Source organism: Caloenas nicobarica, chromosome 3 (assembly GCF_036013445.1).
Source record: "Caloenas nicobarica isolate bCalNic1 chromosome 3, bCalNic1.hap1, whole genome shotgun sequence".
Lineage (NCBI taxonomy): Eukaryota > Metazoa > Chordata > Aves > Columbiformes > Columbidae > Caloenas > Caloenas nicobarica.
Window position 1 is genome coordinate 92,499,844 of NC_088247.1, and position 139,846 is coordinate 92,639,689.

At 41.9% G+C, this 139,846-nt stretch overlaps 1 protein-coding gene across 2 annotated transcripts; it reads right to left on the bottom strand.

Annotated features, from left to right (window-relative positions):
- Positions 1-41,800: 41,800 nt before the first annotated feature.
- EPAS1 (endothelial PAS domain protein 1) lies at positions 41,801-120,926 on the bottom strand. Of its 2 annotated transcripts, XM_065630865.1 has the most exons (17): positions 120,637-120,926; positions 78,272-78,462; positions 67,830-67,981; positions 67,145-67,229; positions 66,752-66,814; positions 66,523-66,641; positions 66,214-66,416; positions 56,800-56,906; positions 51,701-51,848; positions 50,735-50,943; positions 50,223-50,422; positions 49,123-49,233; positions 46,935-47,419; positions 45,683-45,806; positions 45,476-45,593; positions 44,793-44,972; positions 41,801-44,057 (listed from the first exon to the last, which is right to left on the bottom strand). In XM_065630865.1, the coding sequence occupies exons 1-17, from the start codon at positions 120,660-120,662 to the stop codon at positions 43,906-43,908; spliced, it is 2,673 nt and encodes an 890-aa protein (XP_065486937.1). In that variant the 5' UTR covers positions 120,663-120,926; the 3' UTR covers positions 41,801-43,905. The 2 variants fall into 2 exon arrangements, with proteins under 2 accessions (XP_065486937.1, XP_065486938.1); XM_065630866.1 differs by lacking the exon at positions 66,752-66,814 and having other exon boundaries at positions 41,802-44,057.
- Positions 120,927-139,846: the final 18,920 nt, after the last annotated feature.

Below are 139,846 nucleotides of genomic sequence, written 5' to 3' on the forward strand. Positions count from 1 at the left end.
CGAGAGGGCGGGACCGGGCCAGCACGCCCTTTTCAACGTGTGTCTGATGCAGCAGCTCCCTTGGCTTGTCAGCGAGCCCCGGGTGCCCCGGGACTCCCAGCCGCGGCTGCCCGGGGAGCAGCGGCTCCGCGGCCCCGCGCCGGGAGCCGCGCCCGCCCCAGGGCGGGGCGGGCTGCTCTTTGGGGCAGGTTGAGCGCACGGGGAGTGGCAGCCCAAGGGACATCAGTGGCCGGCCCTAGGAGCAAGGGACAAAGAAACCTCGGAGAGCTTCAGTACAAGGCAGGGGTGAGTGATATGAGCCCTTCTACAGGAAGGATTGGGGTGTTAGGGGTGGGTTTTCATCCGCTGGAAAGTATTGTATTAATTTTACTTACTTGCACCTGTGCAATCCCAGAAGAAGCATTGCTCAGATAAAAAACCTGTAATAATTTGTGAAGAATGATCTGCAAGTTGCAGTTATGAGGGGTGAGGTGGGATAGGAGGAGAAAAAGAAGCTGTTTTTGCTGGACCACAGCAGTGTCCCAGCCACTCGGCAGTACCTGCATGCTCAGGTGTGTTCCCTGCCACTCTGAGCCTGGCTAGCACGAGTGGGGGAAGAGGGGGTCAATAAAGGCAGATGGTGGGACTCCTGTCCCCCCTGATTTTATGGGGAAACTTGTCTGTGGCAAAGAGTTAGGTGCAGTTCTGCTAGTTGTATGAAGGGTTGCTGTTGTACTAGACTGGATGCTTTTGCTCCAAGTCTTTTTGTGACTGGTTTAAAGTCCAGTACCATGCTTGTTAGCAGTCACAATCAGCCAGCTTCTAGGCATGCTGTATGTACTCTGCGTTTGGGAAATGTGGGGAGAAGAGACTTTTGGGTGGTCTGATACACCTTTTTAGATTAGCATAAGCTCTACTAGAGATGTTTTAAGTCCTGCCTGCTGCCTTCAGCTTTATAAACTGCTTTGTAAATCTTGTTGAATGAGGTAGGCTCCCAGTTGCATCACAGTTGTGGGGATGACTCCTTGATGTACAAAACGAGGGTGTAAGAAGTGTGTGGTTTTGTATGCAAGTGGCTGGTCCTTCCCCTGCAGTGGTGGGAGGTGAGGCCTGGCTGGGTAAGCGCTTGCACCTGGGATGCTACTGATCACAGCCAGGTGTGGGCTCAGCCTCCTTAGAGGAGCCTCACAACCCTAAATCCTGGTGCTCTTTATCATCCTCCGTTTTCTTTCCAAAGACCCAAACCATTTAGCCTAAATTATAGTAATGTTCTTGAATTATCCCTTTGTCTGTGCTTTGTTGTAAAAGGGCTAGCTTTCACAGGTGTTGCATGCGTAAAAGCAACACACTTTACCTTTCCACAGAGATGCACTGTGTCTGCACAAACACTTGTGTTCTTGGCTTTTCTTTTAAAAATAAGGTGTTAGTGGTGCTGTGGTTAGGTTAATTAACTCTGCACTTTTGAGATTACTTTCTTCTTGTTTGGAGCTTGGGAACTGTAGTTGCTCAGTTCTTCATAGACTCTGCTTCTTTCAAACTGTTTGAAATACCCAGCCTTGGATGGGTCTTACTCAAATGGTCATTTGGCTTCTTAAAAGCCACGGGCAATTGATACATGCTGTTGCTTTATTGTTGTGAAGAGAATTTTAAAAGCCTGCCTCGATGCTTTTGTCCAAGGACCTTACCATGTAGATAGCTTCTCTGCTGCAGCCTAGTCCAGCTTTCACTGGAACCAGTGAAAAATCATTCTGTTAACCTCAGTGGTAGCTGGGTTAGCTGTTCTTGCTTGCAGAAGAACTGAAGAGTAGAGGCCAGTGGGGCAATACAGCTGTAAAAGTCTCATTACAGCCACAAACCTTTCCAGGTATGTGCACTGGGCAGCAACTTTGACCTGAGTTGTATGGCATTTCCCATGGTGTTCTTCTGTTGGCAGCAGAAGCTGGTGGAACGTTTGAGACTTTTGAGTACTTCAGTGAGGGCAGCAAGAAAATAGGTTCTTGTTTGTGTTCTTCTGCAGCCTTAAAAATCACAGTAAATAACTTTAATTTCCACTAAGACATCTTTCCCCCTGCATTCTGGTGTGAGGTGCGTTGGTTTTTTTTGTGTTCTGCTTTCAGAAGTCTTATTGCTATTGTGGAACTTCTGATATCCATGTGGGTTAATCTTACTGGAGAGAAAAATATGAGCGTGTGACAAGTGAAATTAATGAATTTGGACTTAAATGAAATTGTTCGCCAGCATGAACAAAGATGGCTTCATGTGAATGCTTGGGAGAGAGACATAAAGAAAAAGGATGAGGTGCATCTCTAAGATGTAAAGAGTGATTTTGGTTGAAGGAACAGGATTCACTGGATTCTCTTACTGGGGTGAACAGGTCTGTGGTCTTTGCCATTTATGAGATGAAAGCAGATGAATATCACAGCTATATATCACAGCTATTGAATGTGACGATGTGCACCTGGACTAAGGGTCCTCAGGAGGACATTCATGTACATGAATCAGGATCTTGTTACTTAGATAATTTGTACCATGCCCACAGCTGTTCCTCTATTCTGAGTTTGATGTTTCTCCAGTGCTCCTGAAGGACAGTCTGTGTCTGTCCCCAGTGCACTGCTGCTCTGCATGGCTCCAATACAAGCACTGCTGCCCTGGTCTTCAGAGCTCTGGGTGCTGCTTCCTGCATGTCAGCTGGTGTCTCTGTCATCAGCTTTGGTATAAGTAGAGATAAATGGCTTATAGGACTTGGGCGATTCCCAACCAGGTTGTCTTCTGAGTGCAACCACCCAAAATGTGGTGTTTCTCCAGGTCAACTACCATCATTCAGCTGCTGCTTAGGCTGGAAATACCAGTGTCAAAATGATGGGTCTAAAGCATGGAGGGGTTGGAAGCAGTGGGAATCAGTGGAAAGTTTTGCGTCTTTCTAGAAGCTGGTCTGCTCACTGGTAAGAAAGAAGGTGCTGAGCTGTATTTTGGGACTGACTTTTCCAAATGGCCATCGTTAGGGATTTGAAGACGGGTAGAGCAGACCTGGCTCTGGCATCATTTTCTATCCCTAATTATCTAGGAAGGAAAAGCAGAGAGTGGGACTGGTGTAGTCTAGTTGGCTGGTGTGGTTTTGGTTTTGGTGTTGCAGTGTGTTTTGTTTATTGGTGTGTTGTTTGTGTTTGGTGTTTTGTGTGGGGGGTGTGTTGGTTTTTTTAAGACCAGAAGAACCTTTGTTATATAAACTGCAAATATTTTAATTATTATTTTTGCTGTGCTAGTATTTGGTTTTGCAGAGTCTCTGTGATTGCCTCTCATCTTGATCTTACCAGAAGCAAGGAGAAGTGTTGTTGACTGCTGTAGAATTTATGGTGTATTTAAAGATGAACATTTGCTTAACTGTGTACTGTTTTGTTGAACTAGATCCATGTGCAGAATGCTGTCTCTTTGTTATATTATTTGTAAATAATATAGTATTTCCCTCCTCTTTGAAGCTTGTAGGAGGCTAACCTGTAAGTTTTGACATGTATCTAGTCGTCGGGTTTTTTTGTGGATGATGCTATTGAAACACCAAGCTGCTTAAATATGTCTGGTCAAATGGGGCAGAAAACAGGTGTAACAATAATTCCGTCTGTGACTCATCCCTTGTCCAAGGCTGCCCTCTCTTGGAGATATCAATTGCTGCGCTGGGCACAGGGGGGTTTCCAACTAGAGTCACCCTTGCGTCTTTGCTTTCTAACTGACCCTTGTTTTTACATTTCTTTTAAAAATGTTGGTTCCCATTTTGGAGGTAAAGCTAGAAAATTTCAAAGTAATTCAAGGCACTTGCTGCTATGTTCAACCCAGGGTAGGCAGCTGTTGTCTAGGTAAATTTTTTTTCTTCTTCCCCCCTCCCACCTTCCTTTAGAAACAAGGGAGGTTGATGGAAAATTAGAAATAAAATAACATTTGAAAACATTTGCTTTAAATATAGCAAGGGTAGAGTTCCAAGGCACTAAAGGGATGTAGGGGACCAAACCTCACTGAATTTTTGGAGAGATTTCAGCATCCAAGTACCTCAGAAATCTTGCCCTGCGCTAGTATGCAGTGTCATACATCTCCTAGCTGATGATATATGATTTTGAATTTTATTCTACTGGAGGTTGAAAGTAACATCTTTATTAATCTGAGCAGGTCAATAAGAAGGTATATGGATTAAAAGTTGTCTTTGCCTAAAGTAATGCTGAAATGTTTGTTTAGATTTAGCTAGACTGGCAAGTTAGGCTGATAGGTCTGTTTATCCAGCCTCATTTTGGTGCCTAAGACAGCAAATGTTTATTTTATTCATCTGTCAAGTTTAAAAAAAAAATTCTCCCAGGTGATTTAAGGTGACATAAACTTGGTGTGGTTGGTTCATAGAACACTCTCTTATCTTGCTATTAAATTCTGTCTTGATAGTCTCTGGTGAGGAGCTGCTTGTTTGTTTTAAGGAGAAAAACCTATTTGAACATGTCTGCTGTCCTAGGTGCTTATTCATTTTATTTTAAGAAATGCTGCCATGGAACCTGATTTTTTTTTTTCCTTTTTTTTTTTTTTTCTCCTCCGTTTCATGGAATATCATGAGGCCAGAGGGAGAGATTCTTGCCCTGGTCCACGTTCCTGGCCAAGCCAAATGTGCCTTTGACATTGAGAGTAAACCAACAGATGGCAGACAGGCCTGCAGAAGGGAGGCAATCCAGAGCAGTGCTGTAGGCAGCTCGGTAAGACTATGACAACTTAAATTGTGTTTCAGGGATATCTTCTCGGAGCGAGCCTACCTAGCTTTGGTTTGAGAACTGCAAAGGGTTAAATTACCTTCTGGCTTGTCTAGGGTCATGTTTATGTCAGGTTATATGTCACTCGTTAATGGAATACTGCAAAATAGGGATCTTGTGTCAGTGTCTGGCCTGGACAAGGATTTGACTGTCACATGTTCCCAACAGTGTTCTTCAGCTCACTGGATTGGTATCTGTTTTAGATTCTGCTACAGCAATTCCAATGGAGAAAATGCTTTTTCTTTTCTCAGGAGAACAAGGAAATTAATTCATTAAGTCTTGTTGGCTTACCAAAGTTGTAGCATCCTTCAAAGATGTCCAGTTAAAAAAAGGGATATTCTGAATTTCTGTCTCTGACAAGGATGGAATAAGTTATTATATCTTCTGTGTTCCTCCCGTACAGTGAACAATCCTTCTGTCTGTCAAGATTAGAAAATTCCCGGCTTTGGTTCTCTTTGCACAAGCTGATGTTTGAGAATGTTCTCCTATGATGGGGGAAGCATGTTCTTTCCAGAGCCTGCAGGGGGTGGAAAATTATTACAACCTCAATCCTTAATTCAGAGGTGCTGAATTTGTAATTGCTCTTATAGCAGGAGTTTTAAGAGCATGCTTCCCTAAGATGCTTTAGACTTTAAGCTAAAGTGGAATAAATCTTTTAAGATTGATTGTTCTCCCAACATTTGGCTAACATCAGAATTGTAACAAGTGCTGTTCTGATTGGATCCAGTCTAGAATTGCTGCTGCAAGATTTGGCTTGGGTTTTGATTTTATGTGTGTGATTCAGTTGCTTGTAGCTACCATGGTATTTCAGCACAGAAAATGGAAAAAACTAGCTAGTCAGTTATCTATAGTGTTTAACACATCTCACTGCATTTTAAAGATGACAGCCTGCAGTGATTTATATAGAGATATCTAGTGTCGTTCTGATGTTTTTAGAGCCTAGGGTTGTGGCTTCTAATCTGCGACATCTCAGCATGTTTCAGGTGAGGCATAAGGCTAAACTTATTCTTTTGTCTCCCCTTTCTTGCTGGAGGGGAAAACCAGCAGCACAGGAAGACTAGTGTGTCTTTTAGCATCTGCCCCACTGAGGCACTGGGTCTGATACGGCTCTGTCAAAGTCCTTCTTTCTCCGGTGTTCTCTGCAGCTCGACATGTTCCTGCTCCTCAAATAAGCTGAGAAGGAAGGAGGGCGGAGGCATGGCCCTATCAAGCAAAATTTCACATACTGTCCAAATAACTTTTTTTACTCTCGCCCTTCCAGCACTGAACCTCGTGTGACATTTGTTGCTCCTCCCTCTGGGTGTCATTTTTCATTCACAGCCCCAGTAACTCTCTTTGGGGTTATTAACATCTCAGTCTCCACTGTTCCTCCACATCAAGATCCAATTTCACGTAAATACAGATGAGGACAAGGAAGCAGCTGTCTAATAGGGACAGCAGCTGTGTGGAGTGGAAGACTGGCTGGGAAAGGCTGCTCCGGGAGACACATCGAAGGGCAGCGCTTTGCCTTGTTCCCTTTTGCAGTGCAAGGGCAACATGTAGGAGCTTTTGACCTCCTGAAGAGTAATGTCTTCACAGCCTCCTTCATGGTGACAGAGCAGCGCATCTTACAGGGTTGGAGGGTAGTTTAGTTGGCCAGTGATGAGCTGGCTCCTGTGAAATGTACCCCTTGGCTTCACTGCCTTCAGGGGCTGTACAGAAGGTTTCTGTCGTGGTTTGGAACTGCAGCGTTCCCCATCCAAGAGAGCAAGTGAGGGACATCCAGTGTCAGTGCAAAGACTGTGTTTTTTGTGTGTTGTGTTGTTTGTGGTTTGTGTGTTTTTGTTTGGGGTGTTGGGGTTTTTTGTGGTTTGTGGTTTGGGTTTTTTTGGGGGGTGGTGGTGGTGTTTTGTTTGTGGTTTTGTTTGGGTTTTTATAACAAGAGCTCAGTTTTTCTTGCCTTGTTGAGATGTTGTTTTGTGTTTGTTTTTAATCTGACAACCTATTTTGATGTCAGACTTCAGATAAAACACACTGGAATATCCTAAGCCGGTATCTTTTACAATCATGTTTCACACGTGATATAGGCAAAACACTTCCAAAGAGTGGAAATAATTTGGTTTTCTCCCTCATTGTGGCCTCTGTCCCTGTGTATTGGCAAGACAAGATGCCAAAAGAGGAGCAGAGATGCTGATGTTTGAATCCAGTTGACCTATGAACCATTTTCCTCCTGGTTTACCTACTACAATGAGCTCTGCTTGTCCCATCCATCTGAGTCTGGGGTTAGCACAGGGCCTGGAGTAAGAAAGGCTGTTTGCAGGGAGCTGTGGAGAGCCACATCCACGCTGGGCGATGGGCTGCTGCCAGCCAAGAAGCGTCCTGGTGAAGTTCTTCCTTTGCTCTCCCCAAATGAGGCACGAATTTGAACATAGCTCATCTTCTCAGATGCTAATTCTCAGGAAGTTAGTTGGGATGTTGTTATCAGAGAGATTTCCCCTGTGTAAAATCTGATTGAAATTGGCTAACATTCAAAAATAGTAGCAGCAGACAAGATGAACTGACTGTAAAAATATACTTTGCTTTTTAAGAAACGGAGAGGGGGGGAAAAAAGAGAAGAATTCAGAGATCCAACTGTAAATATTCTTCCCCCCGCCCCCGCTATACTTGAAGTTAGCTGAGAAGCTTAAAACCATTTGATTCTCTTGATGCGTAGAAAAATACAGACCCAAGACTGGAAAATTGTGGGAAAGGTGGAGCATCCTCTTTTCTGCTTGGCCTCTGAAGCTGTTCCCCAAGAGGTGGCAGTCTCTGCTAGCAGGAATGTGTTGCTCTGTGGCAGAGGGATGATTTTCCTTAAGGTTCACTCTGTTTTGTGTTCTGCATTGCTTGGGTTGTTTTTCTCTCCTCTCCTCCCCTATAACCTTTATCTTTCAGACCAGCAGCCTGTATATTTGACAAATATTTGTCTAGCACTGTAAATGCACACGGACTTAAAAATGACCTTTGAGTTAAACCAGAGCAGATTCCCACACAAAAAGGAATTGGTTTTAGTTAGTTTTTTTCTTAAGCTGTATAAACATAAATTATTAGAATGCGTGCTATGAATGTTTCATCTCTGCATCTGTGGCTGGGCTTCCACAGCTTTTAAAAATCTTGTTTTTAAAGACTGTACTAAAGGCCTGAACCTGTACACTCCAGTTATAAGCAAGGTTTCCTGACTTCTCCAGTGTTTACTTGGATTTTGGGTTAGAACCGAAGGACCTGAAGGTGTCCCTGTGTCATAATTCAGACCCTGTGGAGCTAGCGCTCTCTGCTTACTGATGTGGTTCTGGCAGAGCTATATTTTACTTCCCTACCTGGACTCTACAGCTTCACAGACACAGTTTTTCCTGAGCCACTGCTGGGTCCGATGGCAACAACCAGCCTGTGGATCCTCCTGTGAGATCCGGCCAGTGTCCACCACAGCACAATGAGGTCCATACTCTGGTGTTTCCATCCCCTCACCTCCCCCTGTCACATCCTTATACACATGATTTCCTCATCTACTTCTGTAGTCTTCTCCCTGGAGAGGTCAATGAATCTAAGGAAAGGAGTGGAAAATGTCTGAAGAAGCAGCTAATTCTGTCCTTCCATTTGGGGCCAGAAACTCAAGCTTATCTCCTGGGACACTCTCAAAGGCATGTGCTGGTTGTTAGTTAAAAAAAAAAAAAAGAGAGAGAGAAACAGACTTTCCAGAATGGATCTTTTGCACTTAGGACCCTCACAACTATATTTCAGATTCTTTTGAGGTAGGGCTAAATTAACAAGGGTATTCTATGGACAAATTCAGTGAGACTAAACTGTTTCTACTGTGTGGGCACCCTAAAGTAGCTTTGTTTTTACAGCATGAAAACTTCTGCGTCAGTCTGGTTGGAATAAAAGGATCTTCATATGAATAAGTATTCAAGTTAGCATGGTACAATTAGAAATTTTATTTAACTAAGCTGTTTATATCAGTGAGTCTGTTCTAGGACTGTCTTCTCTTTTTTAAAAAAATATTCATTGAGTAACAAATCTGATTTACCTTCACTCAGATTATATTACTTAGAATGAAAACCTGGGTTTTGTTTGGTGTGTTATTTTCTTTATTTTTTTTTCTTAAGAATGTGTTTGTCTGCCAGACTCTGGGCAATTGACAAGTGCAAAATCCAGATACTCTCCTCACTACTGTTTTTTTTGGAAGACCCTTTGGTTCTGCTGTTGCCTGCATTGAGGCTTCATACTATGGGACAAGCAGTTAAAAGCTAACAGCACAGGAAAGGGCTAAGGGGAGCTGCACATCAGAGAAAGTAGATTACAGTTAGAGAAGATTCACATCAGAGGAGTGGTGGTTGTCAAAGGCACTGAAGAGCTTCTGTGCAGCAGCAGAAATGCTTGGGACTCCCTTACTTGGGAAATAAGCCACTGACAAAGGATGGGCAAAAGCCTCTTGATGCCACAGGGAAGGAAAATAGGAAAAAGGAATTAGTTGTGTGCTAATATGAGATCCAGGGGACATGAAAACTTTTAGTGGGTTTGGGGTTTAAAGCGTGTCATTTAAACTGTTGGGCACAGGCTGGAGGTGCTAGAACTTCATGTGGGCTCAAGAGTTTTGGGTTTAGAGTCTCACAGGAGACCTGTGAATTGTATTGACCCTGGCAGAATGATCTGGTGAGGTGTTACCACATGCTCACACTAGTCCTGTTTTTTTTTTTTTTTTTTTCCCCAAGCATCTGGTGCTTGCCAGTGTTGGAAACAGGCTAAGCTAGGCTGCAGAGGTAGTGTGGCTGAAAGATGGTCCCATCCACTATGAGTGTTGTGATTTTTAAATACCATCAGCACTAATTTTCACATAGATGAGAACAAGCTTGAAAGTCAAATTAGTAGAGTCTTTAAAGGTTTTCTTTTTCTTTTTAAGCAAACACAATTTCTAAACTTTCCTCCTTTTAAAGAAATATTTCACGTATGTAATAGGAAATTAGATGATCTGGATTATTTCACAATTGATGTAGAATTTGCTTCCCTTTTTTACCATCCCCCCCTTTCTTGGCTTGGCATGCTGCAATTCCTCACTAGGGGCCAGATTCTGGGAGATGAATGTCCCAACTCCCACAGAAAGTTTCCTGGAGGCATTTGGCAGAGGAAAAAACCACAAACTTTTCTAGTAGAGAGAATATTTTTTAAAACTTTTTTTTCTTTTTAAACTGATCACATTCTGGAGCATTTGTTTTGGTCATGTCTTGATCAAACAAAAAAAAAAAAAAAGAGAAAAACAAACAAAACAAACCTCAGGTAGCTGGTTCCTGCCTGGTGGATAGAAGTTCATTGCAGAGGGTTACTTAAATGTAGACAAGCTGCCACTGTCATTAAAGTAATTCATAAAGAGTTTCCATTAAAGTTTTGTGTGTGTTTGTGGTTTTTTTGTTTGTTTTTTAAAACTCTCCTCCTCTTTCTTTCCCAGTTAAATAAATTGTTTATTTTTTCAACTGGCATTTGGGAACTATTGAAAGACTGGAAACTGAGTTGATTAGGTACTGTCTAAGCTTTCCAGGGTGGTGGGGTGTTCAATAGTTTTTGTTCCTAACATTTTTGGTTTAAATTAGATGAGAATGTCCCTTCTTTTAAAAGTGTGTGTGTATATATATCCAACAATAAACTGCTGCAGCTATGTCATGAGACATTAATAAAGTTACATAAATAGAACTTTTTTGTTATATTTCTATAATCCACTAGGAAATAAATTTCCTAATCACGTAAGGAAAGGAATGAATGTTAAATGCACATTGCTTTAAAATAGATCTGGAGTTTTAGTTTCTTTGGATCTCTGTTGCAAAGATGTTTGGATCAAAGCTTATTTCTTTAATGACAAATAAATTGCATTAAACACAATTATATGCCTTTCATGAAGATTCAAAGACAGATCTTGTTAGCCATGCAAATATTTTGGTACATGCATTACAGGTTTCTTCTGGGCTGGGCAACTTCTAATTTAATTTAATAAATGAGTGGGGGAGAATCATATTTATAATAATAAAATCACTGTTTCAGAAGAAAAAAGTAGGAGCCTGTTTACTGCCTTCAGTGGGCTTTAGATCAGACGCAAAATTATCACAGTTATCTCTAATGCCCTTAAAATTATTGTAATAAACTTCCTTTTCTTCTCTTCAGTACCCACATGGAAAATCTGGTAATCTCTGCTAATTTTGAGGCAACAGTTTCCCTGACTTTATTAGAGGTTTTCCAGAACTGTGTTAATGAAACAATGAGACATGACAGGTTGGGTGTTATGGTCCAATAACAATCTGCCTTGGAGGTTAATGGCACTTGGCTCACAGCCTCCTGGTAATAGGCAGCATGTGCACTAACTGCCCAGGTGTAGTGTTATTAATTTGCTTTGGTTTACTCCAGGCTATATGTACATCATCAACACGTTTGGCCCTTTGTGCTTCAGTCCCAATGTAGCCTGGTGTTTGAGAATGGCAAGATTTTCACAGAATCATCATAGAATGGTTTGGGTTGGAAGGGGCCTTAAGGATCACATAGTTCCAATCCCCCTGCCACGGGCAGGGACACCTTCCTCTAGACCAGGTTGCTCAAAGCCCCATCCAGCCTGGCCTTGAACACTTCCAGGGATGGGGCATCCACAGCTTCTCTGGGCAGCCTGTTCCAGTGCCTCACCACCCTCACGGTGAAGAATTTCTTCTTTGTATCTAATCTAAATCTACCCTCTTTCAGTTTAAAGCCATTACCCCTTGTCCTATCACTACACTCCCTTGTAAAAAGTCCCTCTCCAGCTTTCTTGTAGGTTCCCTTTGGGTACTGGAAGGTTGCTATAAGGTCTCCCCAGATCCTTCTCTTTTCCAGGCTAAAAAACCCCAACTCTCTTGGCCTGTCTTCATAGGAGAGATTTTCCAGCCCTTTAATCATCTTCATGGCCCTCCTCTGGCTTGCTTCCAACAGGTCCATGTCCTTATGCTGAAGGGCTCCAGAGCTGGATGCAGTACTCCAGGTAGGGTCTCACCTGAGTGGAGTAGAAGGGGAGAATCACCTCCCTTGACCAGCTGGCCATGCTTCTTTTGATGCAGCCCAGGATACAGTTGGCTTTCCGGGCTGCAAGTGCACAGTGCTGGGTCATGCTGAGCTTCTCATCAACCAACGCCTCCAAGTCCTTCTCCTCAGGACTGCTCTCAATCCATTCTCTGCCCAACCTGTATTTGTGCTTGGGATTGCCCCACCCATGTGCAGAACTTTCCACTTGGCCTTGTTGAACTTCAAGGTTCTCCTGGGCCCACCTCCCAAGCCTGTCCAGGTCCCTTTGAATGGCATCCCTTCCCTTCAGTATGTCAACTGCACCACACAGCTTGGTGTCATCATCAAACTTGCTGAGGATGCACTCAGTCCTACTGTCCACATCCAAAGATGTTAAACTGTGCTGGTCCCAATACTGACCCCTGAGGAGCACCACTTGTCACTGATCTCCACTTGGACACCAAGCTGTTGACTGCCATACTTTCAGTGCAACCATCCAGCCAATTCCTTATTCACTGAGTGATCCATCTGTCACATCTGTGTTTCTCCAATTTAGAGACAAGGATGTCATGCAGGTCAGCGTCAAATGCTTTGCGGAAGTCCAGGTAGCTGATGTCAGTCATTTTGCCAAATAAAAGTAAAGCATTTCAAAATAGGGACTTATAAAAAAAGTGTTACCTTGTGGTACGCAGGAAGCTAACTTCGGGGGAGGTGCAGGAGCAGAGCTGGTGTGAGAGGAGCCATCCCTGGGCAGCAGCCCACCTGGCAAGGCTGGTGCCACACTCCGGCTGGGCAGAGTTGTGCTTTGGTGTCCTCTCCCCCGGCCCTGCGCTCCTTGGGAGGCTGTAGACTGAGCTATGCCACTTGTGCTATGTGCCTTGTGAGAGCTTCAGCCTTGAGGATGAAGGGGCTGAGATGCCATGGGAAGTGGGTGGGGGCACAGTCTGCTCCCAGGCCACCTTCCTCCAGGGACTGGGGGCTTTACAGGTGGATTCAGTTCAGCGGTGGGGTGGGAAGGAGCAGGGCTGGAGGCAGGGGCAGAAGCAGAGTGGTGCAGGATTGCGTGAGGCAGGGGACACTCCTAGTGACACTGATGTGGTGGTGATGTATGCACCAAGGCAGGGTGCGCTCACAGATGTTACGCTTTTTGGTACTTGAATGAATGTTACTGCAAAGAGAGGTAACGGCGTGTGACTGCTGAATAACATACGTGTAATTAGCTCAGACCCAGAAGAGAGGAAGGGATATTTTGTGGAGCTGAGGTGTGCTCCTTCTGGAAGAAGAAGCAGCCTAGAGGCTTATGAACAAACCGTATATGTAATTTCCTTAGGTTACAATTCAAACCCTCCTCTAAATCCTTCTGCTATAGTAAAAATAAGAAAACTGAAACCAAACCACCTACTTATTATTGCATTAACAGAGTCAAACAGGTCCAGGGGTATGAAATAGAGCACAGAGTACGTATGCTGCTGGGTGGGAATGACGCAGATGCTGCTCTTGAATGAGACACCACCACCTGCAGCTCTGATTTTGTGAGTTGCTTAACAAAGCCAAGCGCTGCCCTGCATCCGGTAGAAAAGGACCCAGAAGAGCAAATTCAGATCTGATTCTCACCGGATGAATTTTGCTTGTGGGTTAACAGGCTTGGGACCCTAGCATTCACTTCAGACACTGTGCTTGTCATCACACTGAATATGTGGAGAGTGAATATTTCTGCACTTTGAATCAGTTGGTTAACTAAGAATTGCTTCCAGGGTGAAATGCTTCCACTGTTCAGAGGCAGGAGGATGCAATCCTAGAATCATTTCAGTTGGAAGAGACCCTCAGGATCATCGAGTCTAACCATAACCTAACTCTAGCCGTGCCCCTAAGAACCTCATCTAAACACCTTTTAAACACCTCCAGGGTTGGTGACTCCATCACTTCCCTGGGCAGCCTGTTCCAATGCCTGACAAATAGTGCCGTATATTTGGGTTGGTGTTTGTCTAGCAGAGTGATTTCTTCTTGAGCTATGTTTTCTGTTTAATTAGTGTTTTAAATGGTAGTTTTTCTTAGTAACTGTATAACTAGATTCCATGGTGATGTTATCCAGTGATAAAAATAGCCTCTTGCATGGAAGGAGAAACCACGAATTTATAGTGCAAAACCAAATCCCTTAAATCCTATCCGGAAAAGGACAGACAACCAAGTTGGAGTGAAGAATATTAAAATATTGTCATTGCTGTGTAATTCCTCCTGGCCCCATTCTTTCTGCTGAACTTGCAGTTCCTGAAAAGAGTAAAGGTGCTGCTCCCTTTTCCAGATGCCCCTGTGTCTGAAGCGGTCTGTCTCCACGAGAGCGATGTCTGTGGTGTCACCACGTGGAGTCCAGGTGTGCCGTGGGACAGAGGGGCTCAGGAAGCCAGAGCTCTATTTCTGGCTCTGTCAAGGACCTGGTGTATGACCTGGGGAAAGGCACTCTGCCTCTCCCTGCCTGCCTTGCCTTTCCTGTTTATACAGCCTGCACGCTCTTCAGGCAGAGTTTTCTCTGTGTTCAGTGTTGAATCCCTACTTCTCCTCGTCTCTGAAGGGCACTGGCCCTTAACATCTGATGGTGGATAAATTAAGAGGTGGGGAGATCTACCATGACCCCAGTGAGGGACAGCAAACGCATCTGCTCTTTCCTGTGAAAAATACATGGTTCTTTCTTTCATTACTGTTAAGTTACCTCTTCCCCAGTTGAATTGCCTTTTTTTTTTTTTTTAAAGAAGTCAGAATGGACTTGAAGATAGGGTGTTGAAACAATTTGTTGCATATAGGTCTCTCTTGATGATTACAGTACATTATGAAACATACTTGTGGTATGGAGCAGTCACAGCAATTTATATGCAAGCAATAATAATTCGGAAGAGAGTACTTTATTAGAGGAAAATATATCACCAGTGGCCTGAGATAGGTGAGACTGCTGCATCCCCAGGTCCAGCCAGCAGTGAAACTGATCGTATATTCCTAGATAGTAGCAAAGCATCCTGCTCCCCTCTATGGCTGAGCAGTACAGGGGTCCTCTAGTGAGAGGTGGGGGAAATTTATTTGTTTGGTGTCTTGCGTTGTGGGGTTTGTTTGGGTTGTTTGTTTGTTTGGCATGGGTCTCCAGTAGCCTACTGCCCCATGTTCTTGCCCCTAGAGAGACCCCTGGCTCGCAGGCTGGCTCACCTCCTCACTAGCTGGGTCAGCTCACTCTTTGCCAGCACTTGCACATTCACTCTCACACCTGTACTCACTCCATGGACACATGTGCCCTCCCACCCCTGGTCTGACTCCAGTAGCTGCACTCAGACCCTCATACACATGCACACATAATGAATAGAGTCCCTCACCCAGAAAAAGAGTTAGAAATTACTAAGAAGCTTAGGCAGGGTGAGGCAAGACAAGTGTACCAAACAGCCAACCAGTTATGTGTGACCAGCCTTCTGTATCCCCTTACCTCTCACTTGCTCATCCCCAAATCACCTACATTCCTCCCTTTTCCCACCTTTGGTGCCTTCCCTAAACATCCCATAGTAAGTCTTTTGCAATCTCAAAATGTTCTTCCCCCACATCCCATAATGTGTCCCATACCCCCTGGCAGTACACCCTTTCCATCCAAATGGTGTTCTAGTACTGACCCATCTTGATGAGTTTCATGCCCTGACACTGGGGCTGAGGCCCTGCTGGGACAATCCCAGGAGGGACCCAAACAGGGTGTCTCTGTCCCTTCTTCTGCATCATTAATTTGGGTTTCTGCCTGCCCTTGCACCTCTGTGCTTCTCTGGGCTTGCGTAGATCAGGCTGTGGTGGGCTGATGACTCCTGTGATGGGCTTGGGAATAGCCAGAACACAGTATTATTTGGGTTTCTCCTTCTGCCACTGTGTCTCTGTGCTCATTTGGGTGTGTGCAGATGAATTTTTTTATCACATAACCTAACACTCCTGAGGTTTCTTTTTTAACTTCATAAATATCTGGGGAAAACCTGAGTAAGCAGGAAAACCCAAATCTGAATCTGGCTAATTCGTGGCCACCCAACATGCTCAACGCCTGAGAAGTGCATACATCATCTTGTCAAAACCATATAGCAAAACCTAAGGCAAACAACATAGCTACTTTTCCATATTAGCCAATCATTTCTTGCTTGCTATTTTTAAAATATCATTCTTCAAACCATAAGTACAAAACCATAATTAGTATGCAAAGCAGATACAGCAACTTCAAAAACAGAAATCAAGCAATAAACCCTGAGGCAACATAACCACATCTTGGTTGTCACTAACATGTTATAGAGGCAATAATGATATACAGAAGTTAATAGCTTCATGGGAAGATGAGATAGGAGGCATTTATGAAGGTTAACACAATTTCTGCACAAAAATTGAAGGGCTTTATCTGATGATGATGATGTTGGTAACAAACTCCCAGTTTTGTCCTTGTGGCTGGTTAGGCTGCTTATTCTGCTAGTTACTTGTCAGGCTGTTCTCTGTAGCAAGGTGTAAGCTCGCAGGTTCCCTCTTCCACTCCTGTATCATCTAGTTACCAAATTCTTCTACAAGTTGCCAAACTTTTTGTCAGCCTGGGCAAATGTCAGACCTGAAAACAAGTCTGGTCTCCACCCTCAGCTTTTGCGGAGGTGACTACTTTTGCAAATTACAAAAGCAAGCTGGAAGAAAGGCACAAATCGTGAGTCTTCCTCTTCCATGTGATGCTGGGTGGTGGTTGTGTGTTTAGCATGGAGCAGCCTTTCATGAAGACTTTCACGAAGCACTTGTTCCAGTTTGAGCAGGCTGAGCACAGGGCTGTGGCTGTTCAGAGCTCCTATAAGAGCTCAGTATGGAAATACATAGGGATTAGTTGCCTGCAAACCAGAATTGGACAATCTCAGGTGTTGTCCATACTAAAAAAATTGCACAGTCTTAACTGTTCCAGAGCAGTGTGTTTTATGCAACCCATGAACACAGTTTGAACTGTTACAGCCAGTGTTGTTGTATTTTACGTTGGAGTATCTTTCCCATTCATTCCTATTCCATGAGACCATCGATGATGCTGGTAAAAACCACTTAAATAAAGCTGCTTCTATGTCATTGTACCAATGGTCTCAAACGCATTTTCTCACTGTCACAGTGACTGGTAACTGAGGAGGACCTTGCCCGATGGCACTTTGCACGTGTGTGTGTATCAGGATGTACAAAAGCCAACTGCAGTCAATAGACCTTCACGTGGCTGATAACAGAAAGAGTATTTAAGTGAAACCCACGTTGGGACAGTCACCTCCCCATGCCTTTGGTGGGAATGGAGCCAGGGGTGCTGCGTGGGCAGGGAGCCTGCTCGCTGAAATCCAGCTCTGCCTCTTCAAGGAGCTCTGAAAAAGGGATGCCTGGAGATGAGGATCAGGCCAAAATGGGTTATTTGGGAAGCAGTGCAAGTTAGGGTGACAAAATTTGGCCCTGAAATGCAATCTGGAAGGAGAAAACTTTGTTAATGGTAATGCTTTCAGGAGCAAGGGAAAGGAGGAATAGGGTAAACCACTCAGGTGTTTCTTAAAAAAAAATAAATGCTGCTTTTTTTTTTAAACTGAGATTATTTTCCAGGTGCAAATGCGTAAGAGAGCAGGTAGAGCTACTCTGTGAGACGCCTTGAGCCAGAAAACTTCTGTCGTCTCCCCAAACAGGAATTAGCTATTATACGTTGTAGAATTAGTCTACAACTGCTCAGAACGTTTACCCTGGAGAACTTGTTATCTGTGATAATCTGGGTAAGGCAACAGCACTTCAAAGCAAAGCTAAAACATAAAGATTTTTTTTTCACCTGTGACCCTGTTATTCCACTCTATATTTATTATTCTGTATTTTGATCAGATAGTTTCTGTTTCTTTTCCCTTCTTCTGATAAAATAATTTGTAGGTTTAATTGAGGTTTTCTGAACTGAAAACTGATGCCTAGCACTTTTTTCTTTTTTTCCCACGAGAACCTCTCACTTTGTGGTTGCTTGAGGAAGTTGACTTAAGCAATTTAAAATGTACTCGTGGCTTATTTAGAAAGAGACACTGGCCGTTAACACAAATATATGCCTAAATATGCTAACAGGTGCAAGAGCTGTCTAATCACATGATGGCTACAGGAAACCTATTAACCATAGTGTTTGGGTTAAAGACAGGTCGTGCTGATAATTAAATACAGAAAGATGGATTTTTTGCTGTCTTTTCTTTTTTTCCCTTCAATTTTTCCTGCTGCTTCCTGTGCTTACTGCTAGAAGTTGAAGTTTTCTGTGTTCTAGAGTTAGTATGAAAGGTTGTGACACTAGCTAAAATCAGTGACAGTCATAACTGTAGTAAGAACAGAAATAGAGGTGTGGGGTCAAGTAGATGTCAACATTCATTATGAACTTCTGTGCTCTTTCAGGTTTCAGATCACAGCTTCCAAATACTTTCTACATACTGCTAAAATAAAGCTCCTGAAAACACAGAGAAAAATCTGAAGTTATTGTTTAAGTTATTGCTTAGATTGCCTTTGGCTCTATAGGTCTTATGTGAGGCACCACTTGGGTTTAGTTTTTTAGGGCTAGGACTTTTCTTCCTCATTGTTCAGAGAGAGCACTCACATACAAAAAAAAAAATCTTTGGAGTAGGTTTCAACTTTAATAAGGAGGGGCTCTCTTCTGTACTACCTACTTTATCAGGTCTATAATTGGGTATCTAAGTGTGCATATAACCCATCTCAAAGCTCTGTAGCAGCTGAGTAAAAATCTGTTGGCTTTCTGCATCACAGATTTCTGTAGGCAGGGGAACTCTGCTGATTCATCCTTAGCTGTGATTCAAAGCATTTTACACCCTTGATATTGATGTGATTACTGGTTGAATGTTTGCACAGGTAACAATTTTACTATTTTCTTTTTTTTTTTTTTTTTTTTTTCTTTCTCCTACTGTCATGACTTCTAGATGACAGAAATTACCTTCAGGTTGGTTGGTGCTATCTTGCCACTCTACCTAATTTTAAATCATCAAAACATGTTTATGGAGCATGTAACCACATCTGGAACTGAGCATAGTGACTCTTCTGTTTGAAATCTACTTCCTAAGGTTTTTCAAGGAAAAATCCCTAACAGCCTTCTGCAGCATCCTATCCTTTTCAGGGCAGGAAGCACATCTGCCTGGTCTACACCAGAGGCAACACTTCTCAGAGTTTAGGTCCACTGTGCCTGCATAGCAAGGCCTGTCTTTCAGCAGCAAACAAGATATAGGTGATTCTGTCCAGTGAATGGAAAAAGGTAAGTTAATCATCTGATTCGAAGGCTTCTTACTGTGCTTATCTTCCATTGTCCCCAGCAGGGCAGGGCGACAGAGCAAGTTTTGTTTTGCTTTTTCTTATTTTCCAAGATGCCTTCTGACATGGTGTGGTGCCTTCATCCCTGTCTGGCCTCTGCCTGCAAATAGCCATATCTGACCTGCAGTGTGCCCTTGGATCTTGGTACCCAAACCTGCATCTGTGGTGCAAACGTTTCACTTGGTCAGTCAGCTTGTGCTGCTGTCCACGCGTTTGAAACTGTACAGCTGACAGAACTTTCTGTGTGTTTCCCTTAGGATTGTAACTGTCCTACTACTCCTTTCAGTATTACCATGGAAAATTGATGGTGAGGTAAAATTAGAAAATATGAAAGTTAGCCTTAAGTGCCTAATCAGTAGATTTTTATGGTTCTACCTGGTGCTTCTTACTTGCACGGTGGGAGCACATGAACAGCAGTTCTGTAATGTTCCAGAGACACACAAGAAAGCTCTTGCAATCTTGCATTGTGAACCATTTCCCTTGGTGTACAAACCCAAGCACAGTAACACTGCAGCAGACACCTAAACTCTGCTCATACACTACCTGATTTTCTTCTTTATACTGTCATAAAAGAAATTTTAAATTGCAAGTGTCTAATAATGTTAGAAAGGAGTGATGATCCATTGACTTTGATTGAATTCAGTTTGTTCTGCTACAAATTTCTTCTTAGCCTTCAACATGTTGCTTAGACTGCCTGGCTTTAGAGCACATCCTCCTTGGCTGACAAGCTGTCTTAAAAGATAAGTATGATATGAGAAAATCTTGCCTTGTAGTCAAGTAATCTGTGGTTCTTCCTACCTAGTTGGTCACCCACTGACATCTCTGTGTGTCGGATAACCATGTGTTGGATCTTACACAACTGCTTTCATAAGTTTAAAGTTTTGTTTTACTCTTTTTAGTAAGCAATCGTTTTCGTTCTCTTAACCATTCCTTCCTTAACTGCCTTAACTGCCCACTCATGATTACCTATATTTTAATGGTATAGCTGAAGACGAAACTGTAGAGAAAGGGGCAGAAGGGTGACTTAATACTATGACAGCTTGTTCTGCTGTGCCTCTCCCATGTCACAAGTTTATTAACATATTTGGGGAAAGTATTCTGGAAGGTGTGGGCTCTACATTTTAGTAAAGGCAAAAATAAATAGTATTTTGTGACATATTTACATCAATGATGGCACATGTTTTTGTTAGTGGTAAGTAACAGTGGAAACAAAGTTATCAGAATTTGTATCGTGGGCTAGAAATAGGACCAATCCAGGTAAATGAGAGGTGGGGAAAAAAAGGTATTTGCACGGCAAAAGGCTGCACAAATCTCTGCTGCTCAGCGCAGTATTGAATAAAGCCACAACAGATGCAGTGACATCCAATCTGTTCCCCAGAGAGGAGCAAGCCACCTTCTCTAGCTAGTAAGAAGTCTTGGAGGGAGCGAAAAGACTTCATTTGCCTGCATTTCAACATTCCACTTCTTTCAGGAGATAATTTGGAGAGGAGGTAGACATTACTGTTGCTCATCTTGTATAGCCTCATGCTACTCCATGTGTGAGGAAACAGATAGCTTTCTCAAAACTTGTATCAATGGTATTTTGCCACCTGAGTCTGGTGCTCTAGTCTAAACATCATGGTTCTCCTCACTGCTCATGCCCTGACTCAAACGTGGAGCAAGGTGGGTGACTCTTCCAGGTCAACGCTAGCATAAGGACGGGGAGGATTTGTGTTGTATTAAACTTTGCCCAAAGAGGCATAATGTCTTGTTCTCTACAGGAATATGTATGGGATGGAGCTTGAATGCTGAGTGCCTCTTCTGGAACTCTTTAGCATATGGGTAGCAGAGCCCTTATTTATATCCTAGAAACACAAAGTTCTTGTCAACAGCTTGAGGGACACTTTGAGGTTGGCCATACCAGAAAACACTAATCTGTGGCAATTGCACTGCACCTGTCTCAAGGCAGCTTTACCGAAAGATGTGTTGATGTAAGATACAGAAATTGAAGAGCATGCATATGTCAGTTGTAGAGGACTAAACTAAAGCCTTTGGTTTCTATATACATGTCCATCTTATGAAGACTCACATGAAGCCTGTGCAGAGCTGTTATTGCTGAGTTAGTATCTGTGCTGTGTTTTTCTGTAAGCTCTCGTATAGCCTGTTGATGCCTTTGGTCATCTATTCCTGTCTCTCCAGTACAGATCTCTTATCAAGTGTGGAACCTAGCACAAACTTCTAGAGTTTGCATGCAGGCTGTCAGCAAGCATAACAGAAGTCCAGGACTCAACTGACTGGAAGAAAAGAGATGATATTTTTCACGTGAGATTGGAGCACACCCCAATGATGTCGCAGACCACCAGCACTCCTTTTTCACTTGCCAGGTTCTCTTTTCCACTCTCTCCTCCCCTGGTATCACTCAATCTGTCCTTCCTGCTCTTCTCACCAAGTAACTGAGTACTGAACAGCTGTTGTTGGAAAGTCAATATAAACGATGAAAGGGCTGATTTGGCCTTCTGGAAGAAAGAAGATATTTTGTTTCAAGGTGCACAATACAGCTCCGTTAAGCAACATACATGAGCTGAGAGGCCTGGGGTGGATGATGTCGTAGGTGTATGAGACATCCAGTGAGCCTGAACGTGGCCATCTGCATAGATGTGAACCAAGTTCACCTGGTTCACTGAATGTGAATCAGGATTGAGACATAACTACTAAAAGCAACAGATGTATCATAAGATACTAAAGCCAAAGTACAAAAAGTATTTGAACATTGCTGTGCTTCTGTTGACACAAGAAAATACCTTTGTGCTCTACTGAATCCATGCTATTCCGCAATCAGAGACAGAATTGAAAGCCATAGATTTACAAGATCAGTATCCGATGTCCTTGGTCCTGTCGAGCTGCTATTTTGTTGGCATTGCCCAGTAAAATAGTTGTCTTCTGGAATATTTTTTCATGTCTAAAATACTGAACTTCCATGAGATGGGCTGCATGTTTGGAAAATTAAACAAACAACCCACATCCCTCCCCCCACCACAATAAATAGGTAAAGGGACAGCACTCTGAAACACCTGACTCGGAAAAGGGTTACAGGAGTTGCTTGTAAACTGGAATCTGGGTGTGGTTCTCACATCCACACTTCTTTTGTGTTTAAAGCAATACAAAGTCACATAGGTATTCACCTATGTCCTGTACATATGCACAATCAAAACAGCTTGAGAAGTATTTTTCTTATTCCACCATGACAGCTGCATTCAGGAGATGAGTTTAACAACGTACTCTTCAAGTTCATGGCTTTTAAAGGCTCACTGTGAATACTGAAGATGGAAGAACCTTTCTACACTTTGTAACGAGGAATATTACATTGAGAATTTTAGTCTCTAAATACTTTGTCATATTCACTAATGATCAATGCTTATTTTCACTTCCAGAGAAATTAAGACAAAAAGAGCCCATGTAATTTCTTCTCTGAGCTACCTTGGAGCTTCAAGTTGGTGTAAGGGATGAATTTCAGTCTCACAAGCAAAAGTCTGCATTACAACACTATATATTTAAGCTTATACTTTAGCTCTGAATTAAATATAATAAAAATTTGCTTGAATGCTTCTCTGACCAGAACGGAATAAATTCTTTGCTCAGTTCTTCCGTGCTTGTGGCAAAGAAGATGCAATTACTAATGAAGTTTCCACAATGGTTTGGTGACATTTATACTTACAAAAAGACATTGCGTATGAAGACAGTCTAGGATCAGTAAACAAAAGAATAGACTAATTCAAGTGGTTTATAGTGTTGAAATACCTTTTAAGATATGAGAATCCCCAGTGGGCATAGGAGTGAACCACATCTCTCCCCATTCTTAGCAAACCCTGATTACAGCCTGTGATTTCAAGCCTGAAAAATCTTGAACAGAACTAAAAACAGAGGAGATGAATACTTCAATCTTGCAAAACCCAATAGATTTAAAAGAGGAAGTTAATGTTCATACTTGATAAGAAAAAAATACGGTTTCAAAATTGGGCTAGTAGGTCTCAACTCTGCATTAGAGCTTATTTTTCACAGTCTACATAGGAGAGAGTTGATTAGGGCAGGGGGAGGGGGCAGGAAGGATATAAAGGAACAGCTTTAGCAGTGCTTTTGCATCCTTTTGTCCCCAATTACAAGGTTATGTAGATGACTTAATGAATAAAAAGAAGAGCAGTTTATGGAGACTAGGTATGTGAATTCAATACAAGACAGACATGCCTTTGGCCATGAACTGTGATTGACATCTAGCCTGGGTGATAGGATCACTTTTGACAAAGAGCTCATGTTCAGAAAAGATGCGAAGAACTTGGATGGAAACCTGCTTACTGGGCAGGAAGCCACGCGACAGAGGGGAATAATTTCCAGCTTGCTTATTTGCCAATAAATGTTAAACTCTGTAACACGAGGTTATTGCTCGTCCAGCAGTTTCTTAGCATTATTAGGAGTTCACTTACCCCTTTCCCTTTTCAGATTATTTCTCTGTCATAAACTTACTTTCAGTTATGGTGATGATCTAAACCATATCAAACATTACACTGAGAACAGTTTACACTCTCATACTCCAAACAGAAGAAACCTTGGTTCTGATTTTTGGAGGAATATCTGCCCTAGAATGCTGTCAAAAAACATGGGACTACTGCAGTCAATCCTGTGTGGGGCATGCAAAATTTGAGGTATCAGGGAGGTGTCATCTCAGTTTTGTCTGGTATGCAATGGATGAAAGCATGAAACCAAATGGGCAAAATTAACAATGAATTTGCTAGTCCAACAATCTTTCATCTTCTTTCCTTGTTACTGTCTGTGTTTTATCAGGACTTCGTACTTATCACCAAGATCAAAGGCAGGTCCTTCCTCAGGGCAGTTCAGTGGTGGCTCTGAGTAGCCCTGTGCAATAATCTACTTCTTGTCACTGCTCAAAGAGAGAACCAGGAGAAAGACCGGCATTCAAAGAATTTTTTTATTTTTTTAATGCATACTGTGCCCGAAATGCATACGAAGTCATATCTTGAGAAGACAGCTCTTACCCCTTGGGTCTAGAAGAGAGGGTTTTTTTTCCAGTGCCTAGTTGATCTCTGATAATTGCTGTCCATGACGTGGATGAAAAAGGAGCATACCAGAAATTGCGACTCTTGTCAACATCTTGGGCAGTTGAGCATTTTAAGTAATAATTATGCTTCTGGCAGCAGGTTAAGACAGATGTTCAGCAGCAGCTGCTATCAACCTGTTGGCAAAGTTAGTTGTTTCATGGTGTGATGGAGTCATTCTTGGCATCTTTTTTAGGGAAAGAGTGCATAAAATTGAGGGGAAATTACATTGAATATAATGTGCAACAATATGCTATGATGACAGAAATGTACATCGGTAATGGATAATGGAGAATCTTGGAAACCATGGCAGCTCTGCAGAGGGTAGAAAAATACCTCATGGGCATCATTAGTCAGTGATTTCTGCTCATCAAAAAGGGCTATTAGGAGAGGCATCTGGATCTGTTTCAAACAGTCTAGCTCTGCATTGTGGGAATATGACCTAGAGGCTTTTCTTCCACCACGGGTACTCAAAATTCAGGTACTTGGGATTTCTTTGCTAGCAAGGTTTGTGAGGAAAGGAAAATCAAGGTTACAGTGGAAGGCTACAGGTACTTTACCGCTGGCACAGTGGAGGGGAAATGCATGGTAATCTTGGGTCTAGTATTTCTTGAACCCTTATGTACTGGTGTGATTCCTTTGACTCCACTTCATAAACAGCCCAGAAGGTATCTCAGTGACTGTGGGAGTGGTTGCAATGATGATCACTTGCTATCACAATGAGGATTTTATGAGTTTCCAGAAGATAAGTGGACCATGCAGGGAAATGTTTTGAAGGTGCTTTAGTCCTCTGTTCTCTCTATCGGCTTCAGAAGCCAGTTTTAACAGCTTGTCTTATGGATAGGAAAATGTAATGAGTTTTTGTTTTCTTTGCGTTTTATACCATGCTTGAAAATATTCTGAATTGAATGGGTTTTCTTCTATAAGTATGCTCAAACAGGCCATACTGGCTTAATCGTACATTTGCACAGATAATTCAGTCTCCAGACCAGAATTCATTTGTGTTTTGTCATCTCTGAGAAGGGTAAACAACTCACTCTGTCCATGAAATGCACCTTTTCTGCAGAGTCTATAGGAAAGCTGAATAGCACAGAGAAGAAGGAAATATGTACATATGTTTTTTTAACAAACACAAAACTGAACATGGACAAGCTTTACATACAGTGTGGTGTATCTGTAATTGAATTCAATATAATTTAGCTTTAGGCATGTCTGATATTTCCTTAGCTGAATTGTCAGCATTTATACATGCAAAACACTTGATACCAGAGATTTGCCTTGAAAAGGCCCATGTTGACCCCGACGGTGTGTTATGATGACCAAGACTGATTTCTCAACGTGAAAGTTTTGAATTCCAGCACCTAGAACCTTTGGTTTTAAGATCTTGTTTGCACTAAGTCGTAACATTTTCACTGAAAATACCTTCGAATGAGATCCCAAGCCTCAGCTTTTGGTATTCGTGCACATGTTTGCACATGAATGAGCTTACATAAGCAGGTATTTGTGAGCTTCATTGCTTCACTTTTCTTAGGCAAACGCGTATGAGAAAATATGCATACATCTGAGAAGACCCCATTAAAACCTTGTCAGAGCTAAGCCATTTCAGGGATTCTAGCAGGATGATAAAATTAGTTTGCCTGTGGTTTGCTGTTCTTCGAAAGAATATCACTAAAGGGCAGCAGTGTAGAAAAATAAGGTCGTTTTACCTGTTGCTTACGGAAGAAGCATAAAGTTCAACTTTTTGACTGAATGTTGCACAGTTGTTTTAATGAAGAAACATATGGCACGATGCTGGCGCTAGTCTAGATGTTCTTTTCTGCTTACTCATCCCAGAGGGCTTAGTCTGTTATGTTTTTTTTTGTTATAAGCATAAATATTGTCTAACCATTGGGGAGACTTTGTGATCAAATCTGCTGATGCTAATGTTTCCTTTAGGAACTAATAGGAACACCTCAAGAAAAAAAATGTTTTTATGTTGAGGAAAGATTGTAGAGCAGAGCAAAATGTATATAAATGGTTGCTGTGTGTTCCACTGGAACAATTATGAAGGGTAAGAACATGCAGAAAAAACCTTCAGGAGCAAATCAGATAATATTGTGATGTTCCTCTTTTATTGTTGTTGTTAAACTATATTGCTCTGTTTCATAACATTTTTATGTTAAGCTCTATTCCCCCAAAACTAACTTACTTTGGGATGTGCCAACCCTTCTTCAGGTCTGAAGTCTTGCCTGAAATGTGCATGTGTCTGAGGGAATATGTATTTCCACCTCCCCCATTATAGCTATTGAATTGTATAACCCTATATATTTCCTGCTTCATAAATACTGTGCCTTTAAACCCATCCTTTTAGAACCAAAGCAGATGAGGGGTGAGGTGGTAGTTTGGGAGTTTCAGTGTTTACTTTTCTTCTATTTCTATGTGCGTGCCCTTCATGATACGCTGTAGCATTTCTTGACAACTTCATAGAATTTCAAAAAATTCATGGAATTAACTTTAAAATTTTTATTAAACAGTAGCAGAATCCTAGAGTAATACAGTATCTCTTGTTTCTTGCTTTCCTATGGCTGTTAACAACTGGACCCCTTACAGTTCAAGGCAGTTTTAAGGTCCTCGTCCTACATTTAGATCAGTGAAAAAGGCTCCCCTTCTTTCACATGTTTCTGATGAATTCAGAAAGTCTCCACACTGAGATCAGACTCTGTCACCTGAGGAAATAGAGGAGAAGAGCAAATGAGGTGGGAAGGGTTAAATATGAAAAGTACCCATAACAATAATGTGACCTTTCCTGCTGGTGGGCTGTAGATTGTCATTTGTTCTGCAAATGGTTTTGCTTGTCCAAGCAAGGTATGGCTTAGTTTTGAAATGGAAGCGAGGCACTTTACTTAGTTTTGTTTGTCTTTGCTCACTTTGTGCAGCTGAATTCCCTTCAGAATGATATGGTAGTTCCTTCAGAGTATTTAAAAACTACAGGAATAGCAGCTGGGCTGGGAGATGGTGAAGGAACAACTGCAAGAGCTAGGGCTCTAGCTGAAATTTGGCATTTTAACTTCACAGGGACAGGCCTGTTAGCTTGCTACGAGAGGGGTCTACAAACTGCCCTGAACCTCATGGCGTCCAGAGCGGTCAGGGTGTCATGCTGTGGTTTGTGTGATTTAAATTCTTCTGTGTTAACTGATGCTTGTGGACCTGCTGCTGTCACTATTTATGATTAGAATGTGGGACTTTACCTGTCAGTGATTGCTTAGCTACAATGAACAAATATCAAAGACAAGAAGCGTTTCTCCATCGAATAGGGAGAGTGCTGTGCTCTGCCCTTGGGAATACAGGGGAAAAAAGTTGTCATGAAGCTGTGATGCTTTTGTCTCTAGTTAGGAAGTTCTCGAATCTGCATGCTTATTGTTTGTTTTCTGTGACATGCTGGTGTTTTTGATGGAAGGGAAGATGGCCTAGGTATGAAGAGGTGACCAAAAATTGCCTAGAGGGTTCATATGTAATGCTGATGTAATGCTTTGCTAAACCTAAAAGAAGTGCACAGCAGTAGTGTGGAAGCATTACTGGTGAGTGGTAAGCGCTTAGAGGCAGAGGCTGGCTTAAATACCTCCTCTGCATTGCCACCCCATGACTCAAATTCCACTGCCTTGCTTCATATTGTTTATACCTGTGGGAATTTCTGTAGAGCCACAAATGGCTTTAAGCTTCTGCCCTTGGAGGTACTTCGAAAACCTGCAGGGAGAGAAAATTTCCTGCACTAGAGAGCTTCAAATCTAAGTGAGGCAAGGAAGAAAGTGGTGCTGCCCTCATCCTCCTTCCACATCTTTGTTTCCTCTGTCTCTGGCTACAAGAGACTCCTTCTTTCCTTCTCCTGGTCAGCACTCGGGAACCTGCTGTCCCCCGTGTAACACCTGCTCTAAATTTGCAAATGTAGCTGCAGGTCTGACCTTCCTGAGCACCCTCAGAAGGTCTGCAGACCTCTGGCGCTAAAATGAGGCAAAAGCTGCTGTTTGGTGTTGGCTGGCATGGTCTTCATTTCTTGATCCTTCTGCTGAAACTGGTGCTCCTGCCTCTCGCCTGGTGCCTCTTGGTGTACCCAGCAGGCTCCTGTGGCCGTAGAGGGGGAGGCAAGTCCCCGTGGCTTCCTGGGGCAGGGGCTGCCTAAGAAGAGCTGCAGTGTTGTGGCAGGGGTGCTGTCGTTCATTCCTCTGCTCTCTCCCTGCTGCTTTTTGGCCCTCTCTGCCGTGCCCTCCCTCCCGTGCCAGTGCGTGCCGGTGCCCCCGGCCGGAGGAGGCCCAGCTGTGCCCTGCAGCTGGCGTGGTGGGGGCAGGAGGCAAGGGCACCCCCGTACCAGCTGCACCCTTGCACAGGAAAGTCTCTGCGGGCTGTTTCTACATCTGCCGAGAGGCGACGTGTCTGCCGATCTACCATCGCGTGTGGCTCACTGCCCTCGCAGCTGCGCGGAAGTCACAGGACTCTGTCCCGTCCTCCCCCCAGGCCCCCCACGGGAGGATGAGTGTGCCCGAGGGATGCTCGCAAGGTGGCGAGAACCTTCAGCTCCGCCAAGTGCAGGGCTGCAGCTGGCAGCACAGAGGGGACGTTCTTCAGGTTGGGGCACGTACCTCTGGAAGGGTGAAACACAAATTGTGCCGAAAATGAGAGAAGTCGGGAGGTATAGTAGGATGGAAAAGGGCTGTGCTCTGCCTCTTTGATGAGCACCATCTTCCTTTTCCTTTGCGCCTCCCATATCCCTGATGACTCCAAATGATACCCATCTTCCACCTTTAACCTTGCTTGAACGTGCGTTGCCACATCACCTGGTTTTCATCCACACGCTGTAGCTCATGATCTTCCCCTTGCAGTGCTCCCAGTGACCTGACTTACCTCTCTTTTGGCAGAAGGTAGTTTGACTTAGGGGAGTATTTGTTGAACATGATATAGTCTTGAATTAACATTTGACGTAAGCGTTGCTGGAAGAAAATGGATCCCACCTATTGTGCAGCAGGTATAATGGGGCTTCTGAAGCAGCACACTTTGGGAATAACCCAATTACTCAATTAACTCTCTCTTTCTATGCCAAAACCAAGCTGCCCAGGCAGTTTTTTCTTTTCCCATGGCTGGGAGGCAGTACAGTGTTTAAAGAGTTCAGTAAAGCTGTGTGTTGATTTTTAATAACACCTGTGTCTTGAGGCTGATTGTGGGGGATTGCTGTCTGTCATTAGTAATCTTGTTTAAGCATACTAACTAGTTTGTTGTCAAAATTATCTCTGTTTTGGAAGAAATCTGACACCTTTTTGCTCTGCTTCCTTAACAGATTAGTTTGCTTTTCCTCAGCTCCTGTGCAAAAGGAGTCTGCCACTCTGGAACCAAGATCCCCTTTGAAATAACTAGCGTATTCCTATGAAGTGTTCATGAAAGAATTCAGGCTTTTCATTTGTTCTTTAATTATTCCTAATTAAACATCAGAGGATCACTTGAGATAGTTGAAAGCGAAAATGCTTTTTATGCACAGAACTCTTCATATCCATCAGCTCTCAGTTATTTACCTGCCACGCTACTGCTGAGGAGTGGCTCAGGTTTGTCTCCTGTGAAGGAGAAAAACAAAAGCCCTTTCAAATGTTTGGTTTCTGTGGGTGGATGTAGGTACCGGCTAACAGTCGTGCATATGTGCTGTGGTGGTAACCACGAGCCTGGTCCTGTGACCCACCGTGTGCTCTGCCCTGATCCTCCCATGTCTGTCTCTGCAGCCAGGCTCTGCTTGATATGGAGGGTGCTGCTATGTGGTGGGTGTCTTTGCTCCAGGAGTGGGAAAGGGTCTTTTTCCTGTCTTTTCCCTGGTGACGCTCCTCCTTTCTCCTAGAAAAGTGCTGAAGGTTAACCAGGCAGAGCCCGTATGAGGTAGTGTTGGCCCCTGCTGTGGCATGATAAATCATCACGCCATCTCCATGGACTGGTTGTGGACAGGAGATTTAGTGACTTGGTACCTCTAATTGTCTAAAGCCCCGCTGAATCCCACCTCAGGGTGTTACAGGTGATGTGTGAAGCACTTAAAGCTCTTGTCATAGCCTGGGATATATTGTAGAAGGAACATATTTCTCATGTTTAGCTTATGGCTTTAGGAGGAAATGGGTTGCGCCTGGATTTTGTCTATATATATGCATTATCCTTCGAATGGGAGCCATCCTTCACCCAGATTTAAGCCATGGCACTGGGCTTGTTGTGGTATCATCCTGCCACAGTCTCAAATGATAACCTCAACCCCTCCCCATCTCCATGCCCTTTTAAAGATATATCCAGCTTTTTTTAGACAGCTCTGAATCATGGCTGAACCTTGTGCATTCATACTGAGCAGGTCTAGGGACACCAATAGTAACCTTCATGGTAGAGTGCCCTGTGGCCTCCTAACTCTGCAATGTACTTGTCACTTCTTCAGCAGATGGTTTGGGCTGCTGCTTCACATGTTTAGAGGATCAGAAGCAAGTCTTTCTCTGATTACTGTTACATGATGACTACTATTTGATTTCCAAAGCAAGGGTGGAATGGAGAACTGTGATATAATAATAATGATAAACAAACAAACTAAACACACACACACAAAAAAACTTCACCAAACCAAAAACTCAGGAATGAGCAAATTCAAGCCAGGAACGCTTCGAGATTACGATTTCGAGTTTATCGGAGTTATGCAGGGGTTGACTGTGTTATCTTTTGTGGCTCCATCCCATAATTGCATGTATTCCCTTGTAAGTCTCTTTGTGTGTCTCTCTGTACTGCTACTGACTCATGAAAAAAAGCTCAGAGGAGCACTGGCAGGTTTGTATTGCAGCCTGGGACGGCTCTGTAATGAATCCCCGAGTGGGAATTTCCATGTCCACTTCTAGCTCCTGTCTCCTGACGTGGACGATCTATGTGCGTGTGGCTCACGGTTTAGGTGAGTTAAGGGACCAGGAAGGTCCTGGTCCCTGCCCAGGACCTAGAAACGTTATACACAGACATGGGGGGAATCGACTCCTTCATTCAGGAGCATGGTCAGCACTGCACAAACTCCCTGCTGCCTGCAGACAGGCATTCGCTCGCCGGACCGTCTTAAGCCACTGATTTGAAACATACGGAATGTATATTTGACCCTACCGAAGCAGTTACTAAGATTTCATTTCCATTTAAGCATGTTCACAAAGTAGAAGGCACTGTGACTCCCTTACATCGACATACAGCCCCAGCTCCTGTGAGTTACAGGGGATGTTGTAATAAGATGGCTTTCTGCCTTTAAGGTTTAGCAGAAAAATTCTCTAATGCCATTCTTTTGCAATTACTTGCAAACAGGAATTGAATAAGCAAAGAAAGACCATTATAACTGTGGTTTCAGAGGCTGTTCAGCTTGAAACAAAGGGATTTCTTTGCATTCAACCTCATTAGTCTGATTAGTGGGCTTGTAAAATGAAGCATGAAAATGAAACATGACATAGACATGAATTGATTGTACTAACAACTACACAAACTGCTGCTTGGAAATGAAAGTACGACAGCTGTCTTCTCTGAACTGTTTAAAAAGTTAAGTTTTCAAAACAGGTCGTTCTGTAAATTACATTGCTGTAGCTACTAAGAGGAGACACTAAGAAGCAAAAAAATCCAAATGAGTCTGTCAGGTGATTTTTTAAATTATTTTTTAATTTTTTTTTTATATAGAGCAGAAAAATCTGAAGATGTAACAAATCTAGGACTAGCGAAGTGATTGTCCCCCCTGCACTTGGTGCTGGTGAGGCCCCACCTTGAATTCTGTGTTCGGTTTTGGGCCCCTCACTACAGGAGAGACATCGAGGTGCTGGAGCGAGTTCAGAAGAGGGCAATGAAGCTGGTGAGGGGTCTGGAGCACAAGTCTGATGAGGAGCGGCTGAAGGAACTTGGGCTGTTTGGCCTGGAGAAAAGGAGGCTGAGGGGAGACCCGATCGCTGTCTGCAGCCACCTGAAAGGAGGGTGTAGCATGGAGGGTGCTGGTCTCTTCTCCCAAGTAACAAGTGATAGGACAAGGGGAAATGGCCTCAAGTTGTGCCAGGAGAGGTTTAGATTGGATACTGGCAAAAAATTCTTCATGGAAAGGGTTGTCAGGCCTTGAAAAAGGCTACACAGTGAAGTGGTGGAGTCACCATCCCTGGAGGTGTTTAAAAGACATATAGATGAGGTTCTTAGGGACATGGTTTAGTGGTGGACTTGGCAGTGTTTGGTTTATGGTTGGACTCAATGATCTTAAAGATTCTTTCCAATGTAATGATTCTATGATTCTATAAATTTTCAGTAGAAAGAAATGTTGGGCTGCAACACATTAGAATTGCATAGAAATTGATGAAAGTCTACTTGTCTCCTTTTTAAAAATGGAGAGAATTGTCAGCATTATTTTCAAAAAGGCCTCTTTGTATCCTGCTGACTTGTGCCTTCAGGCACACTCTGTCCTGTTTTCTTGGTTATTATAAAAATACCTGTTTGGTTGGAGCTTGACTGGAGATCATGAAGGAGAGCGAGTTTATTCTTTCAGCATTAGTTCAGTTATTGGTGCTGTGTGGCACAGGTGCAAGAGTCTTCCATCTAGCATTAACTGTAGAGCTACTACATTACCTTTAAAATTCAGTTTTGAATGCCTAGTTTTCTTAACAGAGCTTAGTCCCACAAGCCTGTATGTCTTTGGGTGTGGACCAATGTAGTTCTACATGTGTCTCATACAGTCAAAGCTAGGCTTGTCCAACTGTGCTATGTTGCACATGACTGCATGACCATCCACGTCCTTTCTTCTGTAGCTCACTTTAAAAAATATGAACAAATAATTTGCATGTACATTTCAGTGCTGCTGCAATGTCACTTTCAATGATGACTCATGGTGGTACAGATAAGATCCCAGAACTCCTTTTGCAATTGTGTGGTTTGCATTTCCAATAAGAGCTTCTGGAAAAGGATTTCTAAATGCTGTTTGGCTGTTGTGAAAAAGTGAGATGGAGATATTCACTCAGGAGAAGAATTCAGCATCTTGGTAGTGAGAAAAGGAAGGGTATGGCTGTGGGGTACAGCAAATTGAGGAAGTACCTGATTGCTGTGAAATTACCTGTTGTGGGTGAGGGCTGCTGAGCACAAGTGTGCTTGGGGGACCCCGTGATGCTGCTTTTGATCCTCGCAAGGTGCTGCCATTATGGTTTGGCTTACTGGGAAGAGTAGAGTAGGACATTAGCTGTGAGTGCCCTTCAGACAGTGAAGCTTTGGGGGTATAGTGTGAAAGTGGAAAGTATGGTTTTTAGAAAGCTTCCTGGGACAATTTCCTGCTAAGTGGCTTTTCCCATGCATGGTTCACAGCCACAAAGTATTTCCATGAACCATGGAAGTAACATGTTGCCAGGCTCATTTACCCTCTGGCTTCTGCAGAAAAGGAGGCTGAGGGGAGACCTTATCCCTCCCTACAACCACCTGGAAGGAGGTTGTAGCATGGAGGGGGTTGGTCTCTTCTCCCAGTTAGCAAGTGATAGTACGAGAAGAAATGGCCTCAAGTTGCACCGGGGGAGGTTCAGATTGGATAGTAGGAAACATTTCTTCACAAAAAGGGTTGTGAGGCATTGGAACAGGCTGCCCAGGGACATGGTGGAGTCACCATCCCTAGAGGTGTTTAAAAGATGTATAGATGAGGTTCCTAAGGACACGGTTTAGTGCCAGAGTTAGGTTATGGCTGGACTTGCTCTTGAAGGTCTCTTCCAACCAAAATGATTCTATGATTCCATATGTAAGTGGATTGTGTGTTATCTGCGTTAAACCTAAGTAAATGGGTTTCATAGAGGTGACCTATGTTGGGGGACAGCACATGCAATGAACAGCTTGTTCAGCCACTGCACTTTTGTCCCGAGACCCGAGGAGCAGCCACATCTGCTGTGCAGAGCTGCAGCGTGTCCTGCAGCAGCTGGGCGCTCCGGTGCCAGGGTCAGGAGTGCCCCATGGGCAGCACGAGCTCCTGCCATAGGCTGTGGAGGACCCAGTTTTCAGGAGCTTGGAAATGGTCACCCCTCAGCAACCGGTTTGTAGTGTAGGTTTCGCAGACATGTGGGATTTATTTCCTTGGCATGAGTCAGGACACATGATTTTGTCTGTAACAATCAAAATACTCTTTGGGAGATTCCCATGGGAAGGAGACACAATGTGGGGCAAAGGGAAGGGGAGGAAGGAGGATCGGTGCTTTCTGTTTTCTTGGAAATGTCCCGGGGAACGGCTCAGCAGGAGACAGCGGGAGGTTTCCCACCCTCTGAGGTGGCTCATTTGGGATCCACTCTAAATGTACCCACCGGGGAAAGCATTCTCCTGGTAGGTTTTGAAGAGGACCCATTTTGAGTGGGTTTCAGGATAAGTCTTTTGCGTATGCCTAGCACAGCAGTCTGCAGTTCAGAGGCACCTGTTCAGTTCTTAAGCACTGAGCACAGGCACTTTTCACTCTGTTTATTATTTTCAGCAGAAGCTTGTGGAATTTATACGCTGAACAGGTCAGAAGAAATCCTGGATAAACAAAATCATATTTATCTAAGTGTGTATGTGTGTGTTTCTAATACAAAACCTCAGTGCAAACAAACCCTGCCCAGTAGGGACTGTATTGCAGAAAGGAGAGCACTGTTGACTTGAACATTCCATGCCTTTCCAATGAACTTAAAAGAGTTCCAGATACTTCATTGATTCCTGGTTCCTCTGCCAGTTACCCAGACAAGTATTTTAGTGACTTTCGTTTGTTGTCTAAAGATACTTTGGTTTTGGTTTTGTATGGGGGGAGGGAGGACATGTAAAGAGGGAGGTTGGAGAAGTCACACTAAAAATGAAAGCACGAGTTTAAGTGTTTATTCAGTATATTAAGATATAATTGATGGTTGCAAAAGCCAGGGGTTTGTCTGCACTTTACTGAGTGCTTGGGTGGCTTTCAACAGGCTTTGCTTGCTGTGGATCTGGGGAAGGCAGAATGTGGTGCTAGATAAGAGCAAAACCAGTACATTGTTGTTCAAAGTGTTGCCTATCATTAAACAGAATCTTTTCTGCAGAAGAGAGGTTTTGAGAGGGAAGAGGAAGGTTGACCAAAAATTAAAGTATTCAGTGTCTCCTTTATCTTTGAGATCTCTGCAGTGATCAGACTGGCCTTAAAAGAGATGAAATTGTGAACCGCAAGCTGTGTTAAAAGGTGTAAATGCACTAAAAATATGAGCATCTCTGTAGCTGAGCAAAGTACAGAAAAACTCATCTTGATGTTTGCAGCTGCAGCTAAAATAATGGAGAGAAACCAGCTTTCCCAGTAAGTTTCTTTTGGTTTGCTTCCCATTAACTCTGTTTTGGGGGCTGCAGTTAAGGACAGCACTATCTGTGTTACCAGTGAGGCGATAGACACAATTAGTATTGCCGGCTCTTCCAGGAAAAAAGCCAATAGATGTCATGCGCCGTATCTAAAAATGGATGGTGACTACATCCATTTTATGCTTCATTTGATCCAGTGTAATACTGTTGTGGTGCTCCTGTGTGGAGGAGGGGCTGAATTAAATAGATATATATTTGTATTGATCATAAGGCTCCGCGTATGAGGCAAATTTTGTGGTTTGCTGCTTAGAAGCTCTAGCAAATTCTACTACAAAATAATGTGAGGGAGCAGCGGGCTTTGGCCTGGTTTTTTTGCAGTTGTGGGGGTTTTTTTGGTTTGTGCTTTCCCCTTCTGTCTCAAATTCGGCCTTTACCAACATCTTGAGGAAACGAAAGATCAAGACTTTCAAGCTGCTGTTTATTTTCTTTCACTAGAGAATCTAAAATAAAATTCAGTTGCATAAACAGTTGTAACTGGGAAAATGCATCCCTGTTGATGTCTTTAGAGTTCTATTCTGGAAAACTGTACTGAAGTGGTGTTGTGATCACTTTACTGTCACTCTCTGATGGATGTAGGAGTGGGTTTTGGTTTGCCTATGGGAGTGTTAATCTTTGATTTTCCTGCGTTAAGGGTTATAACTGGACAGAGAAATCCCTGTTGGTCATAGAATCACAGAATGTCCTGAGTTGGAAGGAACTCACAAAGATCACCGAGTCCAACTCCTGTCCCTGCACAGAACAAGCCCAAAATTCACACCTTGTGTCTGAGGGTGTTGTCCAATCACTTCTTGAATACTCTCCTCTGGGGAACCTCAGGGTTCTCCAAGTTCTGAACAGCCGAACTCTGGGGTGAGTGCATAAGGATTTCCCAGGGCTAAAACTTCCAGGGGATACAGCTGGACTTGGAAATCACATCCTAAGCGAGCTTGTTGGTGTCCATCAAGCACATAGCAGCATCTGGAAGTGCTTTAACAAGTGTGTGTGCCTCTCTTTATCTCAGGCTTAATGTTTGTCTTGACCACAAATTTATTTGTGTGGGGAGAATGCTTGGAGAACCACAAATATGGATTCTCTTCCCATTAGTGTTAGGTCTATGGTGCTAAAAAAGCAAAACCATACTGCTCCGCTTATGGCTGGGAAATTGTTCTGGCTTCACAGACAGAATTCAGCTGTCTGGGGAAATTGCTCAACTCTGCTCTCATCTCCAAAACTGCAGGAGAAACTACATTTACTTCTGAAATCTGTTAGGATTTTCCTCGAAGTACAGTGTCGGGGAATGATGAAGGCAACACTGTCTGTGAGCCAGCAGAACCATTTTCATCCATACCCCCACCATTGCTTGCTTGAGTAGCAAATGGAAACAGCCATCTAATAGCTGAGGAAAATGCCTGAAATGAATTGGTGGTGGTGTTGCAGCTCTCAGGGGGATGCACTTGGAGCATTGAATCTGCTGGTATTTTCAGGGCAGGGATTGTGGTCTGTCATGCCCAGAACCTAGAGTGGGTATGGGGTTTGGACATCTTCAACATGAGCTCAGATCATGAACCACAGAAGCTGAGGGTTTGGGCAAAACCAGCTTGGCATCTGGCTTGATAGTTGTATTAAACAGGCAGCCAAGGCAAGGGCATGAGCGGAGAGAATCTATTCTGTAAGTCCCAAAATCCATGCTAAGAACTGCTGTCTGTAATGGAGGGGCGTGTAGAGATAGGGCAGATTGGAGCAGGGTTGTCAAGAGGGGAAGGTGAGCTGGGGAGGGGGAAGGCAGCAGGAGTCAGAAACCAGAACGATGAAATCGCAGACCTAGGGAAGGACTGGAAGGTAGAGGAAGAAATGGGGTCGAAGTTAGAGAAAAGACCAGTTGTCAAGTCTAAGCAATACAGGTTGCTTGCTGCAGCCAAGAAGTATGTTCAGCTGTTGAGAGACTGGAAGACTTTCCATGCTTGATGGATGAACAAGCCATCAAACTGCTGGTCCTGCGTTGCTGTGGTTTATCTAGGACCTGTTGTCCTTCTGGAACTACATGCTGGAGGGTGACCCCAATATGCCTGGAGGAGGTAATGCCTCAGGTAGGTTTCTTCTGCCACCAGAGACTGTGCTGTCAGTTTGCCTTTGCCAGTGCTGTGGGGAAACAGAGCTTCAGTTGCTAGAGCTGTTGGTATAATGCTTTTTTCTTGCAAAACCCAGCCAGTGCCAGTTCTTCAAAAACCAATGGTCAGGCTCCAAATCATTGACTTAAAAATCACTTAATTTTAAAAAGTATACCTGGGGGGAATTCACTCTTGTTTTCTGGTTCTGGTGCCTTTGAGGATCTAGCTTGCCAGGTTTGTCTGTAATTCCAAGACCTAAACACAGACTTTTCAAGTGGGGAGTTTAGGGGATTGCTTATTTTTCTTCTTTATTTCAATGAAGCTAAAGGGGAGTTGGGTTTTTTGAGATGCAACTCAAGTCTAAGCAATCCTTCTAGCCCCTGAGGTTCTGATGCAGCAATTCCTACAGAGGAGAGCAGAGGAGAGGCTGATGCAGCTGCTGCTGCCTCCAGGTGCCTGTGATGTTCCTAATGAAGTTTGACAAGGGCAAGTGCAGGGTCCTGCACCCTGGGAGGGATAACCCCAGGCACCAGTACAGGTTAGGGGCAGACCTGCTGGAAAGCAGCATTGCAGAGAAGGACTTGGGAGTTCTGGTCGACAACAGGTTGACCGTGAGTCAACAATGTGCCCTCGTGGCCAAGAAGGCCAAGGGTCTCCTGGGGCACATTAGGAAAAGTGTGACCAGCAGGTTGAGGGAGGTGATCATCCCCTTCTATTCTGCCCTGGTGAGGCTGCATCTGGAATATTGTATCCAGTTCTGGGCTCCCCAGTTTAAGAAGGACAAGGAATTACTGGAGGGAGTCCAGTGGCGGGCTACAAAGATGATGAGGGACCTAGAGCACCTTTCCTATGAAGAGAGACTGAGCGAGCTGGGTCTGTTCAGCCTGGAGAAGAGAAGGATGAGAGAGGATCTCATCAATGTTTATAAATATCTCAAGGGTGGGTGTCAAGAGGATGGGACCAGACTCCTTTCAGTGGTGCTCAATGATATGATGAGGGGCAATGAACACAGACTGAAGCACAGGAGGTTCCATCTGAATATGATGAAAAACTACTTTGAGGGTGCCAGAGCACTGAACAGGCTGCCCAGAGAGGTTGTGGAGTCTCCTTCTCTGGAGTCATTCAAGACCTGCCTGAACACATTCCTGTGTGATCTGCTCTGGTGAACCTGCTTTAGCAGCTGGGTTGGACTAGATCAGGGGTCCTAAAATTACAGTCCTAAAATTACATTCAGCCCTTTGAAGGCAACCGCGAGGCTGATGTGGCCCCCGGTGAAAATGAGTCTGACACTCCTGGATGAGATGGTCTCCAGAGGTCCCTTCCAACCCCAACCGTTCTGTGATTCTGTGTCATAGGCAGCAGAAGCAGATGGTGGGGCTGGCTTGCAGGTGGGCTTTGCAAGCCAGGTTCGTGCATGTGCTTCTGTTCCTTGATGAGACATCTTAACCATGTGTCACCACGTTACTCATTGAGAGGTGTGACCAAATTAAGTAACTCTTTGTTTAGAGGAATTCAGGGCTTCTTCAAGCAAAATGTTCCATGTGAGACCTGCAGCACATCACAAGCTGCCAAAACTACAGTCTATATCTTTCGGGCAAAAGAAATATCAATAATGCTTCCAAATGAAATTGAGTAGCTAAGGTTTTTCATACTTTTTTTTTTTTTTTTTAATTTGAAGCCATTTTTAATGACAACACCAAAAAATGGCACACATACCAATTACTAGAGCCTTCCTATGGTGCTTTTGTACCTTCAGCTAAGGAAAGCAACAACAAACAGAGCTTGGGGGAGCAGGAATCGCTGCTTGCTTTCTACTTGGGCAAGGGTGAGCTCAGAGGGCTCGTTCAGCCCCAGAGAACCGAAAGGCGGCCCTTGTGCTGCGCATTGGCTTGTCCTTAAGGGAGCAGAAGAGGGACATGTGACATGTTTTGTAATCCTAAGAAAATCTTGTTGAGGCTTTTCATTATTCTTCAGAATTGTTCCTTCCTCTCTTGGGAAGCCTATAAAAAAAGAGTTGGAGGGGGGACAAAAAATGCTGTTTATTTAAATGTAGATGAATATTTCCAGTTCTGCACTGTAACTCTTACAAAAAAACCCATATATATATACTTATATATCTGGCATGTCTGTGAATAGCTTTATACTTTACCTCAGGGAGAAGGAACAGATGAAACCTTCACCTAGAACTAGAGCAGTTGTGTGTTAGAGTGTGTTCCTGTGCTCTTCCTACTGTTGCAAACCAATGTGATCAATCACCTGCTTTCCGCAGGTCTTGGTATTGTGCTTAGGATCCGGTGTCTCAACTGAAAAGAGAGTTAGACTTTGCTCCAAGTTATCTGGGGTTTTTTGAAGTTTTATTAGTAATCACATTACATACGAGGATTTTGAGAATTTCCTGTAGTATTTTGTTGTAGGCATTTGTTTGATAAACAGTGTGATCTTACCTGCATGAAATCTATGGTCTAGGAAAAACATTGGCTTGATCATTTTAAAAAGGTGGTAGACCTCTGAAAATCAGCCAGAGACTGAGACCAGCCCAAGTCATGAGAGCTTGGTAAAACTGCTCAATTTTTCAGCAGAATGTAGTGAATCTTGAACAACATAGTTCAACTGATCATGCTATGCTGTTAGAGATACAAGATGTGATGCCAAGAAATTATGCTTTTAAGCAATGAAAGCTGACGTACACTTAAGTACTTCTGCTGGCCTACTGGGGAATAAAAAATGTTTTAAAAAAGCTGTAATTAAGTCCCTGTTCAGCAAAACAAAACTCAAGACTATTGATGCTATCTGCATGTTATCTTCCTGGTCAGGCTTTGGGTCTTTTGGGTGCATAAATTGCAATGGCAGAGGTTACCTGTCCAAGATGTTCATACATCTAAGCAAAAAAACACTAAAACCTCAACCAACAGAAGTGTTTAGCTGTAGTAGGAAGTGGGGGGGAAGAGAAGACCAAGGCTATGTTCCTTAAGCTGCTTCAATACGGGAGTGGTGAATGCTGGAAGCTCTTCAGAATGAGTATGCTAGCAATAAGCTGTATTTGTACACCCCAAAGAAATGATGCCTGGCAGCACTGTTTTGTTAGCTGTTAGTGATTACAACCTTTAAAAGACAGAAATGGATCTGAACAGGTTAATATCTCTAAGAGACCGGCTTTTTTTTCCCCCGCCTTCAGTTGGATGAGGATCTGACATGCTGAGCCAGTTTTTGTCCAAGTGCCCCCAAGATCAACAGGATGCTTTAACAGGGAGGGTAACAGACACACCACCATTCGCTCTTCACTGCTGGCTGTTGTGGGATTACTGTTAATTACAACAGATTTAGAAGCCTGCTGAGCATCCCATCTCTCCAAGGCGGCAATGATAGCCCACTTATGCAGGTTATTCAGAAGATTCACTGTTGTTCGTGAAGCTCAAGGGTGTCTGTTGGGCACTGGATATGTCAAAGGCAGCTCTCAAAAGGGTCAAGCCCCAACAGCTTCCACACAGTCCCACCTGAATTTAAGTGCGTTTTTGGAAACAAACTTCTTAATGTGTTTGTCCTCCTACAGCATGATCAGTGTCATTATACAGGCAAAACTGGCAATTTCTGTAGGGAAAAGGATTGACATGTTTAGGAGCAGCATTGGGATGAAGGACTGGGTGGGTAAAGCAGACGCTTGGCTGGGGGAAAGCCTGTCATTCACAGGCTTGTCAGGACTGCCAGAAAAACAACAGCTCATGTTACTGCCACAAAAACTGAAGTGGGGAACTGTGGCAATTCAGCCTCTGAAATGCCACTTTGTCAACTTAATTTTCTTTTTTCATTCTTTAAAGGGTAGCATTGCAAGAGGCACCCTCAGCTTCTCAGACAGAAATACAAATGGAAGCAGCGGTCTGAACCCCAGGACATGTTTCAGAAGGGTGGTCTGCAGGGCATTAATTCACCATTTGTGGAAAGCTGGATAAACTCTACGAAAAGGTTGACGGTACAGATCTTTGGCATGGTACTTCCCAGCTCTCAAATATGGGTAACGTTTGTTTGTTCTTTTGTTCTTCAAAGATCAATGGAAACCTTTATTTTCTATAAATAATTTAATAAATACTTTTGTTTTACAATGATACAACAAATAACAAATTCATAGCAAATGAGTCACAAAGAATTTAGGATCAGTATACTTTAATAAGGTATCAGTGTCAAAATACATTTCCTTATCAAGTTAAAGTTCCCATACAGTTATAATATTGTCAATAAGAATTCAGCAATATAGATTATGAAATAATTATGATAAAAAGTATGATTAATATTAAGACATGGAATATTTTTTTCAGAGTGTTTTAGTAAACTGTTAGGGTATAACATTTTTAATGCTGAAACTACACAAATAAGAAACAGAAGAGCAGTATTCAAGTGTCTTGAAGCATTTAACTCCTTGCCACTGCAAATTTGTCAAATCTGGCTTGCCAATTTTCATCAGATTTTTGATGCTTACAATATATTTTTTCCACACAGTAGTAGCTTCACTTTAGGAGTAGATGATTTTTGGTAATAAATTCTTGAAAGATTGCCTACAATAGGGACTATCATTTTTTACATTATGTACCAATAACAAAAGATCTTCAGCTTTTCTAAGTACATGTGGTTAAGACTCACTTAACACAGCGAACTCTGAAGTGCTCTGTGAACCCAAGGCTCCCTGTCTGCAGGTGTCAGTGCATTGATTTAATGCAATTTTATAAACCAGGCTTCAGCAGAATCAGAAGTCCCAAAATAATACACCTTTGTTCTAAGTTTCTGGGCCAGATTTTTACCTTTTGTACATTGCCACTGTTCCATTTTCTTCAATGAAGCTATGATGGTTTATACCAGTGGAGGAAGCAAAATGATCTATCCCAACATGTATCTAGGTTTATGTATTTTTCAAGTCAGAACTGCTCACCTGCATTTTATTACTTTATATTTTTGTGCTGTTTAAATATGTTGCAATTTAACTTTCAAATCCCTTTGCCTTTGAAAGCATTCAAAGTCTTATTTTTAAAAATATGTGCATGACAACTAACAATATTTAGAAAGGAGCTCTGAAAAAGTCTGGCTGCCTTTTAATGACATTTCAGCCGCTGATTAATTTAAGGCAAGTAAAAATCGTAGAGACCTGCCTGCCAGCTATTAATCTCACTACACAATCCTTAATTCCTTTTGTCTACTTATAACTGAGTTAGCCTAATATGCTGGGAAATACTACTTTAACTTTTAGTTTTAATGATTCAATATTGCAATTACATTGCTAGCTAGCATATAAAATGAAAAAGGGTAACATTAATCAGAGGTGTTAGTACTGGCTGCTGGTCAGATTCCTGAAATATCAGCAACACCATAACAAAGACTACTAGTTCTAGCAGAAACAGCTCTTAAAGTTGTTGTGTCCTAGATACAGTAAAAGTACCAAGAGATGATTAAAAACTGACCCAGAATAAAATTTTTAAAAAATCTGTTTTGTGTAAAAAATAAAGGAAACAACGAAGAACAAAACAAAAACCCCAACACAAATGAAAACACAGGTCTAAATCCTCCACTGGGGTAAATCTGTAGGAGTCCCTTGGCTGTAGCACTAAGCCAGGGTAAGGCAGCTGAGAATGTGGCGCTTGCTTCTGAGGGGAAAAAAAAGCTCACAATGTGCAACTTTCACAGATACCCATACACATCGCAGTTCACCATTCACATTTCTTTCAACAAAGTGTATAAAAATGAAGGGGAGCAGGGGAGGTGGAAGGCTGGGATTTTTCTTTAGTATACATTTCCAAAAGTTATGAAAGTTACAATACGATAAATGCTGGAAAACAGAAAGACTCAAAGGATTTCAGTTTGGCAGATCAACAAAAAACTGTGGTTGGAGATCAAATTTGTTTCATTCAGTCTTTGGCAATAAAAATAAATCTTTGCTGAACTGCAGCCAAAGTATCACATGATGAGGCATTTATACCACAGCTTTTTATTAGCATGAAATTTCAAGAAAATTTCAGAGTATAAATTACAGGTAATGAGATAAGGGGAGGGTAATCAAACTCTCTAAACAACACTTTAATTGCAATAGAGAAAATACAGTAGATGTATTTCTTTAATATGAATAATAAAGTGAGTAACTTCAAAAGGCCACTATTTGGTAATGTGGACAGGTTCAATATCTAAGTAAAATCCTGTAAAAGTGTATTGGTATTAGAAATTGTCTACTTGCAAAAATATATTTTAAAACTGAAGCTGTTTTTGAACAGTATAGGCCATGGAATATTGCAGGATCACTCAGGTTGCCTGGTCCAGTGCTCTGAGCAGTTCACTGCCCTGCAGAAGTGTAGAGCTGCCCAAAACGGGGACGTTCACCTCACAGTCGTATCTCGTCAACTCGGGCAACAAGTAGGGTTCAAAGGAGGGTCCCAGCAGCCGACTGGTCATACCTGGAAAAGATGAGTGAAGTCAGTCATGGTGCTGAGACCAGAGGCAGGACTTCTCTCCTCCCTCTTCTGTTTACACCAGTTATCATTTCATTTTGTGTTTTTGTCAATATGCCTCAAACCACCAGCAGTTACAGTTTCAGAGCAAACCTCTGCATTGCTCTGCCTTGAATGTTTGCAAGTGGGTCACACAGACAGCTGCAGTTTTTCACCTCCACCCCCAATTTAGATTGTTCTCAGAAAAATCATATTGGTGCAGACGAGGAAAGCTGTAGTAAACAACAGAGTTTCTAAATTGACATCCCCTCCCCTTGTATGTTAAAAAGGACATATATTTGTCTCCTTTAATTACTTATTTTAACTTTTAGAAGGCATGTGTTCAGACTCTAACCTATGAACCTCCCATATCAATGCTGCAGTGAAGTTGTTTAGTACAATTTAATCAATTCTACATCACAAGACAAGAGTACAGACAGAGGATGACTGGACCTCCAAGCTAAAATGTATTAAGTTTAATTGAAATTAAGGGCAAAAAAAATTTTTCCTCATGTATTACAAACATAAACATTAAAGTTTCACACTAAACAACAAAACTAATTTTTCATTCTATGAAGCAATACATATTTGATTCTTGGTTTATCAGCCTCCTCCCTATTTTTTTAAAAAGTTTTCTTTCACGGAATCAGTACTGGAATGAAATACCAACATTTTCCAATTTCTGTATTTGACAGCTCTTACCTGACGCTTTATGAGCTGGCTGGACACTATAGTCCTGATAATGGGAACTGTAAAACGAAGGGGGAAATGCTCCTGCTTTCAAATTCTCACCAGGACTGCCACAGGTGGGTGGTGGTTGCTGTTGCTGCTGCAGTTGATTCATTGTTTGGCTCAGACCTCTCGAGTTACAGACAAATTCATCTGATTTACATTGTAGGGAAAAAAAAACCCCAAACTTAAATTAAAACGGTGTAACAATTATAGTAGGTAATACTAATTCAAAGCAAAGCGGTCCTCAGTGTGATGGCCACACGGTGTGTGCATACCCACATCTTGTCACAAAGGAAGTCCAGAAACAGCACTAGCTCTAGAAGTAGCATGGCACCCCAGATATACTTGTGTAAGGAAACACATACAATAGAGAGAAAGTTAGTTCTAGCTCTGAGACGTCTCACCTTGGATCAGCATGATGTGTAAACTACCTCCAAAGCAAGGGTGTGAACATACATAAAACCATCTACCTTGTAGCTATCAAATGTACCTTAAGTTGTTCAGCTCTTATTGATACCTAATCCTTAATTTTGGCTTAATGTGATATTGACAGAGGTTATTTACACTTCCTTTTGAAGGAGTTTCTGTTTCTGTTCAACCTGTCTTAAAATTGTGTTTCAATACTTAACATTGCAAAACCACTTTCGTCTTACCAGTAAGAATACTTGTGCTGAGAGCCTTCTTTTCTGTAACCAAGGAACAGTTTTCCCCTTTGAGAAACTTCATTCTCTTCCACATTAGGTGTGATGGGTTTATGACAGATGGATCTCCCTAGAATGTGAAGAAAAGCAAAACAAATAATTACACCGATGACCACAGTGAGTTCAAAGTTGTGAAGGGGATGCACTTCTTATGATTACCCCACTCAGCTGTTGCAATGCCTGTTCTTCATAATCTAGTTGTCGCTTCAGTTTCAAACTGTTAGACAGTGCAATTCTTGCCGGGTTTATATCTATGCCTCGTTGCCCAAAGGCATCCAGGGGCCTGTGGAGAAAAGATCTCTGGGTGAGTGAGCAGGGAGGCAAATCTAAACCATGTTTTCTTTTATACAGATCCTTCTTTTATTTAAGGTGTCTGACACAGGACAGTGGACAGACCTCAAACAAATGTTTTTATTTCCATTTCTTAGTCATCCTACAAACTTTGGAAACTTTGGACTTTTGGGATCAACGACTAACGAAAATCTGGCATAAAAAGCCTCTAGGAATCTCCAGACAGAAGTAGAAATGCCGTGGAAAAGAAAGTAATGTGATTTTTAAGGATAGGATTTTGAGAGCCATGCCTGTCCCTTTGCATCCTAAACATGAACACACAGGATTGCTGTTTGGGGACAAACTCTCTCTTTCCTGATGCACATTCAGACATATTTCTGTCAACAAGAAGAAATCCCAGAAAGCAAACTGTAGGTAAAATGCAGAGCTTCATGGTTTAAAATGACCATTCCTATTTCACATACATCCTCAATGTTTTAGCATGACCAACACTGAAGACCCACACTGCGTGCTACCCAAGAGCTACACAGAAACTTGTAGCTATGATAGGAAACTTCTAGGACTGTAGCCTCTGATCTACATCTCATCTCATGCTGTTCACACATGTAAGAAAGTGATCAAGGCAAAAAAAGGGCTGTAGAAAAGAAGTCCCTGTAATTTCAAATCTTAAATGTAATATTTACATGTACCACAGTAAATGTTCTTTTATCCCTCCTTTTCCCCTGTTTTCTGTTGTGCAAAAAATCAGTGCAAAATAAGAAATTATGCATGGGTCCTAGCTTACTGCTGGACCAGTAAGCCTTTTCAGAACTTGTTTACAACTGCATAAAGTCAAGCAGGCTTCTCAAAATTACTTGGGTCATCTTTGCCTGACCAGCAGGAAATTCATTCATGCATCCTTACGAGCAGCAAAAAATTAGCATCCTTCTGCTTCCCCTATAGGCTGACTGCCACTGGGAGAGTACCACACTAATTTCCCCAAAAGTGCAGTCTGATGCTTATCACAACAACTATTCCAGCTGAATTGAGGAAACAATAATATTTCAATAGTATGACTCCCGCCTATGCCCAAAATTCTTTTCTGAGTAAAATACATAGTTATACCCCCAAAAACTCTTACCTTTTTTTATATATGGGCATGCTGCGAGAATGTATTGGTGGCCCTGAAGGGGAACTCGATAGGGATCCTGAGTATTTATCCATGAGTCTCCATTTAGCAGGAACATATTCTAATGGAGGATCAGGTGGCCACTGGGTGTTTGGTCTTCCTCCCATCGAAGACAGGGGAGTGCTGGCTTGGTGATGGTACGGCAGCAGCGATGACCTATTCACATTGTTGAAGAACACTGATGACAGGGACCCGTGACCAGGGTTCATGTTTTTATTTGATACCTGTGGGCAATATTTCTCTGGGGGGAACTGATTCTGTGAAGCAGAAGCAAGGGGTTGGAAGATGGAACTCATGCTACTTAGACTCTGCTGGGTATTTTGTGCGCTTTCAGAGACAGGACGTTCTTCTTGGCAGATTGGGCTGAGCTGGAAATCTTCTCCATCCATAGGAATGTAAGGAGCCAAGGTTTCAAGGTCCAGTTCATTGAAGTCGGTCTGCACAAAAATAAAGTTGATAAAGAAACTAGAAGTTAGTAATAGTTGTGGCAGTTAGCGTGATTTGAAACACTAGTAGATGTGAAGCTGAAAAATCACTGCATGCCCAATTTACCTACATGAAACTGGCCAGCACCTATTTAAAGATGTCTTATTTCTATGACTAGCATACATGTTTGTCATATCATCAGCAGCAAAGTACAACAAAAAAAAGAAGAAAAAAAACCTCTCAGATAAGCAGTATTTGCTAAAGCAGCTTGCATGCAGCCTGCAGCACCACTGTGATTAGAACTAGATCTTGTTTCATTGAGCTTTGAATAACATGTCTGCCAGGACTCTACATGTAGTATGTAGTTCAACCTCAGGCTTTTTCATGCTAAAATAGAAAATACAGCTTTCTCATAATCCAGCTACATGAAAAAAAAAATGCATCTAAAAATGCAAAAGTTTAAAAAAGTGTAGCTGGAAGGACCCCATTGCACTTAAATCTGTACTTTTTATTTCCATGGAGAGCTAGTCATATTTAAATTCATTTCTCTTGGTGTTTGACCAGAGCTGAACAGAAGATGAAATGAATGTTGGGCCACTGGTCAGCTCATGACAGGGACACTTTTCTAACACTCATTTTTCTCACCAGACAAACCTGCTGATGTGGCGGGACACACCTTAGCAAGCACATGCTGAGTCTGACAAAACCGAAGTTTGCACACGTCAAGTCTTGCACTGAGTTTGATCTTGCTCCACATCTTCCTCCTATCTGTCCACTCTTTTTATTGTTCTCGGTGCTGTTTCTATGTCCAAACTTAGATTAAATTTCTTCAGGATATGGACTACAGCCTACCTGTATCTTACTCAATCTGCAAATTGGACTGGCAAATTGAAGCACCTCATTTGGGCCTCAGTCCCCCCAAACTTTCTATAGGATTAATTGAAGGACATGAGTATAAGGTCTGAGCTTCCAGCCAGCAATGCCTGTTCCTTTCTCTTAACTATTGAGAAATACAAGCTCTTAACAATGGCATTTCAATTAAGTACTTAAAATTAGGTAGGCTGAATCAGGCCTCTGCTTTCTATTCACTTGATGTAATACTACAATAGTGGAGAACTAAGAAAGTTATTTATAGAGGAATTTTCTACACTTACACCCTGGTTAGAGTGCAGGAGACTGACACTTTATGTTACTTCATGTGCAAGTAATTGTCACATTTCTCTGAAATCCTCCAAGAGAAATATATCCAAAATGACAGTTTTCATTTTGTAGTTAAAGGAGGCATGTATTATGAGGGGTATTTCTTTCTCACATTGAGGTTTTGCAAGAATTAGTTTATTTATATTTTGTTCTAGAAAGGATATTTACTTGCTAGTTATTAGGCCAGATTTAAAAAAAAAAAATGCTGCTGCTTATATTCCTTATCCAGTCTACAGAAGCTTCCAAATCGTGAAAGCTCTCTGCTGCTTCTTTCTTCTTAGCAGTGCCAGCACAGTGACACCCTAAGACACTTGCTTCAGAGAGTTAGGGGGAGAAACTTACACCCCAGCTTTTGAAAGTGTATATTTTTGTTAGTGTTGTGCATCAAAGTTTTGGTGTACATGTGCAAATGCAGTTTGCATGTATGTTACTATACCTGCACATACAGCAGACATCTGTACTATCTGCTAGCAGGGGACTGATTTTTACGGCTTTGGGAAGAGTAGTTCCTTACCTGGGAGTTGCACTGATTTTTTGATTCTGTGTCCATGGCAAAGAGTTTTTCAATCACCTCAATCTTAAAATCTTCATCCACAGAACTGTAATAATCTCCTGGGCTGCTTGGCTGCACAGAAATAAGAATTTGGTATAAGCAGCAAGACAATGCCAGTATTGGGTTAGCATCATGCAGTTTATCCTTTGCCATTCAGTAACAGATCCTTCCTGTGATACCAGGCTGTACATATAGTGTCCTCAGAACCCAAACTGTCCATTTCTATCATATGCTTTTCTCCAACAATGATTACTTGTCATTACAATGAGTAATCTCCAACAGTGATTACTTGTCATTACAAAATTTGACAGTTATACTGATTAACAAAGGCACTCAATACAGGAACCTGGTTGTCATCTTAGTTTAAATGTTCTGTGTGTTGTGGTGGTGGTGGGTTGTTGTTGTTTGTTTGTTTGTTTATTTGTTTGTTTTGGCAACTGGGAGCAGCACCATGAGATGTACACTACTAAATACTTGTGCCAAGAAGGGAGATGCTTAGCACTACCTCAGTGTCTTTACTAAAATTAAAATTGGACATCGTCTAGTCAAAAGCTGGCTAAGAGTGGCTCCAGCTCTTGGGGGCAATGCCCTGAAAGCACATTCATTCTTTCAGTGAGGAACTCCATGAAGCTGCTTTCAAGCCTGAGTTGCATAAAGTTTCTGGACTGGAGCCTACAGCTTCCAGTTAACAAACAGAAAGAGGCCATATGGGTCTGGGGCAATGCTTCTAGTGCCACACCATTTTTCATTGGATTTTTATTTAAGACTCACTCCATGAAAGGTGGTAGCATGTTCTTCTACTGGTCGTTTTTATAGGTTATAGTAATTACTGAGGGACAGCTGGGAGAAAATGAGGATTGCAATGTAGAGACAGGATGCAGGTCCCATTTGATGTTTTTGCTATTGATGCTTAAGATAAATGCAGTACAGGAAGGACATTAGATACACTGGGCCTTGTTAATAAGCAATGAGACTGCCAACATGAAAACATCATCTACATATATTGATGGGACTTACATACAAAACACAGCATGCGTTTTTTTTTAAAAAGCTCCTCTTACCGTGGAACAGCTACTGTTGCTGCTTGCGCTTGGAGTACTGCTGCCAGGTGCAATCTGAGGCATTGTAAAGGACGGTATTGTCAGTGTTTCACCTTGAGCAGCGTGACTTTTCCCTTCCGCTGGCCACGCTTTGTTTGGTGTCAAAACAGCAGTGGTGAAGGCAGGGGCTTCCTCAAACTTCTGTGTCCCTGCATGGAGGTCTAACAATATTAATGGACACTTTTAGGTTGCGCTGTGTTATGATATAATTGCAGCTATTCATTGAAAGTAAACACTGCTCCTAGTTGCCATGACAATAAGTTGGCATAGACTTAATGCATGTTGTTTAGTCAGCAAGAAAGCCTGATTCTGCTCTCATTCACAGAAATTTTCCACTGGTGTGAGCACATGGGCTCTTACAGCCATTACTCCTGATTTGTACACACTGCAAACAGACCTTGTCTGTTAAGCTCCTAAATGGAAGCTCAGACATGGTTCTTTGTTGCACAAAAATTATTTATACAAATACTAACCAAAATCCAGGGAAATAATGGCATCGCCCGGTGTTGGTGCCAGCTGAGCAAGTTCCTCTGGTTCCTCCTTTAACTTCGTAAACAAGAAGTCACTCTTCTCTGTGCTGGGGATGCCACTCTCGTAGGCGGTGCTCATCGTCAGCAGGTGAGGCTTGAAGAGCGATTCCGTTTGGTCCATGGAGAACACAATGTCGTTCTTCTCAATTTCACTGGCAAGAAAATGAGTTTTAGGTATTTTTCACTCTAAAAAAATCCAAGAAGATAGAGTAATGTAGGCAGCACAAACTCTCTAAAGCTGGGGCCCACAGGAGCGTTTCGGCCACTCGGTGGCAAGCCAGGCTCCCGCCAGGCGAGGCACCGTTCCAGCGTTGCTGAGCACCACCAGCTCAGATGACGCAGAGAGCGTGGTCAGGATTTCTGTGGGAATACTCTGGGCTTTGTTGCTCTGCTTTGTAAAGGGATGTAGCTGAGGTTATAATGACCCAGACTATCACTCAAATAAGTATTTCCTATTTTAGCCCCATCTAGGACCAAAAATACTTGAGTTTTGCCAAACAGAGGCAAAACTCCTGATTGGTTCTGATTTTTGAGGCAGAAAACAGCTTCTCTTAGCAACAAAAGAGACAATCACTACTTAATTTTTTCTCTCTGTCACAGCATTAGAAAAACAAAACATGTTAGCAGTTGTGTTACACAATAAAATCAGTGCAGGCTTTATACTCTATCAGCACAGCAGCCACTCTGCAGAAGAGAAAGGCTGTGGTGTATTTCAACAGCGTGTATGGGAACGGGCATGCCGCATTTTTCACTGATGTCTAAAAGCAGTAAACAAGACTGAACAAACATGACTAAACTGATTTCAGAATAACAACACTGAATAAATAGACCCTTCAAAAGTTCTTCTGATTATTGCGTTTCTTCCAACACATAAATACATGCATGCTTTTTCTGTCCCCTAGGACTTACCTCAGCACGTAGTTGACGCAGACGATACACTGAGGCTGCAGGTTGCGAGTGTTGTAAATCACCGTCCCTTGAGTCTCCAGCCATACGTATCCACCATGCTTGGCGAGCATTCGGTACTGCCCCGTCACTACTTGACCTTTTGTACACACTGAGAAAACGGGGCAGAGAGAGATAAATAATGTGGCAGGACAGGAACACACAATATATAATGCTTGTTTTAAATAAACCCGCTTCTGAGTTTTCATTATGCAAAACCGTACTAAGGCATTTATTAGCAAGGATGCTTAACTTTGTGAAGATTCAGCCATTTGAAATATAAAAGGGGCTGTTCATTTGAGGTTTTCTCTCCAGATTGGAAATTTGAGCTCTTGAAATGGTCTGAGTATTCAGATCAGACTGTGAGATTTTTTTTTTTTTAATTTAATATAAGATCCTCAAAATAATGCCTGGTAACGGCATGTTCCATGAGAGTCCCTGTCCTAGAAGTGCTTCAGTTTGGACTCCCAAGTTGATCTGTAGAAAAGTGAATTCATTCAGTAAACTGTTTAACAGGTTCCTTATTTAGGTGCTGGATAACGCAAAGACTCAGATTTAAAAGCTATTCTCACAAAAAAAAATTTAAAAAAATCTCATGGTTTAAATCTATACCTATCTCTTTATACCTTAGAGTGAGGAGCTGGTGATATTAACGAGAAGAAATGTCACTCTTAAAAAGGTAAATGGGACTGTTTTGCCTATGAGAAAAATAAAGCTGAACTACTGTACTTCTCTGTCTGCTGGAACTGAGCTATTCCTCTGCAATAGCTTGAAATTAGCAGCCTAGAAGGAACCAAGACCCATGTGAGAAATCAAATAATGTTTATTTAACTCAAAATGTGGTTTTGAACTGGCCCATGTTTTTTAAGCCATAAACTGACAGCAGTACAACTCTGGTTTAAAGCTTCATCTAGATATTGAAAGGGTGAAATGCCCCCTCCTAAATATTTTGTAATATTTGAAGAGAATGAGTTTTCAGTATGGAGCTTTGGACTACTGAGATGTGAAGTTTTATGACATCCTATCTGTTGTAAACCCATTCCTAAAAGCAATGAATACTGTCATTCAATTCACAGTTGTCAGTTGAGGAAAAATATTGTTGATTGACGACACTAAAATTAGGGCTGGAGTACACAAGCAGTACTGGCACTAATAAGGGTTTGTAAGCAGACATAGTTGCACTGAGTAGCAGAAGTGGGAACTGGCTCAACTAAACCTTTGACCACATTGGCAAGCTCGTCTTTTAAACAGCTTTTACACCTGAAGACAATATGTCATCGAACTAACGCCCTAACTGTTATGCAATTTGACTCAGTAAGGCTGGAAACTTGATTCTGCAGGTTTTGTACAGAAAAATTCCTTGTGAATGTGGCCATTAACAGAAGCTATTTATTGTCAGTCTTTCCTATATCACCACCATACAAATATACAAATCCAGGCCTGTGAAATGCAACAACTGCTCTGCAGATAATTGTTGCTGTGTTTATCCTTCTGTCTCTGGAGTTTGTTTGTTTTCTGCCTAGGAGTATTTAATCATCCTTCATTTAATTTATTTAGACAAAGTAGAACATTACTTTTATTGATTAAATACTTCTGGTGGAACAAAATCAAAAGGCTTTCATTTCAAAGTGTTTTAGTGACCGGACTGTTCTGCTCTGCTTGTGAAACATAATTACACTGCTTCCTAATCATCAGCTCATCAATAAGAGTCACAGTGTAGGCGCCTGTTGCATTACAAAGAAGCTTTTTACTGCTTTAATCTTTTTTATTATTATTATTCAAAGCATGTCATGTTCTGATATAATAAAGTACAGCAGAATCTCTCCATGGGGTAATCTCATAAATTACTAATACATTTGTAACTGCTGACTTTGTTATCAATGCTACATTTAAGGTTCTGCCTTCAGAGTGAACTTCTCACTTCTGTCCTTTTTTTTTTTTTTTTTTTAAAGTACACATTACCTGTATCTTTACCGAAGTCGTAACATCTCAATGACATAGGCTCCAAACTATATTCCTTATCTTTGGGTGGAGAAAGGGGGAAGGCAGGGATGAATTTAACTGAACACAAGTTTTGTTTTTTTAATTGCTGTGAGACACTTGAGAACTATGATTTACTTGGAAGGCTTGTTGAGCTTCTGCATATTCAGCTCCTCACTGATGTCAACAGCAAAATTCCCATTGGCTTTAATGGCAACAAGACCAGACTCTAAATGGAAGTGATTATAGATTATTAATCGCTGCACTGGAAAATATAGCTCTGCAGTCAATCTTTTGTGTAGATTTAGTCAACAAGACAGACATTTTTCATCTCGCATAACATGTGACAAAACTGGGTATGCTAAATACTGCCAAATGCATTCTAATCTTCCATTTGATGGTGACTGATTAAGACTTGTACTCTACATGCAACTGTACTTCCAGCCATGAACACAAACGCTATTGTGGCTTGCTTCAATGTGAGGTCGTCATTTCACCTCAAGAGAAAAAAAAAAAAAAAAAAGAGCAACTAACTGCAGTACAGCCAAACTACAATAAGCATGATCTATCACTAAATGAGAAGGAAGGAAAGGGAAGGACTTCTGCTGCTATCCAAGAGACTCATGTGAGGTTTCACTCCCTCCCTTCAAACTTCAGTCTCCTTCCCTTATTTCCTATGCATCTTTACAACACTAAATGGTTGGCACTGTCAGAATTGATGACTGTATTATATATACTCTATAGATAGAATATCTCTAATAAAAATTATTTTTTAATAAATACATGTGTGCTGAACATTAATTTTGAGGTGGATATTTCCATGTATAAAATGAACATGCCCAGGAAGGACTAATAAGTTCTGCGTAGCTAGATGCCAGGAAGAACTAGTAAGTTGTGTATAAGCTATATGCCTGCTTGGTTACCCCATGCATTAGGCAACATCTCAGCGGCACACATTATGAAACCCAGGGATTTCCTATTTGGAGGGCTTATGTGTTCTCTCAAGTCACAGCTTGCTGTCACTTTGCCTTTGTGGTTGTTCTCCGAGTTGGTGAGAGGCTGGACTGTCCCAGAAGACATGGGAAGTATTTATTTTAGAAAAACTAAAGGGGTCAAATTTGCTGGAGATGTAAACTGATGGTTCTATTGTGGGCAACAGCTTTTAGCACAGACTTTGGTCCTGTGCTTCCAACAGTAAAGATAATCCATGCTGATCCTCTGCTATAATAAACACTATGAAACAGTTTGATCCTAAATATTTGTAACCTGTGCAGTGCACAGTGCCTTGAGCATTTTTGCTGGTATAACTCACCCCTCTAAACTTTCCCTTACCTTCATTCTGCTTCTCCATCAGTCCTCGTGCCCAACAGCAAAAGCTTGTAGGACATGGCTCTTTTCAGTAGACACAAGAGGCATCTAGACAAACTCTGCACTATGTGAGGTGAATAGAATTGCTAGAGTGAGGAGCGACCTCCATCAGTGCGTGGTCAAGACGGGTCCTAGAAGCTCTCCAGAAATCTTTACTTAGACAAGTACCACTTCAGTGCTCTCATTTAATTAACTGGATAGGGATAACCAACAAGGACTCACTCACTCCTGTTACCAAAGAGACTGCCAGCACTCATTTAATTCCCTCCCTGGTGTTGTCTCATTCTTAGAAATGCAACACAAGGATTCAAAAGCAACACTGCAGCACACTCACTAGCTTCTCAGGATGACCCTCAATAGCCCAGCATAGGGTATGGACAGCCTATCTATGAGTGTCACAAATTCTTTTCAACTGTTTAAAGCATGAACACATTACCTGAGAAACAATTTTAACAAATACATTCCCAGAAAACTCTCTACAAGTATAGTGTTATTTCTTTCCTTTTTTTTTTTTTTTTTTTTTTTTTTTAAGCAGCTCTGGAAACAAGATGATTCATACCAACACTATTTTACAGCACACAACTTTAATCACTGCCAAGCATTCTTTCAATTAACATTTCAACTCAAAGCTGTCCTGAATCCTTGCCATTAGAGCTAACACATATTCTCTTTTCCTCTTAAGGTCAGACAGTTATTCTTTGCTGCTACTTTTCTCTGGGAAGTACAGAAATGCTCTCTGTAAGTCTGTTTGGTGGACGATTCCCTATAGACCTGACCTATGTCATGGGCTTTTTCTTGAGGACTGAGACCTTGATAATGGCAACTACAAAGTGGTGGTGGTTTTTATTTTTTAGCTTGTGGACTCTAGTCTAGGAGCTTTGTTTTTATAAAAAGAGCAGCAGCAGACATTTTAGTGATGTGTCGCTGAGAAATCTCCCATACACTAATTCAGTGGCTGCTAACAGCCAAGGGTGGGAAATGTCATTTGTACATCAGTGCATTGTGCTGTCTCCAGCCATAGCGCCAACTCTGAGGGCGGAGACTGAAGACTGAAATCCAATAATCTTAAGACACTTTATGTAAGAGAGAGAGGAAGTGTAACTGTATGGCCTGCTGAAGAGAGGGAGCAGATTGTGGATCTGATCTCTGCTCCTGGAATAATTCGAGTACTTTACATTAAAAGCAGTTTACATAGGCATAAGAGTAACGAGAAGAAGCTGTCCCTAGCAGTATATATCATTTGTATAATGCATATCTCTCTCAGAAAGTCTCCTTACATGTCTGCGTTGGGTGGTGAAGATAGTTGTTGTTCAGTAGCAGAAGAAAGACATTCAAAAATACACTGCAATAAGCTCTTCTTATTACCCTTCACAGCTGCTCTTCCAGTAAACACACTTCTCACCAGGCTACCACTGCCCAACTCAGCTTTTCAAATTTTCAGCTGATCCTTGTATTATCCCTTAGAGAGACAGTGATCAATCTTCTTTACCATCCAAGTTTCGTTTTAATTGTGACAAAAATCAGACCCTCTAAAGATCAGCAGCAGGTTTGAGCTAGACAAGCACAGTAACCTGCAAGTTTTCTTTCAAAGTGTAAATACTGTTCTCGGAGAATATCTGCACAGAAGGTGCATTTGTATTTTCAGCTACTTATCGAGGCAACCTCAAGCTGTGCTTTATGTGCAAACTATGAAGAAAAATAAGAACGTGACTTACAGTTCTGGTGACTCTTGGTCATACTCTCTGAGTCCAAGGCATGGTAGAACTCATAAGCTGAACGGCCCAGCAGCTCCTCTGGATGGTATCCAATCAACTCTGTAATTCTTGGTTAAGAAAAAAACCAAACATTCTAAATTCAGGTTGCCTTAGCCTTATGCTTACATGTTTAGGTCAGCTATCAGCTGTAGTCCTTAGACTAACAGAATTAAAACAACAATATAAGAAATTCTGAACTTTGGAACACAATGGCAGCTGTAGAGGACTTCTGATCACGTTCAGAATAAATTGCCTTTTACTACTACTGGAATAAAAATTTCTAGGGATGTCATTACATGCGTTGCATATTTTCCCAGGCCTATTGCACAGTATCTCTTATAGAAGGTCTCAACTGGAAAACCATTGCTGACAAAGTTCTCAAGCTGTCCACTACATACAGAAACTCCCAACTACCATCATTCAAATTCAAATGCATATGATGGGGCTAGTGGTTGGCACCATCAAGTTTAAAAGTATGCGTACATTAAAAAAAAATATATATATATATACATAAAAGGGTTAAATCACTCCTTTGGGTATTGCATTTAATAAAACAAAAATGCAAGGTGAGAAATTAAGGACAGTTAAAAGAAAAAAAAAATCAGCTCTTCTACTTAGTGTTTCTCAATTATATGAGAATGTTAGCACATCGATTAGGTTACTTGGGTGACTAATCCACAAACTAAGTAGGATTTTACACAAAGAAAGCTAAGATCTCGAAAACTAGACTTTTTTCAGAGCCTTTCTGAGTACTCAGGCAAGACAGGAATTCTCACAAGTTCTTGAAGAAATGAAAATAGGTCAAACTGATTATTTTCTCTGATGAGGGGGTGGAGGAAAAGGGTTCTTTTTTCCTAAATTCAATCTGAAATACCATTGCACAAAACTTTACAGGAAACCTGGTTAGTAAAAAAATAATTTGAAATTAAAAATATCATGTCTTCTGGGAAAATAAGGAAACATGCCTATTTTCCAAGTCAACAGCATTCCTGGATGCCTTTTCCTAGCTTTTAAACTGAAATAACCACCTGTAACGTAGCACAGAGCAGTAGCAGAAACAACTACAAACCAACTGCTAAGCTTTCATAAACCTTGAAAAGCCAGGAGGTTTGCAAGGAATGGTCACATCCCGCAGCACGTCACTGCCGTCAGTGGTAGTGCCTGGTGACTAACTCCCTTGGAAAGGCTTTATCTGCCCCCACCACATTTGATTAGTGGCGTTGCTGCTTTTAAGAGACGCATCCTCCAGTTTGTATACTCCCTGGAAGGAAAGCCTTGGCCCAGCCCTCCAAACACAAGCGTGTCTTTACAAGACAGACATGTAAATACTGTAAAACAAACAGAGCAAGAGCATAGTATTCATCTCCCAGATCCCCCTCCAGCAAGGGAAGACACAGAAGATGGAACTATTTTGTGTATGGTTGGAAGGCCAAGGCGTTGAGTCAGCTTTTCCCTCGCCTCCGCAGAACTGTAATAGCTCATACCCCCGGGACGCCTTCCTTCTGTCACTCTGAAAACTGCTCTTTGTCCTGATTTCCATGGAACGAACCTGGGTTTATAATGGTTTAGTTGAGCAAAGACTGTAGTGGGTTTTACTGGATTCCCTCTGAAGACTTACTCTTCTGTTTACGTTTACAGTTTTATTTATGCTTACAGTTAGACTGGAGGAGAAATTCTTGAATCGGGTTTCAAAAAGAGTTGCTTTTTTGACTCTCTTCACTGACAAGCTTCTCAGCTTTTAAACTGCGCCCCAGTCAAATCTGTAACTTTTCTCTGAAACCACAATTGCATTTTCTTTGTTTACAAAAGCAGAAGTTCTACTAATGAGTCGGCCATCAGCCGAAAACAAAAAGTACAGAAGGAGCCCTAATAAGTGAAGGCTCCCAAAATACAGCTGCTGCTGGCCTGTATGCAGTCAGCTGGGATACTGGTGTAAGCGGCCAGAGGCTTTTGCCAGGACTAGTGTAAATATACAGTCTTCAAAAACAGAAACTATGGCCTTTGGCTATATAATGGCATAGTGCCATGAAACCATCCCGGTTAGCTTGGACCTTATCACAAGGGGAAGGCTTTTAAAATTCAGGAAGTTGAGGATTTACTCTTAATCCAGTCACTGCGACCTGAGAGCCAAGTGAGGGTTCAGCTGGGAGAAGGAAGAGGAAATAAAGATAATGGGAAAGAAAAAAAAAAAAAGCAGGCATCGAGTACCCAGCAGTACCACTGCAAATCCAGAACCATATTACCACCTTCCTGGATGTCAACAGTGGAACTGAGATAGCAAGCAAAAAATGTGTGTTACAACAGGCTGAGGGACACTTAACTCATCATATAGGAACTGCAAACTCTATGCCAAATTGTCTATTATGATCCTGTAAGACCCCTCTCAAGTTGTTCCTCGCTGTTCATAACGAGCACCCTCACTACAAAATTCTCTTCTTGTCATTCCATGGCACAGAACGACTTGTGGTGCAATCCTGCTGTGACAATGTTAAATTTAATTAGATCTAATATAATCTTGGATGAATGTTAGCAAGTGGTGGGTTGGTATCTTTTTACTATAAGCAACTGAAAAGCATATAAAAAGACAAAAAAAGATATCAAAGGATTACCCACAAACCCTACAACATTGACCAAATTCTAAACTCATGCCTGCTAACAGTGAAATACTAACCAAGAGTAATTGTTTTAAAATAGTTACTAAAAAAAAATAAAATGGCTAAGCAGCCTCTATGACCTTGTCAACTGATCTGTTAATCTATTGCAACTATTTAGATTAATTACATTTCTCTTTAAACAGTCCTGGGAGTGAAATTATTTAATTTTTTAAAATATAGAATATTTCTTTCTCCCATCCTAAAAAAAACCCCTAAAACTGGCTGACAGTGTTTTCTAGATACATTTTTAAATACCACTGTTTTATAACAAACACCTTCTCTCCAAGAATTGTTAGCAGTATTAGTTTGGGGTGCGTGAACTGGCAGATCACACCCTCCTTTAGTCCTCCTCTGATGCTACTGACCCTTAAAAGCTAAAAAAAAAAATCTGGTGGGCTGCAGGTGGCGCAGGGCTGGAAATCAGATTAGCCAATTCCAAGGCCAAGGCGGGCAGCTATCTCCATCTCCATCATAACCGTCCTGTGACTCTTCTGAGGTGTTTGTGGAAGACCTGGCCCCAGCTGAGAGCCCAAAGAGCACTTGGGCCAGGAGGCTGCGAGGGCTTCAGCACAGGTCCCTGCACTGGCCTCACGTGAGCATTGCTCTGAGGTTCATCAAGTGAGGTCCACCCTCCAAACTCCGTGTGCTTACCAGAGGAGCCTCTTAGCAATATGAAACGCCAGGTGAATGCTCAGAGGTCCACATGCAAAGGAAAAAGCATCCTATGGAGCTATGAGGACGAGGAGCACATAACTAAGAGAGTAACAGAAATACATATGCCCTGTGGGACCAAAGAGTCATTTACAAAACCTGAGTCCACAACACAAGACTTCTACTTTTGCTTAGACACCAGACAGAAAATTGCTCTTTGTGCAAGCTGTGGAATGACAAAATTGGAAAACAAACTGTATGGTGGTTTTGGATGGCATTCCTGCCACGGTAGGCTTTGTGTTACCTTTGCGTTTGTAAAAGCTAAATTGGTGCTAATTGGATAATAATCATTTTTGTTGAAGACAGGTGGGCTAAGAGGCTGTTTATTCGCCCGTTAACCACTCATTTCTGAAAACACAAATACCTTTGGGGGAATCTAATATTGCCAGACTGGCCCTTCAGTTTTCTGAGCTAAACATGTCACCATGATTTACTGAGGTCAAAATCTCAGCAAACACAGCAAAGAGGTGGGCAGCAGCCCTCCGCAGTAGCAGATCTGTTCCAGCTACCGCTACTTGTATGCTTTTTGAGTACTGCTTCAGTTTCTCTTAACATGCCCATTTCTTAGGATGTGAAGTAAAGGCAAAGTTTTGTGCTTACAGTACACAATGGAGAAACAAGCAATCTGAATCCTATTTCTAGATTTGTACAACTTTGCCCTACTTTATCTATTTGAGACGTGGCAAATCAAACAAAGCTCACTGCTTCCAAGGCTACATCTCCTCCGAGATGAGCTATTTCAAGTGTTTTGGTTATTCTTAAAATTGTGCTTTTCTCTCTCTTTATAGGAGCACAAAGTTTTTTATTGTATACCATTTCTTGAGTTAAAATAGTATCATAAGAACCATCAGGACTGAGAAGTCATGCTCTTTGTGAAAGGCTGCTGTAATGTTGACTGCTCATAAAAAAAATATCTAGGTGTATATTCATCTGGCTGTGTGTGGACTGTGTGTGTGAGGGTGCGGATGTCTTAACAAAGTCTTTTTGTATTCAAACTGTTAACCAAGTTATGGAAGTTAAATTGGTCTTGACGGGAACAAACAAACAAAGTTATACTTAAAGCAGAATGAGTTAAAACTAAAAAAAAGAGAGAGGAAAAAAATAAAGCCCAACACAGCCACTACACCTGTGCTAAATCACTCTGCCAGCCTGCTAGAGCAGGCAACAGGGCAGCATGGCAGTCCTGCCAAGCACCCACATTTCCTCTCAAAACTATTCATGGCTGCTTCTACTCTAACCCAGGCCAATGAAAAAACAAAACGCAAAATCCTGAGACCCCTGTCCACTCCTTAGAGGGATGGCTGGCCTGGTCAGGTGTATCAGCCCCGCTAGGCAAAAAAAAACCACCACCAAAAAAAACGGGTACATTAAAAACTTCACCAAAATTCTCTCTCTCCTACTCATTTGGTCTAGCTAAATCCAAGTTTCATTATTAACAAAAGAAGTTAGTAACATTTTCTTAAATATGACATATACCAAAAGCCAGCTTTGCCAAATGTGGATCTTTGGCTTCATGTATCATCACTTCACTGTTGTCTCCATACTGCATTTTCCCTCCAAGCAGGGATGGAGGGACAGGAATCACAGAATCACAGAATCACAGAATGTTAGGGATTGGAAGGGACCTCAAATGATCATCTAGTCCAATCCCCCTGCCAGGGCAGGAACACCTAGGTGAGGTTACACAGGAAGGCGTCCAGGCGGGTTTTGAATGTCTCCAGAGAAGGAGAATCCACAACCTCCCTGGGCAGCCTGTTCCAGTGTTCTGTCACCCTCACTGAGAAGAAGTTTCTTCTCAAATTTAAGTGGAACCTCTTGTGTTCCAGCTTGAACCCATTACCCCTTGTCTTACTGTTGGTTGTCACCGAGAAGAGCCTGGCTCCATCCTCGTGACACCCACCCTTTATATATTTATAAACATTGATGAGGTCACCCCTCAGTCTCCTCTTCTCCAAGCTAAAGAGACCCAGCTCCCTCAGCCTTTCCTCATAAGGGAAAGGAGGTCCTTTCAAACGCTTATTTGCATTCTCACCTAATTTAAAAATATTCCCCAAATATAGGTCAAATGGGAAACTGACTTAAATCTTCATATGAGGTTCTGTGCCTGCATATTTGTGTTTTAAAGAGACATAACTGGAAGTACAACAGAACTCAGTTTCCTCTCAGTCAGGCACAGCCTGGATCCCAAACGTACTCTCATATCAGGAGAAACTTAATTGCGACCAACACCATCGGCATTGCATCTTCCTGCACCATCCTGTTCTGAACCATCATGCATCCTCCATCACTCCTTTTTCTTCTTCAACTCTTCCATTAAAATGTTTCAATCGAGAAAAAGCAAAAAAGAGTACAGCTAATTGGGTTTCTTGTAACCAGGAACATACAATTCCCCAAAGCAAGCCATGCCTCCTAAGTAATGGCGAACGTACACTTTCCAGCGTGCCGGTGCCAGGGAACTGGTTTCTGACACAGTCCCTGCGGTTGCCGCCTGCACATCTCACCCTGTGCAGGATAGATTTGTTTCCTTACCCTTCTCTCCCCCCACGCATGCTACCCACAGCAATTACAGGTAAAGAGCTCTTCCCTTTCCCCTCCCAACACCCCAGAGAGATCACAGGGATAAAGGTGAAAAGCCAATGCCACCTACAATGCCACATCACCCTCCCGGCTTTCAAAACCCTGGTCTCCTCCAAAACACAGCATATGGTTTTCCTCTGTTAGGCATAAACCATAAAGGCTGAGATTGCATGTGCTAGAGCACCTGAAGTAGTTTTGGGGTGTTCTATCAAATTCAGATACAGTTTTCACTTTTGTTTTGTGGATTTTTCCACGACAGAAACATACTGCCACTATTTCTATCTACCTATCACCCCCATGGCCCTGCACAGGAAGACAGGCCAAGCACTAGCTATGCCACCAAGGTAACAAAATTGCCTTTGTACAAAGACTTGCCTTTTCTTTCTGAATAAAACACCCTCACTGGTGATCCTCCCTGACACAAAACATTGTGCAGCTGAACTAAATCCTCACTTGGATTATTGAATTGTACCACTGATCAGCATTTCCGTATTACAGCTAAAATAATCCTTCCTGTAAACAACTTAGCCAAGATAAGTGGAGCAAGGGAAATGGCTGAAGCAGGCATTTAACAAAACAACGTCTTTTTGTTATTTATATCTCACAAACCTTTCTTTACAGCCTCATCACCTTGTGAAAGCCATTTTAAGAATACAAACATATCCCACCTAATCACTAGCAAGTCACGGGCCCATATATAAAAAATTGGGTTTGGAAGGCAAAATATATGGGCTAGCATCTCACACATTTTAAATGAGGTACGGCCAGTCTTGCAAGCCTTATACTGCATCTGTCCTGTACCCTCCTGAGGAAATGCCAAAAGAATCAAGGCACTTCATGTCAGCCAACTAGTTTTTGTTATGAAGTGTAAAAGGTAGCTGCCCTGTATTTTGCATGTTGCTTTGTGACAGGCAGCAATCATGAGCTTTCCTAAGGAGATGAAAGATACGATCCTCATTTTCCTCAAGGATAAATTTCAACTTCAGGTACAAGGGCAGCTCTTCTTTGTACCCACTTAAGCTTCATACTGAAGGTGTATGCTTCCATTAGTAAGGTCCAGCACGCCACTAAGGTACTTCCTCAGAAATCCTAGAGTTTATTTAAACTCAACTCTTCAAAACCAAAAACCTAATGCTCCCTGGAAGCAGACCTGTCCACACCAGATGAACTGCAAACGGGGTACTTGGATAGCTGCAGAAGCCGGCTAGAGGAGGCACGCTGTCCTCAATATTAGCCCTGGACTGCAAAGACGCACTCTTTTACAGAGAAATGATCATAGAATCACAGAATAGAATCCTAGAACAGTTTGAGTTGGAAGGGATGTTCAAAGGTCCAACCCCCCTGCAATGAGCCAGGAGATCTAATAAATAAGCTGTGTCAGCCCTTCTGTGTTGCTGCAGAAAGGCCAGAGCAGGTTGAAAAGGGTTTAGGCATCTGACTGGCACATGCTGCTTTTCCTCCTCCACTCCTCAGCCTGGATTTACATTCTTGGCATAAGCTGCTCCTTCAATGCAATTTGTCTAGCAGCACCAAATTTGATAAGAACAGCTGAGTGTTTTGCATTTTTATGTGTCTAGTGATGTGTCGTCTGTCAGAGAGAAATCAACATCCCTCTGGGATGGAAGCAAGAGCCAAGAGGATCTGCTGGGAAGAACCTGAAAGGTTTGTGAGGTTTCCCCCTTGTCTGGCCTGGCTGGCTTTTTACGACTTTATCATAATCTCAATAAAACATGAAGGAAACATCCAACCAAAACTATTTAGTAAAAGATGTGATATTTTGTTCCCTGGTTTTAAAGAAAAATCTCTGAAATTCCTTACAAGTTACAGCCTCCATTGGAAGCTGTTGCATTTCACTGCCATATGATAAGTTTTCCCTATAAATCAACTCCTACTACTAAAAGCAGGACATAATGTTATTTTTTTAAAAATAAGCATGTGTATCTTTAACGGGATAGCATCAGTCTCTCTAATTCTCATTTATTATTACTTATGCATTAAACCTAGCAGAGAAACGTGAATGCTGCAATACAGCAAAATCCTCTGTTACCCTCCTCTAGTCTGTCTCTGAAAGGCCCCAGTAATTCAGAGGTACATTGCTTTTAACAATGAGTCACTGCCATACTGTTGCTTCCCCCCCAACAGCAAAATCCTGCTGATATCTCAATATTTTCATCCTGAAAGTACTAAGAAAAATAAGTCTATTTTCTTGTGGTTACATCAGAAGACACTTCTAGTTACAAACCTTGCTGCTACATTCTCAGAGAGGTCAGAAGAAGGTCAGTCACAAGTTTCACACTTGTAATCTTGCTTTCATCCACAGCTGCTAACACTGCTAGTTTATATGGTTGCTTCATCACATTGCTTAAAATAATACTCTTGCTTAGCACAAATTTTAAATCATCTTCGAAGGATAAAAAAAAAAAAACAAGATCTCAACCCTCTGAGCTTTTGCATAAAACACAAGCATATATATAATCCCACTGATAACCCTGAAGACCTCAGTGGTTGCTAGCATTTCTGAATTTCAGGAGACCAGTTTCATTAGACAGAAAACTCCATCTTAAATTCAAGGATGACCTCACAAACTTTAAAAAAAATCCCAAAACAAACACCAGATCCACAGTAGTACAGACAGGACTTTCTGCGGAAATAGTGGGACAGTTCATGAGAAGGGATCTCTGGCTCACTTACATGCACGAAAAGTGGTTACCACAATATGTAGGGACATAGAGAAGAGATGGATGGTACAAAATGCCATGGAGATCCCAGGGGAAATCAGGCAGGTGGACACTGCGGGGATCTCCAGTTTTTCCACTCAAGAGGAGAGTATGGGGAACAGAGGACACAGCCCCTTGCTTGACCCAAGATCTTCCCTTCCCCTTCATTTCGCCACTAAAAGAAGCAGACAGATAACCAGCAAAGGTTGTTTGCTTTTCATTGAGCAAGAGGCTGCAACCCCATTTCAGAGCTGCAGATGCTCTGGATGCCTTAGCAATTCTTAGTTAATCTAGAGCATAAAGTACTTTCCAGCTAACCAATAATAGCATCCTGGGCCAAACCAACCGTAAAACAGTCCTTGACTAAGGTCCATAAGGTATGTTGTTTGAGATGTTCTATAAAAAACGAGAACAGAAATGCTGCATAGTCTTCAGTTTGTTAAAATGCAAGAAGCTAATGCTTATGGCTCTAGGTTGCCTCATTTTCTGCCCATGAACTTGAATTCCTCACTCAGGAGGAAACGTAACAGGGGTAGCATTTTGCCTAAATTGAGATTTGAGATGGATTAAGTGAGCCTCTGAATAGTTGTCTTGGTAATAGACTCTACTTCTCGTCCTTGCTTACCAGGTCCACACAAGCAGACATTTGGAAGGACTGCTTGTTTTGTTCAAGAAGATAGGAACACCCATGGGAAGGAATAATCAGTGGAGCTCACCTGTCATCACAGTAGGTAAATTTCATGTCCATGCTATGGCGACTCAGGAAGGTCTTGCTGTCCAGGGGGATATCGATGTTTGAAGGATGCTGAATAGGCTCACACATTATTATAAGGCAGGTGAGAAGAGGCTCTTTATACCCACACAGAGTGTGAGGAGGGCAGGTGTTATACACTTTAACTTGTCCAGTGCAGTGCAAAACCTGAAAAAATTATTTCTGAATGAGAAATAAACTTAGAATGTACTTTCTTTACATGTCAAAATGTCTTTTTACATCAAAACCACTTATTATGGCTAAAATAAGGTACCTTCCAAGTGGCAGACTTGAGGTTAACGGTTCTGCCTCTGTTGGTAACGGTGCATTTCATCCTCATGAAGAAGTCACGCTCAGTTGACATCTCTTTGCTTTTCTTTCCAAAGCCTGGACCTGTATAAGGAAAACAGCAAACGAGTTTTCTCAGTTTTGCTTCTTGATTTTTCTATTTATAAGCATGAAGGTTTCAATGGAAATAACAGACTAATTCTCAGATAATTTACCTGCAGAGACCATCAAAGATGCATGGACCGTTGAAGAGCAGTTTGTAGAGCTCAGACCTAAAACTTTAAGTGGAACTTAAATGGACTTTGTGCATTTAAACCTATGTTTTAGCTTGCAGCACATGAATCTTTGCAAAGTGTTACAAGTGAAAACATTATGCTTGTCTTAACTTGATGAAAGGAAAATACTAAACAAACTGTTCTCAGTGCTATCATACATAAGCAATAGTTGGCAAAACAAAACAAATCTGCAAAGTATTGAATAACAGTTAATGATTACTTTAGGAATGAAAATTTCCTTTACCGTGGACTAACAGATTTCTACTACCAGCTAATGACTTCATTAGGTTATTTAAAAAGCAAACAATGGCTCTTTGCTAGTTTCATTATTACCATTTTTCAGACTCAGGTTCTCTCGAATTTCTTCGTGGTCACATGGATGAGTGAAGTCAAAAATGCTGTGTCCAGTTAATTCCACCTGTGCAGAAGAACTATATTTAGCCAAACAAAAACAACTAATAGTTTTTATCTGGTTTTAAATATCCCCTATTCAGATGAAACTGGTCCCTAGAACTAAGTGCATTGACAGGATGCTCACAGACACAAATCCTGTGACCCTCCCTTTGTTTATCCTATGCATAACTTCTCTTTTTCTCTCCAGAACAATTCCCTATCTTTGGATTTACACAATGCAGTTAACAGTCAACACCAGTGGTTATTTTCAACACAGGAGAAAACCCCCAACCCACAAAGCAGAAAGCGGGGGGACCTAAAAGAGCAGCTCTATCACCTCTGTCCCATAGTCCAAGGCATAAAGTGAATAAACACCCGTTCTCCTCTCCATGGTAATAGCTAGGAAGGCAAGTTTGCAGTCACCAAAGACACTACAACTGTGATAGAAAGGGAGAGGGAAAAACCCCCACTGTTGTCTGGTGTTTAGGGTACCCGCCTGAGAAATAAGACATTTTATTTCCAGTCTTTTTTGCAGTAACACGCAGCTCTTTTTCTGTATTTAGGCACAGGAGTTGTTTCTAGGAATTGTACTACAAAGACAGGAAAGTGTTAAGGAACAAGTTACCTGGGTAAGACCCATGTATTTGTTGACATTCTCTGACAAAAAGATCATGTCTCCATCCTGTGTCACCACGGCAATAAATCCCTCCAAAGCTTTCAGGTACAAGTTGTCCATCTGTTGGTCTGCCTCTAGTTCATTCTCATTGTCAGCACATACTGAGAAAAAAAAAGAAAAAAAGCACCTAAAGTCTTCAGCATCCCAGTCAGCCTTTTTCAATGCAAGAACATCCAGTTACAAGGCAACAAAATATTTTTCTGCTGTTAGAATATCCTTTCCAGAAACCCCTTCTGGTGGGCTTTCCTTGAGAAAAAAGCTGTCTGCACCGTGTAAGAAAGAGATGTCCTTACCACTAAAAAGATATTTTTCTAAACTTTCTAGTAGATGCAACAGACCCCCTATTCACCTTTAGCGTGTTTCTGCAAGATGTGTTTTCAGTACATAACACCTCTACAACCAGACACTGAAGCGCATCTTCTTTGTGTGCATTCTTTTGGCCACGTGTAATCTTTATATCTCCTAACGGGCACAAAATACAGGACAAATCTTATAGAAGTAAATTTGTGCATTCCTAACAAATGTCTAAAAAACAGACATTTTCATCAGGTCAAGTTTTCCAAGAAGTTTAAATACTTTTTCTATGAAGTGTGCCTAAATAGACCTCTCCGCTTGGTATGGAGAGGTTTGTTAACACTACCTTTAGTAGAAAAAGTGGAAACAACACGTCCTTGAATCCCTTTCAGGGGAATCTCTCTTTCCTCCCATTAACCTCAGTATTCCTGGCAAAAACACAGATCCATCCTATCGATACCCACTTTTTCACCTGCAGACGTCAAAACTCCCTACGTGCCACTCTACCAATCTCTGACAAGCTTCATCACCCACCTTTGCTCCTGCCCCACAAGCAGGAGAGCCTCAGGCCCCACACTTCCATCCCTTATGTTTGCCTATGCAGATTCATCAGCTCAGTGCTTTTTGTCATTTTGGGAGAAGATGTGCCACTGCTATGCTGACATGCTAGAATATTTATTAAGACACCTTTTTTTTGGTTACTTGTTTTCCTGTTGCTTTTTGGCTGTGCTGTAGAGGCACTGCGATGCCCTTGTTGGATGTGCTCCACATCACTCATCTCCGGCAATGGGAGGCAGCAAGCAGGCAAAGCTGCAGGCAGGGAGGGAGGGAGACACTGCTCCTCCTAATGCCGGTCACCCAAGTGTCCACTCAGCACTCCTGCCTTCCCTTCTACACTTTCAGGCATGTTTCAGCTTCACGAATACGAAGCCTGCAGTACACGATTTGTAGATGACTAGTGTCAAAAAATTTCTGTGTAGGAGCCAGCCCATTAATTTCCTGGCATGTTTTATACTAAACTTCTGGGATTGTTTTTGTACAAAACTATTTACAGATATCGTGTCTGCTCTGTGTACCTCAGACATGCTGCTGAGAGCTTATCTTTACAGTTTTGTCAGTGAGCATGCACATTAGTGATCAGTCTTTGCAATTATGTGTAGTGGTAAGGCTCTGAATTTGGGGGCAAAAAGGCAAACAAACAAGAACTCCCAACCTTATTGTCTCAGAATAAAGAATAACCAACTCCAGCCAACTCCAACCAACTGCTGAAGATACAAGGCCAAGGGTAAGCCTCATCTAGATCAAAGGTGCTCCATGGCCCGAGGCAGCAGGATTATGTGAGGGGAGCTGCAGCGATGCTGCTCCCTGTGCCCCTCTCTGGTGGCACCAAGGGCTCCAGCCTGGGCCCACCATTGATTCTGCTGGCCAGAGGCTCCAGCTGGAATTGCATCAGCCTTATTCGCAAGAACAGTGGGACTCTTAAAAGAGTTTCTTGGAGAAGTTGCTCTTTTATGTTGGTTTAATGTTGCGATTTCAGCATGCAGTTTTTGTTCTCTTGCACATATACTGTTAGCACTTGAGAAAAGTATTTCATTTTTGTTCTTCTCCTCCCTGAAACAGTACACTCATCATTTTCCCTCATGTTTCTTGTAGAAATACTCATTTTGGAAGAAGTCTAGAAGCAAGAATTGGGTATTGTTTTGTAAAACATTATTAGAAGCGGTTTGGTTTTGGTTATTTTTTTGGACAGGGATGAGGCTGAGCCAAACCCAATGCAGTTTTTACTTTGAAGTATTAATGACTTATGATTAAAGGAAGAGTTTGATCTATATACCTCCTACAACTGCGGCTGCTAGTGCCTGAGGATGGACAGCGAGCAGATGTAGAGGGATGAGCATGTGCAATGCAGAGCCCACCAAGCTGCTGTTTGGAACAGATGAGTGGTGAAAAAAATGATGCCAGCTACTGCTTCTGCATCCTCCTCCTGCTCCTCAACACCCCTCCCTGGCAGCAGCCCACTACCTGTCCTGCAAACAAGGGTACAAATGGACTCTGCCCTAGAGCCATTGGGAGCACCTGGTTTATCACCCTTTGCTTCTCAACACAACCGTTTGTTATCAGGGAAGAGAAGATGCTCTCTGGGGGTGGCTGGCACAGGCTGGGGATTTATCATTTTGTGTCCCTGCACTGCAATTCTAACTGTGCATGCAGGGGCCAGTTCCTCCTCAGCACAAAGCGACCGACTTCAGGAAATTACATCAGGGCTAGCGTTTAAAATACAGAAAATACACAATAATATATTTGAATAGTATGCACTTTGACCATAATGACATTTAGGGAAAAAAAAAAAAAAAAAAAAAAAGGTAAGTGACCATCTGCTCCCAAGCTTGTTTCTGCTGTGTAAAGAATGTCAAGGGTCTTTTTTTACTTTTCCGGAAGCAAACAAATGGTTTATTCAGCAGGGATCACGGCTATAGCCCAAGACAATCAGCCAAGTGTGGGTTCAGAGAAAAAAATGACTTTTCAGCTCTAACCCCAGACCCTCCTTTCCATTTTTTTTCCCAGCTCATTAAGTTTGCATTAACAAAACATGACTATTGAAAGGCAGGAAGGCTATTCAAAGCATTTGTATTCTTAAATGCCTCCAACAGTGAAAGACAAACACTTTACTTGTATTATCAGATGATTAAGTTTGCTTTTCCATGTATATAAATTATATTACTTAACCAAACACACAGAGAGTACATAGGATCACTCACATCAGGCCTGCAGGTCCAAACTCTTCATGTCCTAGCCGAGCACAGCACTTAAAGATATAGTCAGCTTTAAAACACGTGGTTACAGGGTTTGTGGGATCAGGGTTCAACTTTTTTATTAAAATTACCTTTGTCCAGCTGCAGGCATCTGTGATGTGGACTGGGAGGGAGGCAGGAAGAGAGTTTGTGCTGCCATGTGCCCCCACTCGTGTAACCCAAAAACACGACCAAGGTGTTTTGTAGACACCCTCCAGCTTCCCTGATAACTCAAACAATCCCATCGTGTGCCCTCTCTTCTCCCTTAGCAGCCTTGGCCGCAGCAGGCAAGGGGAGCTGGCAGACATGGGTTTCTGGGACTGTTTAACAGGGCATACCCACATCATAAAGACAGAGTGGTGAAACCATGGGCACCATCAGGCAGGTGACAAGTACCTCCAGGGGCCACTGAGCTGCCGCCACCATCTCTTCCTTGCCTGGGCAGCTCCAGCAGCCTGTCCAGGGAAGACCAGGCACTGGGGGATGCACCAGAGGCGCTCGGGTCTTCTGCTGTGTCCAGGTTCTTTGTGGTGGCCGCAAACACACAGTCCCAGAAGGTGTCATCTGTGCTAAACCCCTGAAGCATATTACTACCTGAAGATCCTTAGTCAAATAAGAAGATCCACGGCAAATAAATATGCCATCACTGCGGTGGCCCTCGTATGCCCTGTATCAGGTAACTTAGTATAAATTATAGTAATATAAATAACAGTCCCTCATACAGTTGCAGTTACAGCATTATAGCTTGTTCCCTTTCTCCTGTGAAAATCACTAGCTACTAATACACAGAGGATATATACACATCAGGAGACTGATACATCAGAAGCAATTCAGTTACTGCCACTAGCAAAAATCCATTTTGCTTTAGAAAGAATCTATTTTGCAGAAGAAAAACAAATAAAACCATTGCTACTGCAAGCTGCTCGCAGAAATCCCTATTGTCTTTCACTTTAGCAAAAGAAATTTCAGCTTCAGATGGAAAACATTTGAGAAAGCCAGGCCCAAATGGAAGCTAGAGGTTGGCATGAGGAGGTGGGGCCAGAACTTGGTTTCCAGTAGGTCTGAGGTCACTTTATCCGGGCAGTGGCACCCCATGTAGACTTGCCAGAATTTTCCAGGTCTTAAGGAAAGGTAACCATGGACTCAGTCTACCCTGACTTTTAGGTAGAGGTTTGATCATCAGCACTGCTTTTCAATATAGCTGCTAACTAAATTTTGAAATAAGGATGCATTTCTTATTTTTTTCCTGCATCTTTTCCACCTCTACTAATGGGAGCACCTCAGTCCAGGCACCACAAGAGTACAGCAGGGAGCACCTCAGTCCAGGCACCACAACAGTACAGCAGGGAGACTGGATTGCAAATACGCCAGTTTAACTATAAATTAATAGCACATTCAGCAGAATGAATACTGTAATATTATTGTTCATATTATAGTTACATCTATGGATCCCAGCCAAGACTGCGCTCATGTAGCCCTGGGAAGCCTATAAAGGAGGGAGAATCCCTGCCTAGCTGAGATCGAGAGATTTTGAAACACATCAGAGAGCCACGGAAAAGTGCGGTTGCCTCCCTGGGGTGACTGTCAGAGCTACAGCAGAACCAGGAACACAGCAACCACGTCCCATGCCCCAGTTTGATGGGTCATCCACTCTTCATACTGACCCAAGGCAGTATTTCTTGGTCCGCATCAAATTTTGACACAGTATTTTTCAGCCCGTGTCTCAGCCTTCATCAAGTTTTGATAAATACTTTTTTAACCAGCTCTATTTTGAAAAATTTTCTAACCACTTTCTAGAAGTACAATTTATTCATCAACAAGAAACTTTGAACTGTAATGGAAAATGCTTATTGCAGTGTTTATGATAACCTTTTATGCTAAAAATAGCTCTTGTAAACAAGCTTTGATTAATTCCCACTGTCAGGATGTGCACTGTTCCCAAGTTTAAGAACACTTTTTCCGTAGATGCTTGCTCATTTCCTTCAGTCCAACCTCTTGGAACGAGTCTGAAGTCTCAAAAAGTCAGGCCCTCCTTACAAGAAATAATTGCTCAGGTACAAACAACCTCCTAGCAAGGAGACTATACTCCTCTCAACACCTTTGATCTGACTCAAAGGGGCCTTTCTGCTCAGTTCAGAGGTAGAGTGTGACAAAAAGTTTTTTACTGGAGGTCACATTGTCACCCCCACAGAACTTTCATGGCTTTGTCTCTAATCCCAGATCCTACAAGTACCAGAAAATTCCTTGGATATTGTGCATAACAGACACCAGGCTACAGCTACCACTCCTGAGGAGGGTTGTAAAAACTGCCTGATGCCCATAGGCACAAGTTAGGGAAGATCTAACAGCAGCTCCATCCTGCATCAGAGAGAGCAGCTTTGAGACAGACTTGTCTCTTCCTGGTTTCTTGTTTTGCCTCAAAAGGAAAGAGACTGATTTTCCTTTTTTTTTTTTTTTTTCTGTCTTCACAGGGCAGTACATCCTGTTCAAGGGGATATTTTCAACGTGTTCAATAAAAGCTTTCAATTTAGATACATCAAGAAAAAGCTACTCTTAAGCCTGAAGCTTCCTGAAGGGCTCTTATCTCCAAGTGCACAAGCAACTTTGATAAAGAAAACACTTTTGTTAGTGTTATTTTGATTGCAGAGTTTGTATCTAGGCAAATCATTCAGATGCTGCTCCCAGGAAGCTGCTTCAAGTCCTGCAGTTGTCAGTGTTGAACAGCAGGACAGAGCATCCCATCTGACCAGGCTCCCTGAGCCCTTTGGGAACTTCTGGTGCAAGCTCCCAGAAAAGGGACATCCTTTCAAGCATCTGAAGCGCTCAGCACCCAGCTCCACTCTCATTCCTAGCACCATGGTTGGCTCAAAACTGTTTTTCCAATTTAATAAAAGCAAACCAAGTAGACATGCTATTTTTAAAGCACTGTTTTATGCCACAATGGTCTGAGATGACACGCAGCTTGTCCAGACATTCAAACACAATGCCCACATCACTTCTCCCTATGGTTTGTCCTCTCCCTTAAAAGCCCAGAGAAAAAGCTATTTTTTCCCTTCTGCTCCCTGCTGGCTTTCCGGCTCTGTTGCCTCCCTCCCTTGAAACAACTTCACACTGGCTTCCTCGTGGCCTCCCTTCTCCCAAACAACTTCCCGTCTGCTTCCCTGTTCCCTCCCCATTTCTCCTGCTGTCTGCCTGCCCAGGAGCAACTCCCACCCAGTTTCCTTTGCTGGATCTCCACACAGAAAAGACACCCGGCTGGCCACACGATTGGGACGGGATTAAAGAAAGCTGATGAAATTGTGTTTGCCTGATCAGCCTAAAAAGCCTGTAGCTCTGGCACACAGAACTCACTGGTACCAAAGAGTTCTGGTTCCCGTAATGTCTTTGGCATCAGTGTGGTCCAAATAAATGCTTACAATTATTGGCACCACCTGCTAATGCCCAAACAGTCTTCTTAAAGTGGATTATTTTCCTCCTATTCAGACAAAAAGAGACCAACTGAGGCAGCCTTAGCAACTATCACGATGTTAGGTGTTAACAAAACCATTCTTTAGCAAAAACCAGTTATTTCTCTTTTACCATCTATTAACCTCTCACAAAGAATTAGACTAATTTACTAGCTATATGAGAGAATAGCAGGGGACAAGCACTGCTATCAGTTTTTCTGACCACACTAAAGGACATAAGATGCCAAATCCAAAAGCTCCACTACTGATAATCATCAGTTTATTTTCAGCAGCAACTTTATGTGATCAAAACCTTTACTTGAAATGAACAAAGATCAGTTCTGAATTTATCCCAAACATTTGCATGTGATGATGGCAAAAATGTATTATGCCAACAGAATTAGGAGACATCTTGAAAAATATTTAAGATGATCATAATTAGATGATATTTCTACTTAGCATTCCAATTATACTGTGTACTGTTCTGTGCACAACATGGAAACAGTATTATAAAGCTATTGTTTCAGTTTGCTTCCTGTGATACTAATCTCAATCAGGCCGTCAGACGAACAGCCTGCATTTCTAAATGTTAAAGGCTTCCTCTCGAACATTCCCACACAGAATTGCCTACTGTGAAAATCAAAGGGAAACGTGTTACTAAGTAAAGCAGCAACTTTTATAAAGCAAAACCTGGTATTTTTTACCCTTTTGAACTCTGAGATATACAACCAGCTATTTCCTATTACGATCAGACACAAGGGCCAAGCTCGGGTCCTGCAACGCCTGCAAGGAGACGTGCACCCTGCAATCCAGGAGCCGGGATTTTCGGGGGCACGTAGCGGGAGAGCTCTCAATGCTGCCTCCGATTCATGGGCTCTGCCATTCACCTGCTGGAAGAATGTGGGCATAGATTTCCCTAGGTCTTGGCTTCCAGACAGATAAGTAATCATTATGCAGACACAGCTAGTAAAACAGCCGGAGTTACACAAGTGAAAAGCCCTATTCTGAGAGACAGGGAATAATAGGAAGGGGCATGAGACGCTCAATGCCAGTGGACTGAGGCTGGCACGTTGCCTACGGCCGTCTCTGAAATCCCACCTGGAGCATGAGCTTGCAGAAAGGCAAGGATGCAGTTCTGGGAAAGGCCTGGCGCTCTCTGCTCCAGGGAAAACTGCCGCGGAACGACGAGATGTGTCCACGTTTGAGAATCATGCCCACAAACAGTAACATAAGGTAAAATCTAGTGTACCGGTAGGTATCGATAGAATAAATAATAAATAAGGAAAATGCTAATCAAGCAGTAGTTTTTTCTCTATTATCTTCTGAAGCAGTTTTCAAGCTGCAGTGCAAACTTATTTTAGTGACATTGTGTGTATATTTATAGATAAATGCAGTAAATGTTATTTTAATGTCCTAATTAACGACAGAACAAATACTCCCACTTAACTCCCATTTATACTGAGCATCTAGCTCAAATAATCAAAACCATTTCCATGAAGATAACACAAAGCAAAGGGGGGGTCTGTGGGCTGGGGCAGGCATTTGCTTTTCATGCACACTGCAGTCCTCCACCTCCCCGTTTCCCAGATCACCTGTCAGAGACGACACAGTAACCCTGTGCTCCCTGTCAGTCGAATCAGGCTCCTCAAATGCAATACTGAATTGATGGCCAAATTCCAGCCTGCTAAACATGCATGTGAAATGGGGGCAGCTTTGCTTGGGGCTCAGAAAGGGTCCAGAGCAAAAGCAAGAATGGGGGGTGGACAGGCACCACACAAACCCAGTTTCCACTTTGCTCCACATTCTCATAAAAATGTGATGGGCAGCAAACCTCTTCATCTGTGAGCCTAAAGCTGTATTGAAAACCTAGCACTTTGAATTAAATCGGGCAGCTTTCCAGTGTGTCCTTATAAAGACTGACATTATTCAGAAGCCCACAAAGATATAAAATCTAATTTAAATGTTATCTATAATCAGAAGAATATAAATCACAGACGAGGTTTTCTGGCTTGAGTTCTTTCATTTCAACTCTTTCTTACTATCAGAAAATAATACCCAACTCTTCCAGAAAATCAGTCCCTTTAAAGTACCTTAAGTTCAGTTCCTCAGAATAGAAGCACTGAAGATTTTGAAACCCTTCTCTACATCTCCCGTATCTAAAGGATGCAGCCATGGACCAAAGTGCATTCGATCAACAACAGAAATTTTGATGAGAGGACTTACTCCAAGTTAATATTTAGACTGGGGAAGTGCATCAGATTTAAGGTTATACAAATAACTAACACAGAGAAAGCCCAAAATATTAAATCACAGCCTGTTGCTACTGTAACATTTCATTTCCAGATTCCTGTCTCACCACTAGGTACTGGTGGTACTTCAGGAAAATGTAAATCAGTTACATGAATCACATTGTTTTTCAAACACTGTCACAGGAAAATCATATGCATATATATGAATATTATATACATATACTAAGTTGTCATCACTATCAAATTATATGAGCCTAAGCCTTAACACTACAGAAAGACTAAACCAAATGTTTTATCTGTAGATTTTTTCCTCACCAAGAAATGTACATGTATTTGAAAAGTTCACTTTAATCTTAGCAGTTTCCAGGTAAGCAAATGTACTTTTCTGATGATGACAGCATAAAACTCTCTCATGTCAAGTTTCACAGACACACACATTTGTCATATTATCTTACAGCCCTTCCAAAGTTTGCTTTTCCTACACTGTGCCAGTCTTTAGTTCATGCCATATAAATACTTGAAAAGCTGAAGCTGTGTTTTTATGAGAAAGTTACTAACAAATTGGCTTGGTGTATGGCATATATAAGAACATTCACCTATTTATGCAACTTCTTCAAGTATTAATTACATTATGAAATTAGAGAGGATTTCCAAAGACCATTCAGCAAATAAACTTTTCACAGGAGCAAATGCTAAAATGACATTCTATAAGCTAAGATGAAAATACCCACATTTTATACAATAGTCTTAGCAGAAGCCAGAAAAGCTACTAAAATTACAAAGCACACAGAAACAGAATTGAATTTGTTGTATCTTTCAGACTAACCAACAACAAACCAGCAGCATACTCATCCACAAAATTAGATACTTCCTAATAACATTTATTAAAGTAATTGTTATGGTATGACTCAACATTTCTAAAGAGAGGAAGCGCAATCGTGACCTTATTGGGAGTTTTGCCACTAAAGAAGGAAAAGATGAAATTTTGGGTTTACCTTTCAAAAACAATGCAGGCATTGTTTCGTGAATGTATTCTTGTCACTTATAGGTCACCGTGTGAAAGTTCCCCCAGAAATATCAGTTATTTTAATTGATCTTACAGGCTACTCAAACCACAGATTTCCGTCAAAGTGCTTATTCAAATAAAGGTGGAAATAATAATATTGTGAATTTTAACCATTTTCACAGGCCATGAAAATGATGTTGCTTCGCATTTCCTCCTAGTCCAACATGACCAAGATTCTGAATGACATAGAATCCACTCATATTGAGTATGTAAAAGTTGTTTGCTTTAGCTGTCTTAATCTACCTCATCATAAACAATCTACCTACTACTCATTGTCAGCATATAGCACAATTAGTCCTCTCAACGAAGTATTGGACCTTCAGAACTTCCCAGCTGCCTTTTGAACGTGCTGGCACAAACATGCTTGCCACGTCAAATCAAAATTTACTTGTTTCAGCATGGAAGCTTAAGACACACGTCTGAATTCTGATTAAACTCTTAAAAGCTTGAAGTCTTGTAACTGAGCTTAATAAACCACATTCAAGAGTTTTGAGAGGTTTTCTTTTGGAGAGGCACCCGACATCTTATTTTAGCCAGATCTTACCTGAAGACAGAAGCTTGTGAGTGCGCAGAAAACTGATTGCCAGGCGCATTATGGATGCCTTGTCCAGGTGGGAACTGATGTTGTGGGGCAGGGGCAGCTCATGTGCCAGTTCATAGAAGACTTCAGTCTCCTTGCTTCTTCTGCACCTTGCTGCATCTCTTGATTTCTCCTTCCTCCGTTCGGAACTGCTCCTGGTAGGTAAAAGAGAGAAAGAAAAAAGCATTTCTTCAAACGCAATTCATGACCTGAGAGAGGCATTTACAAGAGTAAATCTTCTCAGTAATGAATCCCTTCTGTCAACTGGTTTAAAGCAATTGACTAGGTTTAATATCTATTTGTTGCTTTAAAAATGAGAATTAGGAGAGGACTGCCACAGCTGGAAAGGGCTCAGATTCTACACTTTTGGACTCCCCAAATCTCTGTTGAGTGTAACAAGATCAAGATCTGCCTTAAGTGATAGATTCAAAATGAAACAGCAAAATGTTTTTTCCTGGAATTCAGGAAATGTTAAAAAGAAAAATTTTCATTTGTTCAATCTAAATCAATTTACTTGAAAAATACTCTGGGCTGAAGTGACAATCCATTTTATAGCTAGAACAATTACAGTGCATGCGGATGTCGTAGAGTTTCAATGGCTGTATCCTGCATTAAAATAAAAGTAATAGCAGGGTATCAAACAGTGTTTGTATACAACTGTCTCAGCTCTTAATCCAACAGTACTCTGGAAAAACAGCTTTCCTTGACCATGAAGGATATAAAATGGGAAAGAAAATACTGTTGCTTGCAAGAAACCCCTCCTTTGTAGAAGCTATTCTAATTAAATCACCATTTCTCCATTGTCTATGAAAACAGATTCCTTCTTGAGCAAAATAACATGACTGATAGAGCCAAACTCCACAGAGAACAGAGGAGCAGGAAATAACAAAGGGGAAGACATTTTATGAAGCAAGTATGCAAAATTAAACCACTGAGGGACATAAAGCTAAATTTAACATATGAGAAACACAAGGGATACATTTATAATGGATCTGGGGTAGCACAGTTTAAGAGGGAACTTCACGGAGTCTAAGCTGCTTTTATAAAGTACAATTCTTATTTCAGAACATGAAGAACCTGAATCCATTCAAAAACATCAGCTATTTCAACCCCACGTAGCTCTGCTGATACTACCAGTTTCCTTGACTTGCACGAGTTGAGGTTTGCATCTTGGTCACACCAACACAGAATATATTTATTTTCAGGCGGGCTCCTGTAAGAGGGTACCACCGCGAGTAGCGCAGCTTGAAGGAGCACAAAACAGGGTGTGGAGTAGATCAGCCCCACTGCTTTTGCTGTTGTGGTGGCACATTCATTTCTAGAATCACCAGCAGCAGCTCTCCATTCGCAGGGCCACCTAAAATGCAGCATCTTATAATGTGCTTTTTCCAATGTCAGTATAAAATAATGAGTCTATAAACTAAAAATGGATCAAGCAAAAAAAATATTCTATCAAAACAGGGTATTTCAATAAATATATTCTGTTATGTGAATATTATGAGGAAAATAAATATTAATTGCTTCACTTAATCCTAGAAAGTGTTCCAATAATGACTGGTCTCGTGTAAAATTGCATAGTAAAGTATTCTAAAGAAGATGACCATCTCTAGAAGAACTAGACTGCCTGCAAAAGGCTCTAGCATTGAAGCCACATGTGGCTTTGAAAATTACAAAAGAGGAAAAATAGCCAGGGTGTGTGTTAAATGCTAAGAGTAAAGTTACAGTAAGGTGTTTGCTGGGGCCCCGGCACGGCTGAGCATTCGGCATCATCATCCAAAGCAGGAATGTGCTCACAGCACATCAGTAGACGCTTGTGTTGCAAAACGCTGAAACTGGGCCTATGTGTAGGGATCAGATAGGTGCTCACCAGTGGGTGTGTGCTAACAGGGCAAGGGGGCTCCCTCATAAATGCTCACAGTATCTTCTCAATATCTGCGATCAGCCCCCTGGCAAACCTCTTTCACAATTATTTTGCCTGAGGTGAATATTTGCTAACATGGCATCTGTTGCGGGAGACATGTACTGGAGGAGACCTACGCACATTTCAGTGCATAACGGCAGGATCCAACTTTGATAATGACTTCAGGGGCATCGTTGCAGCAACACCCACCCACCCAACTTTTAATCTAAAGGATCGGATACTCACAAGGTGACACTAACTTCTTACTTTTCTCCTTGCCAAGTAAGAGTCACACTACATCCACATAAAAAAAGTCCCTTTGTACAACTGTCCGGGAAGGTACAACAGAAAATGCCTCGTGTCCTCTCAGGGCAGGTGCTGGGAATGGGACAGCCACGTGAAATACTCACACCTATGCATCTTTCAGTAGTTTGTCTTGCTCTCTAAAGAAAAATGTATCTACACTGTGCCTATAAACATGCTAGACTGGGAATATGTCTTCTCAGTTTCTAATTCTACTAACAAAATAAAAGAGCAGAAACAAAACAAAACCAAACAGAAAAGCTACATGGCAATATTTGCAAGAATTTCCAGTTGCCACTTGGGAAATTTAACTTGAACCATAAATGTTTGAGCTATGCTCTAAATCTAGAGCCCACTATTTTCACATTAGAACCAACGTGGGCAAAACAAGATCCAATCCCTCCTCATTTATACACAAAACTTTGGGAACCAAGGCCAAAGCCGTGTTGCAATTCATGCAGTAAAAATGGGTTGTATACGACAGGGTCTCTCATGACGCCACTCCAGCCACAAAGAAAAATATTTAGTTCTGCTAACCTCTGTAAATATAATTTTCAAGTGTGGCTAATGAGACAAGCTGGTTTTATTAACCATGGGTTGCTCAAGGTTTCTATAATAATAACTAATGCTATGAGCAGAGAATGATTTTTTTCCTCTGTGCTGCAGATGCTTTCCCTCAACATTGATTCTGACTGCTGAGCTCAGTCTTCTCTGCAGACAGACCTAGCTGTTCATTACACACCACATGACGGGTTTCTCACATCAGAAAACAAGGAGAGGAATCAGCCTGCCTGGTGGCTTTCAAAAGACTTTCTTGCTCACCCATTATCGTTTTAAACAAACAAACAATTTGCTCGTTAAGCATTTCCTCCCCTCTAGCTTCCTGCACCTCAACTTTCCTCCCCATCTTCCCCCATCCAGCGCACCCTCCACCCGCATTGTTGTTGTAGCCAGTCCAGAACAAGCCCTCAGAGGCCCAAACATCCTCATGCCCCACGCCACTTGCCCCATGCAGCTTCCCCATCTTCCCCAGCAGACAGACATCTGCGCTTGCTTGCTGTCCCTCCCAGGGACACCTGTGTCAAAGATGGCCATTCCGTGCTTACTTGCCCCGGTTGCAAAAGCCTCCAAAAAGTGCAGTCAACTGACAGAATCCTGCAAGAAGCAGTATTTGTATTTTCACAGTTTTAGTCTGCAGGCCACAGGCCATTAACTCTCTCAGCAGTTACCCCAATTTATGTGTGAGGTCGGCATTTTACCCTGGGCAAGGATGGACTACCCACAGCTAGAGAGTGAAAATGTGACTCAACGATGTTGTCACAGCAACCTGCCCGTTTGAAGGCCAGGAAGAAAGGCTGACACCAAATCCTCTTCACACATCATTAAGGCAATAGACAAAAGGCCTAGGCTCTAGCTAGTTTATGAATCATAAACCACCCACTTATATGGGGGGAAAAAAAAAAAAAAGAGCACATGTGTGCCTCACTGCTTGGAGAAAGTGCCCCAAGCAGAGGCAAAAACCTCACTCATCCAAACCTGTGTCAGATTTTTAAAAGTGCAGAGGAGAGAGAGAGGAGAAAGGCATCACAAATGGATCCACCATATGTGGGTTTAAGGCCCGGAGGTACTGGGGGAGAAGCCCCCCGGGGGCTTCCCAGCACTCGTTCCTTTGGGAGTCCCAGGATCTGGCAGGACAAGACCCTGCTTGGCCACATACCCCCCTCACATTGCAATTGCAGCATGACCGCTCCCGACAGAACAACAAGAAAGGCACGAAGATGCTCAAATCTCCACTAGAAACAGGGTGACTGAGCTGAGGAAGGGCCCTGGGAACTCCATGCAGGACTGGGTGGTGGGGAGGCTGAAGGAGACGGAAAAGCCGGGCGCCCAGCAAGGACTCTCCCAGGGCTGCAGACGACGCCAGCTCCAGGGCCGTGGCGTTCACAAGCCGTAGGGAATGGAAGAGTTAAGGCGGTGCAGGCAGCTCCCTGCCACAGAACACAAGTATGGCACTGTACCCCTAGGATGGCTGTTTACATGATTTCCCACTTCCTCCTGGCCATGTTTAGTTTGTGCTCTGAAAATAGAATTTACAGGCCGATGCATGTGAGCAAAGATGACAAACAACTGGCAAGTCTTTGCCCTCTCAGGTGAAGCTCCCAAATTTTCAGGGACAAAAGCTCTCCCTGCTTCTCCCAGGAACCCAAACAACAAAACCAGTCCCAGGGGTACACCCACGCATGGGAACAGAGCACGCAGTCCCACCTGCTGGAAGCATCCAAAGGGGTGTAGGAATGCCCTGCATGGATCCCGGGAGCCAGGTTCCTAACCCCTCGCTCATCTCTGACAACCCCTTGCAACATCGCTTCACTGAAATCGGCAGGAATGCCTGCAGGCCAAGGTCTTGCAGACCAGAGGAGAAGATCGTAATCTGGCTTCCCAAAGCCTCTCTTACTGCAGGACTGAAACCTCCAGGCACAGCAATTTATTGGAAAAACCTGAAGCCCCACGTAGCTGATCTGGCTCAAACAACCTCACAAAACTATCATGTCATCTTAGGGGTTGTCTTCCTGGTGCTCACTGCTGTGACAGCCCCAGGCTCCAGCAGCTGCGAGAAATGCTGGGGCAGCCAGCCCAGGCCGGGGTCTGCGCTGCTGCCGCCGCCCTGCCCGGGCACCCAGAGAAGGGACCTGCGACCCAGACACAGCGGGGGTTAGCCCCACAAACCCTGGAGCAAACACACCACCCCTGGCACAGGAGCTTACACGCAGGCATACGGCATCACTCACTGCTCTGAAGTTGGGTTAGATACCCACACAAGCCTCCTCAGCTCAGCAGAGAGGGACTGACCTGACGTTTCGGTACTGTTTCCACTGGCTGTGACCGCACTTGCTGTCTGCAGTCCCAATCCCACCAGTACTTCATCTCTGTCAGTAATCCCTGCCCACCGCCTCCACCCATACATCTCCTTGGTCCTTCCCACATGCCATCATCCCCTCAAAGCCCTTGGTACCCACTCAGCCAACAACGGTGCCGGGTGGTCAGCTTCATCGATCCTCCCTTCGGTCAAGGACATCAGTGGCCTCCTTTAAGCTGATGGAGGGGACTTGCTGAGATAGCAGTCTTCTGCTCAGGGTTTCACTGCTCTCAACAAGTCCATGTAGGTTGACACTTTGGTTGCATACGCACAGCCTTGCTTGTTTAAGACCAGGCAGCACAGTAACTGCACTGAATTTACACTTCCACCTTGTAGGCTCCAGATCACAGAAGCTCTTAGAGAAATCGTAATCCACACCTTGCATAAAAATACCTTGTACGTAACCCGGTAGCCTTCAGTCATACACATATACTGTGTGACACATTTGTACAATGCTCTGAAATACGTAGTTCAGATTGACTTGCTTCAGTTTACTTCCCGATTTTGGTGACCCTTGGACTTTGCCTCAAACTGCCATGTATGCAAGCTAGTAAAACAACAAGTGTATTACTTTATATCCAACGGCTGGTTCTTAAATGTTTCCAGCTCCAGCACTTTAAAGGTCGAGAATCCACAGTTAATTAAGCTGTCACATGAAATTTCTGTAGTAAATGCTCACTTCAAATGGTTTAGAGTTAGAGCTTCAAATGCTAACTTGCAGAACAAGAAACATACATTCTAGGGATGCAAAGAAAATACTTTATGATACAAATAAATGAAAAAACTGATCAGACACTTAGTATGAAAAGATTTTCCAATTCAAACCAATAAAAACTCAATAAACATACTTTAACAAGCAGCACTATCTTAGATAACAACAAAGATTTATTTCAATCTAGGAAATGCATTTTTTGCTGTGTGTTTATATTTCGCTTTACCTTCTGCTTGGCAAATCCCTGGATGATTTAAACCAGCATAATATCTAAAAAGGAGTTTTGCTGACTGTGAGGCGCTCCACAGCTACCTCGGAACCACACCGCTTGAGAGTTTGCTTGCACAGACACCAAGCAGCCAGTGGTCATGCTTACTTAGCCTTAAAATTCTTTCAAAAAGTATTTGAAACCATTCTACCTGACGAGCAGTTTATTCTGGATGGCATGCTGTGCTTTTGAAAGCCCCGTCCATTAAAGCAATAAAAGTGACCATCAGTAAATAAAAAGTGCTACAAACAGCAATTTACTCACTCCCCGGAACTCAGGCCAAACTATGAAAGCTGTGAATGAAACCCATGCACAGTGCCATACAGATCCCTCCTTATGCCTCTTTCCAGTGAAAACAATTCTTTCTAAAGGCTGAGAAGAGACCAGATGCCCAGGTTCAGCACACCAGCAAGAATGATAGAAAGGGGAAGGATGCAGTTATTTTTGGACTGAGAGGAAAAAAAGGTGTTGAAAATACGTAGAGTGCTCATGGCTGTTAACTGCTAAAGCAGTGTTGCTGCACATTGGGATACGGTACCCAGTACACGACAAAACAAATACAAACAACGCCAAAACATGGAATTTGTTAATAGAGGAAATGAGAGTTCGAAGGTAACAAGAAAAGCTACTAACAGAAAGGGCTATTACAAAAATAAGGAAATGAAATACCTTCCACCCTTCCTTTAAAGCTGCCCTAACTTACAGTAAGTCACCACCAACTCCTTGGTTTGACTGGGGAATTTCTTGTGCTTCTGTACACACCCACTAAATTAAAAAAAAAAACCTCCGCTAGTTCAGAAAAGCTTGGCACCTACTACCATATCAATATGTGATGCAATTTTTTCCTCCAAGTAAAACCAAAGGCTAGAGGAGTGTCTCGGGGACAGACGAGTGAAGAGTTCGTGTAAAGGGCAATGAACTCATTTCCATTCTCATTAGGTTTTTTCAAGGATGCTCGGCACAAAGATAAGGGACTTGGCTAGCAGGATTAGAGTATCAAGAGATGAGGCCTAAGTGAATACCAAACTTTTGGTGTCTTTGAGCAAATTTATGATTCATTAAATCTGTGTCACCCTAGGACCACCACAGCTGACAGTAACACAGCCAGGAATGTTTTCTTGAATGGAGAACACATCAGCCCTTTAAACAGGATAAATTCCATACAAAATTTAAAACCACATGCAAGACTGTAACTTCTCCAATATGTGAAGCTCCGATGGTACCCTTAGTCTTAAAAATTAAGCTCTGCTGGATCTGTATTTTATTTATTTTCATGAACGTTCCTAGCATTTATTTCTTAAAAAAGTAGTGGTGCTGAGACAAAAATAATTGCACCTATACAGTTTTAAAACTAGCATCTTTTTTTAATACCACTAGCTGCATTTAATGCAACTACTAAAATAATAAAAAAACTTTCCACCTGCAATTTAAAGTATCATTGTGAATACTGAAGTTGTCACAGCAACTAAATAGTACTTCAGGAGTTCAATGTCGAAGACCTTACTGAGGCTGCAGGAGCATTTATATTTTTCTAAAGCATTTAGGTTCACAACATGTCACTAGAGTCTGATAAACGTAATCACAGTAAGCAAAACAATGTCTGCAGGATTTATGTTCTACCATTTTTTTTTCTAGTTTTATGAGTACCTTGAACCAGAAAGATAAGTATTAGGATTTCAGCAGCCATTAATCTGGTCCTGGACTATTTTACGATGCTGTTGAGCGCAGCCCGTCCTGCAGTCGCCACGCCAGCAGAAGCCTGGTACCTCAGAGGACACACCGAGCACGCTGCGCCTGGGGCAAGGCACAGCCCCGGGGAACCGTGCGAGGCTCACGGTGTGCGGAGAAGATGCCACGCTGCTGTTCGATCAGCAGTTAGAGCAGGTGGAGGCATGGCCTTTTTGCCTTTTCAACCCATTCCCTGCATTAGGGCTAGACGGCAGAGAGACTTTTCCTGTGGCTCAGTTTTCAGGCAGAGCGGTTTCCCACTCCAAGTCGCCGTGTGCTCAGCAAGCCCCAGTGCTGGTCACAGAAAGGGTCAGGACAGCTCTGGATCACCCTTGTAAAGCTGTTGTAGCCCACACTTAAAACACATCAGTGAAACACCTCAAATAATAAGGAAATCTGGAGAGAAACAAGCAGCCCAGCACACGGTCAAATCTCAATCAGAGAAGCACAAAGTCACCTAAACTCAAGTCTTCCCACCCCAGACTGGCTTGGCACTGCTCTGCTCCATCAAGATACAGGATCACGGATTCCTTGCCCGTGGCAATCTGCTCTTTGATACCAGCCAATATATGGCAAGCTTCAGCGATAACCTGCAGACTAAAGAAGCCTGTCACCAAACCCACTGAACAATACCACAGAAAGGAGTGTTTCAACCTTGGCCAAAACCAAGTTTGTTTTCAAACCAGCAAATTTTTGAGGGGTGATAAATGTACCATTGTGCTTTTCTCCATAGTTTCTACTGACATATTCAAGAATCCCTGCAGCACAGCTAGAGCTGGAATCACACCAGAGCAGTGGGGATAAGGTTATGACAAAGCACAACCTGAGATCTCTATCAGTGATTTGTGTTTGAGAGATTACAGATCCTTATCTTGTGGCATTACTTGTAATCAGTCAATTTTGACAGCTAATCTAGAGGTCCATACATATTGTTGCTCAGAAGCTCAGCAGGTATTGCTAAGATCTGCTTTCAGATAACCCAACTATTTACCCACTCTAAAAAAGACATACCAAAGGACGTGCTTTATCTGTTCACCAGCGGGTTAAAGCTAAAGGTGAACGAAGTGCAATTCACGGGCCAGGGGAGAATGGGGCGGGCAGAAGTTAAAGTCAAAATCGGCTTCATTTTTCAGATGGTGTGTTGACCACATCGCAGCCCATACCAAACCACAACCAGCACTATTTATCGAGATGGCACAACTGCAGCTAAATGAGGACAATTTTTCAATTAAGCTTTATTTCAAGCCCAAGGGACAAACATCACTATCACCTGACTTTACTATCAGTGGTATGTGTTCCTACAGTTCAGCCCCAAACCTGCTCAACCGTAAATGGTTGAGAGTCATGCTGAAAATTGTTGACAAATCCCAAGTTTTATGATCTTACGTTGTGTTCCATCCTGAGCAATACCCACCGACATTTGCGGGTGAAATCCCTGGTGCTTCAGCAGGCTCAGACCAATACCCCAAGACGTTTATCTCGTTGCACTGGCACATTTGCTGACAGGTTCACACAAGGGGCCTTTGTGGGTAGGAACAATGAGAGAGGCGCGCACAGCACAGGAAAATGGGTGGTGACCACCAAGGGCTGGAAAAAAGACTCTTTCAAAGAAAGGTCTTTGAAAACATTAATTACACCCCACCCAGCTATTTTCACTACAATATTTCAGTACATAAAAACAACACAGGGAAAATAAACAGCCCACCCTTCAATACGTTTTAAGTTTTCCAACCCCTGAAAAAAAGATCAGCAAGTCGTAATGTCGCAGAAATCTTCACCAAACAGAACCCTGTAAGAGTTCTGCAGGCATCCACCAAAACCTCCCCCATCACCTTTCTCCCCTCATGCATATCCAGGCTTTCTGTGTAAGCAGACTCAATTAGACATCTTTATTTCCAGAGAAATCAAAATTTAAAACAGTATTGGCTGGTAAAAAAGCAATACTGAGCATTTATAGGGATCATAAAGTAAATATATTGCCAGAATTTTAAAGATTGCTATATAAATGAAAAGCCCTCCAGAATGCATTTCAGCTGTGTGTTCATGTTTTCTTTTTCCTAATTCCACCAACTAAAACAGTAGCTAGAACTAATAAAATATTTAACATAAAACAGCTGCAAGACAGAAAAGGAGCAATAAAGCCAATTCCTAATGAAAGAGGTCTCTGAAATCAGCAGAGTTGAAGACTGGAGGCCAGTCTTTGAAGGTATGGAGGCCCAGCTCTCATACAGGCTTGTCTCCATCACAGTCAGCGAGGTTATTGACAGAGCAAAGATCAAGCAGGTGAACCCTCCCAGCCTGGGGAACACAAAGAGAAGTGGTTCGTCTCCTAGGGCTCTGGGATGCTCTGTGGTGATGCACCCTACAGCACCCTTCCTCCCAAGTTCAGCATATAAAAAGTGCTGAGCATTTAACAAATGAAATTCAGCCACTTCATGGTGCCACACAGCAGCTCAAAATGAAAATGCTTTGTCTCCTTTAGAGAATGCTCAAAGTGATCACCAAAATTACTTTGCACCATTGCCTGCTAATAAGCGTTTTCCTTCCAAAGTGTCAATTTTTCTCATAATAAAATTAAGAAAACAGCTCTTGCAATAAAATCTTTATGAAATAATGCTGACCCTTCTTTACTTTTTGGACCTTAATCATTTTAATGTGCACTCGGTTATGATGGAAGTTAATGGTTTCTCCCTGTCCCTTGGCAACTTGAAGCCATTCACAATAAGAAGATGGATGACAAGAACGACAGATTAAACAGCCGTTTCTTTGGCAAGCAGGGAATAATAATTCTTGAGAATAACAATACAGACGCTCTAAATTTTGATCATTCCATGTAACACAGTTTCCTCCACTTCCTGCAACAACGACTAAGTGCAGCCCCTGAGAGCCAGGCTACATTTTTTTGCCCTCTGGGGTGTGAGTTTCGTCTGTACAAACACCCTGGGACACAGCTTATTCTTAGTTCCTGCTTTCTTTTCAGGGGGCTGCTATTTTATACAGTAGCTCTTTAATTGTCTCTTAATTAAGTCATCAGGTGAACTGGAATAGTGATAACTTTGCATGCTGTGATTTTTATCTCTCATCAGTATTCAAGTCTGTCACTAGTTTAAGTTGATAAAAATTAAAGATTAGTAGCTTGAGCTGGGGTAAATTGTATTCTCTCACTACAAGAGAAAAGGATTGAAGCAAAGAGTCATGCTACTTGGGCTACCTGGCCAGAAAACCTGCAGTTGCTTTAAGAAAGTTAGGCAATTCCTCTAAATTAACAGCTAAAATCAGAGCCCAGAGTGATGTAACTTGGGGGCAATCAGTGCCTTTCTCTGTTGACCCCACACACCTGGCAAAGCCTTCGTTGGCTGCTGGCAAAGCCCCGTGGAGCCTCTCGCTGCTGCCCGGCCTCTCGGCACCCACCGCAGAAGCCAGAGGGATGTCTGAGCTCCAGTACTTGAGGAGAAACAATTGTGGCCTCTCCACACTAAACTGCAGTATTTCAAATATTTTAAAAATTAAGGCTTGGTTCTGTTGGGAAATGGCCGCTAGCTCTTTTGAGTAATTGCTTGCTAAACACAAACTTTCAAAGGGAACTGATACAAGGGCAGTCTGTGTTGTAACACAAACTGAATAACTGGATGCAGTCTCTCTCTTTTGGTGTTTCTTGCTTTATCGTTATAAAAGACTATGATAAATGGGAAGCACCAAAGCTAGGAAGCATTCAGTGTGTATAGAAAGATGGATTCACATGGCCACATTTCTTCATATTTTCTGTTCTTTACTTCAGAACTATGAATTATCGTATCAGTATTTTGTCATAATTCCTGCTGGAGCTTTTATTCTCATAAAAGTTAAGCAAACAAGGCATAAGGGGTCACAAGAGTTACACAAAACAGATGGTACTTCCCAAGGCAGGGGCGAAGGTGCTCTCATCTGTTTGGAGCCAAGAGTCTCAATAACTACCAACACCGCTTTGTAAACACACCTTAAGCCTCCTTACAGTGGTTCTTTCAATTTTTATTCTTCTTGTCCTTTCCTAAGTTAAATAACTTAATCAACAGAAGTGTATGATTGTTCCAAAAATGACTGCTTTCTCAGGAGAAGCAGAAAGAAAAGGAAAAAAGAAAAAAAAAAAAGAAGCTACACTCACTGCCAAAAGTGATTATTTTGTTGTTAGAAATCACAAATGGGACGATACGGAGGCCAAAGATGAGGTACACTGAGAAAAAAATCATACCATGACCCTACCCCAAATGCTAGCACAGCAGAGGGATGACACAGGCACAGAGAGAGCATCACGTACCCACGTTGATACAAGCTGAACCCAAGAGGTAACTCTGCTTCTTGCGCTAACCTGTTGTTACGAACTGTACTTGCATGCCTGTAGAGTTAGCTACATTTGTACAAAATGTGCTGCTATGGCCAACAGTAGTTACAAAAATATTTTTATCCCTTTATAGACAGAAAAAAAATCTTGAGAAAAGTCCTTTCATACAGAATACAGAACATGAATAAATATTTAACTCTTTTACTGGAACAGCCATATGCTACTATAAAATACATTTAAGACTAAGAAATCTTTATAATGCAATGGATATGGAAAACAACAGTAATAATTAAAGAGCAATGCACAGCACACCTAATGGAGTCAATCTAAATTGTACAAATATGATTTCAACTTGATTTAACAGAGTTTTGAATCAATAGTACATTTAAAAAATAATAAGCCTTAGAGGACTACACTTCAAGTACATCCTATTTATTCTCAAATTAAAAAAAAAATCTTATTCATCATTGTACGCTGCAATCACCAATATCAACTTTTCCTTCTCATTCTTATTATCATTTCCTCATACATGTAATGGTCTTCCACCAATTTCTGTCGACCCTTGCACTAATCTTTCGAAGAAAGCTTGAAAACATTGGAACAACAGTTATTAGGAGAAGAAATCCACATGGGTGAACATTTCAACCACTTTGATGGGTCCAAGATCTCAAATCACTGACTAAGAATCAAATAGTGATCAAATGATACTAAATGAAACTTTATCATCTACCAATAAATGTTTACCATAGCTGAGAAGAGGCTGCTTAGCTTTAACCAACAAAAGCTGGAAAAACTTCCGAAAGCATGAGTAAAACTGACCCACAGTGTGACAAGAAATAGAAAAGTCCACTGATCTACTGTATTTTCAATTCAGTTTCAAATTGGAGTGGAGGCAAGGTGCAGGCCCATGCCTCTGCAGATGCAGGGATTTTGTTTGCTATGAAATTATAGCATGTTTTATTAAAATCCTGAATGAAGATATGTTTCCCCGAAGCTCTGGCTTACTAACAGCTCTGGGAGAAGGATGAATGATGACATCAAACCTCATCAGCCCAGAAAGGAAGAAGAATCCCAACAACTTGTCTAACCTGTAGATGAGAGGTTGCAGGATTTGCTTGAATTAATGCAGTTTGAATCTGAGCATTTCTTTAAAAGAACAGTCTGGTCAATTTAAGCAACTTTCAGGGATGGAGAACCAGCCCACTCTATCATTTAGTAGGTTGCTCTACTGGTCAGTCACCTTCACCGTCAAAATAATTGCACAGATTTTATTTTCCCTCCATAAGAATTAATTTCTTAGTGCCTATTTTTATAGGTCTGAAGATACTTTGGGCACATAGGCATGCCAAGGCAATACCACTTGACTTTGAGGCTCCATTTTATATGCTGAAAAAGCTCCTAACCAGCAGGTCTTGCATCGCTGACATGTTCTGTGGAAAAGCAAGGTGCAAATTCAAAACAAACATTTAACATGAGAAAACTTCAGGCTGAGTAGCAAAGAATGCAGAATTACAAACTGGAGTCTGGCCAGAGGGGAGAGGAAAGACAGAGAAACAAGCAAGATAAGCCATAGAGGTTTGGGGGAAAAAAAAAAAAACCACGCACACAAACACCCTCACGCCCCCAGGCCAGCTCCCAGAAAATAACAGTGTTTGTTTCTACTCTGGTGAACAGTTTCTCCTTCTGCATTACATATGCACCAGTCACAGCAAATCATTACTTAGGTGCTTTTTAGAATGACACGTTTCACTAGTACTCACCATCACACAACTTTGCCTGGCACGAACATTTCTACAGACGAGTTGCTCTGGACCGTACAAGCCGACGGGTGGCTCCAGGCAGCCCCCGCAAAGCTGCTGCTGTGTGCTCTCTCCCCAGAGCTGACATGGGACGGACTCAACCCATGGAGAACACTCTCTGATCTAAGGTTGACTCAAAACAGCTTTGCAGGCCCAGTCTCAAAAACACGTCTTTCCTGTGTTATGGGAGCTGCAGCTATTTAAATTATCATCTTGAAATGTTAAACTCCTCACTTCCTCGTTTCAGAATTAAAATCAAAACAGCAACAAAATTACTAGGAAAAGCATCTTTGACGTGGCGAGCGGGTTGTCCCACGCCTGCCCCATCAGACTACAACTTAGAGCAGGGATACAGCGTCAACACTCACCTCCACACACAGACAGGGAACCCAAGCACATGATGGATAGCAAAAAAACACCCGAGAACAATGGTATTTGTGGTACAAAGGATGAAGGCACAGTGGGGACATAACAGAGTCCAGGATAAAGGACTAGCCTGCAACTACTCGAGGCAAAGTCTCCACAAGTTCCCCCCTCTCGGGGGACCACATCACGACTGTCCCTGGGACCAATCCTCACCTCACTACATTAACTTAAATGGAGTTATCCCGACTTGCAAGGATGTCAGATCAGAACACAGGTCTTCTAAAGAAGTTTTATTTTATGTTTTCTTGTCTTATGTCAATGCCAATGAACAGGAAATACTTTGCCTTCAGATTCTCTCAAGACGTTTCACACTCCTTACACCAGACCAGCTACTAGCGGGCAGTCACTGTTTGGCCTGGGAAGGAACATCCAAATTTCCACGTAAGTGCTGTTACTCACCCCCAAGAGAGGAGGATAAAGATTTTTAAAAAGAAAGTAGGTGGGAACAAAGTTTTGGGGGAAGTTTAAACAAAACAAGGGGTCCGCATGGAAAAAGTAACTCTTTCTACAAGTCTGTCACAAAAAGCAATGAAAATTTCACATAATTTCATAGGTCAAGAAAGAATGAATGTCTAGTTAGTTTACGATATAGAATTTCCAATGTCTCAATACAATTGCACTTCATAATAGAAAAAAAATAATAAAATTATTGAAGAGCACTTGAAATGGATACCACTTTAAGCAAAGCAAGAAGGACCACTAACAGACCTTAATTAAATGATGCTCTCTACCACAGAGGCCCAAAGCATGGAGAGAACTGGAAACCAGATTTTATCAAACCATCTCTGGAGGAAGCAGATAACACAATTCAGAAAATGGGAGAAAGATTTGGGAGTGCCGTCAGCAGATTTAGGGAGAGGAAAGGGAAAGCAGACAACCAAAAAAATATCCCATGGGTGTAGAAAGACTTCAAGAGTATGGAAAATATTTCCAAGTGCAGACCTAGAACTAGATAAAGAAGTGGAGAACTTTTCACTCTAAGAGTCTTACTTCACACAGAGTAAAAGGTACAAGTGTGGCTGAAATACAGGAACATCTGGACTCTGTTAAGTCCCACTTATGTAAGGACTGATCATCTTAATTAACCAAGCTTTCTGAACAGTCAGAAGGACAAAGATTAATTCTTTTTAACTCCAGGAAAAAACACTTTTAAGAATAAAAGGGTCCAGCCTGCTCATCAGCCTGATGTTTCAAAACTCAGTAGATCAGAAATGGTGTTAAAGGAGCCACTTCTCACCTCCAGAAGGAGACTGTAAAGAAGAAAAGTTACTGCATAAAAGCTTCATAGAAAGGATAAAAATACACCTGCTATTAAGCAGTATCTTCATATAAACATACGTGACTACATCTGTGCATATACAACTCAGACCTCAAAAAAAAATCTGGAATAAACCTTATATTGGGATCTATTTTCTCTCAAATATTTTTTCCTCATTCTACGACCACGACCTTGCACCGTCCTCATCCTTGGGAAGCTCCCATGACCAGTGCTTAGTGAGCACCAGCCCTTCTCAGAAAGCTACATGCTCTCCTGATGAAGACAACTCTCTCTTGAAGCAGAGACAATTTCATTTACCGAAAATCCTTTTGCACCGTCTTTTCCAATTTTGGCCTGAATAAACATTTCCACAGCTGTCTGTCCAAACAGCTCAGGTCTTACATGCTTTATCTCCGGTCTGACTGCTCACCTATACTACCTAAACCGGCTAATTTTCTAGTGTGCTTCTGACACTCACATCGCAGCCCAGGAGGTGTCAAGCACTTGCAGCCTCCTCCCAGAAGACGGATGCAAAGTTCAGACAAGAGCTTAGTCTAAGACCAGCCATCCTCAGGATTTAATTCTGCTGTAGTGTGCATTTCCATATGTATTTTACACTGAGTTTTCAGCAGAGACATCGTTTCCCTACAGCTTTCAATGTTTCATGCTGCTGTTTTCAGTAGTTTTGTGGTCTAACCCTCTATTTCACCCTGTCAGCAGGGAACAGGGTACCATTTTCTGCAGCAAAACTGTTTTGCCCAACACCCATTCATACCTACAAGATCACAAACACGTAACGCAGAGGTACCCCTATTTCTACTTGTACATTGGAGTTCACACTCTGGCATAGGTTTTGCTACTTTAATTTGTTCTCTGATGTTAACCAGTATGTAAAGATGGGGCCAACGCACCAGACTGCTTTGGTATCCTATGGTGATATAGCTTTGATGTTACTCATCAAAGTTTTGCTTCATTGAAGTTGCGTTTTAACACTCCATGAAAAGAATCAGCTTGTGCAACACATCCTGCCTGCTAAAGCCTTGAGTACAGCTGCAAAGCTACATGGGCAAGCAGACCTCTGCCACCACGCTTTCAGGCTACTGCCGTAAATTTGGGTTTACATCAGTAAACTGAAATGGAGGTTTTCTTCCAACATGGCATTATTATTCCATTATACTGATATCTAATTATTATGCCACTAAATGCATCTTTAAAGGCAACTTTCACCTATCTGAACAGTATTGCAAAATATGAACTTCATCATCTGTTCTGCTATAAACACATTTTTAATAGCACCTTTTTTTTTTTTTCCCCGAAATCCTTTGAATCTGTAGGGGGAATAAAGTGTGACACACAGAATGGACATGGTACAGAAGCAAAACTCAAAATATTATAAAATTATAAATTTATAACAACAGCATTCAGCCACGACAGTAAAGTACTTCAGAACAATGGAGATCCATATCACTTACAGGATTAATGCAAAGGTTTTTGTCAGATAAAAGTGCTTTAGAAAGTTCATACATGTATTTCTCCTATGTTATATATGAAAAAATCAATATATTAATGCACAATAAAATATTAAAACAATAGGAGCTTTGACATTGTAATAAGCCTGCACCTATGTCTGAGGAGTGGCAGCAAGACCGTGGGCTGCAGCTGATACTCTGCACCACCACACTCGCAAAAAGTTTCCCTAGCTTTCCAGATGCCCTTGTCTTATTTTCTGGAGCAAGGAGAGAGAGGTTCATGTGCCTTCCCAGATTGCTTGGACCAACAAGGCCCAGGCTTTGTTGGGATTACAGGTGTTGCAGCCACACAGCAAAGCAGCAACTGGCAGCAATAGTTGGAGAAGTAGTGCTGGAGAAAGGGCAGGTTTTTTGAAGGATGGTCAGAGCAAGCCATTTAGGAAAGTGAGAGGGTAACTGTCCTTGACATTTGCAAACTGGCAAGCCCTGTACAGCAGCGTCCAGGCTGCAAACATAGAATACTTGTAAGTACTGCAGCTAGAGTTGAGCAGTTGTTCCCTAGTCAGTCATTCACAACTGAATGTCTTTAAAGAAATACTTGTACAAACTAGAAAGGTACCAATGAGCATGTCCAGCTCTTGCAAGAAACCAATCATCCTTCAAGTATCCTGTGGCTAATGTTTTACTCTGGATGCTGGCTTCCCGTCATAAAAGTAATCTAAATTCCAAGCATTTAAAAAATGGCGACTCAATTTCAAGAGAGATAAGGCTGGTTTACAGGGAAGTTATAAGATTTAAATGCTTGTGCATGTGTGTGTACATTTATAGGTGCACATATTAGAATCACTGTGCATACACACAGACACACAAGACTCAGAGGTCTGCACATTTGCCTTCCCATTTCTGAGTTTTTGTGAACTGGGACGTGACTTCGAACTTCTCTATCTTACAGCCAAAAAAAAAAAAAAAAAAAAAGAGACAGACATACCGGAAGACAGAAAGAAAGTATGAGTCTCACTTAAGCACGTTACTCCAAGGACTAAGGCTTTCACAGAAAATATTGTGTAACTTGTGATAAGTTTACTAGAGTTACCAGTGCCGCAATGAGATAAACCATTTTCTCAGTTTTCATCATGAGCAGATACATTCCTCAATTTAGGATGGATAAAATTACACTGATAACAGCACTTCAAACTGTTTACGTGCTTTCATTTGACAATATTATAATGCAGAAAAAGGAATAAAACAGCAGTTATCCCTCAGAAAGTTACCCCTGCCAGGATTTAGCATACCCATAATTTTATTGCTCTAAGCCTCAACTGAATGAAAAGGCCTTTGCTAGCACGGGAAGGAGGAGAAGACAATATAAACCAGAGGACAGAAGTAGGTTATGAGCACTAACAAACATTATCCATTTAAACTGCTAATGGCAAGCTCTGCTGTTATATTTTTATCATTGCTTTTCTGCAAATTACTTTTATCAGTTATAATTTAGCTTTTATTTCATTATCTGGCACAGCAGACAAAAGGAAAACAGATTTGTTTTGCAGCAGCTCCAGCACTTGCTCTGTCCATTAACATCGACAGATGAAGGTAAATTAAAGCTCTTAGACCACATTTTCATCATATGTTGTACTGAAACCTCTGTATCTAACCAACATGTGTTTCTGAAGGAGAACAGAGTGCATGCTAATGTTTTTATCCTCTCCACACAGTTAATGGAAATTTCCATATTTTCATATTTTATATTTTCCTCCCATTCATTTCTATCTGCCTCCAAAAACATCTCGGAGCAATCAGGGAGAATCAATATTTTAAACAAGGAAATTGCTACATTTCAGTCAGCTGAACAGTGAAATAGCACTTTCCTTCCTTCCAGTTTTCTTAAGACCACAAAACCACAGAGAAGTTGTGTTTGATTAAAATATTAAATATGCATAAAGAACCCTTGGAGAGTGTTATGTTGTTCCAATGCTCCTCTGCATCCTTTTTTTTAGGCATTTTTTCAGCTATTCTACTTACTTCAGGGAACAGATTGCTTTATAACTTTCATCTAAAATAATTAACTTATTTATAGAAACTAATGTAACTACATAGCTACTCTGGGCAAATGGTGGCCTTTCCACTTCAGCATTAGTGTAATGGCTTTGATGACACACAATTTTGCAAGAAAAAGAACAAAATATTATCGACTGCTCTAAAAATGCAACTCATAGTCATTAGTAATAGCTGGTAATAAAGTGACTTCTGTTCTTGCATGAAATATCCTTTCACCTTTTCTTAACAAAAGAGCTGTATTAGCAACAGAATTTCAAAGTCTGAACTGACAGTCAGATGTTGTGGCTTGCTTCGAAGACTGCCTGTGCTATCATTAAAAAAAAAATAAAAGATTATTTATTTCTAGACATTTGGGACAGTTTTAATTTGTTATATACAGACCACATAAAAGAGTTCTTTCTCAAAGGCAACAAATAATGTCATTACTGGTTGTTCAGTATGAAATTGCCACCACAAGCATAAACATTTATTAACATATAATGCAAAATTAAAAGCTAGTGACAAAGTATTTCAAAGAAAGAATATTCTACTTTGCAAAAATAAAATTAAAGAGCTCTGCTACCATAATCTCTTTAATGACTATTCAGTTTTGTGACAAATTACCTACTGATACAGTCAAATGCCATTTCATTTTCTAATAAAAACTTTATTTTTCTTAGAATAAGTTTTTTAAAAGCCTGAGATAAATTTAGTTTAGTTTTTATGTCCCTTCAGCAATCATTACATGACCAATTACCAACAAATTTTACTGCTGGGGCAGGTCACATTTATGAAAATAGACTAATATTAAAGGACATGGAAATTTGGAAGAGCAAGAAAATAATTCTTGGACCACAACCAAGGCAATTTCAAAGCACAAACATGAATATAATTTAATCATTTCCTTACAAGTAGGCTTGGCTACGGGGCTCCCAAAGTAATGATAAAAATGAAGCCACAGAGAATGTATTTTAAGAGGACCTTTACCGAGAGGGGGGAGGAGGAAGAACATGGTAGTTGAATATTTTTAACCAGCTTTCCACAGATGGGTCTAAATCAAGCTCTTACGATTCTTCCCTGTCATAACCCACTACAGAGGTCAAAGGTTGAAGCTTTCCCAGAGGTTCACTGTGCATAACAAACACTAGAAGTTCCCCAAATTTAGTTTTTATGTAACAGCAAAAGTGCTGTGGCCATTTACATCCCATACAGTCCCATTAGTATTGAACAAGGCATAAGCAAGGCAGGCAAAAGCACGAAATCTCCAGATTTACAATTAGTTTCTTTACTCATGCCTGCAAAAGTTAGTGCTTCTTATGCTCTTTAAAACGTGCTGTGAAAGGCTGACAAAACAAATCCTTCACTGCAAACATACAGGCATTTTGTCATATATAATATATTTTTTCCCCGATGTATTTAAACAACTACTGATCTATTATTAAGCATTACAAAGGGACTTGGGGTTGTCACTTTTTTGTTTGTTTTTTGTTTTGAGCAGAGGCCCAACAAATAATTTGAGTAATTTGAGATTGTGAGCTCTGCAAGCTGGACTGGAGGAGCAAGTTCAATACCCTTCGGCTAACCTGGAGGAATCCCGGGGACGTGGAGTCGGTGGGAGCTTGGCCACTCTGCCAATGCTGAAGCCTTTGGCTCTTACGCCAGGCATCTGACCTGTGTGCTATTCCATGTCTATAATTTATCTTAAAACAACAGCCGGGACGTCGGTAGGAGAGGGAGGGCTGTTGAATGAGTGTGCTGAACTGTCTAGGAAATCGTCCTTCCAACTGCAGTTAGGACTCATTCTTCTCAAATGGTCTCTGACCAATAAAATAAAATAAAAACCAATGACCAAAAAAACCCACCACCACCACCACCACACAACTTTTGCTTGAACTTTTTGAAACAGTTCAAAAAAATAAAACAGTCAGCCTACTGGAGATTGTTCCAGAAGGAGCTACCAGCACAATCAAAAAAGCAAAGAGAAACTACTGAGTTTCACAAGACACTGTTATCACCAGCAAATTCAATTTAAGGAGATTTTTCTGCCCCAAGCTGTTCATACAGCATTGGGGAAGAGCAAAGGGACACTGACGATGCCGGTGCACGTACTGCAGAGCCTGCCCAGGATCAGGGATGACTCAAAGGGCCTGAGGACACAAGTCTCTTGCTCCACCAGCTGCCTCATCTCCAGCCACCCACCCCCCGCGACATTTGCTGTGGGCACAGGGGTGCTGCAGAAGCCAAACGCTGGAAGGTTAAACTCTTTGCAATACGATGGGAATGAGAATTAAGCTTCAGTTAGTTTTGTGAATATAGCCAGTACCTGTAAACCTATCCTCTTCACGCTGAGGGGATCTTTGACGTTACCGTGCCCTACAAATATCCAGAACTTGTCTGGCACGCGATGATGTTTCAAAAAACAAGAACAGCCTTGTAATTATGGTTTTGCTTTGTACATAAGTTGTGGTAACCACAAAATATATTTAAGGCTATTTGCTGGATATGCAATTCTATCTAGCACATAAACATCTCTCTCCTAAACAGAGCCTGTTTGCCCGCATTAACTACCCTGGTGCCCCCCCAGCTTTTTGGAGAGCACAAAACCATCTCCTCTCCTCATCATTCCCTGCCTACACCAGCGCTCTCCTATCTGTCAGTGCCTCACTCCTCCTCCTGCGACATCTTACAAGCCTCCACCACAGATTTTACACTTTCTAAGGAACAACAGATGTATAGAAGAGTCTCGGTATCAGCATATGCTAAGTGTCCTCAGTTTCTCACTAAAGTCACCCTACAGGAAACAAATGCAAATTACTGCCTTCCAAACATAAGGCACAGTCCTGGGTACCTTATTAAGTCATTAACCTTCACCTTCCATTTTACCTATGTTTCCAGTATTCAAATGTTGCTTGAAATAGACTGTGTTACTATTTCCCCATACGGCAATTTGTTACCAAGTATTTCACTCCATTGGTTGAATAGTTACAAACAAATGAGGGCACCAATTTTTAAGCAACAAGAAAGCAGTTCAATAATTACTGCGAAAATTAACAACAGGGTCCCCATAATCCTTGCAAAAATCTTTTTGTTCATATTCCTATTCAATCCCTAAAGCAAGACTTTCAAACAGCCCTAAATGCTGTTTTCTCTACCTTCCAAGGCTATAACTCTGCACTCCACTGATGCTCCAGCTTATCAGATGATGCTAGCCATGGATAGTATCTTATCTCTGTAATCCCCCCAGTGTTAGGCCAAGGCTAGAGTTGTGCTAAGGGTATGTAAAATGTGCTTTACTGTGGAAAAAAATGCATTGCATTTGGAGAAAAGGTGGAATGACTGGTATGGAATAATTAGGGTTGCTAGTGGCAATGTTTATTTTCCTGCAAAACAAGCAAAGCAGAAACAACAAAAATACTTATTTCTTAAGAGCCCTTATTAACCATTAGTCTAAAAGTTGATTTATATACATATTAAGTATAGATACACAATGATGAGGATGTCTGCTCAAAAAGCATGTATGGCCACTGAAATCAGCAGGAGAGGGTTTTTTTGACCATTTGGATAGAGTGAAATTAAAGCTGGTTTGCCTCTTCTTCAACCCTTTCTACCCCCTTGGGGTATCCTTGTCTACAAGGGGTAAACAGGAATAGCCCTGGTAGGCCACATGGGAGGCTGATGTAGCCCAGAATCTTCCCATCAGCCCATTTCAGTCAGCAGACAACTAGAGGAGGACACAGAATGCAGAGTGATGCTTCCCCAAAACATCCTCCCAGCCTCCTCATGATTGTCTGCAGACCTTCAGCTGAGCACCAGCTCCAAAAAAGTCAGCTCAGTCAAACCTCTAGAGGCTATAGATGCTTTTGATGACTGAAGTCCAGCATACACCCAAGCTTCAGCAAAACCCTTTGAAACGACATGCTGTGGTAGGCCAGCTGAAACTGCTCATCAGCTTTCTTCCCAGCTCATGGTCCTGTCTCCTCTGGAGGAATTCATGCTGGCAAACAGGGCTCTGCAGAAAGGCCAGAGCCCCCATGCAGCACTGGTGGCTGGGACACCACCTCCACCCAAAAGACAACCTCACCAAGCCTGCAGGAGCACTTGCACCAGAAACACAAGAGCATACCTCTTATCTTCTGTTAAAGATCCCATTGCATTAAGCTTTTCTTTGCCTTTGTTTCAAAACTGTTCCCATCCTTACTTAAAGGCAGCAGATTTTTTCTTTTTTTTCTGTTTAGAGAAACTGAAGTGTGCAAACTGTGTGAGATGTCATTGCTCTTTCTGGGACTTTTTTCTTGACATTTCAAAAGGTGCATTTTCATAACTTTTATTCCACCCTCCCCGCCCCCCCGCATCATTCCCTAGTGATTCAAAAAATGCAAATGAAAACCAGTGCACCATAAACAATGGTAACATTTACTATTCACTTCTGCTTGAACTGGCATATCTGATGACCAGAGAGCTTTTCAGATCTCTATTTTTTGAAGTATGGCTAAGACTACACTTCCTCACCACAGCATATGCTGGGTTTTAATGTTAATTTTACAGTTCTTTCATTTTACTTTTTCAAACCACATCCATGTAAGCTTTTAAAGCATATTTAAACATACAAACATACTAATTGTTGTTATTAGACCTATCCTCTAAGAGGCTTTGTACTGTATTACTCCTTCAGACAGTAGGAGAAGCTGTTCCAAAACTCCTGAGGTCCTCAGAATGTAACGAGACCAGATTTTATGGTATACAATAAAAATGTTATTACACACCTACAGCATTCCCCCATGTGCACAGCTCCCTAATTACAGCATACAAGTCACAATATTGCATGAGACACGGTGCATTTTGTGGTGACGTTTTAAGTTTGGCTTTTCCTGCTGACAGACTACGGCCTATGGGCAAGTTTAATTAAAAAAAAAAAAAAAAAAGAACAAAAAACCTCCCCTAAAATGATAAGAAGAAAATAAATATCAGCAACTCTTTCTCAACTGCAATATCCATATGAGAGTATCTAAATAAAGTCAGGGGTATGTCCCATTCCTCTCTGCACACCACCATAAAGAGGTTTACAGACGCTGCCCACTTTGCCAGCTGCAGAACAGAGTTCATGAAAAATGCTCTTCTGCTCTTTGGCACCATAAACATAACCCTATTTCTGGTGTTTCCAGTTAGTCTTTACACAGTCTCTTCCTTAGATAAGAAGTTTTTTCTTGCTCCTGTAAACATTCAGCCTGAGAAACACTGAGCAAGATCTTCAGCTTCATGAAGGGGCAGGTACGCAGGGCTGAAAACACCCAGCGTTAGGCGAGCTGCTCCCTTCTGCCTTTATCTGCGAGCACAGGCCTTCTGCAAGCGTGTATCTGCCCCGACACGTCCTTCCAAGGAGAGCGGTATCTCACTGCACCAAAAGTCAAGTGACGGAGGCTGCTGTACCCCTCACAGATACCCATCGCTCCACTCCCGCGGCCAGACGCATGGGGACGGGCCATCGCCGTCCTTAACTTGGGCTCGCATGAGGCTCGAGACATGGCCACGGACCCAGGCACACCAGGGATGCAGGGTGTTCCCCAGCTTCGAAAGTAGATTACTGCGTACAGCTCCACGTTTGTTTACTTGACCGAGATCCATCCTTAGACATGTATACAAGCACAGTCCCGAGGTGTTTATTCAGACAAAACTCCCACTGAATGCAGACGGTGTCTGCCTGTGCAGCTGAGTATTAAACCCTTAAATTTTCTGCAGCGCCCATTTGCACATTTCTAAATAACCAAAGAAAAAAGAAAAGCAGAAAGAACATGCTCATGTGGTTGTGGACCTCTCCAACACTTGGCTACATTTGGCTTGAGAGAGCACGTGTGCCTCTCTAACATTGCTGATACGTGCACTAAGGCTCAGTCCCATCTATTTTGAACAAGAGTTTCTAAAGCTCTTTAGTCTATATGCCAAGTAAATCTCCAGCTCTGTGACTTTATCAGCCAAATTTTTTTTTTCTGAAATCTTTTAAAACTGCTCAGATGATTTAGACTGGAGAGACAAATACTTTTTAAAAGAAACAGACTGTAAGGCCCTAAAATTTCTCCCTAACTGCTTCTATTTAGAGGGGAAATCTCTCTTTATTGACCATGAACTGTTCTCTAGCTGGCTAAGTGATGCTCAACCCAACACCTTTTGTAATTCTTATACTTCTTTGTTAATCTTAGGACCAACACAGCACCAATCTACTTCTACCCTGCAGATCATATTTGTATAGCTTATCCAGGATTCTGAACCCATCCGTGAGAAGCAAGCTTGGCACTGGCACATAAAGTGGCTTCTCCATCACTGGCAAAAACATTTTGAGGTGAACCTGGTTTATTTGGCATCCATGATGGTAGAGCTGTGTGGTCAAGTCATACTAGGAACTCTGGCTTTGCATCCATCTGCCAAAAATACAGTATGTTTAACACACACTCCCCAGAAGCGTTGATATTCACCATACTATAAAACAGTCTGCTAGATGTCAGTAGTATCACCGCTATATTACTTTGACAATCCTCCAAGCATTTTATTAGCTAGGCTGTAGTTGTTGATCCTAAGAATACAAGGTAATAAACCACTTTTAAATGACCAGAATAGCTGCCTCATAACAGACGTTAACCAATAAAAGTGTATTTTCCATTAAATTAATGAGATTAATAGACAGTGTTGCAAGAAGTCGTGTAAGCAGCATGAACTTTTTGATGTCAAAGTTACTATGACAAATCAGTGACGTGGATTCATGGAAGAGATGATGGTTTGAGATGATTTAAACAAAACCTCGCATAACTGATGACTAAGTCAATTCTAATGCTTTCCATTAAAATTACTCTTCTGTTTCTTCACAGCAGACAGAATTTAACTGGAAAATCATACAAGATCTGAGAACTATAACACACAAATCAGCACAGTCTGTTGAGTAAGTTTACAAACATACTGAAGCAACTATTTTGTAATCTCTACTCTTCAGCTTTTCAAAACCATGCCAGGAATAGGGTTGCCAAAGCACATGAGAAATGGCTTGAAAACTGCATTTAAAAGGGGGTCCTAGGAAGCGTCATGTTAGATGAGCGCCTTTCTGAAAATAAGTTACTGACAAAGCTCTGTAATTACACAGTGTTCTATGTACAAATACATGTACAAGCACTAGCATTAGAAAAATAGTCAGTTATATGGCACATGTTGCAATGAAACTCACTTTCAAAGCATATATACAAATGATCCAGCCTCATAAAGGGTAAATATTAATAAATACACTTGCTTCAACAGTAATGCAAAATTAACGCATATTTTGACAGCAGACAATTTCAGAAACAACTTGTGTGGAAGCATTAAAAAAATCAACGGAATGAAAAGCCTATTTTCTTAAATGCTTTCACTTGCTATCCTTGTCTTCAAATTAACACTCTGGATACCTGGAGCACGTTTTGAAGGCAAATGCAGGGACTTTTAACCGAATGACTACTAGCAACAATGAGAATTCCACGGTGCTCCGAAAATGTGTCCATTCATCGGCGCACTGCCTGTGGTGCTGCCTCCCCCGGCTCCTTAATTAACATCTATGTTGGTCACAGAAATTAGAGCAACAGCGGTGAGTATTTCAAAGGCGCAGTCAATCCGAAGCCGCGCCTCGCGCTTATCTCGTCACGGGGCCGCCGCAGTCAACTTTACTGCCTTCAGGTACGTCGGCATCGCCGCACGGCCCCGTCGCCGCCGGTTTCCCCGTGGGAGGGCTCTTCCGTCGGCGTCACCGCCGGGACGCCCCTGCCACCGACGTGGCTTGGCCTCACGTTTGCGGGACTGGCCTCTTAAAAAAGTCAACCGTGTCAGCTGGGCAGCGACCAGATCGAGCCGCAGTTATACAAGAAGCAAGGAAATATTATGCAAGACCACAGGAAGTCAGAGGAGACAGCATTCTGGGCAGGCCTGGCAAGGAGTCTGTGTGAACTTCAGCTAACAAGCAAAGCTCGGTCATTGGCGCCAAATTCAGCAGAGAACATTCCCAGTGCTGCAAAGGATAACACTCCCCATGTTTTTGCCAGTGGGCTACGTTCCAGGACGCCATGTACCTGATGAAATGCAGATAAACCCGGGTCTTATTTTTTGCCAAGTCTTCATTTATTTTTAAAATTTGGAGCATATTTTTGTCCAACGTTTGTTAGAAGTGGCAAATGGTTTGTTTTCATGGCTTTGCTAATAGACCGCTTGTTCTAATGCTCCCTGTAATTTCAACTACAATAAGTGACCTACAAAGAAAACGTTTGGCAGAAGCCTCATTTTTTCCATGCATCTTGCCCATCTACCTCCAGGCACTCTGCTAATAGGATATATGAGGGTTATGGATTCCTTTTCCCTTGGCATTTTGGAATGACCACTGCAAGTAGACTTGGTGCAAAAAGGTGACACCCACCTTGCACACAACTACACTATTTTAATCCACTTCCATGCAGAAAGTTTCGAGAACTACCTCATCCAGTTCCTACTTGGAGAAGACATCCATTAAGATGCAGCAAACATTGTTTCCAAATGGCTGAAAAAATTGGCCTTAATGTGACAAATGTTCATCATGCAGCAATACGTGACTTCAGAGAAGCCTAATGCTTTGTTCTAGGATTCACCTTTAAAACACCAATGATAAAAGGCTGGAGGTGGGAATCCATTTTGAGGTTCACACACACATACACGCTGCCAAACAAGAAGTGCAGCATGCAAAGTCTTACACAACACAAAACAATTACCAATTGTGATGAGAGTATACAAAGCATTCTCAAGAGAATCTATTTTATGTTTGTAATCACCCTCAAAAAACACACAATAGTGCTCTCCTTCCAGCAAATACATAATACAAATAAAAACCAAACAGTAGTACTGCCTCAACTGGGGGAAGCGATTCTGAGAAGCATAACAGATCTCCAGCAGATACTGATTGCCAACGCCAACGAACCAATTTTAGAAGTTTTAATCATCACAATCGCTTATGGGAATGACAAACATACGCACGTCTTAACAAGAGATTCCCATCTTCCCCATGGTTCACACACAAAAAGGTTCCCATAACCTACCACTTTTGCAAAAATAATTAAGTGAGCACAGCAGCAACACAGGAAAGTGAAAATGTGCATGGTGACTGCCTTCATTGTTACTGACGGCATAACAATGCCCAAAATTAATCATGAACCTGACAATCAACACCAAATGCGCACACAGTTGGACCTCTCCAACCAAAACAGACCTTTCTATATCTGGATCTAGAGTTCTAGCTGGTTAGAAGTCCAGTTGTTTCTCCAGTTGAAGACAGCAATTTCTGTCCAAAACCTGTAAGGTTTAAGCACACTAAAACACTCAGAAATGGCCAGAGTAAAGAAAAGCATTTTATCTCTATTTATTTCTACTAAATATCAAGGCAAATATCTCCTGGTTACAAAGTCTCTGGTCTCTACAGGGGAATGCGCTTGTGCTGCAGCCTTTCCCCGAAGCCATCACAGCACTGTTTCTGAACACCTATTCCCAGGAATTTAATACCCCTGAGATCTTTACAGCTCTGTCAGGGATGTAGACACAGACATACAGAAGCAGTGTAAACCTTAACTCTTTAAGAAAACAAGCTAAAAGAGGACAGCTCTTCTAATCATCGTCTCATCTTCTAAGTACCTCTTCCATTAACAGTTCTTTTGATGACTGCATTTCCCAGTAGTTTAAAGGCAACACTCACCCAGCCAAAATCCTTTTCTGAACCTCCTGTATGCAACTCATAGTCAGCTACAAAAACTATAATACACCTAATATACCTACCGCCACAAGCAATACAGCACTCCCTTTCTCTGGGTGGAAGGGGAGATGTTCTGACTCTCAATAGCCAGTATAACTCTAGGTTGAGGTCTTCACTTTATTTTCCTTCAGTAGAGTACTTTCATATTCCACAGCTTCACCTTATGTTCTACAACATCTCCTGGCATGTAAGCAAACGAAATACCCTCAAAACAAAGTGTACTGAAATAAATTTGCCCACCAAATATTTCCTTCTTGCAACTTTGTAAATCAGAACTGACTTCCTAGAGAAAGAACGGTATAAGAACAGATGCTTGCTCTGCTTTCCTCATACCTTACTAAGTATTTGACCATTTCATTTGCTTAATCCACCAGCTAATGGAAGTAGAACCCAAGTGGAATCATTAAATTCCCTTTTAAGAGGAATGAAGGTTCACACTATACACAGTTTATATCACATTTTCCTCAAAGGTATTTTCACAAAGCAGTACCCAGAGGTCTCAGGCAGGAACTGAGCCTCATTTTAAGCGAAGTTCTAGACATATTATCAGACTTCAAAGATTTTGGAGCTGAAGCTATTTTGGTACAAAAGCCTGAGCACTCAATCTGTTAAGTAAGGTACAAATTGAAACTAAGGAACCTGACCAACAAGAGCACAGAGCTCAACGTACAAATGACTCACTAGGCTCATTCCACGGCTGTAGCCTACTCAAAATGCAATATAACAAAATCATACTATGCTCACACTGCATTCATCATATCAACTCCCTCCAAAGGAATGCTCTAGAATGACTTCATGTTGAGATAATTTGCTCTTAAAGGTTTTAACAGGTCAGGCTGCAGACACCCCTCCTCTTTCAGCTGTGTCTTCAGGTGGACCTCTGCTCCATATCAGCCATCACTGCACCTGAAATCCTTCCTGTGACCTGCAATGCAGACTTTGCTCCCTGCTCATTTTATTCCCTGGGCTGCAAGAGCACTGAAAAGTCACTGCGTTTTGAATAAACACTATTTGCTATTGTCACTATTGTCATCCACCTTCTTTAAAATAAGTTTAAAAAAAAAAGTCAGAAAGCAATAGTGCTGCTTCATTGCTTCATGCTTGCCTTTAGAGAAGCTGGAATTCAGTTTAGTTACACCATGTTTATAGTGGCGTTTAGGTTTGGGGGGTAGGGAATGTTGTCTTAAGATTTGGCAGGCAAAGGGAAAGGAGCAATGCTATGCAGATAACACAGCTTCTCACATTATCTCCTTCAGGGCCTGTGTATACAGTATGCAAAGCTGCCAATAAAAGCCTGTATAAAATGTCAGGCTTTTCTCAGTATCTTTTCTTTACACTGGAGTACATGCCTGCTCCCTCTTCAGGCCTGCCCTGCCTCCCATATGCAGGAGAAGCCTTAACACGAATGAAGATCCACAGGCTTCAGCCCATGTGGTCTATATGAAGGAGCCTTCCTAACCTAACCTTGAAACCCACGTCACATTAACCCTGTAATTCAGCACAGCTTTCCTTTCTCACAGCTCTCAGTTCAAATAAACTAAGAGCAAACAATTGCGGGCTGAAACACAATTCAACTCTCCATCTGCAGAAAGGACTTGTTTTCGTGTGATGGTCAAACCCTCCTTTTCATTCTTGTGGCCCCACAGGTTGCTCACTCGGCTGCTTTGTGATGAAGTCTGAAAGAATAAAGGGTTTACCATCTCCCAGACACCTTCAGGGCATTGCAATCCCTTGCTGCCACTGCCCTATCTCCTCAATTGCTTGAAGCTTCCAAACTGCACATGTATCTTATACAACAGGAAGGCCAAATTCAAACGTGAAGGAAATGAAGCTGTACGTCCATCCGCCAGCATGTGGGTGTAACCTACATATTGAGGGATTATATGGAGTGGTGCAGTAAAGAAAGCAACTAACCAGACAATGTAGGAAGAGCGAGAGAGAACCAAACTCCTTCCATTTGACAACCCCCTGTTTAAGCATTTTCAAGTTTGGTTTATCGCACAAGCTTCTTGCCAACATCACTACAGCATTGTGTTGGGCATAGAAATAGGAAAGTCCCTGCTTTAAAAAGTTTACAGTCTAAATAAATAAGACACACAAAGGGTGGAAGGAAGGATATGCTACCATCCCAGTTTTCCAGACTGGGGGGAGAGGATAATCATGGAGATCAGCCACCCTGCCCAGCCTACGTTACCAACCCAACATCCCCAGTCCCCAGCAGGACAAAGAGCCGGGGCCGAGTGAGCAGAGCCTTCGGAGAGGGTGTGGAGGGGAAAGGCGACGGGAGACGTAGCTGCTGAGGCCAGAACCACTTGCTGAAGCTGCTCTTCAGCAGCCAGGTCAGCAGCCAGACGCGGCTTTTGCAGCCAGCTCCACCGCGAGCAGCGAACAAGCTCAAGAGACAGAATCCAAGAAATGGGTTTATTCAGCCTCACTGCACTTTGGCCCAGGTCCCCATGCCAAAGAGGCTTTGTTCAGGCCAGTCGCGCGATTAACAAACAAAAGTAGAGTTGGGGGGTTTGTTTTTCTTAAATGGGAAATAATGGGTGTTTCGAAACACCAGCATTAAGTTTCCCTCAAGATATGTGCACTTGCTTCTATTCCATTTTCAAGCCAGCACATGCCTAAGTGAACGAGATAGTTCCCTTTTGTGAATCATTTGGAACATAAATATGGCTTTGCTGTTATGTAAAAGCCAGTAGCAGTGTTAAGACAACTTGGGCACAGAAAGGATGTTCCCATAAAAACATCCCTCTGATTAGTAATGGCAATAAACACATCCTTCAAATCATTTTCAGGGGAAAAACCAAGAACTGGAGTTATTAACAGTAACTGATAATCTCACAGCTGTCACACATAAACGGCCCACCCGCAGCTGAACCAAGCTACATTCCATCAGTCAAATGAGAAATCTGCCTCCCAATCACGCATGTAAAAGTGCTGTGTTAAGCAGTAAAGGGGATCACCCCCGCGCCCCCCGATATCTACCTTTTCTTAAAAATGTTAGTAATGCTATTGTGTTAAGACCAGGCATCTTGGCTAGACGGGGTATTGGTTTCCTCCTATGCCAGCAAACGTCACCCATCTCATGCAAAAGTTGACCAGTTCCAACTCTCTGCATTCCCCGATGCACATGAGTCAGCTTAAAGGTGACGGGAAACGGGTTGCCCGAGACAATATGGGGATACACTGGAAGAAGTAAACCAAGAGCTAAATTCGTCATGGATTTCCTTTGCGACAGAGGTTCCCTGTAAGGAGGGATGGAAAAACCCAGGGACAGTTAGAGCCAGCAGTAAGCAAAGCCGTGCTGCTCCTCCAAAAACAGTTCTTCCCTTCTGCTGAGGGCAACGTGCAGAGGCCATTCCCAAAGGCTCGCCCCTTCCTAAAGGCATTCCTCTTCAGAGAGCTGAGCAAATGCAGCCTTCCCAGAAGAATCCCCCTACCAGATGGGTTTCCACCAATTTCCAGTCTTCTCTTACAGGTTACAAAACACACTTGGAGGCAACCGAGTTCTAACTAAAAATCCTGGAGTGGAGTAAAGCTATAACTGGTCATTGGGTTTGTATTCCAGGGAAATACTGCCCAAGAAGTCGTGGCATGATAAAGCCACTTAAGGTTGAATTTCTTTTCACACACGAATGTATGATGCTGCCAATCCATAGATCGTTCAAAAAATATTTTTGTTTTAAGCAAGCTTCATATCAGCTTTAAGTCAATACTCTCCATAACTACCTAAGAGTCTGAAGATACTGTCATTGCCATCAGCTGACGAGTATGTTATTTCATCATAATGGCATATAAAACTCTAACTAGGCACAATAACACGTACAATCTCAGAAGACATTCTGGTATTTGCAACAAATTTTGCATACAAATTGCATGACAGCTAAAAGTTTGGCACATTCCTAGCAATATTCCCCATTTACAAATGTTGAAATACAGAGAGGTGTGTTTTGTTTTTTTTTCTTTTGAGTGTTTGTCAACGTCACAAAGATCTTTGAAGTATTGTGACAGCAAGTACTCAATAACATCAAGAATTTACTGGCAGAGAGGGTGATACAATTGTGAATGAATGGACAGGGCTCGAAGACCAACACCAGCCAGGAGAATGTCCCAAACACAATGACTGAATAGGGTTGCTTTGTAGTTTATCATACAAATGCAAGTGTGAACGACAACTGTGATACCATGAGTTTAAGTACCTTTTTATGGCAGTAAAGACCTTAGATATGCTAATGGCTGAAACAAAATACAAGGAATGTTCTCTAAAGCAACTTCCACTACCCTTATACAAACGGCCTAATAACCATCCCACTTCATACTTCCTTCAGCTTATTACTTAAGCAAATATTTATCTTGCAAGCCTGTGAATATATCTTAAAGGAAAAATACTATACAGTAACTTCTGAACACTATTAGATGAGTTGCACTAAAAATTTCAGGTTTTGGTGGATTCTTTCCAGCGCTAAGATTTTTAAAGTTCATTAGGCCTTTGAAACTACAAATTAGCAATAGCTTTCCCTTTCAATAAAAGAAGAGCAATAGGGCAGATATATTAGATTTCAGGCAACTTATTCAGACCATTGTATTGGCTTCCTAAACTGAAGCCATTAAGCAAATCGCCTTATGTGTATTAAATAATATATACTAAGGGACTCAGAAGATGACTACCTGAAGAAAACACATGTACTAGGCCAAAGGTGGGTATCACCTAGGATCACTATATTTCAAGATATTTTTATATCAGTTTCTTAAAGCAATAGCTTTCCTGTGAAAGGCAAACATTTCTATCTCTCATCATACGCAGGCAGGTTTTCAAGAATGTAACTCTGTTGTTCTTGAAGGACTGATAATTTCAAAGTTAGAAATTCTGCAACATGCTGTTTTAATCTCTCTCACATTTTGACTTTCTTGTTTGTCATACTAGGCGCCAGTAATGTGGGCCAGGGGCTGGAGAGGGCCTTTATTGCTGTGTTTTCAATTACACTACTGTCCTAAAAGGTTGTTCATATAACCAAAGCTAGAGAAGATCTTTGTCATCACGAGTCACACTTCCTGCCTAACCCAATCCAAAACCAACCAAGTATTCTCATCAGGCTGGGTAACTTGTTTAAGCAATTGCAGTTTTTGAAAGACTGGGACTGTTTCAAGTGATGAGGGCTTCATGAGTAGTGTAAAAGGAATACTAATATTTTGGTTTAGCAGATAAAGAGTCTTCCTGAAAGGAAGACAGGAACTTGATTCACATCAAGCCCCTAAACCAGATTAATGTATGTGCCTCATGGTTTTCAATAAAACAAAGAATATCTGGAAGAAAAAACCAACAAAACCAACCCCAAACAAACAAACAAACAACTAAACAAAAACCCAACCAACCAAACAAAACAACAACAACAACACACACACACGCAAAACCCCACCAAAACCAAAACAACTGAGTCAAACACCAGAAAAGAAAAAAAAGAATCTTTAAATTAAAAGGAGATTAAAGATTACTTAAGTGTCATTCAAATGAAATTTAAAACATCCAGTTTTAGACTAACAATGTAGTGCAACACAGGAATTCAGAAATTTTATTAAAATGAAGCCAAATCTAAAATGTTTCAGCACTCTCCAAATGTTTTGCCAATTTTTCAGTCCCATCTCTTCATTCACCAGCTCTTGTTTCCCTTGTGCTCTGAAAAATTATTGTCTAAGAAAATACTTATTTTTACAGAAAATATTCACTCCACCAACTGCATCCGCATCTCTTCCAGTGCTCAGTATCTCATTGTTCAAAACTTGCACCTTATATCTAACCTTCATTTGCCTAACTATAACCAAATGTATTTTGATATATTAGATAATGAGTAACAAATATTTACAATAGATTAACTTCACGTTTCAGTAGTTCCAAATAGTTTCTAAATGATCCTGGTAATCTCATTACACATATACCTTCAGACAGACTGCTTGCTATCAAGTGCCATAAGTTACACCCACATGATTCATCCATTAGGAGAGTTGCTCGATCTAAAAAAAAAAATAAAATAAATAAAAAGGCGCATACAAAAAAACCCCATGCACCAAACACACAACCCTCCCCATATGCCTTCTAATTTTAGCCTCTCCTTAGATAACACAATTTCCTGAAACAAAGAGAGGGTCAGACTGCTCATGCTCTCCAACTCCAAAATGTTATTTGTAAAAGTAGTTGAATGTACGTGGTTATTCATATCCAAATATAAAGGGATGCTGCAGTGCTCCAGCTTTCTGTTCCGCCAGGGCCACGGAGAAGGAGGCAAAAGCGACATGGAAGGAGTGATTTGTGGGAAAAAAAAAAGTTGAGGCAGACAACAGAGCCCATGTAGGACTCAGCACTCACAGCTTTTCTGTAGAAAAAAAAAAAAAAAAAAGACTAGGGCAACCCACTAGAGCACGGGACCGCCCAAAGCCAGCCATGCACCATCACCCCATGTCCCCCACCACTATGGCTCTGGCTTCCAGGGACAGCCTCCAGGCCAAAACCAACAAGACAGCTGAGATGTTAAACTGGTGGTGGGTACGGCAGAGTGGAAAGTGAGAAAAAGCATCTCTCGGGATATCTTGGTCATTGGTGTAACCTCCCCACAGCGGGAAAGAGCGTCTGAGTGCTCAGCAGAAAGTCTTTTTTTTTTTTTTTTTTCCTTTTTATCCAATTCAAAGAAACTTAAGGTGAGTGTGACACCAGCCCAGATCAATAAGACACAGCATCATCTGCCCACCACCTATTTCATAAATACATCCTTTATTTTACAGATCTGAAGGATTGAAGAAGATACTTGTGGGGGAGTCATCATTCCGTTCACCTCACCTTCCATCCTGGTACACTGCCAAATGACCACTGTGTTTATAGAGCAAAAGGTGACCTAATCACCACTACACCTAGTTGGCAAAAAATAGTTGAGATGTATTAGTCGCTGTGAATTATCTTAAGATCATGGTGAGGCAATAACTCTTAAGCTTACTGATGTTATTATTTAAAAAAAAAATAAAAAAAAATCTGAGCCAAAGCCTGTAAGTGGCCACAGCCTAGTTGTTCTCTCCACCACACTCCTGCTTTACAGCCTGCCTGCAATCTGGCCTGGGGTTTTCATTCACATAGGTCACAGCTGGGATTTGGGGACAGGCCTCAAGAACTAGGGGCTGGAGGGGGAGCCAGGCATGGGCAAGACACATTTTTAGAGACAAGTTTATTCCCCTGTATCTTGTTGGAAACACCAACAAGTTGTTGAGATCTTTTTGGAAAACAGTCAGTTTGGTTCTACAGATACTCCACAAATACTTGAAATTAAAACATATGTTACTTAATGTTTGCTTGAAAGCAGATCACTGTATGAATACATACACTGCAGAATGAAGAAGTATTTGTGACACAGGGGATGGTTCAACATATGTGCATTACGAATGAAAAATGCTGAGGAGCTGTATTATCCTGGTTTTGTGTCACTTGAGAGCAGAAGCAAAATAAGAAAGCGTTTTTTTCCTCCTGCTCAGATGCACAGAACTTGTTCATAAAGCTGCATTAAGCCAGTATTAATTGCACACCCACGGGCTAACATAAAGCATTTGTAAAGTTTCTGAATTTTTCAGTCAAGCTTTTTGGAGGCAACACCCTAAACATTCCCCTAATCAAAGAAAACTGCTAATTCCAGATACTAGCACACAGAGGAAGGGTCAAGACCGGGGCACCTTTTTGACTGTAGACCAGACCTACAAATTCAACTAAAGCAACTTTACTTATTATCTGGCAAAACATTTGATGAATTTCTATAGAATTAAATATTGAATATTTGCTGTGTCATGTAATGCAACAGACAGAAAACCACAATAGATGTCTTATCCAACTCCAAACTCTTTGGAATAACAGTCAAGTAAATTAAATTACAATTCTAACTGTTTTAAGACCTAAATATGCCCATTTAATCAAGATTTATTATGGCAGATTTTGTTTCAGCTAAATTTTCTAGACCTAAATAAAGTCACAGAGGAAAGAACCAAAATCATCATTAGATTTGACCTCAAGAAGTAAAAAGCATAATTAAAATGCGAGTTACTCCGCATCATTAGTTATTTATCAGCCAGTTGGCCTACTGTACTTCATTAATCGACTTTCCAAATGCACAGTAAAATAGTTTCCCATTTCACATAATTCAGAAAGAGTCCTCATGAAAAGTCGCCTTTTAAATTTAAGAAAGTAGTTATTTTTTCTTATACAAATACTCAAGATCTTAGCAGATAACTGCTTTATTATATTGCCTTTTAAGCAAATGGAGCACAAGAATGATAAAATGAAAAGAAAAAAATTGGCAGCTGCATAATAACCATACTTGCACTTTCTCTTAATTTAGGAAAAGGGTTCTGTCAACCTTGTGCCATCTACTAGGAGTAAAAGTATTTATAATCTCTAAGATACACATGACACAATGAATATTGGAGTAATTAACAGAACAGCATTTCTCAAATAGCTTTAGAGGAACAAAACCATTCCGTATATCAAAATTAGTTTAAAATACAAACTGCCTTTGTATTGCTCATTTCCTTACTCTAATGGTTATCCTAATTCTCAGTTTTAAGAAGGTTATCCATTTGAAAATAATAGCAAAACATTCAATACTTGAAGAATTCTGCCCCCACCACACCTAACAGTGGCTCCTACTTGGAACCTAAAACCAACAATACTCCATGTTTATGAATCCACCATAATAAAAAACATTATAGAAAGGCAGAGAGATCCATTTTTGATAGTCATGATGGGTCTCCTAAATTAGTAGCATAATCCCAAAACTCCTATTAGCAGAGTACCTCCAATATGCAAGATGTTCCCAATGACCCACACAGGATAAAACGTGACAGAAGACAACCGACATCAGAGGAATAAGTGAAAAGGACGTGACACAGAAAGGTGCTGTAGGCCAAGGGGTGTTATATCTCTAAGCGGCTCTTGGGCTAAGTGCTAAGGACGAGCAGAGCCAGCCCTCGTGGCATCGCTGCAAAGCACAAATCCCCAGAAGCCCAGATCCCTTGGGGAGGGTGGTACACACCACCCAGGGAAGGCCTCACATGGCACACCGCTCCCACGGCAAAACCCGTGCAGCCCTCGTTCCGCTCAAACGCTTTGGGTCTATAGAGGTGAACCCATAGCAGTTGGGCAGCAGAAGTCAAAGCTTTCCCAAGTAGGCCAGGACGCCAAGTCGGAGCTCAGCCCAGCCTCTGCTACGTGCCACTGCAGGCAAAGGGACACACGGAGGCACGCATACAGCCCGCCATTCCTCATTCATGTGCCCTTGGGCCACCCTCTGGTAGGAAAGCCCTTTCCACATCTGTAGAAATACAGCAAGGGTGGTGAATGCAGCAACCAGACGAGGAGAAATCAAAGTATGATGAGTAGGACTGGCCAGAGTCACTCAGTAAGACTCGCAGGCTATGAAGTGCCTGCATTTCTGGTGCTGAAACCTAAGTCAACATACCATAAACATATGCCAAAGAGGCTATTTTAACAGATTGTTCATCATGAATTCAGGAGACTACATTTCCTTTTGATAACTCCAAATAAGAAAAATTGTAAGGGCGGATATTAACATAGAAGCAAACAGTAGTAAATTAAACACATGGGCTATACAGAGGGAGATGTTAAGCAATACCAAAACTTGAACAATTTTTGTATTAGTCTGTGAAGGAAAGCATTCAAAGCTCCATCAGCTGAAGTACAAAAAAGGAGGTTTCCAAGAATATAAAGAACAACCTATGTTGGCAAGTGAATGGACAAGATCACTGAACTCACCACCATCACAGAACAACAGGCACAAGGTAGAATACCTGACAACAGTGACACACCTCAACACAGAAAGCATACTGGGTAGAACAAAACAGAGCCTGTATGTTTCCTGAAACCTGCAGTTTAACACCTCGGCACATTCAAACGCTCACATTTCCTGGCATCCGAATCACATCCATTAAGAGCCAGTGACTACCTGAGCTCTGGAGAGCGGTGCTGTCAGGACCATTTCCTCATCCAGAGGAGGAGCAGCCAGGAGTGACCTCAGCTTGGCAGAATCACTCTCCTGAAGTAAAGGTCAGTGAAAACCGAGGCACAAATTGCCTCATTAGATGCATTAATAAAGCCCACAGTGAACGGGCATCTGAAAGCATTCAGTTACCTAGTCAATAACTGAGAGGAATCCTGTTTGTTTACTATCTGCATCAGACAAAGTTAAACAGATTTATATAACATTACACCCTTAGGATCACAAAATGGTACCATATAAATATAGAGGAATCACTAGTACAGAATCTCCCTGAGCTGCAAAATTAGTTTATTTTTCATACAACTGGAAAACAAACACAAAAATCCCCAAACAACACAATGGAAAAGATGAAGCCAAATGATGCATCCTACTCAGTGGTATCTGATTTGTCCTGAGCCTGGTTTCAAACTTTTCTCAAACAAATGTCTATCCAGGACAGTCCATTTAACACAACATCTATTCCTAATAAAATAAATATGTCCCTCAAGTAACTCAAAACCACATGACTAAATAATTAAAAAACACACTGAGATATTCTACAAGACTGTCCTAATTAAACTGAAGCCTATCTACTAATTGTCATCACACTGCACAATGATCACAGATATTTTTTCCTTAGCTTTTATTATTTTTCTAAAATGCGTTTTACCCTTTTACTCCTCCTTTTCGCAATTGCTAATTACTGGCATTCTAGGAAACATCAGACTTCATATTTAAGACTCTGTAGATAATGAAGATCTATTTTTTAAATTAAGTTAAAATAATAATGATATTAATCTCAACTCAGTATCTTGGACTAACTTCAAACATGGGAAATCAGCCTATTGAAAGTGCTAGAACGTTTGTTCCAAAGGAAGCAACTGCTCTTTTCTATTGACAGACAGCGCTTCAAATGAGAACCTGAGGATGATCTTCAACTTAAATGAACCATTAAAAGAATCAAAGATTATCTTCCATAGAGCATCTGTTTGACAGTAAGAGAACTGCTTCTCTAAACATATGTTCCAGAGCTGCCTGCAAATCTGGTAAACCAGATTTCCCCCACCACCTTTTCTCCCTGAAATTGATTTATAAATGCTATTAGTAAGTCAGGTTAGAGCTCCTAGCTGCATATCTGGATAGAGATCAAGCAAATAATACAATGACTGTTGAACTCAGGGCAATAAATCTGTTCTATAGCAGCAATGGAAAATTCAAAAAGGAAAAAAAAACCACAAACAACAACAACAAAAACACAACACCACAACACAAACAAAAAAGCCTTGCTTCAATAGGCTACATAGGGTACATCCCCGGTAGGGACACACATACACGCACAAACAAGCTGCCTTAAATCCCTCATCTGATACTGTCCCGGTTCCTCCACAAACGTTAATTTACAGATCAATCCCATGAGCCAGATAACAATTAGGCTGCTTCTGAGAGAGACAGAAAATTGTCACGATAGTTACATAAAATCAGTGACAGACTTGGGATTAGCATTGAAACTTTAGTCCTGTGAAGTTTCTATGTTGTATCTGAAGAGTATTTCCACAAAGCGCTTCAGCGTGCTGTCCTGCAAAATCAGACAGCACTCAATCCCTCACTGTGTTCAAAAATAAAAGGTTAAAATTGAAGAGATTAAGAGCACCTCATTAAAAAGAGGTGATACAATGAATGCAGTGTATTTTCAATTGTACACTATTTCATTCTCATCCCTATAAACCACTATAACAGAATTTTATAACTACATCGTGTAGTACTATGATTTTTCACTCTCTTGTTCAACACACAAGGACACAAAAAGTACCCATATTTTATACCCTGCACAGAAGAATGATACCTAGAACAAAATACACTTGAGGTAATTGTTTAATCTTAATATATTAGTGTTTGATAAACTGAGGCTAGCTACATGGAAAAAGCAGGGTTTATACTACAATACTTCCCCTATTACATCGTCACAGAGTGACTCAATAAAAAGGAGCTATTATACACACGAAAACCCAGTGTTTAAAGTTTGGTGCATCATCAACTGGAAAGTACACATGGCAAATAACAAGATAAAATTCTTAGTCTGTAAATCACATCATTTATGAACACAATCTATAGTCAGAACAGCAACCTGAGCCAATAATAGACTCAGCCTTGTGACTGCCTGCTGTATAAAACACACTGTTAGGAGGCTTCGTGGACCTTTACTCAGTTCCTCAGCCTTCACCATGTGAGCCCCCTCACTCACCCACAGGAATTGTATAGGCTTGGAGCCATGGTTAGATACTTATTTTCCTAATCTCCACGTGTAACCTCTGTAGTTAGGGACCACGAGTTTTATTCTGACGTTCAATCTCAAGAACTAACACGAAAATAATCTCTTCGATGCAACTACAGAACAAAAAAAAAATTAAGTTACTTTTATTCCCTTTGGAAAGTTCATCACGGCAATATGGGAATGTCTAGCTTTACATCCTCCTCAAACAGCAGTGCCCTGTGAGGCGCTCCTCAAGCTCTCACCCTCCAGGAAAACTTGCTGTCAGTTGAGGAACTTCACGATCCGCACCAGACGCAAGTCCCCCCGCATAACGCGGCAAGGTGCTTGGGCTGGAGCGAGGATGTGTCGAAATATATTAGTTTTATACAATTAGTAAGTGCTTACATGGCCTGTGAATTGCATCCAGACCGTTTTAATTGTGAAACATGTTTTGCTAAGTGTGCGTCCTTTAAAAACCCCGTCCTCAACCAAAAAATAATTTCCTAACAAGTAGCTCCTAATTGATAGCAAGAGAACGAGCCTGCCACACGTGCACTAAAGCCATCCCGCAGGAGCGGCGGACCCAGCCGGCCGTGCCCGCCAGGTGCACCTGCCCGCCCGCCTGCAGCCCCCGCCGGGCACAGCCAGAGCCAGAGCCGGGGCCGGGCGGCCGCCTTCGCTCCGGCTGGCGGCGGCCGCTCGGGACGTGTCGGCCGGGGCAGGGGCCGGTTCCCGCAGCGGTGACGCCCGGCGGGGGCAGCTCCCCGGGCAGGCGCTCCCCGGCTCGGCTCAGCCGGGACGTCGCTCTTCCCCCGGCGGAGGAGCGGGGGCTGCCCCGGAGGAGCCCAGCGCTGCTGCCCGGCCCCTCTCCCCGCCAGCCCCAGCCTGGGCTGGGCTAACTAACTCCCGTCGCAGCCGCTGCTGGCACCCGCAAAGGCTCCGGGTGCGGAGCCCTGGCGAAGGAGCAGGGCGGTGGGAGGCGAGGCCGCGCCGTCCCGCCAGCAGTGCTGTCCCCGGCCCCTGCCCGCGGGGCGTCCCGCCGCGGCCCCGCGCGGGACAGCGCTGCTGCGGGGAAAGGGGAGAGCCGCAGGAGGACGAAGCGGCCCGAGCAGCCCGCAGCCTCGCCCGCGGCCCCCTCACCTTTTCTTCTCCTTGTCAGCTGTCATCGCGGCGGCTGCCGGCTCCTGCGCCGCCTCTCGGGCCGGGCGGGCTGGGGCGGGCTCAGCACCTGCCCGCGGGACGCGGGGGCTGCGGGGGCTGCGGGGGCTCCGCGGGCGGCCGGGGGTCGGAGTCTGGTTCTGCCGGGTCGCCCCCGAGGCGGGCGTACAGTCTCAGGACACTGCCGAGGATTGTACGGCCCGCCCGGGGGAGGTGGCGGCGGCTGCTGCCGTGCGGGGCAGGAGCGGCGCGGCGGCGGGCTGTGCGGCTCGGCGCCGCCCGCAGAAAGTTCTCACTTTAAACCTTGGGCCGCCGCCGGCCGCGGGGGCAGGGCCGGCCCCTCCGCCCCGGACCCGGCCCGGCCCGGCCCCGCCGCCACCGCCAATGGGGGCCGACGGGGCGCCGCCGCCGCGCCCCGGCCTCCCCGCCCCCGGCACCGGCCTGCCCGGCCGCGTCGCGGGGGGTCAGCGCGGCCGCCCCCGCCCCACGGGCACCGCGCCGGCTCCGGCGGGGGCACGCAGCCGGGGACCCCGGGACGCGTCGCTCTCCTCCCGCCGCCGATTTACTGTTCTTAGTAGTTGTTGAACTTATTTCTGTTTTTCCCACAAGGCGTTTTTGTCCCGGTAGCCCCGAGCGCGCGTGGCCGGTGCGGGCTTAGGGGCGGGGGGCGCCGCAGCACCTGCCCCGTGGCCGCGGAGCGGTCGCGGTAGCAGCCGCGGACCCGGAGCGCCTCCCCATAGCCTCCCTGCTTAGAAACCAGGGAGGCAACCCTGCCGGTGGCTGCTTGGGGTACCCAACGCAGCCCGAGCCAGGGGAGGGTTTCTTTAAAAAAATACATTAAAAATGTAAAAATAATAAGCGTCTTGCACAACGGGCGCTCACAGTAACGACCGTACTGGCTTTGGGACCATGCGCTGCAGCTGGCTCCCGCGGGTTTCAGTGCCGAGGGACCGAGGGAAGGGAGGGCAGTAGTGGTCAGAGTTAGAGGGACGTGGAAAGGAGCAGAGGGACTGCAATTCTGAGTCCCTGATAGGTCTTCCTTCCTCACCCTGGTTTTCCAATTTTATTCTCTACATCATTCTGCATATTTCGACTCATGCACTTCTAAAACTCCTGGTTGCTGACACACAGCGAAACGTGGCAAGAAGTGCAAATGCTTGTCTTATGCTAGCACCTTTGATGGTTTGATGTAGATAAGATCAATGGCAGTAATAAAACAAACAAAACAAACACACAAAAACCCCTTTGATTTTTATATATTTTACACCAAAGCAACTAATCTTGCTAGACAAGGGATTACAAGAATTTTTCTGAGATTGTCTTTCATCACAGTAGAAACTGCAGTCTTATCCTTATGTTTTCTAAGGCTTACCTTACATTTTTACATCTCAAAACAAAACATACACCTTTGCATTAAACTGCACCAAGTTTCCTTAACATCTGGAAAATGGAAGTACTGCAGGCAAAATGAGCCAAACTAGATTTATTTCTTGGTTATTCAAATCTGAGCAATTTTCCTATACTCTGTTGTAGGCTGGTTTGTGTACAATGGGTAAGAAGTTTTTTTTCTTTTATACCATATGAATGTTTAAAAAAATACATTTGTTTTTGAATTTGCATATTCTGCTCTCAAATCTAGAATGAGCTACACATGCTTACACAGCAACAGCCTAATTATGTGGTAACAGTTGGGGTTTTTTCTTGTTATATCAGAGAACCTAAACAAAAGAAACCCACAAACATCTAAAACCTAAGTAAACTTAGTCAAAGGGAATTTGTGTATGCAGGACTAAATTTAACCTTCTGGGAATAAGAGAATGCAATAGGATCAAAGAGCCAAGTCACTCATTTCCTAGATTAAATAGACCTCTTCGTCCTTCATTGATCTCTGCTGATGTCAATGCTCCTTGCTGTATCTTAAAGCACTTCACTTGGATAAACAACTTGCCTTCAGAAATCAGACAAGAAGAGCATTCAAATCTGCTAAATCTAAACCACTCAGTAAATTTCAAACACTCTAGGTCTAGCCCATTGGCCTAACTTGTTGGCTCTGCCTCCATCAATATAGTGCAGTTGATAAACAATCAAAATCTCTTGGTCTCTTGACCAATGAGGCCTGATGGTGCTTTCACAACAGGAGAATTCACATCTAAGTGCCACTGAAGAACCACCACCTGTCCTCCTCTATGGCGACAGACTGGTGGACCTTCAAGGCAGGTCAGTGCCCAGCAAATCTTGCTGCTGCATCAATAAGGTGAAGCAAGACAGAATGATTCTGACAGCTCCCTCCTGAAGTTGTCTATACTATTATTTCTGGCAACCGAGCTCCCCATCTTGACCCCGAGGAAAACAAATGGCCTGTCTTCTGGAGCTTACTTGAGTTGTTCCCCCTCTTTCCCATGATTATTCAGGGAGAGAAAGATCAAATATATCTTTAACAGCACCATCATTCTACTTGACACATTCTGCAACAATAAGAGACCCCATGGCACCTACAGGGATGCAGAAGGTTTTTTTTCCTTGATGGAGAACAGTAGAGAGAATCACACAATTTTATTCTCAAATGCACCTCCTTACTGCTTTGATCTCCTTTATGATCAGTCAATATTTATTAATGGCAGTATCCACCCTAAGGTGGACTTTCTCTAATCTTGGACTACTCGGGTTTGATAGGAGCCACACCATGAATGCATTTACTCTACAAACATGCATTATTTAATCTGCAGGAGATGACAACTGCCAGGAAAGCCAAGAAAAACCTCAAACTGACAGTAAGCACAGTTTGTCCTCTTAATTACTATCACCATCATAAGGGCTTTCTGTTTCATATTCCCATATTACTTCTTACATTCTATCTTGCATTTTCTATGTATTACATGCAGTCGAGTAGGTATAATTCAAGGAAAAAGCTCATGGAAGGGGAAAAAGTAATTGTGAAACTTCAGGAGCTGAGTTTAGAAGGGGTTTGCTTCTGTTGCTATCCCCCCGCAAAGTTTCCAGCAGAGTCAATATAACAGGTGGGGCTTCCCTACTCCTAGTGGTCATAGAAAACATAAGTGGTTATGTCATCCACTCCGTTCTGGAAATTACAGGAGATGACCCACATTGCTGCTATGTGAATTATTCCAGAAATGCTACAGGAACAGAAAGTTTTTGATTTCCTAAAAGCAACCTTCAGGTGAGATATTTGAAAAGAGTAATTAACATCTGCTGGGATAGCAGATGGGTTCTTGAAGGGCGCTTCAAGTCTACAGTTTATGTTAACTGCATTTGGACTAGCCTCTAGGGTAAAAAGGAAAAAAACCCAAACAAACCAACAGAAGACTTACAAAAATAAAATGGTAGCATGTGAGCAATTTTTTCAACCCACCCTCAAGTTTAAACTACATTGAGAAATTAGGAAGTCTGCACGCGGTAGCAACGGGGCGCCTGGTGCTCAGCTCACCCTCCTGATGCTGCCAGGCAGGAACACCCCATCACCCAGAGAAGCAGCAGGCAAGCTCCCGATTACTGCCATTTGTTCTGAAATATGAAACACACCACCAATTTCAGACTAGCTAGGCTACATCGTGTTTTCTCAGAATATGCATATGTATGTAATCAACCATCCAAATCAGTACTTGCACCAGTTTGATGGGGATAGCTATCACAGGCAAAGCGAAAGCACCTCTAGTACCCTGGTTTGTGTGTGTGTGCTGCTGGCCAGAACTGACTGAAGGGTATTGGTAAAATACACAGAAGTTCAACACTGTTCAGCAATTACTGCTCCGGAGTAGTCAGAAGAATACACGGATACTGCATCCCTTGCAAAGGCATTATTATTAATATTAAAAGCAGCTAGTAAAAACAGATCGTTGAGAGGATGAAGTGTTTCAGAATCGTAAATAATCTCTGGTTTCATTTTCTGGCCCCTCAATACAGCGAGAAAGTATGACAAAAAAGTCAATGCTTGTAATAACAAATAATGACATTATGGGAAAGGAAGAAAGGACAGCCCTGTTATTGGAACACAGCCGATCCTTTGAAGGAAAGAGACAGGATTCTTCACTTATACCAGAATAAGTAAGTTACAGCCACAGAACTTTTATCACATGCGATAAAAGACAGAAAAATATCAAACTTTTGGTTAAATTGTTAGCAGGGAAAAAGTGACATGTATAAACTGGATAAAACACAAAAGGTCCACGGGAGAAAGTGGGGACTACTCAAGATGGAGATATAACAAAAATGCCTGAACCCTGGTGCAATTAGGGGGAAAAAAAAAAAAAAAAAAGTACTGTATGCAACTGGTCACTCACGTTCACACCTTCTTTCATAATTACAGGTGTGGGTCTGTGTCTTAGCATAACTGTACTTTCTGCAAAAGCAGTAGCTGTGCCCTTTCCCCACAGGGGCAGCAACCACTTGCCAGGGCAGGGAACAGCACCTCAGCCAACATACCCATGGAGCCTTTAGGATTCCTCTGCCTAGTGCTCCAGTTTCATGTTAGAGAGAGAATTCTTATACAAGAATATATGTTAAGACATATTTCTCTTATACGAGAACAAGTATCAAGAACAACTTACAACAGCACTCCTCCCGTTACCCCAGGCAAAAAGCAATATACACTCTATAGGCAATACTGGACCAGCCAGTTCAAAATGTCGTTTTGAAGGAATACCTTAATACGTCTTTGAGAGCTTCCAAATACTGAGTGCACACCTTTGAGCAAGGCTTACAGATAAGCTCCAGCGTTTTGAGACATTGATTACTTACAGACACATTCCAGACGTTTCAGCCATCACACTCCCATGAAAAAAAAAAAACACACAACACCACAACAAAACACAGGATGGCCAAAATGTTGGGAATGTACCTGTAAATATTAAAAGGCTTAAAATTACTCAGCTTATCTTTTAGCCTTTTTCAAAATTACATACTGAGGATGTCTTAGGCCTAACTCAAGGATAAAAAAAGTGGTAAAACAAAGAAAGTCTAATTAACATAGCAATGTGTTGCAATAGAATCGGTTTAGAAAGAAAACCAATGATGAGTAAGTACACAGAAACACTCCTGTCATACTGGTAACTATTGTTTTGAAATTTTGGGAAAGTTCAACCAAGAAACCAAGGAGAAAGCAGATGCAAACCAGATTGTTAAATGAAGATGGCTTTTGTTCTGGGTTTTTCCCTTGGCCTTCAATAGCTTATTATTTAGAAACAGTATGTTTCACAGTTACTTTTGTTTTGGTTTGGGTTTTTTTCTTTGTTGTTGTTGTTGTTGTTTTGGGTTTTGGTTTGGTTTGGTTTTGGTTTTTGTTTGTTCGGTTTGTGGGGTTTTTTTTGTTAAACTGGTCCCTGGAGAATAAAGCCTGAACACATTTGCTAAGCAGGACCCCAGTTCATCATCTAGAATGCAAACAACTGCTGGGCAGCCAGGGCAACGACTCAGAAGCTTAAAGACTTAGGGCACATGTGAGACTCCAGCGTATTTAAAAAAAAAAACTACTGAAGAGGAGTGATCTTAATCTAGGAATATAGTATTTTGCTGTATGGGGTTTTTCTGGTTATATAATGCAATAATAGTCCAATTTAATGAAAATGAAATATGAAGCAGATCTGGCCTTCCCTTAATTTTCAGAAATTCTTTTGCAATGTTTCTGGAAGGTAGGCACCATACAGATATAATATTAATTATTACCTCCTTTTCCATTTTAACTTATATACTTCACCCTCCACATTACTCACACCAGCTGTCAGTGCTAGTGTTGGGCAGAAGATGTCTGCAGCCTCTTTCTGCTCTTTAATAGAATCTCTTAGAAGGAAACATGGGTGCAAGATCACCAGAGGTGTGTTTTACTCAAAGCCAGCAAAAACAACAGTAACATTTAGGAGATGGGAAGGGAAACTGTTCCCCTGGGTAGATTTTAAAAAACAAATTTTGTGGTGATGTTTTTAATGCTCATTACCTCCTGTCCCCAAGAAACAGTTATTGTCACAGAGGAGGAGGAGCAGTAACATAAACATGAGCAAAAGCACTGTGTGCTGGATGAATGGCCAGAGAGATGGGAAGCTGTGATTGAAGATTTTTGCAATACTGAAGCTGATACCAATGCCTAAATGCCTCGTAGTTAACATTCAGTCACTCCACAAATATTTATTTAGAGACAGTGTAACATGCCCACTACAGAACTTTGAGTTTTAAAAAGAGCCAAGAGTTGTGTTTTTTTTTTTTTTTTTTTAATTTTAGGAAAATAAATGCCAATGGAAATGCAGCTCCGAAATCTCTTAATCTCTGGCAGCTACTTCTAGAGGGTTTGCATGGCACTTGGGTGATGCTCAAGGCTATACTGGCTTTCTGTATAGTAGTAAATTTCCTTCTAACAGAGCCCAAATGAAAACTTAGGTTAGAATAAAACCAAAGCAGTGAACTCTCTTCTAATACCAGCACTAAATGTTGATTTAACCCAGGCAAATAGATTTGGGCTTTGTTTTTATTCACCAAAGACTAATTTACTTTAATGAAAATCTCAAAAAGTGTTTGTTTTAAAACAGTTATTCTTAAATTAGTGATCTTTAACAAAGCCACTGCACCCATTAACCCTGTGGACACTTGTCACTTAAAAGAAGGTGAGAAATCATTGTAAACCTGCAAAAATCCAAAGTTCTTCAGTTGCTGCAATACTAAATGCCAAACCCTTGCTGAAAAAAATGACCTTTTCTAGGAGCAGAAGACTTTGATAAATAGATCAGTTATTGATCATTGCATCCTTTAAAAGAATTGCACAGTATTGCTGGAGCTTTCAGTATTTAGTGGGCAATTACAATTTCTTGGTGATTGAAATCCCAGTCCCAAAGATACTGCTATATGACCAGGTACTCTAAAACCTTAACCAACCCAAGGCCGTCATCAATATTGCCAGTGCACAACCATAACCAAGTCTCCCTTAGCTCCCTCCAAGTCAGGGATGGAACATAAGTTCCACAAGAGTGTGACATGGAACAACTCAGGTCTTGGAGACATCTGGGACAGCCTCCACCTACCCCCCACACCCCCACTGCCCAGACCACTGAGCTGCTCACAAGTCACCTCCTCAACAGCCACAAGATTACAGCAACCCATTTAAAGTGCTGGTAAAGTTCACCTTTTTCCCCTTCGCCCTGAAATTTATTCTGTTTTAGGGAACCGCTCCAAGACCAATTTGGCATGGGGCCTAACATTCGCTTCTGAAGTAGATCTGCTCCTGGAAATACTTATAGGCTCGTAAGTAGAGATAACGTGAAGTATTGTAACAGTACAAGTGATTCACATACAGACAAGGAGTTGGATAGTCATCCCCCTTTTCCCCCAAAGCCATCTCTGTGCTTTATCTTTTTCTTCCATGTCTATGTGCTGCACGCTTTGCATGAAGTGCCTGTTCTCAATAATGACCTTGGCTGTCCGTACTAAGGAACATTTCTCTTCATTACACCATAGTATATAATTTGTGATAACATGCATCATTTCACTGAGGAAAAAAATAATAGGAGAAAACTGCAACTACTATATTCCAAGTCATTTATTTCTGTGGAGAAATAGATTTAATTTAATTGCAGGTTGCTTTGGTAAGAAAATGCTCTAACCTTCTCCAAACCCTTAACCCTCGGGTTTCAGTAGCCATCAGAATTAAAACAAGGACCATTCCATCTTGGTGCAAATTAACAGTAATGAGGAACCCAAGATAATTTAAGCTAACAGGGAGTTTGGTCACAACACACACATGCAAAGAGTTCAACATCCCACGTTTGTACGCACAAAACTAATATTGAGCAGCACCACCACTAACCAGGGTGGGTACTTACATTTTTCAAAGCCAAGACTAGGGACTACATAAATACCCTTACATAGTCACTGATTCCAAGTTACTCTTAATTTACATTGCTACAGACAGCTACAGATTTCAAATATCTGAAAATGCCATTTAGCAATACGGAATCTGAGACACTTGTAAATGGGTTTTCTTCTTTCTTTACTAGTGACAAAGGAGCTGCTCCAAAGACTCACATTATCTTTCAACGGTATTAAAATTAAGTTCAAAAAGTGCTAAAACGTCTGCATCTATCTCCAGCAAGTTTATTAGAGCTCTACATCTACCCTGTGCTTCAGAGCAGTTGCAGCAAAAGTGTTTGCTCAAGCTATGGGAGTTGTTGACATATTGATTTTATATGATATGTCCTACAGACAACATAAGTGCAGCAGCCAAGGGAAATAACAACGTTAAAAACTGTTTTTCTTGTCAGACAGAGAGGCTTTGGGAATGTAGCTAAAACCTCCAATTACATTTTTCAAATAGCGGAACATGTTAGGCCAGTACGGCCCAAAATCTTGGCCAGCCTGACAGGCTCAGCAGGTTTTCTCCCTGAATTGTGTCACCAACTCTGAGACAAGGACAGCAGAGTCCCAGACGTGCCTTACATCAGAAGCGAACAACGAGCGACAAGTGAACACTGCGCTCAAGTTGTCAAAGACCCAGGTGGAAGTTTTGCGGTGAGAATCCTACAGGACATCTGTGCAAATCATGAAACTGAAAACAGGACCTCCTGCCCCTTCCCAATTAACATTAAAGGCTTCTACATCAGTCAGTTTCAGACATTTTCTGCCGTCAGTAAAGTTTATTTTCATTGTACTAAATGATCACTAGTGGGACTTCCCTAAGTCCCCACTGACACCAGTTTTCAATAAAACCAGCAAGATTTTGAAATCACAGCACCAATTGCTGTTATCACTAGAATTCAGCTCAAAACCAGCGTGAATGTCAAAGCTTTTCCCGAAACCTACACATTTCCAAACACTGATTGCATGGAGCTTCTTCTGGTTGTCCAGATGTATGCTTTATTAAAAGTCTTTCAAGCTGTGTTGTGTAATGCATCTGAGCCTCAGAAAAACATTAGGAAAAGAAAAAAAAAAAAAAAAAAATCAGTGCATATCACATTGTCAGAAAAATAAAAGGACATTCATAGTTTGTAGCAACGTCTAAAGGCAAGGCAACAACTGGGAGTCAGTGTCCTACTTAAATAAACCATGATTTGTCCTGAACACAGTAAAGAACTTAAAAACTTAAGTCCTTCATTGACTGGATACTCATGATTTGGCTTAATGCAGAGTGCTGACTTATTTCCATAGTTACAGGCACATAAATGACTGCAGCAGAGTTCTCCAACAAGCTGAATTAACTCTGTGTTTGCATTATTAACATGGCTTTTACTTTGTACCTAAATATTATTGTTTACATTTTGTATTTACTTTTCATTTCTCTGTTTATGTTCTGTAGTTTTGTCTCCTAAAAATGTTCCGGAAGAGAAGATGCCTGTGAACAGATGCTTTTTGATTGAAATAGTAAGCTCTGCAGTCTGAATGCATGCAACTTAAACAGGAGTTTATATTCAAATTAAAAGCTAGTTCACATAAAAAATGTTGAATATTTTCTTAAACTGATTTTTACGAGAAAATACCCAATATCCCTGCCATGCAACCTAAAATAATGAAAAACAGAAAGGCAACCCTGAACTATCTATTCTGCATGGGAATTTTCAATTCTCTTCCAGGAAACCTGGCAAATAAATGAGAGAATTAATCTTCCAAGAGATTAATAAATACGTAATTTACGTCAAAACTCCTAAATTTCTTTAATAAATAACAGACAGATTATGAAGTATTGCGATGAAAGTTGGAAGTTGTACTGCTTCACTCCTGGCATGAAGCACGCAGTGTTACTGGTAATATCAGAATCAAAGCAGGACTAGTACCAAGCTCAGAGCTTAACACATGTTCTTGTCTCGCACTTACGTGGGATGACTTTCACTTTCTAGCTGAGATTTTTTTGTCCATAAACAAAGCTGTTTAGTTCCTATGAGCTTCAAACAGAAACGGGTATGTGAAATACTCCTTTTATGATGTGGAAACGTCAGCCACAAAGAGGAAGAAGATGGAGAAAAAGAAAGAGAGAACCATGAAGTACTGTTCCAAATGATCAAAATTTTCCATGTCTTGTAAATGGGTTTCAGTTTATTTTTCTCTTGGAATTTCTCCCTTTTTTTTTTTAACCCCATGAAAGCTGAGTTAATTTTAATCTTCATGTCTTAGAAGATGTCTCTAAAAGTATCTTTCAAAAGAGTTAGTTCTGCCATTCTGGGGAGTCTCTAACATGTCTGTTCTGGAGTTCCAGAGAACCAAGTGGGATTTCCAGCAGTTTGGGGTTGTACCCAAGCAGAGGGGAAGCACAGAGCTCTTAAGGCAGAGTGAAACAGAAGGGCTCCCATGTTTTTGTCTGCCTTCTGAACAACACGGGTGTTGTTCCCTAACCAGTTTTTGTCCTGCAGGAGTCTGCTGCTGAAGTGCCAGCTCCTTACCGTCCTTTAAATCCTTCACCCTTCCTCTTCCTGTATCCCACAGAGCCATCCCAGACTCCTCCTTCACAGCTTTCTCCCCATGTCACTCTTCATCCTTTTCTCAAACTGACAGTTCATTTTCACTGAAAACGCTCCATTTAAAAAGTCTTAATAGATACAATTGTCATAAATCCACAGATAGAAGCCAATAAAACATCATATCTAGTCAGCTCTCATCCTTCCGTTTGACTCTTCAGGAAGGTTTTGTCTCCCTGTATCCCACTACAAGCAGTTCTCTGCTCTCTTAATTATTCCCAGATGGATCTCCTGCAGTTTCTGTGTCGGACTAACTGGAAAGTGCCATAAAAGCATCTCCTGTGTGAAACACAGAGCAAGCATAGGTTCTGTTGATAGCGCCTGAAATTCTTCAGTTCATAAATTTAAGGATCACATTAGTCTTTAGAGTTACAGACATAACAGATACTGAGGTTCAGTAAGTTATGCAGCCAAAAAAAAAATCAAACTCCTGTCAGTCACTGCGCGCCAGGTTTGCACCTTGCAAACACAGCCTCCATATTTAGTTTGCTGTGTGACTGCACAGTGAGCCTCAGCCTGGCAGTGTCCAGCTCACAGAGCATCTCCACTGCTTTCCTTCAGGTGCTGCAAGTCTCCACTGCCTTGTGCTCCCTCAGCCCCTGCACAGGCTGCAAACGTTTGTTGGCTAGTTTTTGCTTACTCCAAGGGTGCTGTTAAAAGTAATCAGAGTTGGGTGAAGAACTAAACTTTTCCAAACCTTTCTAGAAACTCCGTCCCTATCACAGTTATGTTTTGAGACCTGTCAGTCATGTAGTTTTAATACACTGAGAATCTTCTGCTAAACTGAGTCATTCTAATTTCTTATTTAAACAGCTTATGACATAATTGAAATATTTTACAGGAAGCAAACCTCCCAGAAAGGTTTTGTTTAGTGGGCTGTATTTTACACTATTGCACTGTTGCACTGAGTTAATCTTTACCAGGTTTCATATTCATTGTTCCAGTATCTTTCCCAGAATACCACTACAATTTATCTTTCTAAAAACGCTGCTCCAATGTTAAGTTTTGATTCAAATCTCTTAATCCATTCCACAGTTTCCAATAGCTATTTGGGGAAGAAATCAGTATGCCAGAGACTCATTCAGCCAGCTCTTTTAAAACTCTCAGATGCAAGTCATTTCAGCTGGTTAAGAAACTCCTAATTAGTATCCTCCTGTGTTATGAGCCATACTGAAATACTTCTGATTTCATCCTGCAATTTCTATGTCACTGGACTTCTCTCAAACACAGTACACAAATCTAAATGCTCAGCCTTTTAGCATCACTGCTCATTCTTCTGTTTTTACATTTAAGTAAACTAATAACGTTTTCTTCACTCCTACTTTTAAACCCCTTTCAGCATAGGCTCTACCATTCATGGCTGAACCAATGAACCCTTCCATTTTAATTTCTTTTTTTTTCTTTGCAAGTTCTCTGTCATCGACAGCCTGATCTGCATCAGCCATTAGTTCTGCCTGCCTGGGCGGCTTCCTTACTGCAGCTCTGTGCAGGAGCTTTTTGAGCACCTAGCAACACATGCTTAAAAAAGTCTGACTAGGATTAAGAAAAACATGAGCGATGGCTTCAAATTATGAGTCAGCTGACTGATCCCATGCCAAGGAGGCCAAAGTGTTTAACACCATCTTTGCATCAGCATTTGACAAAAGCCAGCTGTGAGCAGGCTGCTGGTACAGTGACACCAGTGACAGGGATTACCTATCTTGTAGAACAGAGGCAGAATTAGTAAAAGAATACTTAAGTTAAATGCTCTCACCTTGTCTTTGTCATAGGACACTTAAAGACTGGGCTAAACTAAAATCAGAACCTCGAATGGTTATTCTTTGAGAGCTAACAGGGAATGGTTGCTGTACCAGAAACCTGGAAGACGCAAACTTAGTGGCTGCCTCTAAAAAGGGAGGAGGTAGGGTGGCAGAGGATGTGTCAAACAACATGTAGGTTTCTAGACATGACTTAAATCAATAGAAAAATTATATGGTAAATAATTAATCTGCCATGGAAGGAAATCAAGAGAGTAACAGCAGTTGCTTTAGATCTACCAACAATAAATCTTGCCCAACCAAATTAATTCTCATCTGGAACATAATTGCAGGCCTTCTAGATAGGAAACAATTACTGTCATGTCTCTCAAATTCATTAGTGCTGCCTGGTGGGCACAGAATACATCGACACCACCTTTTATTTTTGTCTGTAATCCCTTGGAGGAGTTTCTAGGTTTACGCTGAATGATAGCATTAGAAAAAAAGAGATAGTTTTGGTAAACCTGGGGAAGCGGGGAAAAAAATGAATTCAGTAGTAAAACTGCAAGTTACTGGGATACCTGATTGCACAGATACAGTGTGGAAAACAGGAGGTGGGGCAAAAATTCTGCAAGAAATAATTTGGAGACTACAGGGTGGATCACAAAGCATAATTCAGCATTTCCTACTCTGTTACAGCACAATAATCCTTGTACTCAGACTTCCACATGAGAGTCCAGTTCATAAGACACATGGAAAAGTTCTGCCACTCTGCTCAGCACCTAGGTCTCAGCCATAAGGCTGAACCATACCTTTCCTGAAATGCAGCATTCAGAAGGGGACAAGGCAGGGAAAAACTAGGAGACATAAGCAAGAGTGGTCAGAAGTCTTCAGCATGGCCAGGAAAGAAATGCTGGCTAATATGAATGTTTAAATACAGAAAATCTTCTGGGGGAACGAAAAAAAAAAAAAGTAATCATCTTAGATTTTAGTGAAACCTAACTTCACTGATAGGAATAGTGAACTGTGACCAGACATTAGCTTAGAACTCCTCTCAGAAGAGATGTACAATGAGAATAGACATTCAGCTGAAAGAACATTTCTGGAAGTGCCTTTGGTCCTTTTTTCCCCTCACAGTTGGCATGAGAAGGCCCAGATTCAGCAGTGTGAAATTGGCAACAAGTGCTTCTCACAAACCTGTGTGAATGGAATAGTTAAAATATAATCAACATAATTAAATTATATTTCCCCCCTCCATTGATTTTATGATGAAAGGGGGATTACGGAGACAATACTTTTAAAGATGCATCATCTCTTCCCCCCTCTCTGCTGGTGGGTACCCGTTTCCTGGGTTTGAAAACTTTTCATTTAGTATTTACAAGTTATTACCACCTTTCACAACTTGCCATGCATAACTGTCCTGTATTTGTCTTCCACAGTAACTTGATATTGTTTTTATTGCACTGTGTAGACCAGATACCAGGTTTTCCAAATGGTTACACACCAGCAATTTCACATATACAGCAGAAACAAACCCATTCCTTTTATTTTATAAAAGTGAGCAATATACCTAAATTTCAGCAAATCTGCAACAAAAAATGTTCATGTTGAGAAGAACGTGCTCAGACAGTGGAAGAGCAACAACATAAACAGGTGTGGAGAAAGAGTACTTGGGAAGAAACATCTAAATAGTTTAGATATGTCACTTTACACGTTCGCAAAAAGGTTTTATGACACTCAAATTCAGTAACAGATTGTTTTAGGCAAACCAATAAGTCTCCATCTATGCTCCTATAAAGTCAAGAATATTAAAATGGTTTACTTTTATCATTAATATCATTACTGTTCATAAATCTCTTCAGATCCCATTTGCTAAAACCAAAAATGACATGAAAATCTCACCTTTCATTAAAAAAAGTTTCTAAACCACTGTTTTAGAGGATATCTTGCAAAGATGACACAAGCAAACTCTCAGGGATCAGAAGGTGAACATAAGAGACAAAAAAAAAGTACAAGCAGTAGAAAAAATAAGAAACAAGAAGGCAGCCCTAATACACTGCAAAGCAATCGAATCAGCTATCATGGACCTGACACATACTTTGCCAATACAACTAGCAACAACAGTTCACATTGTTATTTCTGAAAGTATGCAAATGTATTAAAGGAAGCCTTTTCCCCTAAGTACTCTCCAAACAGCCATTTATAGGGATGTCCTGGTTTTGGCTGGGATAAAGTTAATTTTCTTTCTAGTAGCCACATTTTGGATTTAATGTGAGAAGGATGTTGATAACACACTGATGTTTTATTTGTTGCTGGGTAGTCAAGGGCTTTTTTTTTTCCCCCCCCTCTTTTCAGCTTCCCATGCTCTACTAGGTGCACAAGAAGCTGGGAGGGAGCACAGCCAGGACAGCTGACCCGAGCTGGCCAAAAGGGTGCTCCTCACCATATGAGATGATGCTCAGTATATAAACTGGAGTTGGCCAGGGGGCAAATATCACTGCTCAGGGCCCAACAGTTTATCAGTGCTGCAGGTGGTAAGCAAATGCATTGTGCATCACTGCTTTTGTATATTCTATTATTGTTTTCCTTTGCTGTTCTACTAAACTATTCTTAAGCCATGAGGGTTTTCCCCACACACACTTTTCCATTCTCTCCCCCATCCCATTTGGGAGCAGGGGTGGCAAGCAAGCAGCTATATTGTCCTAGTGGCTGGCTGGGGTTAAACCACTACAAAGGAGAATTTCTTGGGCTACATGCCTATGGCATCTACAAATAACATAAATGTTTTTCAGCTTATTTTTACTATATGAAAGGCATAATTGTAAGGAAGCAGTTTGTTAAGAAAAGAGGTTTCTGCGGCACTCAACTGGCACTGGAACAGCAGAAAAAGAGCTATACTCTTTCATGCATATCTAAGCACATTGAAATAAGTACTTAACATCTCCCAGCTTCTGTTGGAGTGAGCTGTGATGTAGACAAGAGGCTGATGCAGGGACAAGAGGACCTGTTGATGCTTTATGCAATCATACCAACTAACCTGGGTACGTGCATGTCGGAGAGGGCAAGCAGGCAAACTTCAAAGTGACAGATACACGTGCACACTCAAACTTTTTAAAGTAATTCAGTGCTTCACAACAAGGCAAACAGAAGCGTACGGGCAAGACATTGTGATTTTCCTCAGATGGTGCAACCCTGTAGTTACAAAACCAGTCATAAGTACTTATCCCCATTACTGTACAGACCTGCCTTTTAGCAGAGGTAGGTAACACTAGAAATAGCTTCAAGGTTAGGTTATCTTGTTCAGTTACAACCCATGAATTAAGAGAGTCAAAACTGCCTGGTTAGGTTTGTCAGGGCTGTCAGTCAGATGCCTGCCCTCTTTATTGCTTGCTCTTCCTTAGAATACAATAAAGAAAAACTGTCTTCCAAGGAGAACCACGTGTGTCAAAGGACTACTATATTGGGCACAACGCCAATACCACTGAAGGGACTTTGCCTGCTGGGAAGAGAATATCAGCCTTTGAGACTTCACAACTGGTTTTGGAGTGCCTTTGCCACAAACCTCCCAGTTATGGAGTGACTGATCCCATTACCAGCCACTGCAGTGGGTAGCAGCCAAGATGATACACATCTCTCTATACTATGACATGCCATGTTACAGTTCCCAGTCAGGCTATTATTTCTTTTCTTTTAAATTCAGTATATTCCAGGGCTTTGTATTATTACCATCCCCACAATAAACATTTCTGTTCTCAGATATAAAAGATTTGAAATCCAGGAAGCAAAAATTCCATAACATTTTGCCGGAAGAACGGCATTAAGTCTTTGATGTAAATAGCTGCAGACGCAGATTCCACCTGGTCCTGGATTCACAAGGAGCAGAGCCAGCGGAGGGAGGAAGCCGCTACAGCTGGGCTCAGAGAGTCCAAGGGAAAAAAAGGCAGCAGTTGTGCTCCATTGAAATGCAGACTGCCTGCCAAGTTCTCCAACTGCACTGCGCCAGGAAAGACTTTTTAATCAGTAAAAAAAAAAATAAAAGCGAGAGAGTGTGGTAATTAGAAACAGGGCAACTTCTCTACCTATTGCTTGTCATTTTCCTAGAAGGACCAATTTTCTCTTAACCTATTAGTATTTTTAATGTTCTTTTGGTAGTAAGAAATTCTAAGAAGGAGTTTAACACAGCTGTCTCACAGAAGGTTCTCTCTTGTTTACAGTACATTTTGATACTGTCTTTTAAGAATCGAAACAGAAACACACATCTAAATACACGTTACCACAGTCTGCAGAAGTGATTAATAATTAACTATTTCCTGTCATCTTTTGCATTACATTAATCTGCTTTATCTTGTGCATCTGTCACACACATCCTCCCATTCAACATACGGGAAAAATATATTTAAACAGTTATTCATTATTATATGTGGTCAATATAGCTGATATTAAGATGCAACAGGTTGAATCTTCAGAGAAATCACACCAGTTACTCTGCCTGAAGAACTCTCCCTCAGTCTATGCAATGTGTCTTGCAGTTCTCACCTTCTAATACAAGTTCTCTTCATCACTCTATCGCTCTTAGGGTTTTTTTAATCTTTATTTAGAAGTTAAAAAACCCCAACCAAACAAAACCCAAAAAACTCGCAAAAAACCAAAAAAACCCAAAAACCCAACCAAACAAAAAACCCAACCAAACAACAAAAAAACCCAACAAAACCAAAACCAAACAAAATCCAGAAAAATTAAATTCATGCTCTATCACAAGAATCCTTTGTTATTTTGACTTGCCTAATTTAGGATTATCTTCAAGTTTGTTTCCTTACACAATCACCCAGTTATCATGGGAACATCAGGGACTTGTGGGCTTTAACCACTTCTCAAATGAAAATAACAGGTCAGAAGATTCTTGTTGACCACAGCTGGAATTCGATCAAACCTAAGTACTACACTGCAGGCACATAAATTGCACAGGCAGGCAGCACTGCCAGTCTGTGTTCTTCATCAGCAGATAAGCTTTTACACAAGATTTTTATTATAATGAGAATTTCTGACAGAGATTCAGGTTAAGTCTATCATAATGCTCTATTCCCAACATTATAATCAATATTATAATCAGTATTCCTAACTTTATAATCAATATTATACAGAACAATACTACAAAAATTATAAACACTCTATCTAAAAGCAGTGGCTTCCAATAGCAATACAGACTAAACTTTTGTGCATGTAAACCATTAACACAAAGGCAGAAATTTGGTTAGGTGTCCAGTGTATACGGTTACAGTATAAGAAAGCATTTTTTTCTTTATTTAGTTGCATAGGTCTCATTTGCCAGTTCCTGGCAGTGGAAGACTGTACACATGCAGATACCCAGTTCCTGTAGATAGGTGTCTCCTTTAAAGTCAGCAACATCATGATAAATGAATTCAATTTACACTAGCTCAGGGTTTCCTGCCATGGAAAAATTCTATATAAATAATGACAGCTCAGTAAGACTGCAGTACAATTATGCATCCTCTTCCCCCACACCTTTCTGAACAAATACCATATTCTTCATCCATTTATAGTGTTATGATATGTAACTCAAGAAATCAATGGAAATCCCCGAAGTATGCTCCAAACCAATAATTTTGGTTTTGCCCTGGGGTCTATTTCAAGTTTCATCTGCATTCATTTGATATACCAACCTCAGCTCACTCAGAGTAACACAAGAAAAATCACGCCACAATGCAGGAGAGAGGTGTGTTGAACCGGAGAGGCTGCCTGCTGTAGAAATCTTGAGCTTTCCTCTTTTCAAAATGCAGGAGTCTAAATTGTTGTTAGCACCCAGTTATACAAAGATACTTCATGCAAAGAAATATCATGACTGATAACATGTATAGCTCCTAGTGTTGTCTTCTGTGTCATGAATCCTTTCTCCAGGAACAAACAAAGGTTTTAGGCATTTCATCTTCAGATTTCAATGCAAAGAGAAGATTATCAATTAAACTTTTTCTACAAGGTTTAATACAACCATATTGGTTAAGAGCATACCCTTTAAGGGCACTTGCTCACAGCAGATCAAAAGATACCAAAAATCAAAACGAATTTTAAAATTATTTTTGAAATGTTAGCTAATGCATTTGCAACGTTCATCAACAGTTAAAGAGATGGACTATCAGGCAGTAAAGCAAGGAGTTTGGTGTGATGCTGTTGGAAGAATAGGTTTGATAGTTCTGATGTGGAAAATCTGATATGCTTATGGCCAGATAAGAGTATATGGCTGCTGTTAATCATTTACTGTATGGCACCATATGGGGTTGTTTCTTTCGGGTAGGGGTGTCTCTCTCTGGGAAGGAAAGAAATCTCCTTTCCTCTTTGGTAGTAGATACCATCATGTACAGCAGAAACAAGAGAACCAGGAATATGCACGTATGGAAGCGCAGGAATAGAGAACGCCAGAGCTCTGCTCATCCAACCACCACCCACATTTCTTGGCAAAATAGGTCCATCCACTGGGCCCTTTACAGTGGCAGCAAGGCAAACCAGCACTCGCTCTTCACAGTGCTCCTAACATGGAAGAGCTGCCATCAGGCTACATGCCTTACAGGAGGCCTCACATCTTAAACCCACACGGTGGTTTTGCTGCTCTCTGAGGAGCACACTTGTGCTCCATCAGCAGCGCCCCATTGGCACGAGCCGCCGTCCAGCCAGTGAGGCTGTGGTGGGACAGCCACGGAGGAGAGTCATCCCTGGTCAAGATACCAGCAGCAGCAAAGCCCTTTGCATTCCTGTGATGTGGTCTGTATTTGCTTTTGGCCAGATCATTAGCCAACAACATGAGGACATAATACCTTCTTTATTCCTTTACGAGCAGAGCAAGTGAGGAGCAATAGAAGGGGCATTTGGGGTGAAGCGGCTTACGTTTGGGTAGACCTTTTCCTCACTTTCATAGGAAGGTTCAGGGCCATCTGCAACCAGGAGCTAGTGTATGTATCTGCAACAGCCTGTATAGCTGTGCTAGTTAAGTCAGGTTCACAG

Bases quoted from the DNA above. Each gene is read 5' to 3' on its own strand.
- EPAS1 (XM_065630865.1), bottom strand. From the start codon at position 120,662: ATGACAGCTGACAAGGAGAAGAAAAG. The intron at 78,463-120,636 runs GTGAGGGGGCCG...TTTACCTACCAG, and splicing joins GCTGACAAGGAGAAGAAAAG to GAGCAGTTCCGAACGGAGGA. The intron at 44,973-45,475 runs GTAAGACGAAAG...AATGTAAATCAG, and splicing joins CAGCACAAGTATTCTTACTG to ATGAATTTGTCTGTAACTCG.